The sequence below is a fragment of the Beta vulgaris genome, chromosome 8, assembly GCF_026745355.1.
Source record: "Beta vulgaris subsp. vulgaris cultivar EL10 chromosome 8, EL10.2, whole genome shotgun sequence".
Lineage (NCBI taxonomy): Eukaryota > Viridiplantae > Streptophyta > Magnoliopsida > Caryophyllales > Amaranthaceae > Beta > Beta vulgaris.
Window position 1 is genome coordinate 54,589,281 of NC_079209.1, and position 144,179 is coordinate 54,733,459.

General features: G+C 35.8%; 8 protein-coding genes, 1 long non-coding RNA gene and 1 pseudogene across 17 annotated transcripts; 3 read left to right on the plus strand and 7 right to left on the minus strand.

The window, feature by feature from the left end:
- The first annotated feature begins 34,353 nt into the window (after positions 1-34,353).
- LOC104901924 (arogenate dehydrogenase 2, chloroplastic) lies at positions 34,354-37,807 on the plus strand. Its single transcript, XM_010689549.4, has 2 exons — positions 34,354-35,098; positions 36,684-37,807. The coding sequence occupies exons 1-2, from the start codon at positions 34,664-34,666 to the stop codon at positions 37,443-37,445; spliced, it is 1,197 nt and encodes a 398-aa protein (XP_010687851.1). The 5' UTR covers positions 34,354-34,663; the 3' UTR covers positions 37,446-37,807.
- A 25,136-nt stretch (positions 37,808-62,943) lies between these two features.
- Positions 62,944-64,959, plus strand: LOC104901927 (arogenate dehydrogenase 2, chloroplastic). The gene has a single exon (XM_010689552.4). It carries the CDS (start codon positions 63,159-63,161, stop codon positions 64,317-64,319), a length of 1,161 nt encoding a protein of 386 aa, XP_010687854.1. The 5' UTR covers positions 62,944-63,158; the 3' UTR covers positions 64,320-64,959.
- An 844-nt stretch (positions 64,960-65,803) lies between these two features.
- Positions 65,804-72,414, minus strand: LOC130589754 (jasmonate-induced oxygenase 4-like; annotated as a pseudogene).
- Positions 72,415-74,175: 1,761 nt separating this feature from the next.
- LOC104901925 (jasmonate-induced oxygenase 4) lies at positions 74,176-77,202 on the minus strand. Its single transcript, XM_010689550.4, has 4 exons — positions 76,570-77,202; positions 75,841-76,085; positions 74,939-75,272; positions 74,176-74,740 (listed from the first exon to the last, which is right to left on the minus strand). The coding sequence occupies exons 1-4, from the start codon at positions 76,834-76,836 to the stop codon at positions 74,504-74,506; spliced, it is 1,083 nt and encodes a 360-aa protein (XP_010687852.1). The 5' UTR covers positions 76,837-77,202; the 3' UTR covers positions 74,176-74,503.
- A 10,921-nt stretch (positions 77,203-88,123) lies between these two features.
- LOC104901929 (jasmonate-induced oxygenase 4) lies at positions 88,124-91,640 on the minus strand. Its single transcript, XM_010689556.4, has 4 exons — positions 91,314-91,640; positions 90,432-90,676; positions 89,240-89,573; positions 88,124-88,595 (listed from the first exon to the last, which is right to left on the minus strand). Exons 1-4 carry the CDS (start codon positions 91,575-91,577, stop codon positions 88,356-88,358), a joined length of 1,083 nt encoding a protein of 360 aa, XP_010687858.1. The 5' UTR covers positions 91,578-91,640; the 3' UTR covers positions 88,124-88,355.
- A 13,958-nt stretch (positions 91,641-105,598) lies between these two features.
- LOC104901928 (codeine O-demethylase) lies at positions 105,599-110,992 on the minus strand. Its single transcript, XM_010689554.4, has 4 exons — positions 108,723-110,992; positions 108,155-108,411; positions 106,734-107,058; positions 105,599-106,017 (listed from the first exon to the last, which is right to left on the minus strand). The coding sequence occupies exons 1-4, from the start codon at positions 108,972-108,974 to the stop codon at positions 105,775-105,777; spliced, it is 1,077 nt and encodes a 358-aa protein (XP_010687856.1). The 5' UTR covers positions 108,975-110,992; the 3' UTR covers positions 105,599-105,774.
- A 137-nt stretch (positions 110,993-111,129) lies between these two features.
- LOC130589693 (S-norcoclaurine synthase 1-like) lies at positions 111,130-118,070 on the minus strand. 2 transcript variants are annotated; one of them, XM_057391184.1, is made up of 2 exons: positions 117,679-118,066; positions 111,130-112,116 (listed from the first exon to the last, which is right to left on the minus strand). In XM_057391184.1, exons 1-2 carry the CDS (start codon positions 117,928-117,930, stop codon positions 111,856-111,858), a joined length of 513 nt encoding a protein of 170 aa, XP_057247167.1. In that variant the 5' UTR covers positions 117,931-118,066; the 3' UTR covers positions 111,130-111,855. The 2 variants fall into 2 exon arrangements, 1 of the variants encoding a protein (XP_057247167.1); XR_008967318.1 differs by lacking the exon at positions 111,130-112,116 and adding an exon at positions 116,216-116,372 and having other exon boundaries at positions 117,679-118,070.
- A 2,983-nt stretch (positions 118,071-121,053) lies between these two features.
- On the minus strand, positions 121,054-122,415 carry LOC104901930 (hypothetical protein). Its single transcript, XM_010689557.4, has 2 exons — positions 122,240-122,415; positions 121,054-121,811 (listed from the first exon to the last, which is right to left on the minus strand). Exons 1-2 carry the CDS (start codon positions 122,308-122,310, stop codon positions 121,166-121,168), a joined length of 717 nt encoding a protein of 238 aa, XP_010687859.1. The 5' UTR covers positions 122,311-122,415; the 3' UTR covers positions 121,054-121,165.
- Positions 122,416-123,430: 1,015 nt separating this feature from the next.
- LOC104901932 (uncharacterized) lies at positions 123,431-135,665 on the plus strand. 8 transcript variants are annotated; one of them, XR_008967216.1, is made up of 7 exons: positions 123,439-123,980; positions 125,353-125,517; positions 126,767-126,856; positions 129,399-129,559; positions 134,275-134,348; positions 135,025-135,076; positions 135,358-135,665. It is a non-coding gene; the product is annotated as an uncharacterized LOC104901932 (long non-coding RNA). The 8 variants fall into 8 exon arrangements; XR_007268770.2 differs by adding an exon at positions 133,267-134,158 and having other exon boundaries at positions 123,431-123,980; positions 134,275-135,665; XR_007268772.2 differs by adding an exon at positions 124,864-124,996 and having other exon boundaries at positions 123,436-123,980; positions 134,275-135,665.
- Positions 126,322-129,919, minus strand: LOC104901931 (jasmonate-induced oxygenase 4). The gene is made up of 4 exons (XM_010689559.4): positions 129,416-129,919; positions 128,427-128,674; positions 127,669-127,996; positions 126,322-126,849 (listed from the first exon to the last, which is right to left on the minus strand). The coding sequence occupies exons 1-4, from the start codon at positions 129,650-129,652 to the stop codon at positions 126,607-126,609; spliced, it is 1,056 nt and encodes a 351-aa protein (XP_010687861.1). The 5' UTR covers positions 129,653-129,919; the 3' UTR covers positions 126,322-126,606.
- Positions 135,666-144,179: the final 8,514 nt, after the last annotated feature.

The window sequence follows — 144,179 nt, forward strand, 5'->3', positions numbered from 1 at the left end:
GCAAAGGTCATGGCGGGTCGCCCGTGGACCTTTGATCAACACCTAGTTCTTTTGAATGAAATCGACGGTGACCAACAACCCTCAAATATAACCCTAAAGTTTTGCCCTTTCTGGGTAAGGCTGTATAATCTGCCCTTAGGGAGTCGGTCGGACCGCCACATACGGCAGATTGGTGGCAGTTTGGGGGAGGTACTGGAGGTGGAACATGATGGAGTTCGGTGGGATAAATCTGTGAGAGTCCGTATCTTGCTGGATGTAACCCTTCCTTTACGCAGGGTACAACGTATTTCTTTAAAGAATGGGAACTCGGCACTGGTGGAAATAAAATATGAACGGTTGCCAACGTTTTGCTATGTTTGTGGGACTATCGGCCACATCGAGAGGGATTGCATGATGCTCCAAGATGAGGAGAAGGATATCGAGAAGCAATGGGGGTCGTGGTTGCGAGCTTCGCCGCGGAAGGGGCGTCTGAAAATGGAGGATGAAGCTCAAAATTTCCTTCGTGGTGCAAAGAAACTTGATTTCGAGAGTTTGAGGAGAGGTAGGCAGGAAACTACTCCATCGAGTGGCTTACCGGAAATGGGTGAGAAGAATGGGGCTGAAACTTTGAAGAAGTCAAACCAGTCTTGCATTAATGGGGCTGTTGGGGAGGAGTGCCATGTCACCCAAGAGGAGGCTGCCCCTTTTCGAGACACATCCTATGATTTAGCTCCTAGGGAGGAGGTTTCTTGCATGATTGATGGAGCTGCTGAGTTGGGTAATGTGAATCCCAAAAAGGATGCCACGTCACTTCTTGAGGAATCTGCTTTACCAGGTATCTCAAGTCCCCATATGACAATTGCCCCACCTTTATTTGCTTTTAATGCTACCCCTAAACCAGTTGTCCCAAAAGTGAGGAAGCATAAAGTAAAATCACGTGTAGTTCCTATGGAAATTAATGAAGCTAAGGGGACCATTAATAATGTCGTGAATGATTTTTCTTTGGGGGAAAAAAGAAAGTTACCTGATATGATGCTTGTTAATGACGAAACTAGAGCTGAGTTGCAAAACCCGAAAAAACCAAAATGTGTGTCTACTATTGATCTTGGCAGTGGTCTGGTAACTGCCGAGGCGGAGGTTGGAGGAGACCAACCCCGCCCGGCATTATGAATGTTTTGTGCTGGAACTGTCAGGGTTTGGGCAACCCTTGGACAGTTCGTCAACTGAAGAGATGGTATACTTCTCATGTCCCCGACATTATGTTTTTGTCGGAAACGAAAATTAAAAAAGTTATTGCTGAAAAGTTGAAGGATAGAATTGGCTATACTAATGCCTTTGGTGTTTCGAGTGTGGGTTTATCCGGTGGGCTGTGTTTGATGTGGAACCGGGAGACTATTTCTTTTAATATGATTTCTTTCTCCCAAAATCATATTTGCGGGGATGTTGTGAGTAAAGGTGATTGTCGTTGGAGGTTTATTGGGGTGTATGGTTGGCCGGAGGAATCTAATAAACATAGAACATGGTCACTTCTGCAGGAACTTTGTCATTCTACTTCTCTGCCTACTGTGATTGGGGGAGATTTCAATGAGATTTTACAATATGGCGAAAAGGAAGGTGGTTCGAATAGGGAAAGGCGAGAGATGAGAGGTTTCCGAGATTTTATGGATGCCTGTGGACTTGGAAATTTGCGATTTGTTGGTCAGTGGTACACTTGGGAGAGGGGAAATAGCCCGGAGACGCGTATAAGAGAGCGGTTAGACCGCTTCTTAGTTACTCATTCGTGGAAAATGTTCTTTCCGGAGGCTCATATCGAGCATCTTGTTCGATACCGGTCCGATCATGCGGCCATCATCTTTCGCGACTCTGAGTCGAAGGGTGTTAAGCTGGGGAGAAGGAGGAAAAATTTCAAGTTCGAGACATGTTGGTTACTAGATGAGGGCTGTGAAGGGGTGGTGAAAAGAGCGTGGGAGGAGGCGGAGGGGGAGACAATACAAGTTAAATTGGAACAGGTGGCCAGGGAGTTGGTGACTTGGAGTAAGGGAAGCTGTGGGAACTTGCCTAAACAGATCGAAAAGGTGGAAAAGGCGCTTCATGTGGCGCAAGGCCTTCCTATCTCTGCGGCTTCTAGTGAGGAATGTGCTAGATTGGAAAAACAATTGGATGACCTGCATGTTAAACAAGAAGCCTACTGGTATTTGAGATCTCGAGTTGCTGAAGTAAAGGATGGGGATCGTAACACGAAATATTTTCACCATAAGGCGTCCCAGCGTAAGCAAAGGAATTTTATCAAAGGCCTGTTGAATGAAGAGGGTCAGTGGCAAACTGAAATAAAGGACATTGAAGCAGAGGTGGGGAAGTATTTCCGGAATATTTTCACGTCAAATGAGCCATCTACAGCTAACCTCGATGAAGTTTTGCAGTATATTCGGCCTTCTATAACTCCAGCTTATAATGAAGAGCTTATGCGTCCCTATACAAAGGAGGAAATTTATGCCGCTCTGAATCAAATGCATCCCTGCAAGGCTCCAGGTCCAGATGGTATGCACGCTATTTTTTATCAGAGGTTTTGGCATATTTTTGGAGATGAGGTATTTACTTTTGTGAGTAATATTTTACATTATCAATTTTTCCCTGAAAATGTTAATTGTACTAATATTGCTCTCATCCCAAAAGTAAAATCCCCTACTGTTGTCTCTGAGTTTAGACCGATTAGTCTGTGTAATGTTTTGTATAAGATAGCCTCTAAGGCTTTGGTGATCAGACTAAAAAATATTCTGCCTGCTATTGTAACGGAGAACCAGAGTGCTTTTGTTCCTGATCGCCTGATTACTGACAACTCCCTGATAGCACTAGAATTGTTTCATACTATGAAACAACGTAATAAGAGCAGAACAGGTATTATGGCTATGAAGCTTGACATGAGCAAGGCGTATGATCGAGTTGAATGGGGGTTCCTGAGAAAGCTTCTTCTTACCATGGGTTTCGATGGTAGATGGGTAAATTTGGTGATGAAATGTGTCTCTACAGTATCATACTCCTTCATTATTAATGGGAGGGTATGTGGTTCAGTATCACCTGCTAGGGGTCTGCGGCAGGGAGATCCCCTCTCTCCCTTCCTATTTATTTTAGTAGCTGATGCCTTTTCTCAGATGATACAGCAAAAGGTTGACTCCAGAGCTCTCCATGGTGCTAAAGCAAGCAGAAACGGTCCTGAGGTTTCTCATCTTCTTTTCGCAGATGACAGTTTACTCTTTACTCGTGCTACCCGACAGGAATGCTTGATAATAGTTGATATTCTCAACCAATATGAAAAAGCATCCGGACAGAAAATTAACTATGAAAAGTCGGAAGTATCTTTTAGTAGAGGAGTTAGCAGGGAGCGAAAGGAGGAACTGATTAATCTTCTTCAGATGAAGCAAGTTGACAAACACCATAAGTACCTGGGCATTCCTAATGTCAGTGGTCGATCAAAAAGAATGGTTTTCCGCAATCTGCTGGATAGAGTATGGAAGAAATTGGGGGGATGGAAGGAAAAGTTGTTATCCCGAGCAGGGAAGGAAGTACTGTTAAAAGCGGTGGTTCAGGCGATTCCTACTTATCTCATGGGGGTGTATAAGTTTCCAGTGGCAATTACTCAGGCTATTAGTTCAGCGATGGCTAGATTTTGGTGGGGTGGCAAGGGGGAATCGAGGGGGATGCATTGGCTAAGCTGGGATAAACTTTGCAAACCAAAATGTATGGGAGGTATGGGTTTTAAAGATATAACCGTGTTTAATGATGCTCTTCTTGGTCGACAAGTATGGCGCCTTATCCATTTCCAGGACTCTTTGCTAAGTCGTGTCATGAAAGCGAAATATTATCCTAATTGTGATATGCTCTCAGCAAGATTGGGGTTTTCTACTAGTTTCTCATGGCGCAGTATATGGGGTGCTAAGAGTTTGGTGAAGGAAGGGGTGATGTACAGAGTGGGGCATGGGAAAGATATCGATATCTGGAGTGATCCTTGGATAGGAGATGAGCGGGGACGGTTTATCGAGAGTGAAGTAACGTCCGATTTAAAGTGTGTGGGAGATTTAATTGATCATGATAGGATGGAGTGGAGACATGAGTTGCTAGAGCGACATTTTAGTGAGAGAGATAAGAAATGCATTTTGGCAATCCCCCTAAGTCCCCGCGGTGGCAAAGACGAGTTCATGTGGGCTTACTCAAAAGACGGGAAGTATACTGTGAAAACGGCGTATATGCTGGGTAAGGGTGGTAATCTTGAGGATTTTCACGCGGCTTGGGTTAACATTTGGAAGTTGGACGTGGCCCCAAAAGTTCGCCACTTCCTTTGGCGAGTCTGTACAAATACACTTCCTGTGCGTGCGACGCTGCGACACCGTCATATTACTAATGATGGCCACTGCCCGTGGTGTATTGGGGTTGATGAAACTGCCCACCATGCGCTGTTTGAGTGTCCAAGGATCCGCCAGCTTTGGATTGATAATGGGTGTGGTGACATGGTTAACGGAATTGGAGGCTGGGGTTTCTTCGAAGTCTTTGATCTCTGGAGTGAGTTGGATATGACAATGGTGAGGAAAGGCTGTTACCTAGCGTGGAATCTGTGGTATGAAAGGAATAAGTTCGTCTTTGACGGAGTTGCTACCCCCATAGCCATTGTAGCCCAGCGCGTTCATCGTCAACTGGAGGAATTTGATGCATATTCACGTCGCATCTATGCACGCCCGCGACCGAATGCAGGGGCCAGCTCGAATGTCTGGAGTGCGCCAGCATTGGGCATCGTGAAAATAAATTCGGATGCATCTTTGAGTGAGGAAGGCTGGGTGGGTATGGGAGCTGTTGCCCGCGACAGTACGGGTTCGGTTATTTTTTCAGCGGTGAAGCGAGTAAAGGCTTGGTGGCCCCCGGAGATCGCTGAAGCTAAAGCCATTCTCTTGGCGGTTAGCTGGGCTAGAAGACAAGGTCTTAAGAAGGTGGTTTTTGAATCTGATGCTCAGATCCTTATCTCTCGGCTCTCCAGGGCAGCAGTCTATCTATCTGATTTAGATGCTCTCTTTAGTGACATTCTTTTTCTTGTCAAGGATTTTGAGTTTGCTAGTTTTTCTCATGTTAAAAGGGATGGGAATTATGTTGCCCATCACCTAGCGAAGGTAGTGCCGTTTGGTCATGAGCAATGCTGGGTTAATCATTGTCCTAGTGTTGTTGCTCCTTATGTACTTATGGACAATTTGTCCCTGATATAATGCACTACGCTTTCCCCTTCAAAAAAAAAAGTAGTAGACTAGTAGTTTACACTCCAATCCTCATTGTTTAAGAAAGGAAAATTTTCAAAAAAAAAAAAAACTATTTTTCATAATAAATATTTTTCAAAAAACTTTTTTATAATAAATATTTTTCAAAAAACCACCTTATAATTTATATAACACATTTTTTTTTCAAAATACTACCAATTGACGATTAAATGCGAGTGTAACCACCCGTAACGAATTCATTGCTACTTATTGTCTTGATCTCATGGCCTAAGCACCCTTGACAACCCACATAGTGTGCCAAATTACCCCTCATTTTATTTTCTTCTTAACGAGCATCCGCTCCTGCTAGCTTCTTTATCCTCCATTTTTGTCCTCTTTTTTATTTGTGCCCAACTACCAACAACATCTAGGGAAACTGCTATTTAAGAGTCAGCGTCAATAAAAAAAAGTCAAATGGTAGAATATTGAAAACATTATGTTATACAATATTGTCGGAACACAAGGTGACACTCAAGAAGGGGGAGTTGAATTGAGTGACTAAATTTAATCGAATTTCGCAAAAAACTCGGTTATGACACTGTGCTATTCGCTCGTAAATCTCTGACTTGTATTTTTGCGAAAACTAAAACTTAACACTATATGAAAGCAACTATCAACACAAGAGATAATGTGATTCAATCTCACCTCTGAGATCTACGTCCACACGAACCAAGCTCTTTTATTACTTGAACCTTAAAATATCAAACTCTTGATACAATAAGATTCCCCCCACTACTAACCCTAGTAGTGCTCCCAACACTTAATTCTAAGTGTTGCAACTCTCTATAATTATGAAATTACAGAAAGAAAATAAAGATCCTCATACGTGTGCTTCTTATTTAAGCAATGCAAATTAGAGGACAATTACGCACTTCGAATAGTTAGTTACTCAAACTGACTAGAACAGTGCTATACTCTGTGCCATAGGAAACTATTTTCAGCTTTTGAAATCTCCGATTTTTTTCTTCTCTGAAAACGTGAGTTATGAGATTGAATTACAATCCCTTTTATAGCTTATGGACTGATCGAAAATCCTTCAAAATATGTTTATCTTTTACTCCTTAATTTGAGGGATAAACCTTTTTTTTTTTAGAAAACAAACTTTATCCTTTTCATCTTTATCATTATTTCTAAAAAGATAAATTTTCTTTAAATCAATATTTATCCATAATCTTGATAACCAATTTGATTTCATTTTTATTTCATATTCCTCATTTATTTCGAAATCCTTTTTATCAAAACATTTTATGAAAATCTTATTTTAATAAAACTATTTTATCTCAGTTTATTTTATTAAACCCGTTTTTTTCGAAAACTCTTTAAATCCGGTTTTTATAAATTCTTTTTATAAATTGGTTTTTCCAAAACTTTATCAAAACTATTTTCCTAAATTCTGAATTACAATTTCATTTTAAGTTAGACATATAAAATTAACATGATTATTTATACCCTTAACTCTAAGAAAATAATAATCATCCTAATTTATATTTCTATGCTTGGCACACAATATATCATCTAGTTCTAACATATTACATTTTGCATATAGTAACTAAACTGGGAATACAATCTTGATTCTTCACTTCTTCAAGGTCTTCCTTCATTTTCATTTACTTTGAAGCTTGATAACATTTCTTAACCATCTGTCACACACTTTCATATTATGAAACATAATGTTTATCATCATAGTGTTTATCATCGTCAAAATAATATTGACTTAGAGTCCCAACAAATTCCCCTTTTTGATGATGACAAACAAATAATAGTTCCCCCTCAAAATATGCACCATTAATTACATTAGCGAAAGTAACGTAATATCATTCACATACTTTCACAAGTAATAACATGGTAACCAAGATAATTTCATTCAATAGTCTAAGTATTATACACATCTTCACCCTTTTGACATTATAAAAAAGGAGAACATCAACATGTTTAGCGAGTCAAAATGAGATATTATAGTCAGTAAAATAATGCAAGTAGCTCAAGCAATAAATACTAAGAATGTAATATGATGATAGGTAATGCAAGCTTGAAGATTTGAAATGACAACTGGTTCAACAAGTGCTTAACCCCCCCCCCCCCTTTTTTTTCAGGTTTTCAACTTCCGCAAATAAACATCATAAGACTTTCTTCACTGTGTGTTACTGTGCCACTGAACATCTATTCCCTTTCAAATATAACTAATCTTCGGATATACTGGAATCCAAAATGATGATCTTTAAAACTTTGATAATGTTTTTTTTTTTTTTCATCTATGAATTGAACTCTAAGATAATTAGGCTGCAACCGCATGTACCATCCTAGCTAGAGCGGAGAGCCACACCACTCCACTACTCCAGTCCTACAATAAAACAACACGAAGACTCACTAGGGCCGCCTAAAGAAGGACTCTGATCTGACAGATTATATATTGATTGTTAAAAGCCAATGCTCACAAGTCACAAGATCCTGGGATAGTTTTCTCTAATGACAACCTTTTGTGTTTTGTAAAGTGCTCTACGAAACTAGAGAACAATTTCAAAGCATTGAGGCAATGCATTCCTTAGCCATCTACGAAATTTCCTTTCGAGGTTACTAAAAATTTCGTAACTATAATTTCTTGTCCCTCTTTTGAGAAAGTAATTGTTCCTGAAAATCATAAATTTAAGTTAACCTGTTCTTTTTTCACACACATTTTAATTAAACTTTAACAATATAATTTAAGTAATCAATTTGTATTTGCCATATTTTAAGAAAAAACTATGATTATAATTTATAGTAATATAGTTATGTTAACAATTCAACATACTTGTATATCATGTATATTATAATACTTTTGCTCTGTTCATTTATAATCCATAACTTCTAGATGGAATAACATGCACAAATACAATACACATTTTTTGACCATTTATAAAAGTCATTAATTATACTTTGTTGGTTTAATTTTGTGAAGCTCTAGCTTCCTGATTAACTTTTTTTGTTTGTGTGGTTTAATTTAAAACACTCATTTGAACATATTATCTTTAGTTTAGTATATAATAATAATTAATTATTATATATTAAAAATTCCAAAATTTATATCTTAATAAATCTAATAGTATCTTACATAACGATATTTTCTCATAGGCAAATGAAAAGATATGACAGATTTATGACTTTTATTATACAGCAGAGTGTACCGTGAGCATGTTACACATAAGACTATATTGTTACTCACTGGTTATTCGAAACCTCCAATATGCACGATAGGAACAGCTCCAAATGAGCAAAAAATAACTTTATGATACCATACACATAATACACTGTACAATAAACTTATTTTCGTGAAAAAGGAAGATTAGAGAGAATCTGCGAAAAACGCCTTCCCAAAAGCCAACAAAAAGATTAAAATGATAGCAGAAGTGAATGGTCCAATCATAAAGCTAGTTAAACCTACTTCTTAATAAGGAGTAATAAGTATTGCAAAAGATGGCTAATGGTTAATTTGTAGGGCCATTATTTCAGAAGGGTGAAGAGGAAAATGAAAAGGTATTATATTCATAGTACTATAGTTGTATAAACTTTGGGAGGAAGATTCATGGATGCAATGTTTGTGGGAACTAAAAAAAGGAAACAAAACAATAGTTTACTCATTATTTCGGGCGGCTGGACAAAGTTGGTAGTATAATAGTTCGATTCCCTTATACTCACGTGGAAAATTCAAGAAATCCAACTTTTTTAAAGCCTCAAATAATTATAAATTTATTATTTCTTTGCCGTCCTGTTTTTGTTTTTGTTTTTGTTTTTGTGTTTGTATTTGTTTTTGTTTTTTGTTTATTGGTTTTTTCATAGGTTTGCAAATAGTCAAGTCTTCATAAATAGTTAAAGCCTCGCAGCCCGCAGGCTCTTTGTCAGTTCTCACTAAAATGTTACTACAACTCTACAAGGCAGCCCTGTTCTTAATATATTATGGACCCTAGGCGAGGTATGAGAATCGGGATCCTTAAACCATGGCCGCATCGCGTCTCGCTAAATCATTTAAAAAAAAGGTTTTGTTGAGCATTATGAATGGCGAAATCGTTTATATAATAGCATCAACATAATGTTTTCCATTATTGCATATTTTTCTAATGTAAAAAAAAAAAATCCAACATATCTTTTTGAATTGATAAATTGCCAAACCATTCAATATTTCTTGTGACTAGTAATATTGATCTATAAATATATTAAGTTCATAATTGTAACAAAATAATCCAGTTATATTGTATTTTACATTAAAACGAGATCTTGGTTATATTTAGGATATCAAAAACAAAATTCTTGGTTATATTTAAGATATTAAAAACAAAGTTCTTGGTTATATTTAGGATATCAAAAACAAAGTTCTTAGTTATACTTAAGTAATTTAACTATCAATTGTGTCATCATAGTGTTTCCTTTATGTAAAATAAAAAAAATCCAAAATAAAAAATCCAAATATAAGCTAGTGCTACTGTACTATACTGCTATGTGTGCATCTAAACATACGAGTCACTTAACTTTACTTTATTCTCTTATTTGACTTATGCAAAAAATAAATTACAAAATAGTAAAAAAATACTAAACTATAAGTTATAAATCTAGTTAATTATCATTGCTCTCACCTCAACATTTTTTTTTTTTATCACTACTCCATTTTTAATATTGATATAAAGGATATAAGAGTCAAGAAAACTGAAAATTACCTCAGCAAAACTAGTCAGGCTAAATTGTTAAGAGATTATTTCATTATTAATGAAGATTGTAGAACTGTCCTAACTCGCCATCGTCCAATCGTCGATTCCTGACCACTTCTATCAAACTCTTGGAGAACCATTATGGTAAAAGCGAATTAAATACAAAGAATTTGACTTCTTATACATTGTTGAATTTTATTTCATTGTAGTTGTAGAACTGAAAGTTCTTTGGATTTTTTTTTCCCTCTTGTAAAACAAAGAGTTAAAATACGTAGTATAATACTATTGGTTTATTATTTTACCCCCTTTGACATTGATTTTTTGTTGGAAGAGGAAACTTGTTGGAAGAAGTAATGAAGTTTTGGAAACAAACTGTCATTAATAGGGAAGAATTGGAAACTACATTGCGGAAGAATTGAAGTATATTGACTGTCATCAATCAACATCTTTTCTGAAATTAGTTTTTATTGTTATTTTTTGGGCCCCCTCTTGCGCTGGGCCCTAGGCGGCCACACCTTCAAACTACCCTCATAGCCAGGCCTGCTACAAGGTTATGGGTTCAAATCTTATCACAATGAAATTTGTTTTTAAAATAACTCTTACTATAATGAGAGAATAGATTCTAGAGAGAAAATCTGGTGAGAGAGAGCAAAGGCGATCAAAGAGGAGGGAGTAAAGAAGACTGGTGAGAGAGTGAACACTGAATAGACTCTAGTGAAGAAGAAGAAACCCTCCATCAACCGCCGCCCTATTCCCAAACACCACACTCCGGCAATCAGAACAATCTATGTCAGATTCATAACAAATACTTAAAAACTTTCACCATAATGGTCCTATTATGAACATATACTTTCCCATCCAAACCAGCCCCAACAACCAACACCACCGCTATGCATTCATCAAATTCCTTTCACCTCGTTCCCTCCACCATACCATCAAAATGGAAAATGGGAGGAAAATTGGGAACTTCGAGTTAAGAATTAAGCCTGTAAAATTTGACAAACCAGACACCCCCCCAACCAAACCCACCCAAACATACCTAGACAAACACAAATCGAGCAAAACCCCCACCCATATCAAACAAGAGAGATATCAGGTCTTACAAAGACGTAGCCTCCAACTCCAAAAACCACAAAGACAACCCAAACTCCACCATCTCTACTCCCCAACCAAACACCAACGTTACCACCCTTCTCATTTTCCCTCATCCCATGGCCAATGCCTCGACCGATGTTTTTCTCTCTTCAATCAACTGATCTCCAACCAGATTTCATGTCACAAGACCTATCTAAAGTTCGAATAATGAGCTCAAGAGTTCTTTTTTTTTTTTTGCTAAGTAAGAAGAGATATATTAAACAACCAAAACACCATTACAAACTAGATACCTTTAGCCTAGAGGGGAGAAACCAACTAGGTTGGACCCTCCCCAAAAATACTAGACTAAAGCATACACACCAGACTAAGTAGATACTTGTAAAACTCTATTTCTCATCCAATCTCTAAACTTCCTAGATGTTTTCTGTGGCATAATACTATACACTCTGTCAATTACCATCCTTTGTATTCTATGGACTATGATATTCACAAACAAAACCTTACTATTCCAATAAACCTCATTTCTTGCACCCCAAATGTAGTACACCATGGATGCCCAAGTGGCTGCAATCACTTGCTTTTGGAATTTGCTGAAGTTACATCTTCCCAGCCAGATTATCAGCTCCCTTAGAACAGTCTTCTGAGTTGTAATACCCAGCCAGCATTTAATTGTTTCCAGAATTTTCTCACTGTAACAACATGTGAACAATAGATGATCATGGGATTCCTCTCCAACCCCACATATGAGGCAGTTTGGGTTATCACTCACCCCAATTTTGTACAGGTGTTATGTTATCTGGAGGCTGTTCTTCAATGCAAGCCACATCATGAATCTATGTTTAGAAATAGAGAGTCTATTCCAAACATACTTATCCCACTGCACTCTTGCATAATTTCCCACCAGTAGACATGGCTCACAGAGTAAGCTGGCATCTGAATCAGTGCATCTTCATTCATGACACTCTTTAATTGATTCTTTACTTCACACACTTTCTTCCAGTACCAACTACTCCCCACTGGAGGTTGGTAATCCCACCAATTACTTTCTCTAACATAAATCTCACTTATCCATTTAATCCACAAATTGTCTTTCTTGGAAGAAATGCCCATATATATCTTCCCATAGTTGCAGCATTCCACATGTACAGCCTTTTAATGCCCAATCCACCAGCATATTTAGGGATGCAAACATTAGACCAAGCTACATGACCTGGCTTGCCACTATAATATTTCCCAGTCCAAAAAAAAGCTCTGCAGATGCTCTCTACTTCTCCTAACACTTTCTTTGGGATGATGAACACTTGTGACCAGTATACATGTATACTTAAAAGAACTGAATTCACCAGCACCAACCTCCCCTAGTAGGCTAGATGTCTACTACTCCAGCATTTGACTCTAGCTGTCATTTTCTCCACTAGATTCAAGCACTCATGCACTGAAATTCTCTTATGGCTAATTGGGACTCCCAAGTATTTAAATGGAAGTTTACCCATTTCAAAGCTTGTGACATTCAACATCCTCTGATTATCTTCAGCACTCATACCTGATGTATACATTTATGTCTTGTTCACATTCACCTCCAGCCCTGAGGCCTCTGAAAAATGATGAAATCCTTGTAGCTCAAGAGTTCTAGGTTAAGAAGTAGAACAACACCGTCGGGACCTTTCTTTCGAAATGTTTGAAGATGAGACCCTTGGCATTATTCAGGGTGAGAAAATTCGGAAAATGAAGATTTATCTATTCAAGAAAAGTGTTATTCAAGATCTTCTTCATCATCCTATATTTTAGACCAAATTCTTGCTGTAGGAGTTTTATGACTTAAAATTTATCCTCTTGGTGGTATGATTCATTTAATAAGCTTCGAATCCATTGTAGATAAAGAGGAAATGGTTAAGAGCAAATGGCTATCACATTAAAGTGGTTTATGGAACTCAGAGATGTTCATGACAAAAGTTGTACCATACTGAGAGAACCAACACTATCAATCATTGCAAATTTCAGTCGAAAAAAGATGATGGCGTCAGTGATGGTGATGATGTCATTGAAGATGACGAGGACTTTAATTCTCCAAGTAGCCCCTGTCACCAATGAGGCTATTGAAATTCCCATAATAGCTCATGTACCCTTGGGAATTGCTAAAAGAGTCTCTGGAAGCCCAATAATCAACCCTCTCAATGATCCTCCCAAAAAATTGCAACAATTGCGAAAATATAGAGCATTTAGATTCATATTGCATTATATTCTTAACGATTTTTTCACCAAATACCCCTGACAAAAAAATTTATTCACCAAATACCCCAACTTTTTTTAAAATTCACCAGATACCCCTAAATTTTAAAAATATGCACTAGATACATACCCCCAAAGTTGACGGACGTTAGTCTCCATTAGTGTTTATTTACAAGTTTGCCCTAAGTCAACCTAATTAGCCCTAAGTTAACCTAATTAACCTAAGTCAACCTAATTAATCCTAACTAATCCTAACCTAACTAACCCTAACCCTCTTTCTCCCCTAACCCACCAGCCCCTACCCCCCTAACAACCCCAGCCCACCACCAATCTCGGCACCACCAGCACCACCAGTCCCCTCCCTTTCCGGGCAGCCTCCCTCGCGCCTCCCTTTTTCCCAGTCCCCCGCGCCTCCCCTTCCTGTCCCTCACTCTCACCGGCCCACCAATGGTAGCCACCTCCCCTCGCGCACCTCCTCCATGCGCCTTCTTCTCCTCTTCGCGTCCCTCCACCTCCCTGTCCCTCGTGCACCTCCCAAGAATATGTCTAAAATATTAGGTTTACTTTGTCAATATTGTAACCTGACCAATTGTCTGATTGAATCTTTCTAATAATGAGTCATAAATCGAGAAATAGTACTCCTTAGAGGCTTATCTACAATTAGTAAATTTAAATAAACTATTGATGATATTGCATATGTTGATTTGAGAGCGTTAAGACCCGACGATAGGATTAACTCGTGCTCTAGATGTTTGATTAATTGAATTATTAATGATATTTTGATAGATTTTATATTATAAACATGGTGAACCATTGCACTAACTCTTTTTAGTTTGTTTTTCATACTTTATTATTCTAGAACCTTAATTCATATATTTCTGATCTTGTTTAGTTTCTCCATACCTTAGAAGCTAGATTAACCATCTCTCTATGAATTTGACCTACTTACTCTACTACATTGCTAGAATGTTTTGAATTATAAACTACAACAAACAAAACTGAAATGGCATGAAACAGATCAGAAATGACATGAACAAAAAGGGATCAAATAGAAGTAAGATGACATGGAATAGATCGAAAACATGAACACATATGACAATATAACATCAAAAAACTTAAATGACATGAAATAAATGACATCAGGTCCGTGTTATTATTTGTTTAAACCATGCCATTCGTTCTTGTTGGAGTAGCGTTATTATATGTCATTATATACGTGTAATATCTTGTTACATAATAAATTATAGTGGTGTATTAACATGTTACACAAAAAATGCACTAGGAAAAGTAACTTGTACCAACACAAAGTATCTACCAAAAATCACGACAAGCAAAGATCAATTAGTGATCGAACTCCTCCAAAAATAATCATTGTGTGATTTATGTCTATCGCATTATAGTTATCACATTATTAGTTCAAATTCGCATGTTCGATAATACTTCCTATGTTTCACAATAAGTGAAACACTTTTCTTATTTGACATATTCACAATAAGTGAAATCAAGCTCTATATAGTAAAAAAATTCACTTTTACAAATATGCCACCAAAAAGTAAAAGGGACCATAACCTATTTGTTTCATCACTCTACTGTATTCTGGTCCCAACTTTCTCTCTCTATATTCCTTGATACTTTCTCTATGTTTCACTCATTGTAAAACGGAAGAAGTAGTTTTTTTAGATAATGAGTATAATTTAAACTAAGTCAGAACACCACTTTTTTATATTTATATTTATATTAAATGCAATTAGCATCAAGTGCTTTGGTAATACTTAATTATTTATATTTTTTAAAAGGTTAGAGTACTAGAGTTTCAATAGTGGTTTACAAACGTTGATACTATTATTCTAGGAGTATTAACTTTCCCACAATGTGCAAAACAATTGTTTTCTTATTTTATTCCCTTTCTATTCTAAAAGCTAATTTGGTACACTACTATGACTCATACACAAAGTCATAAACATGAACGGGTTTAAAATTAGAAAAAGTGATTATGATAATCTAACTTTTGGGTCGCTTGCTCAAAATAATCTCACTTTTTAATTATTTTTTTAATAATTCAACCTTTTAAATGGATATGCTCATATTAAACCTTGATATGTTGAAATAAGTAGGTGACCAGTAGAACTGGTTAATTGTACACATGTCTTATTCTTATTCGTTCTGATTTAGTTAATCAATTTTAATTTTAATTAACATAACTAAAACTAATCTAACCACCAACCATTGTCAACAACCCCGCCATACCACTATCTTCATACTAATAGCAGTAGATCGAAACAAGGATCGCAAGAGAGATAACACATATAATTTGAACACAAATCGACCTTAACTTAAGCCAAGCTTTATCTTCATCTATGAGGTTTAGGTACTCGTGTTTCGGCATGAATGCTTGGTGAAGTGTGTCGTTGTTTAAATCCATCAACGAAGCCCTAGAAATTGGGGAAGGAAGTTGATTTGATGGATAGAATTGCAATAACCTTAACAATGGCGGATAGAGAGAGAGAGTGTGTGTGTGTGGGTTGGTTGCTGATTTGAGGTCTTGGTGAGTTTGTTTAAGGAATGAATATGTTTGTAAGGTGGTGGATTAATTGGAAATTTGAAAAGGATGAGTTTTTAACAATGGGAGACGAAGGGGTGCTCACAAGAGGTGGAGAGGGGAGAGCGTGCTCGCAAGAGGCGGAGTAGAACGCTCAGAAAGGGTACGGAGGAGAGGGGTGCTCGCAGGCGGTAAAGTGGAAGTGTTCACAGGGATATGGGATAGGGAGGGGAAGGGGTGCTCGCAGGCGACAAAATGCATGATCGCTTACAGGCGCTGGGGAGGGAGGGGGGGTTGTTCACAGGCGGCAAGGTATGGGTGCTCACAGGGGATGGGTGCTTGAAGGTGGGTGGTGGGGGTGCTTGCAGGTGGGTGGTGGGGGTGCTTGCAGGTGCGTGGTGGGGGGGTTGGTGATTACAAAGAGGTGGTGAGAGGAGGAAGAGAGAGAGGGAGGGAGAGATTAGAGAAAAAAAGAGAAATACGAAAAGAAAGTATATTTAATTTTACGACTTCGACATGCTAATGGTTTTATGGTTCAATATGAGAAAATACAGCTAAAATGTTGGATTATTAAAAAATAATTATAACGTGTGATTATTTTTAGCGAACGATCCAAAGGTTCGATTACTATAATTAAATTTTTAAAATTTAGCATTTGGATGAATTGGATCTCCTTTTTGATCTTCTTATTACTTATTATTTTTTGAATCTTTTTGCATTATTATTATATATTAAGTGTCTTTAGCACGTTTTATATGTCATTTAATATTTACCTGCTATAAGGAGAGAGAATCCACTTCACAAGTCTAAGGACTAAGGAAGTTCCACCTTAAAATCATATGGCGATACGGGAGTAGCCAAAGCGTGGATTATAGGGTGCACAATGCTCATTGTGCACCTAAAAAGAACATACCATTTATATAAAAGAACATGAACTTATTTCAACAACTTTTCTACTTTAAAAAGAACACACGACTTAAAATTAAATAGCATGTAAATTTATATTTATAAAGAACATAAGTTATAAAAGAACATATTGTAAATGTATATCTATGCTTAAGGTAAAAGAACATATACCTTTTAAATTTAAATTTGAAAAAAAAATCTTTAGTTGCAAAATTTAAGGAAACAAATAACAACAATTTTTTTAAAATTATAGACTCTAAATATGATTAAACGATGTAGTTTAGAAGAGGCGGTAGCAGCTATCTATCGGATCTTTTCTAAGAGGTTGGGTAGGTGTCATGAGCAGCTAAGAGGCTCCACCTATTTTGGATCAAATCCCGCAGCACCCGTAATAGCAGCAGTTTGAGTGCACCATGCTCTACAGACACTTGGGTGCATGTACTTATTTGCGGGGAGCATCTCCTGTGTATTATAAAGTGAACTCGTCTCTTTTTATTTATTTATCAATGTGTAACATTTATATGTGTTAAATGCTATACATCATAAATTCAATATATTATTAAACGCATCTAATTATTCAGTTAGATGATACAATTATATTGCTAATTAAAAATTGATCATGTGCTTTTTTTTCCTTAACGAGAACTATTTTAGTTTTTTTACTTAATAGTTGGATAGTCCTCTTTTTTCGCAATTTTTTTTACAGTCATTAGAATATTTAATCATATTGTTGTAGTTAATTTTTATAATAAAATATAGGAAAAAGCTATATGCAGCCCTAACGGCTGTATATAAGAAGCTAAAAATGGAAATAAGTTACATTAATTGATCATTTATTACATCGGTTGATGCAAAATTTTTCCATAAATTCACAACTTATTTTCATTTTAAATAGTTTATTTATGTCTTATATGCAACCCTAAAGGCTGCATATAACATAACTCTAAAATATATATATAGCCCCTTCATTGTTTTTTAGAATTCTTATGGCTACTTAATTAAATACCTATGTTTTGAAAAACGGTTTTTTCACCATATACCCCTGACAAATTTTTTTTTGCACCGTATACCCTTTCAACTTTCCAAATTCATCATATACCCCTCACATTTCGAAAAATACATCAACTTACCCTTTTGACTAACGGTGTTAGACTTCCGTTAGTCATTAACTCCTAATCTCCCTGTTGTATGCGTGGTTATCAAACGAGGCATACAATGTTCATTCACATAAAATCATAGACAAGCCTCGAATTGCAATGGAGTTCAATTCGACACTTGAGCACTTTAACCAATTCAAAGATAAGTCACACCACTTTGAATCAATTAAAGATCCTAAGATCACCACTTAATGTGCTAAATTAAGCTAGCATAGGAAGATTTCAATAGTTTCCAATCCAAGAAACGAAAGAAAACATAAGTATAGGTTCACGGTTTTGTCAGTCATAAAATCTGCTCTTTTCATTCATGTTCTTTGCTTATATAGCAATGTATCAATTACAACTGAAAGTTTTCTTACATTTAATAAAATAGAAAACTAAATAAAGAAAATAAACACACTAACACACGTTTTACTTGGCTAATACAACCACCTAGGAAAACCGGGTTTCCTAGTAACTAACTCCTATATTCATGGCGCCTATCTTCATGATTGTTGCACGTCTTTGGGAGGTAGTTTATAGATGCATCATGGACTTGTTCAAAGCACACGTCCAACCTTCTTATCTCCACGTTCTTCTTAAGTTGAATAGCCACTACTTGCACTCATAGTTTCGGACATAACACACGAAAGAAATCAAACACACTAAGTAAGCTAAGCAAACTGGAAATAAACTAAGTTACATAAGCCTAGTGAAATAACTTAAGTAACTATACTAACAAGGACTCTAGTGATGAATCAATGCTAGTAATAACCGGATGATGAATAGTGATATGAATGAGCTCGCCCACTAAACAAATGAGCTTGGAGTCTTTCTCTATGATAAGTGTAGAAGCCACGCCATCATCCTCCCTTCTTGAAAAGAGTTTGACCTCAAACTTGGAATAGATGCTTCATCTTCATAGAAAGGACTTAGATCACTTACATTAAAGGTTGCGGAGACACCATATTCACCTGGAAGCTCGACCTTGTAGGCATTATTATTGATCTTCTCAAGGACCTTGAATGGACCATCACTTCTAGGACTGATCTTAGAACGTCTCTTGGAAGGAAACGTTCCTTGCGCAAATGAATCCACACAAATCCCCTGGATTGAACTGGACATCTTTCTTCTTCTTATCCATTCTAAGCTTGAGTGTCTCATTGGCTTTAATGATCCTTGCTCGAACCATTTCATGCAACTTCTTAATCTCTTGTGCGCGTTCATGAGCTACTTGGCTGAACTTTTGTGATAGGTATAGGGAAGATCAAGAGGAGTGCAAGGGTTAATGCCATAGACAATTTCAAAAGGCTCATACCCGTGACTTTGTGAGGACCCTATTATAGGCAAATTCAGCATGGGGCAACATATCTTCCCATTGGCGAGGACTCTTGGTGGCTAATGCTCGAAGTAAGGTGCCTAAGGTGCGGTTGGTTACTTCGGTTTGGCCGTCTGTTTGAGGGTGGCTTGAGGTGCTGAATTTGAGCTTAGTTCCCATTTTCTTCCACAATGTTAACCAAAAGTGGCTCAAGAATTTTGTGTCCCTATCACTCACCATACTTCGAGGGATTCCATGGAGGCGCACCACTTCTTTGAAGTACAATAGAGCCGTTTGCACCGATCATGAGTAGTGTGACTAGGTATAAAATGTGCCATCTTAGAAAAACGGTCTACCACTACCATGATGGCATCCTTGTGATGTTGAGTTCTTGGTAGTCCCGTAATGAAGTCGAGGCTTATGTCTTCCCAAGGGGCTTGAGGTGTTGGAGGGGCATATAAAGGCCTTGGGGTAGGAGTGTGCCCTTAGCCTTTGACACACGAGGCATCCTTCACAATATACTCACATCACGCATAGCTTGGGCCAATAAAAATAGTCACTCACCAATGTTGTGGTCTTCTCAATACCAAAATGACCTGCTAACCTCCTCTCATGAAACTCCTTAATGAGTGTCTCACGCACACTATGTCTTGGCACACACAACCGGTTCTTCTTGAAAAGGAACTCATCAAAATATGGTAGTCTCCTTGAGCATGGATTTGACACTTCTCCCATAACTCACCAAAATCAGGATCATCTTTATAGCCTTCCTTCAAAACTTCAAGGCCAATGACACGTCCCTTTAGAGAGCCTAGCAAAGCATACTTCCTTGATAGGGCGTCAGCTCCTTTGTTCATTTTTCCAGATTTATGTTTGATTACAAAGTGGAAAGCTTGCATGGTTTCAACCCACTTGGCGTGCCTTGGCTGGAGCTTTTGTTGACTTTGTAAATACTTGAGAGCTTCATGGTCAGAATGAAGGATAAACTCCTTGGCTATTAGGTAATGGCGCCAATGTTCAAGAGATCTCACAAGGGCATAGAATTCCTTGTCATAGGTAGAGTATTTGCGTTTTGCTTCATTGAGTTTCTCACTAAAATAGGCTATAATGCCTACTCTGGAGGCATCACATTCAATCTCAAAAACTTCTTCAAAGTTAGGAAGGGCTAAGACAGGAGCCGTAGTGAGTCTTCTCTTGACCTCCTCAAAGGCCTTTTGGGCTTGATCATTCCATTGAAATTGTTTTGCTTGGTTAGCTCGGTAAGTGGTGCCATGAGTGAGCTAAAGTCTCGAACAAACCTCCTATAAAAGGAAGCCAAGCCATGGAAGCTTCGTACTTGATAAATGGAACTAGGAACTGCCCAATCTCGTATGGCTTGAACCTTCTTTTCATCTACCTCAATACCTGCATGAGAAACTACAAACCCAAGGAAAGTTACTTGGTTAGAAAAGAATTGGCACTTCTCCAGTTGCCATAAAGTTTCTCTCCCTCCAATACTTCGAAGACTTGTTTTAGATGCTCCACATGCTCCATTTCAGTGTGGCTATAAACCAAGATATCATCAAAGTATACAACTACAAAGCGCCCCAAGAATGGCTTCAATGTTTGTTCATTAGGCGCATGAAAGTGCTAGGGGCATTTGAAGTCCAAATGGCATGACTAGCCATTCATATAAGCCCTCCTTTGTCTTGAAGGCTGTTTTCCATTCATCCCCTTCATGTATACGATTTGATGGTATCCACTCCTTAGGTCTATCTTAGAAAAGATCTTAGCACCATGTAGGTCATCCAATAAATCATTTAACCTAGGTATAGGAAACGATATTTGATTGATCTTGTTGATAGCCCTACTATCCACACACATACGCCACTCTCCATTTTCTTTGGACAAGTAAGTAGGAACAGCACAAGGACTCAAGGATTCTCGAATCATTCCTTTAGACAACAACTCTTCCACTTGTCTCCTAATCTCCTCAGTTTCTTTAGGATTAGTTCTATAGGCTGGTTTGTTAGGAAGACTAGCACCTGGGATGAGGTCAATTTTATGTTGTATGTCACGTTTTGGGGGAAGGCCAGGAGGTATTTGTGAAGGGAAAACGTGAGCATATTGGTCAAGTAGGGAATGAGGAGAGGGTGTTTGGGTTCTTGTGGTGTTGGGTATCATCAAGGCCACTCAATATCAACTCCTTGAAAGATCATATTCTTGATGAGCAGATTTCATCAAGGTAGTAGAGATAGTGTTTTCTTGTGGGAACTTAGGTTTCGGATGATTTAGGAATGAGAGGGGTGAGGGTGATTCGTTTTGTTTTTGTGAAGGAATAGTGTTTTGTAGCCATCATGACTCACTCTTCTATCAAACATCCATGGTCTACCTAGAAGTACATGACAAGCATCCATTGGAATAACTCACACCATAATCCTCCTCATAAGTTCGCCAATGCTAAAGAAAGAAGACACGAAGGTTACATGTAACCTTTCCTTGATTAAGCCATTGAATAATGTAGGGTGAAGGGTGAGGTTTAGTTGTTGTTAGTTTGTTACAAGAGTTTGAGAGGCAACATTTGTGCAACTACCACCATCAAATATCAAAGAACATACCTTCCCTTCAATGGTGCAGCGTGTATGGAATATAGCCTCTCGTTGTAGTTGATCCTCATGGATGGGGAGACTACTAAGGCTTCGCCTAACCACCAAACACTCTCCTTCATCTGGTCCAACAATCCTTCCTACTTCATACTCCTCTCCAGACTCCTCCTCATCTCCTTGTTCTTCATACTCAACCTCCAAAGCTTCATACTCCGCAAGACTCACAACTTCTTGTTGGGACACTCACTGGCTATATGACCCAACCCTTGACATCTATAACATCTCCTTGGTGCCTTGTTTAGGGATAGAGGGGTGTCGGGTTTTGGATTGGTTTTTGGGATAGATGTAGTAGGTGGAATAGGCTTTTGAGTAGTAGTGTTTGGTTTAGTGTAGGGTGTGGGTTAGTAAAAGAGCGCGAGGCTCCATTTACCTTTGCCTTTAGACCTTTGTTGGCGTTCCACCTTGTGAGCCAACAACACTAGTTCTTCTAAGGTAGAATAGGTATGAAGCTCCACAACATTAGCAATTTGAGGCTCCAATCCTCCAAGGAACCGCACCAAAGTTTGTGGCTCATCCTCTGCACATCACACTTCATTAAGTATGATTCAAACTCTCGAGCATAATCTTCCACACTACTACTCCCTTGGTGTAGATGGTGAAACTTGGCAAAGTTTTCTTGAACATAATACGTAGGTAGGAACTTCTGCTTGAGAAGCTTTCTCATCTTCTCCCAAGTCCTCACCTTCTCCTTACCCATCCGTTCTCTCTTAGTACACACACTCGCCCACCAAGTAGAAGCATACTTGCGCAACTTCAAAGCCACCAACTTGACCCTCTTCTCTTCAGGTACTTGCTTATAGTCAAAGACTCGCTCCACTGTTCGTAGCCACTCAATAAAACCATCAGCATCAAGTCTCCCATCATAATCTGGGATATCCACCTTAATATCACTTGAATGGTTTTGATTTTGGTTCCTTCTTGGGAAGGCGCCAGGTTGCTCAAAGTTAAAGGGGTGGGGATCATTCTCGTCTTCTGGATTCTTGATCTCCTCTATTAGCCTCAACCTCAAGGAGAGTTGCCTCACTTGATCTTGTAATAGTGCCATGCGCGCTGTGACTCGCGCTTCTCAGCCTCCACTCTTTGAAGGAACTCACGCCAATTCTCAGGGGCCTCATTGGAAGTAGTCATGGTTAGGGTGGATTGTTAGTGTTTGGGGTGTGTATGGGTAGTATATAGGTCCGGAATTGCTGTAGCTCTGATACCAAGATGTTGTATGCGTGGTTATCAAACGAGGCATAAATGTTCATTCACATAAAATAATAGACAAGCCTCGAATTGCAATGGAGTTCAATTCGACACTTGAGCACTTTAACCAATCCAAAGATAAGTCACACCACTTTGAATCAATTAAAGATCCTAAGATCACCACTTAATGTGCTAAATTAAGCTAGCATAGGAAGATTTCAATAGTTTCCAATCCAAGAAACGAAAGAAAACATAAGTATAGGTTCACGGTTTTTCAGTCATAAAATCTGCCTTCTTTCATTCATGTTCTTTGCTTATATAGCAATGTATCAATTACAACTGAAAGTTTTCTTACATTTAATAAAATAGAAAACTAAATAAAGAAAATAAACACACTAACACACGTTTTACTTGGCTAATACAACCACCTAGGAAAACCGGGTTTCCTAGTAACTAACTCCTATATTCATGGCGCCTATCTTCATGATTGTTGCACGTCTTTGGGAGGTAGTTATGGATGCATGATGGACTTGTTCAAAGCACACGTCCAACCTTCTCTTCTTCACATTCTTCTTAAGTTGAATAGCCACTACTTGCACTCATAATTTCGGACATAAACACACGAAAGAAAACACACATACTAAGCAGCTAAGTAAGCTAAATAAACTGGAAATAAACTAAGTTACATAGGCTTAGTGAAATAACTTAAGTAACTATACTAACAAGGGACTCTTGTGATGAATCAATGCTAGTAATAACCGGATGATGAATAGTGTTATGAATGAGCTCGCCCACTAAACAAATGAGCTTGGAGTCTTTCTCTATGATAAGTGTAGAAGCCACGCCATCACTCCCCTTAAATCCTAATTAACTAACCTAAACCTAACCATGACACTAACACTAACCCTAAACCTAACTAATTAAAAAACCTAACCCTAAAAGCCCACCAACCCAACCCACCCACAACCCAACCCACCCACAACCCACCACCCCCACCCCCACAACTCCAGCCCCCCTCCCCACCACCCCAACCTGTCGCGCCATCCACCAGCCCCACCAGCCGCGTCGCGCCTCCCCTCCCCACCACCCCAACCTGTCGCGCCACCCACCAGCCGCGTCGCGCCTCCCCCTTCCCACCACCCCAACCTGTCGCGCCACCCACCAACCCCACCAGCCACGTCGCGCCTCCCCCTTCCCACCACCCCAACCTGTCGCGCCACCCACCAGCCCCACCAGCCGCGTCGCGCCTCCCCTTTCCCACCACCCCCAACCTGTTGCGCCTCCCACCAAACCCCTAGCCTACCAGCCTCCCCCTTCCCTTCGAATCCCGTAGACCCCATCCCCTTCGAACCCCCTCAGCGCATCACCGGCGAAAACCTATGGCACCTCCTTTCTCAATCGCGCCTCGTCACTCAGTCGCACCTCCTCAGTCGCAAATCTTGACTCAGTCGCGCACCGCTGTGGTGAATCTCGTGTGGCGCCTCCTCAGTCGCGACTGTTGTGCGGGAAAGGGGGAGGGGGATGCGGGTCTACGGGGGAGTCAGGGGAAAGAGGAGTTGCGCGGCGACGGGGAAAGGGGAGGGGGTTGCGCGACGACGGGGGAAGGGGGGATGCGACGACGGGAGAAGGAAGGGGGATGCGGGGAGGGTGGAGGGGAGGTGGGGTTGCAGGGGAGTGGGGAGGGGGTTGCCGGGGAGTAAGGAGGGGGTGGTGGTGAGGGGTGATGTGGCAGTGGGGTAAGGTGAGGGGTGATGTGGCAGTGGGGGGTGATGTGGCAGTGGGGGTAAGGTGAGGGGGTGATGTGGCAGTGGAGGTAAGGTGAGGGGTGATGTGGCAGTGGGGTGATGTGGCAGTGGAGTAAGGGGTGGGGTGATGTGGCAGTAGGGGTTAGGGTTAGGGTTTAATTTAGGTTAGTTAATTAGGATTTAAGGGAGATTAGGGGTTAATGACTAACGGAAGTCTAACACCGTTAGTCAAAAGGGTAAGTTGATGTATTTTTCGAAATGTGAGGGGTATATGATGAATTTGGAAAGTTGAAAGGGTATACGGTGCAAAAAAAAATTTGTCAGGGGTATATGGTGAAAAAACCGTTTGAAAAACTAGTTTGATTTCTAACCTCTATCAGCTACTAATCGCCCGTCAGAAAAAAAAAAAAAGCTACTAATTGACCGCTATATAACAATCACTGTAACTTTTGCACTAGTTAATTTTGCCGAACAAATCTATAAGTACTATATTTTTTAAAATGATTACTTCGAGCAAAAAGAATACAACAAGCGTTGGCGATGAAATCCTAATTGGCTAATGATTTTTTGTCTCGTCCCTCATGAGTATTCATCATCAATGGTCACGATCATAACCTAAACCATTGGTATGACTATCAAGTGTCATTACTCAGTTATGCTTGCACCAACAGGCCGGATTTAGCTAACTTTTGCTATGTTACACCTTTATAGTAATACTGCGAGTTATTGGTCTGCCTTCTTTTCTTTTTATTGCTGTTTTTTCTTTTCTTTTTGTACTTCTTTCGTATGAAACAATGTTCCAAAACCCTAATAAACACAGTAGAATCTCATTTACATGTTTATTGCCGTTTCAACTTTCACATAAAAGTGTTCCCTTCCATGTGTACCACGTACGTAGTAATTTAATTTTCACACAAGTCTTCTATAGGTACTACTATAAAAATGATTGACGAAAGGTTTGATTTCAAAACCATACAACTTACATTAGAAAACAAGTAAATTTTGCATTGAGCCAAACTGCCAAACCACATTTCACAACTCTTATTAATGGAAAGCCTTAACATGTTTTGCTTATCATATAAGGGGAAAGAAGAACTTATGATTGACATTAGTACTCAGTTTCACGTTACCTAAACGAAACCCCTTGCCTTCGTTGAAAAGCAAGGCCATACCACTTCAGTCAAATCCACCATATTATCCAAATTAAATTCTGTGAGAAAGTAAATTTTTTGTCGGTTCTAGAGAATAGAAAATAATTCGCTAAAGTAACCAATCGACCCTATAGACATACGACAGTTTGTGCAAAGTGTCCCCTTAACTACTAAATAAAGAAATTATCCCCAGTAATTTTATAAATTGTGCATTCAACTTTAAATCATTTTCAAACTGGAAAAAAGAGTTGTTGAAAAAATGACATGCCATCAAAAAGAACTAGTAATTAATAGTTTTTTTTATCTCAGTAATTAATATGAGTATATAACGCTACACTCTTCCCTTCTAAATTGTATATGCTTTTTTTCAACGGGAAAATTTGCATTAAATAAATAAAAATAAGTACAACCTAACGCTAATACAACCAAACAGAAATAAAGTATTAAATCGAGCGTTGCTCGCTCTTACATAACAATTGCAATAAAAGAAATAACTTAAACTTGGATAGAACTGTTCGCCTGGAGGCCGTATTGTTAGATAATTGTAGTGAAGTTATGCGGCTGGTGGATGACAAACCCTAGACACTTGATGAAAGGCGTGGGAGGAGTGGACTGATTTCACAATCGGGGCAACAAAGCAACCGCGAGATTAGAAACTCGCAACAGGACCGATCCAAGTGACCAGCTGTCTCGCTCATGGGATTCTTGGATCAGGATTCCTGTAAGAGTCGTCACATTCCCGTGTGACTCAATACCCTCTTGACTGGGTACTTTCGGTTTCTCCTTTAAGGAGAAGCTCCAATGAGTTAATGTGCTATAAACCCAATTGACAAATTGAGGAGTCGTCTTGATCAGATATCGTTTTGTCAAGGCAATGATTGATAAAATTATTACCAAACGAGACTAAAATTTAACCATAGTTAGATATCGAACAAACATCCGATTTTCAAAATCGGAGAAAACAAACCCTAACCATAAAACCTCTTCCCCCCGCAAAACCTAACCAATCACCTAAACCAGACCCAACATCTTGAAAACAAGGACTACCTCCAACAATTAACAAAAGTATCAAGAAGAATCAGTAGACAAATAACAAACTCATACTAACACACACAAGAACTAAAAAACGAAACATGGGACGCGCTTCCAACAAAACACTATGGGAAGCGGGAGAAACAGATAACCACCACATAATGGTAAGGGTAGACTCAGCACTAACCGGGGAGAGGGGAAGGGGAAGCCCACATCTACATGACACTAACCAGGGGAGGGGGAGGCAAGGGGAAGCCCAATCTAAGACTGACGGACCACTAAACAGGGGGAGGGGGTAGGGGAGGCCCAACCTACGACACTAAGGGAAGGGGTAGGGAGGCCCAAAACGCGGCACCAAGGGGGTGGTGTATGGAGGCCCAAAACGCGACACCAAGGGAATGGTGTAGGGAGGCCCAAAAAACACGACACCAGGGGACGGGGTAGGGAGGCCCAAAACATTACACAAAGACGCGACACCAAAGGGAGTGAAAAGGGAGGCCCAAAACACGACACCAAGGGGAGGGGACATGGGGGCCCGAAACGCGACATCACGGGAGGGGGTAGGGAGGCCCAAAACACGCCACAAAGACGCAACACCAGGGAGAGGGGGTGGGGAGGCCTAAAATACGACATCAAGGGGAGGGGATGGGTAGCCCAAACCAAGACAACCACACGATTGCGGAGGGGGGAAACCGACGATCGAAAAAAGAAATTGCGAAGATAGTTGGTTAACACGGCGGCGAAGAAACAGCGAAGAAACTACGGGAAGAAAACGATGGCAGTAGAATGCGTCTAGGAGCGACGGGGAAAAAAAACTGACGTCTAAAGGGAGCTAGGCTTGCCGGCGACAAGGCTGAGATGCCATCCCCTGACGAGCCTAGAGAGGTGGGAGGCTGGGTTTTTTTTTTAGGGTTCCTAAACTGTATAGTTAAAGCTCAAAATATGTATGTTAAGAAGGCAAAATAAAAAATAAAGAAGTTGAATGCTTATTCGTATTGCAGATTTGCCATTCAATGTTTCATAGTCTCTCCAACCTCTATGTCTGACAGGCAAACAACTCCTCCTAAAGCTCTTATGAATCATTCTGGCTCCTCTTTTCTGCTTAATCTTTTACATAAAATTACAGTATATTAGAGGTGGAATTGAATTTATATAGAAGATAAATGATGCAACAATAGCACTACAATATAAGCCCAAAACTATATGCTGCAGTTTAGATTTTACATGAATTATAGTAATGAAGTAGAAACTATACGCTCCGATCAAGTTAGATTTTACATGAATATTAGTGATAGAAGAAAAACCAATATTGGTGCTCCAACCATTACTTTGAACTTTTTGATTGAGTTGTTGCTATAACATCATATTGACCGACGTGACAAGGTCACATGCATGTTTAAATCGTATTCACCCCTCATTGAAGTAGAAACTATATGTTGCAAATTAGGTTTACCATAATAAAGGAGATAATCCTTAGTCCTCCATAGGCCCGACTATTAGGCTGTGCAAATAGCCCAATAGCACAGGGTCCCGAATTTCCCGAAACCCAAAATCTAGAGAATAAAAAAAGCATAATACTTTTTATAGCGGTTGTATAATTCAGTTATGAAGGTTGGCTAAGTTGGTCCGTGATTTGGTTACTCCCAGATTGGAGTTTGAGTATCGCGAGTTCAACTCTTCTCCGCATCATTTCTTACTTCCCTTTCCACTATTTCCCTTACTCCTTTTCTAAATTCTTTGTGATATTTTTTTGGGAAGTGTTATATTTACCTAATAAGAATTGAATAATTTGCAGCCACAAGTTTACTGAACCTACTTCATGACATAAATCTCTTGTTTTATTATAAGTTTTTAGGGTAAGATAGGAAAATTATTAATGTTATCTCTGTAAGTAGAACATTAGTAATAGCCTAATATATGATTTCAAATGAGTTTGAGGTTTTGGTTTTTTAATTTACAAGAACATAAACATATAATCGTATATATTATAAAAGATTTTTTTATCATTCAAGTTGCAAAAAAAGTATATTATGAGCTTAATTTTAATTTAGAATAGAGCCTCCAAAATATTTAAGACGACTCTACTCTCCATATCAAACGCTAACAATAATTTTCTGAAAGTAAAATGTCAAAAGTATAAACAAGCAACATTCCAAGACATCGCCTAATAAGTGGTAGTTTCACGTAAACTCAAGTTAACCATGTTTCAATTTAATAAAACACATGTAATGGATGATATCTGCTACAAAAATGCAACATCATCCTAGCACGCATTTCTATAGAGAGGTTGATCTTTGCTACAATTATATATCACCTAAATAACTTCAATCATCTTGTGTAACTTTCCTTTTAAAATATTATATATTGCATTTTTTTGTGAAACTCTTTTATGTGAATCCTCCACTTTGGAAATGAAATGATCCCGTATTATTATACTCCTTCTGTTTTTTTATCTTCCTCACTTGAAATTTTGACACTATTCATACTTAGAGCGAGAGAATCTTCTCAATTGTTTCCAATTTATAAGAAAAAATATAATCATGTATGTGGGGTCTTGTTTGATACGTCTCAATTAGTAAATTATTAATCTTCAATTGTTATAATTTTTATTGATAATATAATGAAAGATATTCAAGTGCAAAGAGGTGTATTAGGAGACGCGCATAGAAAAGTGAGAACGATAAAAAAAAAACAGAGGGAGTACTCCGTATTCCTTAACAGTTGCATTATTGTATTTAAATTACTTACACTTCAATTTCTAAAGAATTACCAAATTTTGCTCTCAATTCATATGTATTATTTTCATTCTAATCACTAATTAATTGAAAAGAAGAGGTTTAATTCTAGTAAAGATTATTTAAGGTTGATATTGTTACTTGTATAACTAATTCGATCTTCAACTTATTTTTTAAAAGGAAAAATTGTCAAGAATAAGTCGACCTTCAAGTCATCCGCTAAAAACAAGTCAACCTTTTGATTATCCTTGAATAGGTCAACCTTTAATATCGATCTGTTTTTAACAAGTCCTTATCAGTTATATCAACTTATTTAACCGCTTAATATGATATGTGTAACTCTTCAAAGGAACGAGAGAGAAAATAAAAGGAAATTAAAAATTACAAAAAAGAAATAAAAAAGTCAGATTATTTGTAATTTAACTTGATTAAAATTAATAAGTACTAAAGATTGACCTATTCAGAAAATAATCAAGAAATAACTTATTTTTAGTGTATGGGACAAAGGTTAATTATTGACAATTATTCCTTTTTATAATCAACCCTCTTCTTTTGAATTATTAGTATCATTTATATGATAATTCATCTCTCTTACATTGATTATAACATTTTCCTTATCTGAAAACTTCATATTAATTAATTCCAACAATATCGTATTTAGCAATGAGATCTTTCCATCTCTTTACTTGTTACATACACGATACACTATTGGGAAAAATGCTAAATGATCTCAAAGAACTGGTTCGATAGGGTCGTCCTGAATAACGAAATCAGTTGAGTCAGTATCTTTGCGCGCAAAGTAAAGGATCAATTAACTAATCTACTAATCTTGAACCATATCATTTAACTAGATCAGTTAGCTAACCTTAGTAAAAGTTTTAGGGTTCGCCTCTTCTTTCCTCTATGATCATTCATTTCTTCACACGCCTCTTTTTTCCTCTATCCTCTCTCATCCTCTCTAACCTGAGAGCCCTAAACCACTACCATCTCACATCCCTTTCTCCTTAGTCATCTTTTCCTCTCTCACCATTTTTGGCTTTACTTCGAGTCAAAGACACCAACAATCACCATCTTGAACTTTGCTTCCAGTCAATGACACCAATAACCACCACCATCTTCGTTCTCCCAGTCTATCCCACATCGGAAGTTGAGAATAAAGAAACCATCAGAAGTTGAGGTGCCTAAGATCTTGGCTATCCACATCGGAAGTTGAGGAGAATAAGATCTTCTTTACATAGAGGTGGAGACGTCAACCTAGTAGAGGTCTTTTGTGTAGGATTTCGATTCTACACCAAATCAAATCCTTGCGAGCTAGGGCTCAAAAAGAACAATATCTACTAGTGGGCTCCTGCACACCTATGGCCTATGGGTGATACAGATGGTATTAGAGCCAGGGTCCATTCTACGGGCTAGGTCCCAAAGAGGACAATATATACTCGTGGGCTCATGAACACCTATGGGGTTTACAATATACTTAGAGATGATCATGCACCGGGCCGGGCATTGGCCAAAAAAAGTGGCTCATTTCGAACCAAAGTCGCAGGTCAAGCCAAAGCCCCTTATTTCGGGCTTCGGACCGGGTCAAAATAAGGCCTATTTTTCCAAATCCAGGTATCCCGTAGTCCGGATTTTTTGCCCAAAAAATCGGGCCAGGCCGGAAAATGTGCCGAAAACCCATCCAAAATCGGACAGGGCTGATCTTGATCACCTGTGAATATACTTCTATATCTTTCAAATACATAAAAAGAAAAATATATATACGATAAGATTTCACACGATTGCACTATTATTCTTTACGTAAAACTCAACAGAACTTATCGAAACAAGTGATTTTTTATGGGAAGTCAAAATAAAGTATACAAATAGTGCAAAAATCAAACTTTTACTGCTAAATTAAAATATAATGGAGAAGCACTTATCTCTTTTCTCGCTCTCTTCTTCACATAACCTTCTCAAAAGAATACATCATTACATCCCTATATGTTGGGAACAATATGAAACAGAAGACGTATATTGTCCAATCATAATAATCGTATACTAACAACGTTGATATACAATAGTTGTCAATTCCTGTTAATTACTTCAAAAATGTGAGCAACATGTGATAGCCTAGTGGTATTGGCATCACCTCCAATCCTAAAGGTCAAGGAATCGAGTCTCATCCCTTGTGAAAAATCCCCAATTTTTCCCCTTCCTTGCAATAGATTTCATCTTACCGTGAAAATAATAAAAAAAATTACTTCAAAAATGTTTCCATCACAACTTATAAAATTGACCGTATTCGTACCTTTTGTAAATTTCTACATACATTTCTCCGGGGAGTGGGGACTGGGGACAGACTAGTACAGGATAGATCATGGGATTTGGCAGGCCACAAAGCTTTTAGACAGTCACATGTTTCTCGTTTATTTGTCTCAAGTAAATTAGTAAAACAGTGTGTTAGTTTGTAAACTTGTGATGGTAGGAATAGTGATGACGGTTCATGACCGGACTGAGCTGGAAAAAGAACCGGGTATTGACTAAGACCCGATCCTAAATCAAGATTCTCGAGTAATTTTAGTATTCTGTTCATTTTTATAGTTTTAATCTTTTTAACTAGTTATTATGCCCGGGCTATGCTTCGAGTAAGAAAAAGTTTCAATTATTAATATAATACTTTATGATAGTAACACTAAATACAACTTAGCCTAGTGGTTAAGATTTTAGTATATATACTTGAGGTCTTGAGATCAAACATATGCTACGCATTTTCTAAGTTTTTTTATTAACATGAATTACATGAACTAAAACTCTCTAGGGAGAGCGCCACGTAGCATAGTTTCTTGTTTATGCACGTCTTTTAATATATTTGTATAGATGTTCCTAAAAGGTGTCGAATTATTCGAACTTTTGCTTGAACCCTTCATTTATCAATATGGATGAAACATAATTGTATGTATAGAAAGAAGTTTGCTAATATTTGTGTGGTTTCAACCTATTAACTACGATTTCATTAATACAATCAGAAATCATAACTATGCGCCTACACAGATTCTTGGGTATACTAGTTACTTCGCATGTGTGAGAATTTCTTCCACCTTTATATCCTCTATCTTTTCCGTTTAAGTTTCAACCCCTCTATCCCTCTCTTCAATCCTGTCGGATAATTCATCAAAAGTTCGAACCCTAGCAACAATAGATTTTCGTTCAAATAGTTTCGTTAAACCTTTGAACCATAATTTCAAGATTTGTTCTTAAAAACGAACCAAATCATTCTTTAATCTCGTTCTTTCGCTCGATCTCATTTTTCATTCAGATCTGGATTCAATTTTGGACTGGATCTTGCTTTACTTTTGGAACCGGTCATATTCATATGGATTGCTTGTTCGCTCGTATAATTCTTCAATGATTCCAAGTTGGTGCGATTTTTGCTCATAAATTAATATTTTACAGTTCGATTTTTTCAAAATTCCAGGATTACAATGAACTATGCTAGTGAAACCTAGAACTCCAGAATTGCAATAAAAACGAGATTGAACGAAAAACTAGACTGAAGAACGAGTAAACCATCAGGGCGCAACAACCACCATCGACAAGTCTCCCCTCCATTTTCGACACCGCCACGACTCTTCTCCATCTTTTTGGAAACCTAGATTCCCGCTTTTCTCAGATTGAACGAGATTGTTGTGCACTTCGACTTAATCAACTGAAGTTATACATTGAACGAGATTGTTACAGTCGTTGCCGGCGACGAATTAATGAGAGAGAGTGACGAAGAATTTCACAAGTTTTTTTTGATATTCAAACTTTTGGTTTACATTTTCTTTCTCGTCCGGCTTGTCTTATTCTTCTTCTATTTAATGACTACCTTACCTCTAAAATTCACAATGAAATGACATGGAAATAAAAATGAAACAAGTTCGCTAAAAAAGGACTTAAAATGAGTAAAATTGAAACAAAATGAGCAATTATGATCTGGTACTTAAGGAGTTGACAATAATAATAAAATAGAAAAGAAGATACAAGTTTAATTTGCTTGAGCTCGATTTTGAGACAAATTATAAATGAACCAACAAAACTTAAACCAAACAGACAATTATAGTCAACATTTAACAAATCTTGTAGAATTATAGACTAAATTCAAAAAGTACCACGAATCAACGTATTTTATTTCATTTTACATGCTAACCAAATGAATTACTAACAAATATACATAAATAATCGACAAACTAGATCTAAAGTATACAAAAAGAAAAGACTTGAATTGTTTAATGTAAAAAATTGTATAAAAGGAAGTGTATAACAACTTTTTAAAGTGTTTTAGCATATAATAACTTTTTATTTAAAGGCTTTAAGATATATTAATTTTTTTACATAAAATAAATTATCGAGCCTGTTCACGAGCTTTTCAAGCCGAACTTGGCCTTGTTCGACTTGGCTCGTTAAATTTCGAGCTGAATCCTAATCTGAGCGCGAGTTTTGACCAAACCGAGCCCGAACTATTCGTAAACCGGTCGAACTCATTATCACCCCTGGTCCATGCCATACATGTGGCTCTCATCAAGCCAACCACAACACAACCAAAAAAATTAATTACTACATAATTCTCTAATAATTGACAACACATTATGTGAATAAAAAAAATCATACACGTGAATTATATCTATGAGCAAAAACATAAATATAAATAATGAATAGGGCCCACGTAATCACCTATGATATACCCATCTATTTAACTTAACATGTGGAATAAATAAAATAAAATAAAAAGACAAAATAAAATAAAAAGACAAAATAAAAAAGTCTAAGGTGAGGAAGGTGCCCTCCCATTCTCCTCATTTCCCATTCTATAAATTCAATCATTTCCCTCGTTATAACTCGTTGCCAAGATCTAACTCAAAGTAACCACTTTTGGCCACCTACCCCACTCTCTCTTCTCCCAACTCTCCGCTTCTCAACCAATATTTTCCACCAACTCCCGCTACTACAAGTCTACAACTAACAAAACAAACATAAAACATGATTTCACTCTCTTCTTTTCATCCTTCCTCCACCACCGCCACCGCCACCGCCGCCGCCGCCACCACCCACCCACCACAACAATGTCCCGCTTTTTCCTCTCCTCCGTCGCATCTCTCGCTTCCTTTACGCCACCCTCGCCAACACCTTGTAGTTCGGTGCGGTGGAGGTGGTTCGGCCTCCGAATCGGTATTTAACCGTGATAGTGCTGCTACTCGTGTTTCTAATGATCATCTTGACGTTAGTAAAAGAGATGTTAAGCTTAAGATTGCTATTATTGGGTTTGGTAACTTTGGCCAGTTTTTGGCTAAGACAATGGCTAAGCAAGGTCATAGAGTGTTGGCTTACTCACGCTCCGACTACTCTCGCGCTGCTAAGGAGATCGGCGTCGAGTATTTTACTGACGCCGATGACCTCTGCGAGGAGCACCCTGAGGTGAGATTTTACATACTCTACTTTGATCATATTTTCTTCCATTAATATAAATATTTAAATATAATTGTTACTATGTGAACGTTACATTATTATTAGTTTTCATATGCTTTTCTATAAGTTTTTTTTTAATAATTTATAGTTTACTCTATATTGACCAAGGTGAAACTCAAACGAAAATGTCATAGTAATAAATAACAATAGTTATGTATTTATGAGTGTTTTTGACAAGTAAGTTATATGTGTAGTAGTTTTTAATTATGAAGAGCTTAGATCATGGAAAATTACTTTAATATTAAGAATTGTTTGTTTACCCACTTAAAAGTTATAATATGGGTATGGTGGGGTGGCATATTTTGAATTTTTGCTTGTGACTTTCAAAAAGGGAGAATGGTTCAACATCTTGTTGAAAATATCAAATAGCATCGGATGCTTCCTTCCAACAAGAAAAAAAAGCAATGGATGCTTTAATTATTCGTAAAACTTGACTAAGCTCAAAAAATTAATTTTATTACTCCCAAATTTTATAATAGCACTATCTTTTTTTTTTTTGGTGAGAGGACATAGAAAGAAAATCATGCTATTAAAAGAGAAATGCAATTATAATAACGAACTTTCGAAATGCCGAAAATCGAGATTATTAACTTAAGTACATGAGCTTTTAAGTTTTGTTTAGCTAATCTTTAGATTATTGAACTCTAGCAAAAAAAGATGTAGAAAACGTGAAAGAAGTGGAATATATCAATAAATTCATTCAATAAAGGTTTATGCGATAGTCGCAAAATGCCAATAATAATGTGTAGTACGAGTACTCCCTTTTTTTGCAAATTTATTGACCTTATTATTAAGTACACCTACCGAATTTTGGCAAAGAAAAAAAACGAAGAAACTTTGATGCCACTTGACATAAAGTAGCTATCACTATGAGATTAGTGGAAAGTTCAAATTTTTTTTTTTTTTTCCAAAAGTCCATTTTTGATAACTACTGTTCTAATTTTGACTAATGACTTTCTTAGAAAAATTTCATTTGGTAATCCTTCACTTTCAAATTAATGAACTTATATTGATCATACTCATGCATAAATTGAAATTAAGAAAATAAAATGTTTGACTCTTAATTTTACAAAAAAAAAATCAATAAAAACAAAAAAATAACAAAAATTAGTCCTTTCTGAGTATATATAAAGTCGGGATTTAAACACTAATTTTATTTTTTTATTAAACAATTTGAAAAAAGAACTTTTTTATTCACTCACTTACCCACTAAAAAATTAAATTATGTGAGCCACCATAATATTCTCCTTTATTAATAGAAAATATATACAATCTATATTCTTCAGTCTACAAGTGGTAGGAAGCCATCTAAATATGACCATATATGGTACAATAAGACGGCCTTTTGGGATTTTCTCTAATAATGCTACTGAAGTTCTCACGTGTTATATTGCTCAAAATATTATTGTACTACTTCAATGAAATTGGACCACACCACCTAATAATTTTAGACATATTCGCTTGCACTATCTTTAAAATTGTCCTAGTAAATTATTGTGTTTCTAATTTGTGAACGTTATTAATATTTTTTCAGGTTATTCTGTTGTGCACATCCATCCTCTCAACGGAGAAGGTCCTCCGATCACTCCCCCTCCACCGGCTCCGTCGTTCAACCCTCTTTGCGGATGTCCTCTCGGTCAAGGAATTTCCTCGATCGCTCTTCCTTCAACTACTTCCTAAGGACTTTGATATCCTATGCACCCACCCTATGTTTGGCCCAGACTCGGGCAAAGACGGGTGGGGTGGACTACCTTTTGTGTTCGATAAAGTTAGAGTCGGATCAGATCAGAGTCGGACGTCTCGTGCTGAGGCATTCCTAGACGTGTTTAGGAATGCCGGGTGTAGGATGGTGGAAATGAGTTGTGTTGATCATGACAAGCATGCAGCCGGGTCTCAATTTATTACACATATGATGGGACGAGTTTTGGAGAAATTGGCCTTGGAAAATACACCAATTAATACAAAAGGGTACGAAAGTTTGTTAAATTTGGTGGATAATACTGCAAGGGATAGTTTTGAGTTGTTTTACGGGTTGTTTTTGTACAATAAAAATGCAATGGAGCAATTGGATAGAATGGATTGGGCTTTCGAGATGGTAAAAAAGCAACTTTCGGGATATTTGCATGATCTTGTTAGAAAACAATTGATGTTGGAGGGTAATAATGATCAAGCTGAGGTTACTTTTGACAAACCATTGATGCTTCCTTCTCCTACTATTAATCCTCCACAAATAGTTCCCTCTGCTGATATGGCTGAGAAGAAGCATGATTTAGTGGTGGTTAATGGTACTAGATAGTGCATACAAACAATAATAACGACGACAACAATAACAACAACGACAACAACTCAGTGTGTATTAAGCCGTTGGAATTATTTTTTTTATAAAATAGGAGGTTTATAGATTTTTTTTGGGGGGTATGGGGGTTGGGGAGATTGGATTTCCTAAACCAATTGCAGCCTTAGTATCTGCATTTTTGTTCTATGGATATGGTGATGTATTTATGTATAATATATGTTACGGTGAAGCTTTTTCATGAGCTCTTGTGCAACAAAAAATTCATGGCGTTGATAAATAATGTACAAAACTATAAATCATGAAAAATTTGTTGAATCTTTTCATTTATTGATCAATATCTTAAGTACTTTGAACGAGATCAAGATTGATTTTTTACTTCAATTATATCAAGCACTTTAATATGAGTTGTTTTTTTTCCGTTTTTTTTTTAGTAGTGGACTTACTTTTTGAATTTTACTCGTCTCTTTTTTTTAATATCGAATATATGTGTTTGAGGGTTTAAAAATCGAATATTAATGAAGGAAAACTAAAGGAAGCTATACTATATATTTTCTATTTTATAAGTCACTTTCGAAATTTTAGGAAGAGACGTCTTTTTAAAGGGGTTGAAATGAGCAAGACTCAGCTATTGCTTACTTTAGAATATAGGTCTATATAAGGTCGTAAAATATTTGACAGGTGTTTTCAGGTTTCCAAAAAGTCATAATATTTTTTATAATAAATGACCTAGGATGGATGTTTTTTTAAAAAAAAATGTAGACTAATAGTTTCGTCAGGCTGGTCTAGTTTTGATCTAATTTCTTTTGTCAAAGGTGTGAAGAAATTAATGATGGCTTCTATATTTTTCAACATCTATCTCTTGGCGGCTTCACGTACACGTTATGCAAAATTAGAAGGGATATTTTAAATTATTTGCCTACATTTGCAAAAGTCTTTTTTTAACGCAAATTAGATTAGCTTATATTAAAGGCAAAAACTAATTAACAAGTGTTCTTAAAACGTTAGATAAATAACTAAAAATATAAATATTAAATGAATATTTTTTTTTTGTTGAAGAAAGAGGATTACAGACAACCAACCCGACTAACAAAGCAAAATAAAGCAAAAGGAAAACGACGAAACAAAGCGAAACACACACACGCACAAAAGTAAAAACGGAACTGAAACACAAATCAACCCAGCCATCAAGGTCCTCCAACTCGACTCAAAGGAACCATTCGAGGCCACGCTACTCCTCCCAAATCCTCCAATAAAACGGTTCGAAGATCCAAAGGGACCGCCTCTATAATCTTGAACCTTTCCTCTAGCTCCACACCATAGTTTGCTAACCAATCCGCCGCTTTATTGGCCTCACAATAGCAATGTTCGACTTTGACTACCCAGTCTCGAGAATGAATCAAAGCATGACATTTCCTAATCAGATGAATGTAAGGAGAGTTGGTTGGGACATCTCCACCCAACAGGTTGACCACCACCTCCGAGTCAACGGACACTATTACTTGTCTATGACCCCCATTCCACGCTACGCACAGTCCATGCAAAACTCCCAGAAGTTCAGCCTTCGTGCAGGAGCATATACCACAATTCGCTGCAAAAACTTCAAATAACTCACCTCGATGCCCCCGAATTAGACCTCCCGCACCAGCCCTTCCAGGTTTCCTTTTGAGGCTCCATCCGTATTGAGCTTTACCCATCCCAAGGTGGGATATTTCCAACTCACAAGAATTTCAGTGCGACTGTTAGTTCTATGTTGCGGATCCGTCAATTTTCTCAAAAATGCTAACTCCACTTGATGAACTCTCGCCAATATAAATGAATATAAATATTAATGTACACCGATTGACGCAGTGAATTCCTTTCAAGATTTATACTATTTTTGAAAATATATTTAGTGCTTATATAACGTCTCGGAACGTCCATTAACAAAATCCTATATTAAAATAGCCATGAATGGCCACAAGTTTACATTTTCATAAGTTGGTTATCTTTTCTTTTATACATACGTTTTTCTCTCATTTAATTTTCTTTTTTAAATTCAAAGGTAAACAATTTTGAACAAATATTATCACCCACACGGACGAAGACTATGCATGAGAAAAAGGTTATAATTTTATGTAATACTTTCTTCATATTTGAATAAGAGACACTTTACTTTTCAAAAAACTCTGACATAAAAGGTAGAAATGTATCACTTACTTCCTCCGTCCTCTATTAGTTTACCCCTTTCTTTTGCACAGAGTTTTAGGAGAAATAATGTTGTGGGTCATAGAAAGAAAGAGAAACTATTATTTTATATTAAAGTTGAATGTATGTGTGATGAAAAGTTTGTGGTCCTATTCCAAAAACAGCACAACAAAGAAAAAGGTAAACTAATAAGGGACATCCTTAAAAAGAATACGGGTAAACTAATAGAGGACGGAGGAAGTAATATTTTAATATAGAGATTAGTATACTTTGAAAGTATCAAGCCACCTCTATATCTCTATTATATAAGGGAAGGGGGGAGCAATGGTGTCATCTTTTGAAATGTCTATTTTGCCCCCCTTCCTTTTCTAAATTACAAAAGAATAGTCAAAATCAAAATCGACACTCAAAGAAAACTACTGAAAATTAATTTACAACACTCATTCACAAATCACTTAAAAGAATAAACTTTACAAATCACTCATACAATTGAGAAAATCACGTTATAAAAATCACGCAAATCACTCAAATAATCGGAAAACTTTATTAAAACTTAAAATTAACATACAAACTAAAAAACTAATAACCTAGAACATCAATACATACAAAAACATTTACAAAAATTTACTTACAAATCACTATTCTCAAGAACCGTTCACAATTAATGGTGGGTCATGATAAAAATAGAGGTGTATTTGTAGTGAAATCAGAATTTAGAAGTTAGACAAGGAAAAAAATTATTTACTTTTTTATAGTGTTTAGAATTTAGTACTATACTTAATTCAAAAATCAACTAAAAAATATTATAATATTAGAAATCATAAATAAATTCAATAAAATTTCTATTTTGTTCATAGAATTTAGCTTTGAAAAGTAAAAATAAAAAGAGACAAAAATAATGGTGAGAGACGTAAGTGACAAAAGCTAAACCAATCAAAATTTGCAACTAAAAACAATTATACTTCATATGTCTAATGTTCAAATTTTGACTCTTATGCCGAAGAAAATCGAGTTTCTGTTTCGAAAAAAATTTAAGCACGCATCGCGTGCAAAAAATTGTAGTATAATATATAAAAAGATATGTATAATAAAATGATATAGTGTGCTTATTTCCCATTTTGAATGAGAAATTCTTTTAATATAATTAATAATGGAAATGCTTGTAATATACCGGAATTTTACAATATTAAATAGTACAAAGAGTCCCTTTTGAATGAGAAATTCCTTTCAAGATGCTCTTATTTCATTTGTCCCCACTATTTTTCTCACGTCACAGTCTGGACTCTGGACTCTGGACTCTGGTCTCTGGATACATAATATAAATAATTAAATAGCACTAGCAAGAAAGACACGTTCAAATTGAATGTTGAACAAATTTTTAATAATACGCATTATTGGACTACATACATTTCTGATCTGGTCGTATAATCCAGCTAGGTAGTACTGCTCTCGTGTACCAAACACCAACTCCCGTAGACTCATATGCTCAATAGTTTTCATTTTTTTTTTCTTTTTGACAACGAATAAATTTGTATTAATTAGAAAATAGAATTACATTTTAAGGATAATATATCCATTCTAAAAACAAAGAAACTAAACTGAGCATTACGTGCTCTTATATAACAAGTACAATAACGAAAACTTGGATAAATTTGCTCGATTTGAAGGTCTCTGATATTGGATAACTGTATTGCGCTGCTACTGGTGGATGACGATCACCAGAAACCTGATGAAAGGAGTGGGATGAGTGGACCGGCTTCACAAACGGGACAACAAAGAAACAACGAGGTGAGAAACTCGCAACATGACCAAGTCACAGTCCTTTGTGACTTAATACCCTTTGGAATGGGTATTTAATTTCACGCTTCTCCTCAAAAGAGAAGCTCAAATGAGTGGACACACTATAAATTCAATCAATAAATTGGGGAGTCGCCTTCATATATCATTTTGTCAAGGCAATGATTGATAAGATCATTACCAAGCGAGACTACGATCTAACCATTATAAGATCTCGAACAATCATCCGATTTACAAAATCGGAGAAAACAAACCCCGACCATGAAACCTCTTGCCACGCAAATCCGAACCAATCACACAAATCAGACCCAATATTTTGAAAACAAAATACTACCTCCAGCAAGAAATGAAAGTATCAAGCAGAGAGAGAAAACCAACAACAAACCCATACCAACACAACTAAGAACTAAAACAACGCGGAGAAAAAACCAACTAGGCTGACACTCGGCAGCTACAACTAAAATAACGCAAACGCCGGACAGGGAATGGGAAGCCGACACATGCGAACAGGGGACACAGAGGGGGATTTGCCCACAACTAATAATAACGCAAAACTAACTGGGGGAGCCCAATACAACACAACTAACACTAGATGGGGGGGAAGCCCACAACTACAGGAAGACTAAACAGGGGAGGGGGATGGGAAGCCGACAAATACTGCAACTAACACTAAGCAGAGGGAGGGGGTCGGGGAGGAAAAGCCCAAAACGACCACCAACGAACACCAACCAGAGGAGGGGGGAGGGGAGGCCAAACAAAAACCAGTGGGAGAGGATATAGGGCAGAGGAAGCCAAAAGCACAACCGACCCAACAAACAAAAATACAAGGAAGGGACAAAGATGATCCAACATACTCAACAGTGAGGGGGAAATGAAACAGCCGTCAGAAATTAATTAGCTCTTTCGACCGAGAAGAACGAACCCAAAAACCTATGAAAAACGCTAAGAGAAATGAAAAGAACTATTAAAGCAGGATGAATCGTCGGAGAACCTGCCGAAAACCTACGTGATGCCGAAACTCCGGCGAGTTCTTAGGGTTAGCTGTGGAGAGGGTGTGTTTTTAAGAGAGAAGGGAGAGGTTTTCTGTAGAGAGAGAAGTAACTTCGCCACAAATCAAAATGTTCCATTGTATTCCCTTTATACAAATTAAAATTAGCTAATGGTAGAAATAACGATTGTAATATTGCTTCTACTAAAATGAACTCGTGTGGAGTAAGCATGATTTAGGAAAAATATTATAAAAAAATCATAAATTTATGGAATAAAATATCCCGTGTAATTTGCACGAGTCTGATAACAAATTAAAATTTACATTTATGTATATACTTATTTTTTATATCCCTAACTTTTATATCATTTATTTGATAGATTAACGGGTTATATACTTTCACCGTCATTTTAGGGAAAATAACATAAAATCTTAAATTTATAGCTCAATAGGTATAAAATTAAAATCATGGCTAAGTAGGCAACGATCAATGGATGGCCAAATATTATGCATCGGCGGTGCAAGAAGGCAGAATAAGACTGTCATAAGTGGTTGTTGAACCTCGCGTATGGTTGAGTGTTATTGGTGGTGCGAATTTTGATTTTATCAAAGACTCTATGAGGAGCAATAGACAGAGCAAAGACCCATTTAATTTCTATCAACTCTTTTTAAAATTATAGGTGGGTTATGTGATCCACCATGGCATTAACTACATCAGCTATTGAACACACTGGTTATAAGTCAGTTTCGAAATAATCTCTATATATAATTATCAAATTCTAAATCACAAGCTAATATTCACCACCATGATTTTAGGATAAAGTTCCTAAATCTTCAATTTATAAAACAAAAAAAATTCCATACAGTTTGAACGATGTGCGGAAGTTACTGTTATTTCCAGAATCAATGTCAGAGAAAAAATATTTATCCCCAAAATGATGCTTATAACCTCGTTTGACTCCACTAAAATTTCCTATTAGATTTCAGAGACGACATTTTCCTTTAATGTTTTGTTTTGCTATGACTATAACTAAAAGTCAAGGACAATATCTGTCTCATGTAGTACTATAACTCCCAAGACCCGTTTTCAACCATGGGCGATTTTAAGTTGCCGTTTCCAAAGTTGCGAGCATAAATGTCAAGATCCTTCCGTTTGATAAAGAACACGGTTTGCGTACAAGCACAACAAATAGTTTACAAGGAAGTGTTTGCATAAGTATATAAATTGATTTGGGAATTTCATTTGTAACTTTTGTTCTTCACCACTCTTACTTTATGATTTTATGATTTTGTGTAAAACAGTAAGTTAAATCAATATAATTATATGATTTCTTTTAAATATGTAATAAAGTAATAAATGCTCCCATGCATTATGCACATATTCTAAAACTAGTTTAGAAACAAAGAAAGTATGAGAGATGATACGCATACACTCGGTGTATGTGGGCCATACATGCACTGGATGTATGTGTTACTACTAAAATGTATACCTTTTATATGTGTTACTTGTAAAATGTATATAGTTACTAAAAAAATTACAAACTTATAATCATTTGAACCTGTTTTGTTATTCAACGATATTTGAATTTACATAATACATAGATGATTGAAATATTATATTTCGAAGTGAATTTTATTACATGGTAGGGATGAAAATATAACATTATTATTCTAGACAAATTAAATAATTGAAAATGGTAGGAAAATTTCGTAGAAATCAATATTAGAAAGTTGGTGAAGATGAATAAGATAAACCTAATATATGAATAATCTGGAAAAAAAAAAATACATTTCTTTGTTTAGTTTTAAACAAAGGATTCATACAAATCTAAACAAAGAAAATTTCATAAAACATATTTTTTAAACAAAGATAAAGAATAAATCATTAAAAACAAAATTATCTGTCGAAACATTGCTTGTAAGTTTGTAATATTTTTAGTAATAATATATACATTTTAATAGTAACACATACACATGTCACAAGATATAAATTTTAGTAGTAACACACACCTAGTGTATGTGTGACCCACATACATCCAGTATATGTGTAGCCTTTACGAGAAAGTATATAACGATAATGGTTGTCATTACTCATTAAATCAATAGTTATTTGGTGGAAAAAGCATTCAAACCTCATGTGGAGTAAGCATGATTGGAGGCTTAAGCCTTAAGGCCCGTACGTATCTAACAATATCTTGCCTGGTATAGTATCTTATTTTTTAAAAAAAACTCTAATATCTTGCCTGGTATGATATCTTAATAATATTAAATAAATTTAGAAAGAAAAAAGGTGAGAATAACACTGGTCCCTCCACGATACTACAAAAGATGCTAACTTGATAGTTAGTAATTGAGAATTATTAATGAAATTATTAGAAGGCAAAAGAAAAGGATTATGTAGGATCATATAATGTAGTTTTTTATTCTTTAAGCGGGAGATACTGTCGTTTGATATATCATTATCGATGTATTATCATTATGCGACTCGCTCTGTCCCAAGCGCAACACATGAAATGATCAAATAATGGCGTACGACAAAAACCCAAATGCTAGCAGTTTTCACATTTCATGCACTGACCAAGCAATTAGCGCAGGCTCTCAGACTACCAGCTGGTACTATTCGGGTATATTCTCCCCCACCTTCGAGGAAGTTGTGTGTTTGATTCCAGGTAAAAAAGAAAACAGTTGTATCTCTGTGAGGCGGGGTAAGGGGTGTTGGGCTTTATATTATGTCAAATTAATCAAATACATGTTCGTTTAGTTTTTTTTAATTTACTCACTTTAATTCGAGTCAGAGTTAATGAGAAAGTTTAGAAGGTGAGTGTTTATGCCGATTTTGTATTAAGTACGCAAAAGGTACTGAGAGGCCAACAACAAGAGTAATATACTTATAAAAACATAAATAAACAATAGCACTGAAGTAAATTAACAAAGGAAAATAAAGACAAACAGTTGTTGACCCAAATATTATTGGAAAAAATCGCGGGTGATTTTCTTGATCATCAATCTACTAAAGTGCGTGTCCCTCAATACAATCGCAAGAATACAATAAATGTTAATAAGTTGCTAAGGGAGTACGAATGAAGAGAGAGAAATGACTTTCTAAGTACAATGAGTTGATCTCAGCTAGTGAATAATAAAATCTAGGTTACAAATAAAGGTATTTATATTCTACATTAATCCCCCATGTAGCCGTTGGGATACTCTCCAAGAAATAGGCCAGATCAGCCTCTCACACAACCGATTCCTTCTTTGATCTCTCAACCGCAAAATCGTGGGCCCACTTGTCCCGCTGAATGCTTCCACATGATAACTGGTAACACTAATCTGATGATTTGAAAATAGAATGTGCCGCCAATACGAAAATTACCGGGCCCAACCGTGAGAGAAATTGAACAGACACATAGAAACCAAAAAGATCGAAAGAGAAATTTAAATTTGGGTAATTATTATTATTAAAAGTGGACCACATGAATAGAAAAAAGAGGATAAAGTATATGAGACGTTATACCGGAGATAGAAATGTAATAATATGTAAATCAAAAAGAAAATGGAAAAGAAAGTATATATGTAAATAAAAAAGAAACAGAATTAGTATCATATTTTAAGTTCATGTCTTGTTTAGAACCAAAAAAAATGTCTTGTTTAGAACCTACAAGGAAAAATGAGGAAATATATCATCCTTACTACCATGCAAGCATATCTTATTCTCAAATTACATTATTTTTATGATATGGACACTATATATAATACACTGAATCACTTATTATTCATTATTCATTATCCATCTATGGTTCTTTATTAGTTTTATTTGTATGTGAGAGGAATTAAAATTAGACTTCCATAACATCACCCATATACATATATTGTCTTTTACAAAACGAAAGTAGTATTGAAGGATTTAATATGTCATATTATTTATGATAACACGTCAAACATAGAATATAGTTGATTTTAGTCCGAGTTCTTATACTTCTTAATTAAAATCAGTTTTTTCATGGAAGATATAAAATTGATCGATTGATCAATTATTTTATGTAATTTGTAACGTATATAGTCAAGCTCAAGTAACGAATTGCAATAACATCTTAAAACTTATACTCTCAAAACATATTATGATAAATAACAATATAGGATGAAAAATCTAATATAGTGAATTTCCATCAACGTTACAATTTTACTTGGCAAAAGTTTCCACAAGGTTATGATTCTTAAATTTCTTTCATTTAATGACTTGAGAGTTGAGACATTACCTAAACCCAAAATCTAGTAAGTATCTAAAATAGACATATATATTTAGTGATGTATATATACTAAGTAATATTACAAGTAACGTAATATATAATGAGAAATACTTATGTAGCAATTATCTAATAATATAGTATTAAATTAAATGATTATTATATATATCACGATCAAATCACACTAGCTTAACACTACCTTGCCAACACTATTTTTTTTACAAGTAAAGTTATTGGACCTAGTTTAATAAAAAAAAAGTTATTGTGATAGTTTAATATCTAGACTTAAAATCTCGGTAATAAATGAGTGATTCTTCAGTATTAGCAAGTTCACTATATAAGATGACCAATTGTGAGTACCAAACTCAACTTTCATAATGTTTCTTTCATAATACGAACTAATGCTTACTGAAGAAGTAGATAACTCACCAACTATGCTTGTATCCTCTGGTCTAAGTCATCGTGAGTTCGTGACCATTTTCTACATCTTTTCACCTAATTGATGTATTAGTTAGTGGTAATTAAATGATAATCTATTATTATTGTTAATGTTAATATATGTGTGAAAAGCTCATGATGTTGGCCAAGAGACCCATCTAATAGATAGTAAGATGGTAGATTGGTAGCTTATATAATAAAAGTTAGTAGTATATTTTATTATTGCTAAACTTTTAGATAGCTATACAATTACTCCCTAGATTTCACATAAAAATTATCATGACGTGAAAATAGGGAGTTACAATCGTAATGATGATGCGGTTATGTTCGTTGGTGCAAAGTTTTTGGGCCCCATATTTTTATTGTTCAAGTTGAAGCTTGGGTTCTTAGAAAAAGTGCTAAAGGAGCTATTTCCCTTGACATCTCACATATTATCATTGAAGAAGATAATCTTGTGGTCATAAATTCTATGAAGAACTCCTGGCGTATTTCTTGGGAGATCTCTAACATTGTGAATGATGTAGGTGTGGATTCTCGTCGGTTTGAGGAGTATCAGTTTCGTCATTGCTTTGGGAAGCAAATAAGGCTGCTGATTTTATGGCCAAGAAGGCGCATCGCTACCCTGCGTTATTATACTGGTTTCCTCTTACTATATGAATTTTTCCCTTATCATCCGAAAAGATGTTTTAGGCTGGCCCCGGACTAGAGGGTCAGCCTACGTTTGGTTTCCTTGTAAAAAAAAAACAAGCGTAATGATGCGCATGTATAAAAAAAAAGTATGCACAAAGTGCATATTTGCACTAGTTAAGTAAAAAAGTATTAATTCAATGTTTCGATGGTGGAAAACAGGAACACTAGAAAACTCTAATAGAAGTATTAAATAGGTATTGAATTATTGATATTCTAAATAGTTAAATACTACTCCTTCCGTCAAAATATAGTTTTCATTTCCATTTTTTCACGATAATTTATGCAAGTAGAATCCAAGAGGGACAGTAAAGATTTTTTGTTTATTTAAATAAATGTTGTATGCGAAAAGATGATTTCAAGAGAGAGAATGGAGAATAATTGGTGAAAGAGCATTAATTGTGGGATTCTTCTTTTCTAGAAAAATAATGGAAAAATGTGGAACTAAATATGAAAATGGGAACTATATTTTGGGACAACCAAAATGGAAATGGGAACTATATTTTGGGACGGAAGAAGTACCTAATATGGCAAGTCATCGTCACTCATCATCAGGCTGATGATCAAGTTAACTTATACGTAATGAGTTGAGCGGACAAAAGTTGTCACAATATGACAGGTCCGCACAAATCAAATATGGAAATGGGAACTATATTTTGAGACACCCAAAATGAAAATGGGAACTATATTTTGGGACGGAGGAAGTACCTAATATGGCAAGTCATCGTCACTCATCATCAAGCTGATGATCCAGTTAACTTATAAGTAATGAGTTGAGCGGGCAAAAGTTGACACAATATGACAGGTCGTCCGCACGATACAAACCGGATATGAAAAAAATAGATGTGAGTGTTGGAAATATCCAACCCGATTGTTTAGTTAAACGAGTCAACAAGATACGACACATCTTACTAAATGGTTTGGATTAGTGTTGAGGTTTCTAACAAAAAGGTGACATGCTTGAACCCATTTAACACAATTACAACACAAATATAGGATATTAACATAGAAAATTGGTTTAAGATTACCAAAAACTAGCTGAACACGACAACACAATACGATGCGGACATGAAAGTGGGTTAAACGTTGAGAGATCTCAACACGTGTAATTAATTAAACAAAACACGACAAGATACACTTATTAAATAGATTGAGTTATTGTCAAGAATATTCTCAACTCGTTTGTATATGAAATGCATAAGCAAACTACACGAATACTATATATTGTCAGCTCCAATAATGAGTTAAAACTCTGATTTGTTAGACAATCAATTTGAAGTGCTGCATACAAATACAAGTACGTGATACAGAAGAGTTGTTGATTGCTCAAATTGATATTGCGAAGAAGTAATTGTACGTAATTCATATTACGATTCATCTCATAGTTCATTAGTTTGCTTATACATCTTCGCACCTACCATGCAGACTTTGTCTTAAATCACATTTGGTAGGCCCCAAGGATTTGCTGATATGAGACAACTTAGATTCAAATCAAATCAATTGATTAATATTGCAAGAAAGTTTTACTTTGATGAAAAACGTATGGACAAGATGGCTTGACGATGCGGGATAAACAAAATATTTCTTACCAAGAAGAAAAGAGAAATAACTGAGAAAAGGTTACTGAAATTAGGTTCTTTTTATTTTATTTAACTCCTACATATATATGTAGAAACTAGAATGTTAGTAGAATTTGCGTTTTGAAATTGACCACTACTTGTTATCATACCTATGTTGATTACAAGATTCACGTACAAGTGTTCTTGCGGTTAGGTATATGTATAGTATGTGCTAACAAATCAAGCAAATAAAGTGTAATATACAAAATAATTAAGAAAACAAAGCAATAAATAAAGAACATAAGAATATTTAATCTGGAAATCCTTGAATAGAGAGGAAACCATTAACACTATGCTAATACTTTGAATATGAGATGATGATACAAGGAGAATTCTTTAATCTCTCTAGACTCTCTAGATTAAAGAATAATTCTCACTCATCATATAATGAATAAACAGCCTCAAACATATACTAGGTTGAAACGAAAAACCTAATGCAATAGGAAACCGAATCCGAGTAGGAAAAACAAGTAAAATCTTCTCGTAGCCAAAGAAGACCACGGCCAGGGCGTGGTATTCCTCAAACACCACACCTGGGCCGTGGCTTTCATGCTTTAGAACACCTAAAACATGACTTAGGCAATCAACACCATGGGCAAGCCATAGTGTTCATCCAACACTACGGACAAGCCGTGGTCTTCTACTGTTCATGCTTTGATCAATTGTTGTGCTTTCCCATATGCTCTAGCTTGGCGCGATGTTGTAGCTCAAACACAACACATACACATGGCACAACGAATCAACAATATCTCTTTCCTTCACCTACTCGCGTTATGATTTATCTTCAACACACCTTACACTTGCTAGTAGTCTTAGCAATAAATGTGTCATGCTTAAGAGTTAAGAACGAGTGAACATTATTTGCAATAAATATGGATAAACTTTCTTAGACGTTATAATGACTTATCTTGTAGGGTAAGTTAATTTATAGATAGCATGAATATAAAGTTAAGTCAGTCTAGAAAATTCATATAGCTTTCACTTGAAAGGAATTTGTATCATAAAGGAAAAGTTACCACAGTAAATATTTAAATTTTTTTTAGAAACAACATTGTTTATTTTTGTGACGAATTAAGATCTTGAAAAGAAATTATTTGCAGAAAACGATCTTACAACACTTTTATGCAACCATGTACTATTATTACAACTAGAAACAACCTTTCATATGACAATATGGCTTATGATACTCATGTTATTACAACTAGAACAAAAATTGTTGTATTATTGGCCACCTCTCCAGTGCAACTACCATAAGTTTACCTTAATTGAATTTTTTTTGGGTATGTTATAAGAAGTAAGGTTACCTTTCTCTCAAGGGACCGTGACCCAACAAATCAAGAAGAACAAAATGATCAAAGGTAGGATCGGTTCTAGCGACGTCGTCAACCATGACAGCAGAAATAGAGTGACCTTTTGTAGAGGGATAAACTGATGCATTGTTGGCCTCTCGGAAAATGTGATTTATGGAGCAAATAGTCAACTGATTCAGTATCAATCGGATGTTCAGATGTCGTTGATGAAAGTGTGTATAGTCCACGGACATAAATAAAGATTGGAGAATACAAATCACCACCTGATTGTCTCCTTCAACATAAATGTTCTTAACGTACATTGAGAGTTTGCGACAAACTGAGACCATTATGCAAGCCCCAGGCTTCAGCAACAAGAGTTGCTAACACATGTCCAGCAAAGTTACGGATGACCCAATGGACATATCCATCAAAATTGAGTTTACAACATCCTTGTGGTGGAGAATGCCATAACTGAACAAAAAATCGGCATGGAGACCTACAAGGAGCAATCCATTTCTGTTGCAGATGTCATACTCTATAGTATATACGATCTATGTTCATAGTGCTATTTTCAATAAATAATATAACTATGTTGCTTCCAGATGCTCCAAAGGCTATAACTAACCAAGTTAATAGACTTGGGATGGTGACGAAAAGATTCAAGACATTATTGCTCAATATCAGCAGGAATATTAGGCCAAAGTTTTTGCCTTGTATGATTGGAGGTCCAATAGTGTCGAATAATAAGGCAAGAAAAGAATAGATGGTTTAAGGTTTTAGTGCATGTATGACACATATGACATTGAGAATTGTTAGTTATTTGTTGCTTTGCTTAAGTTTGACATTAAAAGGAGACCATCAAATCTGTATTTTAGGGGAAATATCAAGCTTCAAAATCTAACGGAAAAGCCGAGGGGTGTGTGATTTTGAATGAAACCTATGGGTAAGCCAAGTTGCTGAATTGACTAAAAAATTCACCTGAGCTAATAAGACTCCAACAAGGTGAATCATGAATATCATGGGTGAGAATTGGCATACCTAAAATATTTTGAAAAATATGGGGCATACATTAAATGTTGCAATACTGAAATATTTCATTATTGAGAAGGTAGAGTAACACTACTAACAGTTAAATTAAGGTTTTCAATATTTGTAATATCCATATTAAGAGTTTCCATGAGGTTCTATTCTGAACACCATTTATCAATGCAAAAAACGGACATTTAACTGTTGATTTTTAGGAAGGAAATGATGGGTCTATGATATCAAAATCCTAATATTATCTTCAATAGCTGATGTCATTATCAATATAAAATACTTCCTCCATTTTCTTTTACTTGCAACATTTTTAAATTTCTACTATTTAATTTATGTGCTTACTTTGACCGCAAATTGTGATAATATATAGTACAAATTTAGCATGTGAGATGTTGTTGGATTCATCTCAGCATATGTTTACAAGATCAGATTTCAAATTTTTATAATATTCACAAATAGATTATTAGACATATCAATGATCAAAGTTGTATATTGGCAAAGGTAAAAGTCAAAATATTATTGCAAGTAAAAAACGAAGAAAATATAATCTTAGCTTACAATATATATATATATATATATATATATATATATATGATTATGTGAAAACACTCCTTATGCTGAAAGCTGAAAACTGCAACATAAAATGAGCAAAAAACATAAATTGAGCAAAAAAAATTTTAAATGACTAAATGTTTCTTAAAATGAGCGAAAACATAAAATGAGCAAAAACATATAAAATGAAGAAAAGTTTGTAAAATGAGCAAAAACTTCGTATAACGATCGAAAGTTTGCTAGAATAAGAAAAAAAATTTAAAATGAGCAAAAAAACATAAAATGAGCAAAAATCTGCAAAATGAACAAAGAGGTCGATTTTCAGCTTATAGTTAGTTTTCAGTGGATCTTAATATAATCTTAGCTTATATATATATATATATATATATATATATTATAATATATATATTATAATAATATATATATATATATATATATATATATATTATATATATATTATTATATATATAACACCACTTGAGACTTGTTGTTAAACTCTCGATCCGGATCTTATGATCCTACGATTCTACAATATATCCGGAATGACCTCACCAATTCCGATCTACTTATGATCTTAATTTTATAGGATCTTTCGATCTTACCCAACCACAAAAAAATCACATGGTAGGATCTTAATACGATTCTGCGATCCGTTCCTATCGTAAAAAATTAAAATCATAAAGTAATTTCGCATATTATATTTCTAGATTTTGGTTGCATGTTACTTCAATATTATAGTATTCAAGAATTATCACCATTTGTTAATGCAATAAGTCATTATTAATTTGTATAAATTTTTAACATGAGTTTCTCACCATATTCTAGCATAATTATCTCTATTTTACAGAATTGTAAGGTTTATGATCCTACGATGCGGTCCCACCGATTGAATCCTATCAACTCCTATGATCCATAGTAGGATTCCGATCCTGATAACATTGTAGACACATAAATTTGTATCCCCATTTTTATACCCTGATGACTAATACCTCTATCGAATTGGTCCAAATCGAAGAAAGAATGAAAAATGAGCCTAAAATAATATATTTCAAGCCCAACCGAGCTAACCCATTCTCTAAGCCCACTTTTAAAAATGTTTTTAAATAACAACTTCGAAAACCTTTTAAAAATCATTTTATGAAAACCCATTTTCTAAAACATGTTTGATGAGGAACTAAACGTAAGTGGATCGCAATCCAGTGTTCCTAATTCTTTATAGTATTAGGACACTTCTCGACTATGTCTAGTATGGCCAAACCATGATGCGAGATAGTACTCTTCTCAGTATTTCTCAACCTCTCAGATGACAACTAATAACCAAGATGGACCTACATATCCTGCTCAGTACATAAGTATAAATTATGTACCCTTCTCAGTACATAGTGATTGTTCATTACTAGGAGATCATGTCACCTCACTAGTCATCATCTTCAAACAAATAAAATAATAAATAATATATTTTGATCGTCGTATGCAGAATGTCATTCAAGGTCTTACATCAAAGCTGCAAGAATCTAAGGTCTTAACCCATCAATTCCAAACTACAAAAATTTTAGGGACTCAACCCATCAATTTCATCGTAAAATAATCACACCATGCAATTATACTACTCAAGTCATAATATACTCATAGAGATATAACCGCAACATTAATTCACCAAACTTGGTAACAACTCAATAACTCATTTGTGAAACTATATCATCACATAATTATTAACAAATATAAACTTACAACCATAATAGCAAGGACAAGAGTCATGTCGCAAAACCTCACAAGATAACATATATGCACACCTTCAAAAACAAAAGCCCAACAAATCATGATACATGCAACCACAAACTAATCCAAAGGAAAATAGTTCATGAAACTATCACTAGGGAAAAAAAAAGGGAAGAGCTGCACTGGAAGGGTTGCGCTTTTTTCATTACGCAGCCCTTCGATAAAGTAGGGCTGCATTTTAATAGAAAAGTGCAGCCCTTCACATAGAAGGGCTGCGCTTTTCTATTGGGCCTTAAATAAAGCCCGCTAAACTCCCTCCAATTCTATTATACGCTGTTGAAAGTTGAAACCCCCTCTCTTTCCTCCCATTTCATCTCCTCACAAAAAAACCCCGTCCCTCATACGCCGTTGAAAGTGCTTCTCTCCTTCTCATCTTCACGCCTCCTCTTCTCTCATCTCCTCCTCTAACCATTTTCTTCTTGTGCTTCAGAGTACTTCCACAACTTCACTTCTCGCTCCTCTCATTCTTTCTTTCTCTCTCCTCCATTCAACCCTCTTTCTCCCAGGTATACTAAACTCTAACATTTTAGCTTCTGCATTTTCAGTTCATCTCAATTCCTGATTTTTGCTTTTTTTTTAAATTTTTGTTAGGGTTTTAAGATCGAGTAATAAATCTTCCGAGAAATTTCGTTCGAACGTTAAAACGTTACATTTTGATGGATCTGGGACTAATCGAAGAAATGATCGCTATAACATTTGGTCCAATAGGTAAAGACGATTTTGTAAATTGTTCAAGAACCCTAAGAACGTCGAAGATATGGATTTTCTCGCCTTTTTCCACACCTTCATGGCCCATCCTCCTACAATTTTTGTTCGTAATGTTCAGTTTTGTTCAGATTCGAAAGGAAATCTTCCGGATCTTGGAAACCCTAAGTGTATGTTCATCGGCGCTTGAAGTATAGGTCGGATTTTCCTCGCCCGTCTTTGTTGTTGGTCGAACTCCGCTTAAGCAACACAGCAACAACAACCACGACAGCAACAACTTCAAATCTATAATTTTAGGTTTTTTTTCATTTTCGTTTATTTTTTTCATTTTTTGTTCATTTTCAGATTAGTTTATTTTTTTAGGGTTATTTTTTAAATTTTCGTTAATGTTCAGATTAGTCCATTTTCAAATCTATAATTTTAGGGTTATTTTTTTCATTTTTTGTTCATTTTTGTTAACTTCTATTTTTGTTTTCGTTCCTTTTTTTCTAGTTCCGTTCTTTTTTTTTCATTTCAACACTAAGATTTCTGGAATTATTTAATTTCAATTGTATATTACATTATTTTGGTTGTATGATATTCATCAGAATCAATAAAAATCTAAATTTTAATTTCAATTCTGGAATTGCCTTTACACGCCTGTTGTTGCTGTTGCTTTATGAAACTATATGATTTCAATTTTTTTATTTTTTTTGTCTAAAAGGGTTGCGCTTTTTACCTAAAAACGCAACCCTTCTCTTTTAGAAGGGCTGCATTTTTAGGTAAAAAGCGCAACCCTTCACTTGTAGAAGGGCTGCATTTTTAGGTAAAAAGCGCAGCCCTTCGTTGTGAAGGGCTGCGATTGAAAAGCGCATCCCTACTTAAAAAGTGAAAGGTTGCTATTGAAAGGGCTGCTGTCAAAAAAGCGCAGCCCTAAGGACTTTTTTTAGCGCAATCCTTCCTTATTTTTCCACTAGTGTATCTTATAACTTAACTAGAATTATAACTACAGCTCATAAGACACCTGATACAACTCATACCACAAATTTGTACAACACAAAGTGAAGGAAAGCAAGTAGTATTAGCAGCCCAAAGCCAATAAAAAAAACACACACATGAATTACATAACTGATAACTCACAACAAGTATTAACTAATAAAATCAATCAAACTATTAACAAATAAAAAATGGAAAATTTGCACAAAACTACCTTAAGTTTTCACTTATTTAGAAACTCCCACCTTTATGTTTTTTTTCTTAACTTTCCACCTAAACTTTACAAAACCTTTATAAACTCCCACCACTTAACAGATTTTGCCAAACTCCGTTAGTGGTGGGACTAGGGATGACAACGGGTCGGATCTGGACCGGGTCCAGGTGGATCCGGATCCAGGTCCGTTTTCAGACCCTGGATCCAGATCCGACCCGGATCCATCGGGTCTGAGAAAGTTGGACCCGGATCCAGGTCCGCCGGATCCGGGTCCAAAACGGGTCCGACTCATTTCATGCAATTTCACCTACTTTGTGATATTAAAATGATCTCCAAAGCGATTAAAATGATTTCCGAAGCGTTGAAACGCTAATTGTTCACATCTCCAACGGATGGAAGATCAATTTCATTACAACTAGGAGATAGAAAAACCAATAAAACTATAATAAATTTTACACAAATGTCTTCCGAATAACAATTCGAATAATAATAAATAAAAAAAACAAAGTAACAACAACATTTCATCGTCAAATATTCATCTAGAAAACCTAAACATATCATACCGGCCAAATCAAAACCCTAGAAAATCATCAATATCAAATAAGATAACAAGAAAAAAGATAATGAGAAAAAAATCAAATTTCGAAAATTAAACAGAGAAATAGAAAGAGACAGATCTGAGAGAGGAACCGGTGGAGAAACGTGGGCCGGGAATGGTGAGAACCGCGCGTAGGAATGTCGAGAAACGGTGGAAAACGTGCACAAGAATGCCGGAATTGGTGGAGAAACGTGCGCCACACTAGTAGAATAAATGCTACTTGCTGCGGTTAAAAAGTGCCCTATTGCTGCGGTTTTGGGAGCGCAACAATTAAGAGGGCAGCAATAGGTATTAACTATATTGGGAGCGCCACATTCTCTTATATAAGAAGGGGGAAGTGAGTTGTTTGGAAGGAAAAACAAAAGAAATAACTTATGTGGATCCCACCACTAACGGAGTTTGGCAAAATCCGGTAAGTGGTGGGAGTTTATAAAGGTTTTGTAAAGTTTAGGTGGAAATTTAGGGGAAAAAAACATAAAGATTATGGGAGTTTCTAAATAAGTGAAAACTTAAGGTGATTTTGTAATGTGACTAAAGCCATTAGCAGGTACCAACACATAAAATAATGTAGCTTCACCAAACTAAACAAAAGAATGGAACTAAGCCATTAAGAAACCCACGAGCATGCATCTGTAGAAAGCAACAACCAAGAACCAAAAGAAATAAAACTAGCTAAAGCTACATAATGAAACCAGGCCACGAGAGAGAAACAAGATGCGATACGCAGCAATATAATCATCATCTTCATGCACTATAACAAAGAACAAATTACAAATGCCAAAGAAAACAGAAGATATTATAGGCTTATAGCAACAGAACAACAACAGCAGCCCAAGAGTCGTAACAAAACAAAGGCATAACCGATTAACCACTTCCAAATTTCATCCACATACAATATTCATGGACACAAACATACGACATGAAGTTATTACCACCCAATGGCCAATGTCCTAACATAGTACTAATCCAAGCTCAATTATTAACACTAACATAATTCCTATGCAAATTCTAGCGTTCTAGGAAAACCGTTAGTTATCTCGGCAACTGGAGAAGTGCAGACGGCGGTCTAGCTTTGTCCTTGTCGCGCGATGTCGTCCTCTGAAACGTCTCCTCCTAGCAAGCGAACAATGATCTTTTAAGCGCAAAGAAAGGTGGGATAATAGTGGAGTTTTTGTGTGATAAAATGTAAGAAAAATGGTGGCGGATTGAGTATAACAATAGTGGCTCTCTTCAACTCTCACGACGCACTTAATATGGCCGAGAGTTTTGAGGGGAATGGTGACATATTTACTGGCTCAGTAATGGGTTAACATATTTTAGGTGCTAAAATGATTAATAGTATTTGACGAGTACTTAAAATAAAATTTTAGGTAGTTAAAATGACTTAAATGATAAGTTAAAAAATTAACCTTTTCAAAATCATAGCTTGCAAAAAGATTTGAACATGTGACTTCTTGCTATTATACATGACACAATTATCATCTCAACCAACTTTTAATCATGCTTAAAGAGTCGACATATACCTTTTAAATGTTGAGTATGCGTTAATATATTTTAGTGCGAATGGAAAAAAAATGCATATCAAATTCGAAAACACAATACGAACCTGGGGCAACCCTCGGGCCCAAATACTAGTTTTAAAACTTAAATGTCGATTATCATTCGGTAATCTCTATTATATAAATCAAACTCTTTTACTTTATTAATAATTAACCATTTAACATAATATACAAATTCTTCCACTTTATTTGAGCACAAGCTTTCTTGTGCTCTATATTTACTTCTCTCACGGCTCGTTTGGTAGTTGGTTATAAATGATGGTAATGACAATGAATTTGTATGTAAATTTGTGAAGAAAAGCATTGCTCATTCCCATGGTAATGTTAATCTATCCTAAATTGTCTATTTTTCTTCTTGAATTTTCATTCCCATCCACTACCACCTTGTTTGATAGTAATGAGTGGTAATGAAAATTAGAGGTGAGATTGCTTTCTCATGGAGAAAAACACATAAACTTGGGGGTTGAAATTTCCTTCCTATGGAGATTTTAAGGTTGCTTCCCTTGTAACCTACACTCAAAATTCATTTTCATTACCACAATTCATTAACGACTATCAAACGGGCCGTCAATATTATATTTGAATAATGATGAACAAATAACTAAAAAACCAACGAAATATTGATTTAAGAAAATCGTATTTAAAAATTTAAAATAATTATAAATGTGGGTTCGAATCAGAATTTTTTGACATTGGTAGAATAACTAATTGAAAAAAAAAAAAATTTATATGACACGTACGTGCAAAAATGATAGTATTAATCATCCTAACTCCACACCACAACATTCATCATCATCAAATCACCTCTCATTTTTTCACGTCATGCTACTCCATGATACTAATAACCCTTGGCCTCATATTTTCCTAATACCAAACGCCTACAACCTGCTATCAGATAACATGTACAACTTGTTAGGTGGGTGTGTTTCTACATCAAATCTGCTAGGTAGATTATTTCATTCACCAAATCACCATGTAATTGTAGGCATGTTTCTACGTCAAATCTCTACTGCCTAATATTAATTATGTGATACTAATGTAAAAACAATCAAATGACCTAAATAATTGTTTCTACTCCAAACTCAATTTCTACATTGGATACATATAGTTGGTTCATGAATGGTACTATTTGTTAATGAAAGAAGCTCCCGACACATATGAGATTAAATTACTTGTAGGTGCATGAAGGATTAATGAACATAAAACCTAATGGGTTATCATATGACTGATAATTAATTCTTATACTTCATCCGTCCTTTAATAGTTTACTCTCTTGCTTTTTCACAGTCTTCAAAATGTTTTTATAATTATTAATATTTTTAATTGTGCATCGATAAAATTTATAAAAATTTGATGAAGTAAATTTATATTATGAAACTTATCTAAAGAAATCTCACATAATATGTTTAGTACTCCCTCTGTTTTTTTTTATCTTTCTCACTTAGAATCTTGACACTATTCATGCATAGAGAGAATCTTCTCAAATGTTCTCAATTTATAAGAAAAAACATAGTCATGTGGGGTCTTGTTTGATTCGTCTCAATTAGTACTTTATTAAAATTCAATCGTTATAATTTTTACTAATATATAATGAAAGATATTTAAGTTTTAAAACGTGCATTGGCAAACGTGCAAAGTCAAAGTAGGAATGATAAAAAAAAACAGAGGGAGTACTTCATATCTATACTAATATATTAATAGGCGTTCCTAAGTAAGGAACTACGTCACGTGGTGCTATCCCTTATAGTGTTTATTTTATGTCAACACGCATACAATTAAAAAAAATAAAACTTGCATATTATAAAATTTGATTACATGACCTCAAGCTTATAAACTAAAAACCTGAACCACCAAACCAAATAGTGTTTGGTGTTACATATATAAAGTAAAATAATGTTAATAAATGAATATTATAGTTACCTGAAGAATAGCACGAGTCTAAAAACTAGTTAGTATTTAAATATTATCAAAGTTATAATAAGCTTTGTCTTCAGGAAAACTAAGGGGATAAACTTATTAAAAACATATGAAGTATATCTTCTATGCGGTGAAGACTATACTCTCTAACGAAAATTGAATGCACAAGCCCATTTGGAATAATTGGACACGGCGATCTATATTGAGTTGAAGACAAATTACCCCCATATTGAAAAGAGACGAAGAGAAGACTGAAAAGAGAGGAGTTTAAGCCCATTAAAAGGTTCGATATTCAGTCTTCAGTGTCATCCACAGTCCACACAATGGTAAAATCGAGTTTTTTTTATTAAACTTTAAAGCTTTTTCATATGTACAAAACTCATGGTTTGACTCAAATTAACTATGATATGCACTATACCTATCAGGCTATCAATTGCCATTAATTTGTAATCGATATCTAATATAATTATTTGACGATTAAGGTTGATCTAGTGGTTGTAACTATGTGATAGGGGTTTGATTCTTATCCCTTAAAAAAAGATCTCCGGTTTTCTCCTTCTTGCAAGGGAATTTTCATTACCTTCAAAAAATTATCTAGTATAATTATTTACTAGTTAGTGGGATCGGGTGAGCAAAAGTCCATCTTAAAAATTGTGTATCATTGATCCTAAAATCAAGTCATTGTTTATAAATCGAATCACTAAAACCTCATGTCCTGTAGTCCCTGTATCTTGTAATTGTTACCTTATTAGATGTTTATACATATATTTGAGTAAATATAGTACTATAAAAGAGAATTGATTTCGTAAAATATCAAACAAACATGAAGAGAGAGAGTGAAGCAGAGGAATATTTAGTGGAGGACCCCACATCACTTGCATTAAGTATGTTGAGTGAGGCAAAATTTTCATTTAAGATAAGATAATAAGTAAGTTGTCCAGATTAGTCGGGCTCGGCCCGAACTTTTCCTAGGCTTGGGCATTTTTTTGGTTAGGTTTCGAGCCCGGTCCTACCCGATTTTCTTGGATTTGGGACGGGCTTTAGACAAGCCAAAATTGACTTTGTAGTATAAATTTCTGCCCGACATGATTTTGGCTCTAAAAGCACGCTATATTTGACCCGAAATAACGAAAACTTGACTCCATTATTAGTCATTAAGGGTATTTCATGCATTTTATTGAAATAGTAAGTGTACGTGGTGCATTTCTCAAACTATAGGGATAACATATGAATTCTAAAATTCCACAAGGATACTGTTACTGAAAAATACTTGGAGTTACTTTTTTTTAGAAACTATAGGTTACTTTTACTAAAACACCATTTTCAATTCAACCTTATTTTCTCTCTCCTCTCTTCAATGGAGGTCTCTCTCATCAATAATTGCGGATCCTGTCTCTCTCACCTCCTCACAACCCCGACTCTCTTCATATCTTCTTCATCATCTTTCCCGTCGACACCATTGCATATCCTCTCGTCACATTTCACTCTTCTTCTCGAACCACCACGTGTCGTACTCTCCTCAAACGACGTCGTCTCCCTCGCCGACGATCTCTCCATCTAACGGCTATGGCGATGACATATTCTTCAAGGACGCTTGTGTATGCTTATTTAACACGCATCTCCGTTTGTTTGTTAGTGACGCGTACATCCGTACGATTTTGTTTTCGTGTATCATGTGTTACGACAAACAGACTATACACCAACACGGTTTGAGCCCGAGACAACACGAGGCCACTCAAGCCTGACCCGCCCCTTGTCCGCTACGTGGGCCTGCCACGGTCAAGAATTTTTTTACAGGTCCATCCCGGCACGATTCCGCTTATCTAACACGTGGGCTGAATTCCACTTTTTTTTTTTTTTTGTCTAAAATTGCCAAAAAAAAAAAAAAAACATAGAATACGGGCAAGCCCGTAGGCTTGGATCGTAAACAAAATCTAAAAAATTCAAGCCAAGCCCTGCGCGACGTGGCCCGTTGATGCCCAAAGCTCACGGGCTTGGCCCGTGAACAAGTCCGACCCATACCCATATCTACAGTACGTAATCTCTATTATATAAGCCAAAGGATGAGGTGTGGTGTCCTCTTTTGAAGTGACTAAAATACCCTTAATGATCTAATTAATGAAATGAAAAAAATTACAAAAGCAAATCATTTAAAAATTCTCATTCCAACTTGCCATTTAAAACAACTTTAAAATGGTATATGCATCAAATACGAGTTCACTCATGGTACACCCAGGGGTATTTTTGTAATAAATTAAAACTCCAGGTGCTCATTTGACACCAGATTTGCTCATATGGGTATTTTGCTCATTTACTCATTTGCTCATTTCGCTCATTTTGTAATAAAAGTGTTTGCTCATTTTCTTAAATGAGTAGAAATGTTTGCTCATTTTGTTCATTTTGCTCATTTGCTCATTCGTTCATTCGCTCATTTTGCTCATTTGGAAAAAATAGTCTTGGGTGTACCATGAGCATGGTACACCCAGGTGTACTATAAATATTCTCATCAAATACTTCAATCAAAAATTAAATGGACAAAATATTTATACCTTATAAAAAAAATGGCATACATAACGTGCACATGAAAAGTCTGAACATTCACTACCTTTGATATTCTTTAATTCAGTTAAACCAACTCATTATTTTTGTTCTTTCTGTTCAATATTCATTCACAAAAAATTAATGTTAACAATCACTCACAACCTTTTTATTTTTTTACATTAGCGAATTAATATATCTAAATTCATCTAACGGTTAAATTTTTCAAATTTAAGTTTAATCATATATAAAATACGAATGGAGTATCTAATAGAATAACAAATTTTGAAATTAACGCACGCATCGCGTGCATATGAAGGCTAGTACGTCTATACACCATGTACACATGGTTGATGGTTGCATGACTTGCATCCCACATTCCCACTTATTTCATCATGTAAACATCATAACAGATCATTTTTTTTCCCTGGTTGAAATCATACTTTATTCCATTATTGTAAACTTTTATTTTTAGAAGAAAAAATATAATGTTTGATTTTCATTTTACTATTATTCACACCCACCAGAATCAGATTCCCCTCCCAAAAAAATCCCCAAAAATTCCCTCGAATTCTCCGACAACCACCTCCAAATGCTTTCTCTCTCCTCCACAACCACCGCAAAACCCTCGCCGTCGCCATCTCCGGCGAATTTTCCGGCAAAACTTTCTTCTCTCTCCACCATCACCACCACTATCTCCTTCTCTCCTCGCCGGAGATATTTTCATGGCGTCAAAACCCTAACAATTCGCAGCATCGACGCTGCACAATTCTTCGATTACGAATCAAAACTCGCCGCCATTAACACAACCTCTTCATCTACATCTTCATCTTATTCGAAACTCAAAATCGCAATCGTAGGTTTCGGAAATTACGGACAATTTCTCGCGAAAACCCTAGTTTCTCAAGGTCATACTGTTCTCGCTTATTCTCGCTCTGATTACTCTAAAATCGCTGCGAATCTCGGCGTTTCTTACTTTTCTGATCCTGATGATCTTTGCGAAGAACATCCTGAGGTAATTATGTTGTGTACTTCGATTTTATCAACTGAAGTTATGTTGAATTCGTTACCATTGCAGCGACTTAAACGATCGACGCTTTTTGTTGATGTTTTATCGGTGAAAGAATTTCCGCGTAATTTGTTTCTTCAAACTTTACCGTCTGATTTTGATATATTATGTACTCATCCTATGTTTGGGCCTGAATCTGGGAAAAATGGTTGGGGAAGTTTGCCTTTTGTTTATGATAAGGTTAGGATTGGGAAAGATGAGGGTAGAATTAAGAGATGTGAGAGTTTTTTGGATGTTTTTAGGAGAGAAGGTTGTAGGGTTGAGGAAATGACTTGTGCTGAGCATGATAAGTTTGCAGCAGGGTCTCAGTTTATTACACATTTCTTAGGGAGGGTTTTGGAGAAGCTTGATTTGGAGGATACGCCGATTAATACGAAAGGGTATGAGAGTTTGTTGAATTTGGTGGATAATACGTCGAAGGATAGTTTCGAGTTGTTTTATGGGTTGTTTTTGTATAATCAGAATGCTATGGAGCAGTTAGAGAGGTTAGATTGGGCATTTGAGTTGGTTAAGAAGCAATTGTTTGGACACTTGCATGGGTTGCTAAGGAAACAGTTGTTTGGGTTTTCTGAGATAGATGAACGTATTGGGAAGGCGAAGGAGATCAAATTTCTCTCTGATGCTGCAGAACAGAATGGCTCTGCCTTGTCTGCTAGGGAGAATGCAAATTCGGAGACAAATTGAGTATTGTAGTTGGGTTCGTTGATTTAGTTTTACAGTTATTGGACATGAAATTTGTAGCTGTTTATTTGTTAAGAGAATGCCCTCTAAGGATTTGGAAGTTGGTTTAAATTTGGATCGATTATGAAGCAATGGTTGGGAACTTGTGTTGTGTCTTTGTAGAGTGGTTAAGGGAGGGTAGAGTCCGTGTATTGCTCGTGCAGAAGCATTCAATTTGGTTAATAACTCCTGTTCTAGCGAGGCTTCTCAGTTATGCAAGAATAACAGTTTCGAAATGGGGGCGCATCTAGCATGTTAAATGTAAAGATATTTGATGGCAGGTGCATTAGCAAACGAGCTGAAGTGATCGAATGTTCCAAGCATGGCTGTGGATTTCCTGTAAAATTCTTCTCCTTTTCTCAATTTTGAATTTCAGTATACATTTATCTCTGTTTTTAGAATAAGTTGCTACTCTTTTTTTTTTGCTGAGTAAGAATTTGTTGTACAATACAAGAGACTTTCTGCTGTATGTAGCATTATGAAATATGAATAACACAAGTTTATCTTTTGTTCAACATACAAAAATCTTGTGCCAAATTGATCCCTTCTCTCTGTTTCTTTGAGAAGAGGTATGATGTTATATATGATCTATGCTGAAGTATAATAGCCATTTAGTTCATATTGATGATTTCTGCACTTACTACATGCTTGAATATATATCATAAACGAGACTTTTTTGCTTAAGTAAATTATGTCATATATGTCTTTATCCCTCAGTCATCAGATGGGTAGATGAAAGATATTGTCTTCAATATTTCTGGGGTCAGAACAGCTATGAATTTTATGTGCATCGCTTGGTGCCTGGTTACGGTAATTCTTGTGCTGTAGCGTGTTTGAGGTTGATTTGATAATTGATATTGGTTGAATTCATGAGTTTGAATGCGGGCTCTATCCTTACACTGTTCTTTGTGGATGGTAATGCTAGTAAATGTTTTTGAACCAAAAGGTTGTAGAATAAACTTTTGCATGATATCATATACAGCAAAGATGCTTGATGAGAGTGCCCAAATGTATGTATATATGAGAGCAAAACTTGTACTTGATATTGGACTTCCAACCAGTGTTACCTAATTCGCCTTTTGAATTCGCCAATTCGCCCAAAATGAGCCAAAAATGAACCAAAACCAACCATAATTTGCTTCTCTCAATTCGCGATTCGTGGGGGAATTAGGGTATTAGGTAACGCTGCTTCCAACACCCTATAAAGGCTGCTTAAGAGTACAACAGTCTAATATGAATCTCGCTAATCTCGCTAAAGCAAAGATTTAGAGGTTTAGATGTATAGTCTTTACCTCTTAATCGGTCACGACGAATTGCAACTTAGAGTATTACTACTACACGTCTACATTGGTTTAAAGTTTCATTTCAATGATAGCTCTTTCTCCTCTTGGATAGTATTGGAAATATACACTACGATAACCACGTGGGTTCGAAGTATTCCGAACAAATGTAAGATATATAAAATTAAATTTTTTTTATGGATTAGTTAATACTTGAATGTAAATTCCGAACAAAAGTAATATATTGAGTCACAGTGAGACATTAGTTTGGCATCTAAAAACAACTAAGAAAATCAAATTTGATGTAAATAATCCCATTTTATTTTTATATTTTGGGATGGTTCTCATAACGATATAAACTCTTATCTTTCTTACCACCACAACGTTAATAATATATTATGGGTATATTTTGTATATAAGAAATTGAACTGTTCATATTATTTCGATAAGATAATACTTGAACTTGGGTGTTTCGAAAATAATCAATAATCAATATTATTAAAAAAATGGGTAAAAGTTTAGGTTATTTGGGTAAATTTTCCAAAAAAGATAATGAACAAAATGTTGTCTTGCAACTAAAAGAAAGCTAAAACAACTATTAAAGTAGGGTTTTATTTGAATTAAAAAGGAGAAAGAATGTACAGTTGTATAGAAAGAAAACAAAATTAATAGATGGAAAGCAAACCATTTGTTAAGATTAAAAAAAAAAAACAAAGAAAGAAAGAAGGGAAAAGGAAAAAACAAAATTAATAGATGGAAAGCAAACCATTTGTTAAGATTAAAAAAAAAAAGAAAGAAAGAAGGGAAAAGGAGACTCAAAATGTAACAAAAAAAAAAGTAATAACAGCTCCTTGGCGGGATCGAACCCGCGTATCACTGCACAAGAGCTGGAGAAGCGTGCCTCAACTTGCCGCTGAGCCAAACATCAAAACAATGGTAAAACACGATGCAGCGTGTTTATATTTAGTTTCTCGTTTTCTATTTTCATTCAATTTCTCCTTATTTTTTCTCCCGATTTTTGTGGGTTCAGTTGAACCCACTGAACCCACGCTGGATCCGCCCCTGGATAATCCTTGATCTTCTTGTATAATTGTGGCTTTTCCTTGTCAATTAGCTCACTCAATGGTCCGATTTCTCTGTCAAAATGTGGAGAGCATTGCACAGCCACTGATGTCCTTTCTTTTTCTTTATCTATCACCACTTTGTGCACTACACTCTTCAATATTCCGTTACTCAATCTGCATGCGCGCAACTAGAATTCTTAAGTTCTTGAGGCTTATATTGTTGCTCTAAACTTGCAGGTTCTTTTACGTCTTCGAACTAAAAGAACATAGAGTAGCAGTCTGCTATGAATTAACATAGCTTAGACACCAATAAATGCATAAATTGAGGAAGAAGATGAAGATTTGATTGATAAACTGAAAATTACAGAAATAAAGGATAGATTGCCAAGTATTCGAGTGACTTGACACACTCCCAAATGAACTCTTAAAAGCTCCCTAATATTCTCAATAATTTTCAACATCCTTCCTTCTCTCTAATTAACCCTATATATAGAGTAATTTCCTTAGCATAACTACCTAGCTTCTTCCCTAAGCTACTCATTAAGATAATACCTAAATTACCCTTACCCTAAAATATCAGTTCATAGCATTACCGGCCCCCCAAACTTCCACCTTGTCCTCAAGGTGGAAAGTAATCATAATTGTCTGCGTCACCAGCATGAAGTAAAAAGATAGTCAATTCTTGGTGTGTGAAGCAGTCAACAATGAGGCGTGTCCCACCACCTTTGAAGTAGAGTAGGTGTAGCTCCTCCGGTTCCTTGTTGTGAAGAAAGGGTGTGGGAGTTGATGGTGGCGTTTTGTTGGTAGGAAAAGAGGATGGAAGTTTCAGTTGAGAAGAATGTTGGGTTTGTAAGATTAAAAACTGGTGGTAGGAGGTATGTGGAGTGTTGAACATGTGGGTTCTGAAAATTGGGTTGGGTTGATTAGGTAGGTGTAGAGGAAAAGTGGGTTTAGAAATTTGGGCCTCCAAAATGGGCTCCATCTCATTAATAAGAGAGAATTCAGTCCGTGAAATAATAGTAGCTGCCAGCATGTGATGTCTTGCTACCTGGCAGTGCCTTTTTTTTGGTAATTACAGCATTGCCCTTAGTAATTGCATTAGCTACACTTGGCTTCCTCCTCAAGCTGATCAATGACTCACCAAATCTTCTCCCATAAGCTTCTTTTTGAATCTCCATTTCTGGAACCTTCTGAAATATTTCTTGGAGCCGCCGGTGCACAGCACCACCCACCATGACGCCACTGCTCGGGCCAGACCTGGATGCGCTTGAATCAGAATGACCCGTAATAAACTCCTCCTTTTCGCCGGATGAAACACCAGAATGACCACCTGTAACTTTGCCGGCGAAGCCTGGACCTCCACCAGAACCACTACTCCCAGCACCTCCTCTCTCAAAAATCCCGCCATTGTGGTTGTTGCTAGAGACGTTGTTTCGACGTTCTTCGACGGCCGTACCGGTGTAATCAGCCACATCACCACCCTCTGGTTCGCCCTTCACAAATGGTTCTCGTTCCCAGTTCAAGCCTCCGCAAGTGGTGGTTCCATCACCAAACTTACGATTTCCAACCAAAATACCTGGACCACCTCCAGATCCACTTTCTGCCGCACCACCACGCTTGAAGTTCCCTCCATGTGGTTCACCTGCAACCTTATCAAAACCACCACCGCACCTGCCACCGGGGAAGCAGCTTGGTGCCGTTCCATTTTTGCATCCCCTGAACCCTCTTTCATCTTCTGTTCCTCCCTTCTGTTTTGATTCAGGTGAGATCGCCATGAACATGGTGTGACGGTCCACGTTGGAGGTTGCCTGAATCTCTTTTGTTCCTTCCACCACCTTCTCTTGCCCTACCAGATTTTCTTGCTTGTTTTTTTGGCACCACCAATTTTCCATTGTCCTTGGTACAACAACCCGTGACATTACTCATTCCACCATGACTGTAACTCATGGAGATATTTTGGTGCTTCACCATACCATCCCAACCCCTCTGAGTTGTCATCGATGAAGGATTGAAGCTCCGCGACAAGTGCTTCTCCATTTCCTGCCACCCATTGAACGACCATCGCCGGTGTTCCCATTCGAACCACCGCTGCGCGTCGCCTTCAAGTGCCATTACGGCCGCCTGAAACTTTGTTTCTTCATTTAATTGGAAATATTGGAAGGAGTCCTCCAATATTAGAATCCACTCCTCATAATTTCTTCCATCAAATGACGGAAGTTGAAGCTCTCGCCGGATTCTTTGTTCTTCTTCGAGATCTGAGATTCCTCCATTTCCTTTTTGTGTGATGTAGGCAAACTCTTCATAGATCCACCTTTGCATTAGTTGCCCAACATTTCTGCCTGCAACGTCCATGGTAGATTTCTCTCTTTTTTTTTTAATATTAGAATCTGAAAATCAGCAATCAGTCTCCCAAAATCGTTTGCTCTGATACCATTTGCTATGAATCAACATAGCTTAGATACCAATAAATGCATAAATTGAGGAAGAAGATGAAGATTTGATTGATAAACTGAAAATTACAGAAATTAAAGATAGATTGCCAAGTATTCGAGTGACTTGACACACTCCCAAATGAACTCTTAAAAGCTCCCTAATATTCTCAATAATTTTCAACATCCTTCCTTCTCTCTAATTAACCCTATATATAGAGTAATTTCCTTAGCATAACTACCTAGCTTCTTCCCTAAGCTACTCATTAAGATAATACCTAAATTACCCTTACCCTAAAATATCAGTTCATAGCACAGTCTAGCAGAGAATCTATAGAAAGATCATGCTATTATTTTTAGTACTAACAACTTGTTTGGGTGGAGGGATTTGATAGGAAAAGAAAGGAATTGGAAGCAGTCTAGCAGAGAATTTATAGAAAGATCATGCTATTATTTTTACTACTAACAACTTGTTTGGGTGGAGGGATTTGATAGGAAAAGAAAGGAAATATTTTGGTTTTCAATGTTTGGTTAAAAAAAAAAAAAAAACCAGTTTAAGTGATAGGAAAAGGAATGAAAGTCTCTTCACAAAATTTTCATTTTCCTATCCTCTTAAAATTGGAGGAATTTGGGAGAAAAGAGAAAACTTAAACCAAATCATGGAAAATTAAGGGCTCGTTATGTATCACGGTCGCTTTCAGTTTTTTGTATTTAAATGTATATATGTCCTATAATGTACAAAAAGTTAGTCAAATTTATAAAAAAACACCAGTCTTTTGAAGATTAACAACTAAAAAGTGAAAATTATTTTTTATGATTTTTTGTTTTCAGTTTTTAATTTTTATAAGAACTGAAAACAAAAAACAATAACAAACAGGTCCTAAGGTTTTCTCTTCCGTTCCTTTTAATATTAAAACGAATCAAACAGGCTGTAAAAGAAAATCATTATGCTGAAGAAGCACGAAGTCCAACAAGAAGAACATGCAAGTATAGATCAAAAGATTAGGGAATTTCGATACATAAAACATGGAGGTGCAGATTGTCTAGCTAAGGAAGCAAGAAGTTTAGATGGATGCATGAGTGTAACTAGGAGTTTCCCTTTACTTCCTATATTTGTATGAATGTGTATATCTCATATTGTAATAACGTTATGAGTGATTCTATATAAGTATTTCACCAAAAAAAAAGAAGAATGGAGGTGCAATAAAAGAGCACGAATCTAAATTGCGAAGAAATTACCTCTAACTGGTTACCAATATTGATGAATAGGGCATCAGAAACAATGGGAACTTTAAACCACTGATTATCTTTTAAAACTTGAAGACCTTCAACTTTTTTGTCTTGCAGAAGAATGGTAATTGTTGTAGAGTCAGAATGTGGCTTAAGACCTAAAACATGATATGGAGATGAACACGGAGGATAATAGTTGAATCTTGTAAACATATTTATGCCTTCCTTTCCTCCACATTCTTCTAAGAAAATGTTTTCATCTAAGTTGAGTGATCTTGCAATAGCTTTCAGAATCATTTTTAGTACTCCCCTTACTTTCATGGTGTACTCCTCCAATGTTTCTCTACAAAAATGCTCAAATCTATCAGTTCCATCATTGTTTATCTTAATTTGTTAACATATAACGACTTTGATTATTAGTATCTTTGTTTACTTATTAGTAAAAACTAATACGATAAAGCAAATTCAATAGCATCTTACACAATAACGTCAAAAGTGGTGTATCTGAATAGTTGCAAAAATAGAAGTGGAACAACTGTTATAAAACAAAGGTAGCATAGTTTCGAGGAGTATCATATAGTTCATTTTGTATGCATCGAACTATCACCTGAAGTTTGGCACATAATCGGGCCAAAGTTTGAAATTCTGCTGTTCAAGAGGATGAACTTTAAGCTGCAGTCTATCATTCCAGTTATAACTTTGATTTTCAGAAACTGTATCACCTCCATACCCTTCAAAGCAATCTAATGTTATGCAGTGCTTCTGCTTCACTTCTAGAGGCAGATCAAAGAATTCCTTCCCAACTTCGCGAATTTGGTTAAGTAACAAGCTCGATAATCCATGATTTATAAGCTAAAAAAACATCAACCAAATCACAAAATAAACTCAACTTCAAAGCTATCAACTGATTTTGACTTATTTGAACTTGATTATTGAAACATATTTTTGTAAACTATGAAGCTGCTTATGAAACTTAGCTAGACTTACTTTCTCAAATAAGTTGGACATAACATGTTATAATGAAAGGAACAAAAGGGTAAAAAAAACAATAAACAAAAAACACACAGATTGTATGTGGTTGAATAGCAATGTGTTATCAACATCTGCCAGGTAGATGACACGATTTGATTTTTACATGGTGCATTAACAATGGCTTGAGTTACTAGAAGCGCCGGGTTCTAGGTATCCCAGCTACCTTAATTTTTATGATTTTAGTAAAACAAGACGTAACCCAAAAAATGTAGATCATCATGGTGTCTAAAATCTGGAGTGATGACAAAGACAAACCTGAAAACAACCCCAAGAACTAAGAGTTGTTTGAAGTTTACACAGCTCTTTTTGAAGTTGGTGTGATGATGCTGATGAGAGAAGGCTAAGATCAATAATTGGACTGTCCATATATGTAATATCAGAATGATCAGCTGATGATTTTTCTGAATGTTGGTAAATGTATCTTTCTGGGACTTTTTTTTTTTCCAGTTTTGAGTAGTTCTTGAACTGACTCTGATGGTAATTCCAGCTTCATAGCTAGAGGAACAAAGGATACAGCCATCTTACTTGGTGATCCTAAAAAGAAGATGGTGTCGAAGCGGAGGAGATTAAGGGCAAAATGGATCTGATGATGTTTTCACTTAAATGATTAAGGTGAAAGGATAATTGAAGAAAGTTGCAATCTTTCTTCACTGAGCTCTCACTCACAAACACAATAAAAATGTGGTCTTAGAAAGAATGTTTTCTTTCTATATTTCCAATGGCTGTTACCTTAATCTTTACTATCTCTCCTTGGGATCCTTACCTAAAAGCTGCTACTTATATAGGAGTACATCAGTATTAACACGAGGAAAATACTAAAAACATGTGCAACCTAGTTGACTGTACAAAGGACAGTTTACAACTAAGAAAGAAAGAAAAAAATACACTATGCACAGTCACAATGTTGATATTCTGGGACAAATTTTGTTAGTATATGCAAGTTGAAGATTAAATTTGACATAGGCTGTAGAAACGAATCCTTCTGCAAAACAATGTCACATAATGACAGTCCATCTTCAAATTTTTTTGTTTTGTCATGAAAACAGGAGTTTCTGCAATGTAGGTGCTGGCTGCTTTGCTGTCACAATACAAGGTAATAGGCTTAGGAATAGTGAGTTCAAGTTCACTAGCTGTGTACGACATGCTTCTATACTCTGATACTGCAGAAGACTTAGAAACAGTCTTCTGCTTCTTGGTTTTCTAGGAAATTAAGGAATCCAAAGAAAGCATAATACCGTGTTAGATATCTGCAATTGTTTGGGCACTTGCATGGGTTGCTAAGGAAACAGTTGTTTGGGTTTTCTGAGATAGATGAATGTATTGGGAAGGCGAAGGAGATGAAATTTCTCTCAAATGCTGCAGAATAAAATGGCTCTTCCTGTACTCCTAGGGAGAATGCAAATTCAGAGACAAATTGAGTATTGTAGTTGGGTTCTTTGATTTCTTTTTGCAGTTATTGATATGATATATGTAGCTATCAATTTGTTAGGAGGCTTTTATTTAAGGATTTGGAAGTTTGTTTGAAATCGGTTTGATTATGAAAAATTTGTTGGCAACTTGTGCCATGTAAAGTGGCTAAGGGATGGTCGAGTGTATTGCTCGCGCAACTTCAAGTTGGTTAATCACTTTTGCTCTAGCGAGGCTTCTCAGTTATGCAAGAAGAATGGTTCCTAAATGGGGTTGCATCTAGCATGTTCAATGCAAAGAAATTTGATGGCAGGTGCCTTAGCAAGCAGGGTGAAGTGATCTAATGGTCCAAGCATGGCTGTGGATTTCCTGTAAAAATTGACCTTTTTTCAATTTTTCATTTTGAAACATTTACCTCTGTTTTCAGCATAAGTTGTCTGTTTCTTTTTCTTTAAATAAAAATGAGCAACAATTTGTTGTAGAATGCAAGAGCATAATTCCTGCTATGTATGTACTATGTAGTAGCATTATGAAACATGAATACACAAGTTTATCTTTTGTTCAACTTACAGATATCTTGCGCCAAATTGAGCCCTTCTTTCTGTTTCTTTAAGAAGAGGTGTAGTGTTATGTATGATCTATGCTGAAGTATATTAGCCATTGCTAGTTGACATAGATGATTTCTGCACTTGTCAGTTATCACATGCTTGAATATTGACTTTAGTGCTTAAGTAAATCATCTTGCTCATGTCTATTACTCAATCCTCGGATGGGGAAAAGAGTGATATTATCTTCAATATTTGTGGGGGTCACAGCAGCTCTAAATTTTATGTGCACCTCTTGATGCATAGTTAAGGCAATTCTTGTGCTGTAGTGTGTTTGAGGAAGATTTGATAATGTTTGAGTTCATTTTTGTTGCTGGAATCTGCTTCAGTATGTGTGATTGTCAAATATTTTTGCTGTGGTGTGATCAATCAGTTATCCAGATAAACTGAGGTCACCTATTCTTGGTAGAAGACTAGACTCTGCTGTTTTAACAATACTAATAGCGGACTGCTTTCTTAGGCGGTAATAGATGGTGATAATGATAATGAAATTACGGGTAAATTTGTAAAAAGACTTGAAAAATAAACCCACAATGTCCATGGTCATGCTTATCCATCTATGAAGAAAAACACATGTTTGGAAATGAAGATCCATTATCATGATTCATAAACAGTAGCAAAAATCTAACTTTTATGATGTTTCATATAAACTCATTACTGTTACTGCCATTTACTATAGCTATCAAACAGGCTGTACTAATTTTAGTAGTTTTCTTCCTTTACTTTATTGTTTGTGGATGGTAAAAGCCAGTAAATGCTTTTCAACCAAAAGATTGTAGAATGAACTTTTTCATAAGTTGATATCACATAAAGCAAAGACACTTGGTGAGACTACCCATATGTACAACAGCCTAACTCGGATCTCACTAAACCAAGATTAAGGAGGTTTAGTTGTACAGTCTTTATCCCTTAGGGTGTCTTCTCCACCTAAACTTAACTAAGTTGAATTTACCAGACCTGATCAACCCTTATATCAACTAATTAGACCTGATCAAACCTGAAATTTTTTTTTAAAGTGAAGAGAACACATCGTAAATAGGTTATATCTCAATGACATACATCGCAATTTGTAACTTGGAGTATTACTACTATATATACGGTTTAAAGTTTCACTTTCGTGATAGCCCTTTCTCCTCTTGGATAGTATTGGAAATATACACTAAGATAATCCTTGATCTTCTTGTACATTTGTGGCCTTTCATTGTCAATTAGCTCACTCAATGGTCCGATTTCTTTGTCAAAATGTGGAGAACATTGCATAGCCACTGATGTCCTTTCTTTCTCCTTATCTATCACCACTTTGTGCACTACACTCCTCAATATGCCGTTACTCATTATCTGCATGAGCACAACTAGAATTCATAAGTTCTTGAGGCTTCAAATTTTTCATTTCACTTGCTAGTTCTTTTACATGTTCAAATTCAAAGAACATAGATATATCATATAACATAGTTCTTTTACATGGAGGTGCAATGAAGAGAACATACAACTCAGAGCATGATGTGTGTATTAGGATCTAAATTGCGACGAATTTACCTCTAATTGGTCACCAATATTGATGAATAGGGAATCAGAAACAATGGGAACTTTAAACCACTGGTCATCTTTTAAAACTTGAAGACCTTCAACTTGTTTGTCTTGCAGAAGAATGGTAATTGCTGTACCATCAGAATGTGGTTTAAGACCTAAAACATGACCTCGAGATGAACACGGAGGATAATAGTTGAATCTTGTAAACATATTTATGCCTTCCTTTCCCCCACATTCTTTTAAGAAAATGTCTTCATCTAAGTTGAGTGATCTTGCAATAGCTTGCAGGATCATTTCTAGTACTCGCCTTACTTTCATGGTGTACTCTTCCAATGTTTCTCTACAAAATGCTCAAATCTATCAGTTCCGTCATTGTTTATTTATTAACATATAACAACTTTGGCCATTAGTATCTTTAGTTACTTATTAATAAAAATTAATACGATAAAACAAATTCAATAGCATCTTACACACTAACGTCAAAAATGGTGTATCTGAATAGTTGCAAAAATAAAAGTGGAACAACTGTTATAAAACAAAGGTGGCATAGTGTTGAGGAGTATCATATATTTCCTGCGTTTCTAAATAAGTGCAACACTTCTTGTTTTCACGTTTGTCAATGCATTATTTTAACCATTAATATTTTCAATTATCAATAAGTAAAAATTATAAAAAGCTGATATTAAAAAAATTCACATTGAGACGGATCTAACAAGATCACACGTTACTATGTTTTTCTAAAATGTAAATCACCAAAGCTAATTAAAGTTTAAACTGTGAATAGTAAACACTATGCAAATGTTGCACTTATTTAGAGAAGGAGGAAATATATATATACTTTATCGATGAATGAGATTAACACACATGATTAACCAATTTTGTCATAAATGTATGCATTGAATTATCACCTGAAATTTGGCAAATATTCAGGCCAAAGCTTGAAATTTCGCCGTTCAAGAGGATGAACTCTGAGATGCAGTCTATCATTCCAGTTATAACTTTGATTTTCAGAAACTGTATCACCTCCATACCCTTCAAACCAATCTAATGTTCTGCAGTGCTTCTGCTTCACTTCTAGAGGCAGATCAAAAAACTCCCTCCCAACTTCACGAATTTGATTAAGTAACGAGCTCGATAATCCATGATTTATAAGCTAAAAGAAGATCAACCAAAACACAAAATAAGCTTTACTTCATAGTGTTCTATTTAAGTGATTTCGCCTTATCTGAACTTAATCATGGAAACTTAATTTTTGTAACTTTATGAAGCCGGTTATGGAACTTATTTGGACTTACGTTCTCAAATAATTTGGACATTACATATTTTTTTGTAAGGGGATATAACATGTTATAATGGAAGTAAGTAAGGAATAAAAATCAACAAACAAAGAGCAGATAGATTTTACGTGGTTCACTAGCAATGTGTTATCAACATCCAGCAGGGGATGAAACGATCTTAAGAAGTTCACATAACAGATTTTACATGGTGCACTAACAATGGCTTAAGTTATTAAAAGCGCCGGTTCAAGGGATCCCAACTACCTTAATTCTATGATCTTGAAATAAATCAAGAAGAAACCCAGAGAATATAGATGATCATGGTGTCTAAACTCTGAAAGAGTGATGCCAAAAACAAACCTGAAAACAACCCCAAGAACTAATTGCTGTTTGAAGTTTTCGGAGCTCGTTTTGTAGTTGGTGTGATGATGAAGCTGATGAAAGAAGGCTAAGATCAATAATAGGACTGTCCATATATTTAATATCAGAATGATCAGCTGATGATTTTTCTTCTGAAAGTTGGTAAATATATCTTTCTGGGACTTGTTTTTCTGCAGTTTTGAGTAGTTCTTGAACTGATTTTGATGGTAATTCCAGCTTCATAAGAGGAACAGAGGATGCAGCCATCTTACTTGGAGATCCTAAAAGAAGATTGTGTGCAAAGTGGTGGAGATAAGGGTGAATTGAGATATGTTGATGCTTAAAGTATTGCTTTCACTCAAATGATTTAATTAGGTGAAAGGCCAACAATCATTCAGATGTTAATCCTCTCCCCCTCGCTCTGATTTTACGTGTGATACTCCTTCCGTGCCAGAATAGTTTTCTCAAATGATGTTTCAGAGCACATCTTTGACCACGATACACATTGAACAAGATTATGTATCATAAGAGCTAAAGTACTATGAAACAAAGGGAGTATTTGATGAGATAATTCTTCTTTGTAGGATAGTAACTAGTAAGGTAATTTTAGTAAGGAGATATGCATATTAAACTAAATCTATTTCACCAACAATAAAAGTATTTATCTAAATCTACCCACCAGAAAAAATTTGTTAAAAAGAAAAACAGAAATGGATAGTATTTTAGTGGATGTCACTATGTCTCTCACACACACACCACTTACTAGCTTACATATCAATTCTATATCGTTATTTTTGGGCATTTACATGAATCCGTAGTGGATGTTCGGATTTTAAGTCAGGTCGGATTCAGATTTTCGGAGTCGGATGTCGGAGTCGGTCTTGGATTAAAAATCCGACTTCTTGTAAGGCCGGAGTCGGATTATTCATAATCCGGTCCATGTCCGACCCGTTGTCATTCCTAGGTCCAGGTTTGGTGGGTGGTGGGCTGGGGATGGGGAGAAATATCATACCCCTCATGGATGATAGGGCTGGAATCGATGCACTCGCCCCCCTACCCACCTATATATATATATATATATATATATATATATATATACACGAATAAAATCTTGTGAAAATACTCATTAACATGAAAACTGAAAATAGAAGATTTGGACCATCAAATAATATTACTAAGATGATCTAAGGGCTGGAATTTTTTGTCCCTCCCCTCATAAAATCCAAAATAAGTCCCCCTCCCCCTTCTCTCGATCCTCTTCACCCCAGAAAAAAAAAAACCCCAAATTCTTTCTCCTCTCACCATTTGATTTCTAGGAATTAACTTAAGCAAATTCATGGTGGGTGTGCATAATTTAAAGGCAAAATCTGCCATTTCAGATGAATTCATGTATTCTAATGCTTGAATTCGAACCATAGAGCGAGAACTTTTGGGTGAAATTCATGGATAAACTTGTTGGTTGAACAAACCAATGGTAAAAACAAAGAACACTGCTATAGCAACAACGAGCTCCCATCTCGTCAATGGAAACCTTTCTTCTAATCGAGGTTTCTTACTCGACGGAGAATCCTCGAGTTTCGCGTTCTCTTCATCTTTGAACCTAGCTCGCTTCATCTCTTCCACCTCCAATCAGAATCCTCGGAAACCATTGTTTTGTTCTTCAATTAAGTCCAAATTACCTTCATTCCTGAATCGAATTGCAGAAAATCGATATTGCAATTGAAATCTAAGATTTAATTGAATGCACTAATTGAACCAATCGTATATAAAGCACCAATCCCTAATTTTTGGGGCATAAATCGAACACATTATTATATGATGCCTTGATTCGATGAACTCGATTTCTCTTTGTATCGATGGATTTTTAGTGTCCAGATTTCTAATTATGAGAGTTGAGAAAGAAAGAGAAGGTTGAAGAAGATGAAAGTTGAAGAAGATGAAAGTTGAAGAAGAAGGTTGGGGAAAATATCAAGACTTAGAAGTTACTGTAATACTATTAGTTAAAAGTTACCCTTAGTTAAAGTTACCCTTATAATACTCAAAGTTATCCTTATAATACTCAAAGTTACCCTAGAAAGATGAAAATTAATTATGACATAATAAAATTATCCTAAACGTACTAAAAGTTACCCTTATAATATATAAAGTTGCCCTTGAAATATATAAAGTTATCCTTAATTTAATTAAGTTACCCTAAAACAGACAAAAGTTACCCCTTAAGTATATAAAGTTACCCTAAAAGTGGTAAAAGTTACCCTTGTTTTTAGTTTTCAGACTAAGAGCTGTTTTCAGTGGATCCTACCCCCCCCCCTCTCTCTCTCTCTCTCTCTCTCTCTCTATCTCTCTGTGTGTGTGTATATATATATATATAATCGAGTTCATATGAGAATGTATACTTACATGAGAAATGAGAATGAATTTGACACGCTATAACTCTTATGAATAAGTGATGTAACTTTAATGAAAAAGTGATGTAACTCCAAAAAAAGAATATTAGAGAAAAAAAAAATCCAAATTTTTTTTTTTGGGCTCAAAATTTTAGGGGGGTACAACTCTAATGAACAAGTGTTGTAACTCTAATTCAATCGTGTGGTTGAAATTCATTCTCATTTCTCATGTGATCTTGCCCCTACATATACATATATATATATATATATATATATATATATATAGAGGCAAGATCACATGAGAATGCTCCTTACATGAGAAATGAGAATGAATCTCAACCACACGATTGGTTTAGAGTTACAACACTTATTCATTAGAGTTATATCCCTTTAAAAATTTTGAATTCAAAAAAAAATTTGTTTTTTTTTTCCAAATATTTTGTTTTTGGAGTTACATCACTTTTTCATTAGAGTTACATCACTCATTCATAAGAGTTATAGCGTGTAAACTTCATTCTCATTTCTCATATAAGTATGCATTCTCATATGAACTCACTTATATATATATATATTTATATATAATATATATATAATATATTATATATATATATATTATATATATATATATATAGGGGTAGGATCCGCTGAAAACAGCTTTTAGTCTGAAAACTGAAAATAGGGTAACTTTTAACCCATTTAGGGTAACTTTTAACCCCTTTAGGGTAACTTTTAATACTTTTAGGGTAACTTTTGTCAATTTTGGGGTAACTTTATTATATTAAAGGTAATTCTATATATTTCAAGGATAACTTTATTTATTATAAGAGTAACTATTACCACTTTTAGGGTAACTTTTACCATTTTTAGGATAACTTTTAGCAATTTTAAGGTAATTTTATATATATTTCAAGGATAACTTTTAGCACTTTTAGAGTAACTTTATATGCTATAAGAGTAACTTCTTCCACATCTAAGGTAACTATAGATATTTCAAGGGTTAATTTTGATGAAAAAACACTGACACTCGAATACTTGATCTTGACAAATAACAAGCAACATCTCCGATGAACTCCTCCCCAGTACTCTCATGGTCGTCGACGAACAAATACCTGACGATCAACGACTTTCCGGCGAATTAACTGGCGATCATGAACTCGCGCGAGGTAAACGCCCGAAAATTGCTCCTGATCGACTCACTGAGTTGCCCGATTTAGCACTCGCTCACATTCTCTCTCACCTCTACGTCGAAGAAGCAGCGAAAACCATCGTTTTGTCCAAACGATTCAACTCAGTCTGGAACTCGGTCTCCACACTCATCTTCTCCGATGAAAACTACCACAAATATGGCAACTCCTTCATCAAATTTGTCGACTCTGCGTTAGGGTTTCACAATGGCAAAAAATCGAGAAATTCTCCATCAAATTTAGGTATGATGCAAATTAGACGAATTTCGTTGATGAATGGATTAAATTCGTTGTTCAAAAGCAGGTCAAATCTTTGTGTTTGGATTTTACTCAGAAATTTAGTAGTAATTATCATCAGATTGCAGGTGTTGAGTATAATTTGCCTGAATTTTTGTACGATGATGCGAATTTGGTGGAATTGGTTACTTGTTTATGTAGATTTTCCCCTGAAGGATTATATAATTGGAATAGTTTGAAGTTACTGAGTATAACGAAAATTAAATTGGATGAGGAGATGATTTCTAGGGTTTTGTGTGGGTGTTAGTGTTGGAGACGTTAGCTTGAATTGGAGACCGAAAATGGCGTTTCAAGAGATTAGGAGAGAGAATCTGTTTGAGAATGAGGAGTAAGAGAAGAAAATCAGGTGGCACGCGTATGGTTAAATCATGGCCGTTCAAAATATCATTTTATAAATCCAATGGCTCAGATTAACTGTTTTCAGTTTTCAGCTTAATTGTTGTTTTCACAAGATCCCATTCCTCTGTATATATATATATATATATATATATATATATATATATATATATATATATATATATATATATATATATATATATCAATAAATTAATTTAGCTTTTTCAGTGAAGACAATTTTTTTATCTTTAAATTTTTTATATACATTCTACTTTTATTATTGGAGTTTCATTTTTAAGCTTAGATAATTGTAAGTCTTTTTTCTTTATCATAAATTATTATAGTAGTACTGTCATTTTTATTAGGTCCCTTTATAAATATTTTTTAAGCGGTGGGTTTAAGGTGGGATTAGGCGGGATAAGATGGATGTGGATACCTAGCCCAAGGAAGGACATCTTTGAGTTGGTCTTGAAAATCTATTTGTCCGGTTACCCTTACTCATGTGTTTTTTTTGACACAAAACGAGGAATATATATTACTTAATATAGCACATTACAATAACCTTCCTTAGTACAGACTGCAAAATAAGCAAAATAAAGAAACTACAGCTTGTCATCCAAAACACCATCAGTATCTTCATACATATCAACCCTAAGAAGCTGAATAAATCTACGCCATTGGATTCACTAGTTCCTGCATGTACTCCTTCATTACACATGGTGGTGGGGCTGTGTGCGTAGTTTTATCAACCTCCATGGCCATTCCGAATCTAGCTAATTTATGAAACCATGTTATCTCTTTTTGCATGGAGGAAGATCGCTACCCAGTTGGTTTTGATAAGCTTAACGATATCGCAAATTATTGCACTTAGCTGATGATGAGGATGATGTTCCGCCCTGTCCAGCATGATCTTTAGTGCTTGAGCATCCGTCTCGATCTCCAGCCGTGAAATATTATGATCCTTTGCCATAGAAAGCCCCTCCCTGATGGTAATGAGCTCCGCTGCTGCCGGATTGACCGCCCGAAACTTAATGGAGAAGCCCATAAACCAAGAACCATCTGTTCGCCTAATCACCCCTCCACCACTAGCCTTATCATTTGCTTTCCAGGATCCATCAGTGTTGAGTTTAAGATATCCATGAACCGGTGGTTTCCATATTGTGATTCGCTGCGCATTCGGGGCTACTCTGTCTTGATTCTGAAAAGCATTTTTGTTGTGCAGATAATCAAGGAAGAAATGATTAAATTGAGATGAGGATCTTGCCATTGCTCTTTCAAATACCACCTTGTTTCGGTTTTTCCAAATGTGCCATAGTGCTATTACAAACATTTGTAACCATTCCAAGGATTGGTCAAGATTGAAATTTATCCAATCTTCCCAATCATTGTTGAAAAAACAATGTACATCTATAGCCCTAGCTAAATGGCAGTTTTGAAAAATTCTTTTCCAAAGTATATTTGCATGAAAACAGTTCCTGAATAAATGGTGGTGTGTTTCGGTAGCAAGAAGACAGCATTGACAAGTTGTATCAAAAGCGTGGATTCTTTTCTGAAGATTAAAAGCAGTTGGTAAAATTTCATGCACTACATTCCAAAATAGCATTCTATATTTAAAAGGAATTTCAATCCTCCAAAGTTTAGACCATTTTTTGAGAGAATGAATTCTTCGAGAGTTTGAGGGATTAAGATTTCTATAAGCAGTTTTAATCGAAAACTCCCCATCAGTGGTGAAGAGCCACCTTAATCCATCCTTAACCTCATCAAATTTAGTTAATGGAATTGCACAGATTTCATCCACAATCTCCTGAGGGAGCAAGTTAGCTATATGAGTAATATTCCATTCCTTATTATGAATAATGTGAGCTACTCGCCAATGCGCTATGGCTTCAGGAATCACTAGGTCCTTGAGTTTATATAGAGGTTCTTTACCCACCCAATGATGGAACCAAAGAGAAATGTCCTCCCCATTACCGACATTTAAAATTAAACCCTGCCTAAGCAGATCCCTCTCTTTAAGAATGTCTCGCCAGATAGTGGCGATGATGAATCGAACATTAGATGACATCCATAAGTTAGACCTTTACAATATTTACTTTTTAGAATTCGAACCCAAAGCTTCGAAGGTTGCGTCAAAAAGGTCCAACCTAACTTAGCCATAAAACAAAGATTCCAATGTCTAAGATCCCTAATACCAAGTCCTCCTTCTATCATTGGTTTACACACTTGGTCCCAAGAAGTTCGAGAGATGTAGTGACGTTGGCCTACTTTATTCCAAAGGAATCGTTTAACATTTTTCTGAATATCATTTAGAACCCCTATTGGCAATATATTAGTCTGCATAACGTGCAATGGATAGGAGTTCAAAACTGATTTAATAAGCGTACATCTACCAGCCATGTTTAATAATTTTGCTTGCCAGCCTCTAATCCTATCTGTGGTCTTATCTAGCAAATCCAAATAATCTGACCTTCTAAGCTTATTTGGTGAAATGTGAACTCCTAAGTATTTCCCAAAATCCGAAGAGATAGCCAAACCACTAAAAGAAGATAGAGATTGACGAACATTATGATCAAGTTTTTTCGGAACAATAATAGTAGATTTGAGCCTGTTAAGAAACAAACCTGATTGCATACCAAAATCATTAAGAACCTCCATCATTAAATCTAGGTTAGCACAGGAAGCTTGCCCAAATAAGAAGACATCATCAGCATAGAATAGGTGAGATAAGCCAATATCTTTGGTTATCATTAGGGGCTTCCACAACCTTAAATCAAGTTTCTGCTGAATAAGTAAGGAGAGTCGTTCCATACATAAAACAAAAATATATGGAGACAACGGATCACCTTGCCTTATTCCTCTTGAAGGTTTAAATTCCTGAGTTATCTCACCATTCCAAAGGACAGAAATGGAAGGAGTGGTGATAACACTCATGATGGTCGCAACCAATTTTTTTGGGAATTTAAACCCAATGAGCGTTTCCCTAACAAAAGACCATTCTAAACAATCAAACGCTTTAGTAAGGTCAATTTTCAGGGCCATAATACTTTTTTTCCGTTTAATTCGTTTAAACAAGTGAGCAACCTCTTTTAAAATGATGATATTTTCGTCTATGGTTCGACCTTTAACAAAACTGGTTTGAAGGGGACTAGTCAGGTTTACCATAAATGGTCTTAGGCGCATCGCAATGGTTTTAGTTAAAATTTTCAGGATGGTGTTACATAAACCAATAGGCCTAAAATCATTGATGATAATTGGAGCAGTTTTTTTCGGGATCAAACAAATGAAAGATTTGTTTATATTCTCAGGAATGAAACCATCAGTGAGACATTTATTAACAAAATCAGTAATGGAGTGATGAAGATCAGCCCAACATTGTTGATAAAAAACCGGTTGAATACCATCAGGACCAGGGCTCTTGATGGGAGACATGGATTTAACGACAATGTTTAATTCCTCTATCGAAACAGGAGAGGCTAAAGATAAAGCTTCCTCAGTTGATAAGGTCATTAAAGGATTAAAGGAACAATTCAACAAAGAAAGGGAATGATTAGTAGATAGAATATTCCTAAAAGTTAAACGAGCTAAATCTTTTAAAACCCGATCATCAAACTCCCAATCTCCATTTAAATTTTGTAGTGCATGGATTTTACCTCTTGATTTTTTTATTTTAGCAATGACATGGAAGTAGCGAGTGTTAAGGTCACCACTTCGTCTCCAGTCAAATCCAGCTTTTTGAGCCCAAATTCTTTTTTCAACAAGATGAATGTGGTTAAGATCATTTAAAAGTTGTTTTTCAAGATTTAAAAGGAAAGAAGAATTACGAAAAGCTAAAACCTTTTGAATGCCATTTAACCTAGCATAGATTCGTTTTTTCTGCATAGACAGATTGCCAAAAACATGAAGATCCCAATATTTAATATTTGCGAGAAATTTATCACGACCTTCTAGAAAGTCTACAACAGGGTTAGTCCAATTATTAACGAAAAACTTTTTAAAATCAGAATGAGCCAACCAAACTTCTTTGCAGCGAAAAGGAAAAACTTTTTGATGAGATGAAGGAGAAAGGTTAAGATTAACACAAAGAGGACAGTGATCTGAATGAGTCCGAGGAAGATGACTGACCTGGGTTCCCGGAAATTCCGAGATCCATGAGTGGTTTGCTAAAGCTCGATCTAATCTCTCACGAATAAGAGCAGCCCCTTCTCTTGCATTAGTCCATGTAAATGGGTTTCCATCAAATCCAAGATCCACAAGACAAGCAGCGTCCATGAAAGAGTTCAAAGCATTACATTGAGAGCTACGAAAAGCCCTACCCCCCGATTTTTCAGCTTGACTCCTAATCTCATTAAGATCACCAACAACCATCCAAGGAGTTTGATCAGGGGGAAGATTTTGTTCCATGTTTTTCCATAACTCATGTCGTTCTCTCGCCGTACATGGGGCATGGATTCCAGTGAGAAGAACTTCAGGATGTTTAGGGCTGAATTTAAAAAGTGAATGAAAGTAGTAGGGGGAAACCTCACTCCAGCTCACTAATTCAATGGATTTTTTCCACATAAGCCAAATACCACCTTTCAAACCATGCGGAGGAATAGCTTTAAAATCATCAAACCCTAGCAATCTTGTGACTTGTCGCGCACGACATTCCTCCGCCTTAGTCTCGAAGATGATAAAAATAGAAGGTTTGTTAAGCCTAACAACATCCCATGCATGTGGTACAAATGTATTATTCGAGGCTCCTCGAACGTTCCAAATAATAATCTTCATCTTTAGATTCGGAAGAATTTTCGGTTTTCCAGGAGCACTATTCAGCACTTCCTTCCCTTTCCGTGATGGTTGAGGGAGAAACTCTTCCCAATCCTTCCATATTTGTGACATGCCCAGGCTCCAGGTATCCATCAGACTGATCGGACTTATCATGGCATTTATCTCTAATTTCTCCTTCACAAACAGCGAGTGACGAGATTCTAGTTGAATTCCGACCACCTCCCTTTGGATGTAAAACATTACAATATTGAATTTGGTCGACTCTAGATCGAGTCTGTGGCTTTTTAATAGCAAGGGAAAGGTCGGAATGTTTGAGGGAGGGGGTTGCATGTTTCTTGTCATTATCTCTGGAGGTCCTTGTGAACCGGCTAGAGAAAGAAAGGATGGATTTTGTGGGCAAATGGTTTTTAGGGAGTTCATCATTAATTCCATCTTGGCTGGAGTTATTGGGGATTCCATAGATGTCCATAGAAGAGGTTGAGGTTGGGATGGAAATAGATTCAGCAATTTCGGAGTTATTGGACGAGTTGGATTTAGGAATTTTGGATATGGGGGTAGAGGTGTTAAGGATGGAGGACGAAGGGTCATTGGACGAGTTGAGGTTACTGGTGGAATCGGTGATGATGAGGGAGGAGGAAGAAGAAGAGGGATGGGGGGGTGTTTGTGGAGTTGTTGATACAGAGGGAGGCGACTGATGATCTTCCATGGGAGGTTTCATTTTCAAGGGAAGCAGAAGACAAAAGATTGTTTTTTTCAGAGATAAAAGATGTTTTTTGCATGTTAGTATCTTGCATTGAGGGATTTATTTTAAACACTGAAGAAGTTAAATCCTTGTCCGCCATGTGTTGCAAGGTAGTTGGCGGTAAGTAAGAGGAAGTGGAAGTAGAGGGAGGAGAAGGAATACAAACAGACTCAGGAGCAGAGTAAACCACCTCGATATTCGCACAATCAACGTCGATTCTATCAATATCCTTATGCTGCCCATTATTTTTTCCTTCTAAAACTCTCCAAAAATTATTTGTGACAACCCCTTTGGAAGAAGAAGAGTTATTAAATTTTTTTCGGGTTTCGGGAGATACGGAAGAAATAACAGTGGTAGGGAGCTTGTCTTTTGGGTTATTTCGTTGTTTTTGGGCTTGGGAAAAATTAGGTGGCAGTTTTTTCCTGTGTGAAACCATAGTCCATGGCCCATATTCATCGCCTAACCTATCTTGAACTGAATTATACTGTGGGCTAGGAAGAGTTTTAGTTCCAGTTTGCAACGACAGATTGTTAGCGCCATGTGTCCTTTCATGCAAATTTTCATTTGAGACACTTGGATTATTTTCTTGTGAAGACTGATCCTGCCTGACAGCTGTTTCATTCCTTTGTTTTTTCTCATGCTGATCAGAATGTCCCTGAGGAGCTTTCCCTTTCAGTTCAATGCATTGAGGTTTCTGATGACCTATGCAACCACAATGAAAACATAAGGAATGAAGATTTTCATAGAGGATTACCTGCCATTGATTGCCTATCCAGACTTTCGATAAGATAGGTCGTGTTAGATTGATTTCAACACAAACTCTAGCGTATCTTGCTCTCGTGATGTGATTTGTGGCATAATCTACACGAATCGGTTTCCCAAGCTTACTTGCTATAGTAAATAGTGCTTCTTTGTCATAGTATTCGACTGGTAATTCTGGAAGGTGAATCCAAACTGCCAGTTTGTTAAATGGGTTATATGTAGGTCTGAAGTTCGGTTGCCATTGGGTTAACATAAGATAGTGATCAAGAATATACCATGGACCTCCAAATAAGGCTTTCTCATAATCATCTTGAAGTCCAAATCTAAACAAGTAAGTTTCATTGCCTAGATCTATCACCTCCAATGAACCCCTAGGTTTCCAGATAGACCTTACTTTTTGAGTCATAGAAGAAGGCCTAACTGTAATACCTAAACATTTTCCCATAAGTGCGAGACCCCAAGGCTTACGTAACTGGGTTAACTTCTCTTTAGAGAATAAAACAACATTCTCCCCAGCAGGGGATTCGATTTCAGGTTCATCCCATTCCATGGAGTTGAGATAAATTGCTTTGGCTTCAGAGAACCATTTAGAGGAATTATTGACAATTTCTTTAAAAGATATCTTATTTGGGCTAATAATAGGAGCTATAGCTTGAGCTGTGGCATCTTCCATACCCTGATCATTGCAATTGATATGTTTATCATCTAACGTATTCGGATCTTGGAAACTGATGGAATTCATGGACTAATACAAAAGGATCAACTCTAAAATCTGATTCCCAGAGTCCCCAGGTCAAAGACCTAAGGATTCTCTCTAGTGATCAAATTTTAGAGAGAGACGCTCTAAATCTAGAGAGAGAAACTTTAGATCAAAACCAACTAACTACACCCTTACTCATGTGTTCATACAAGTAATTTATGAAATTTTCGACACAAAATCTGAAAATTTCATTTCACCAAGTTGATACAGTATGTGCTTCCTTAGTGGAGAGTTAGGTGCTAGCTGCAAGAAACCCTCTTATTACTCATGTGTTCATACAAGTAAAGTGAGTAAATTAAAAAGAAATGAAGGGAGTAGATAAATCAAGCAAAATTATTTAACGTTTAAATTACATTAAATTATTCATCTGTTTGATTTGTTTATCATCTAATAAACTGCATGCCGAAAAACTTGGAACCAAGAATTACCAATCTTTGTTTATACATACCAAACAAAGTTATTACCATTACCAAATCTCATATCCATTTCTTCATTATCATTACCATTATCTTATTTGATTATTATTCCTTTACTAGCTACCAAACGGGCCGTTAGAACTTCAAAGTAGTGATAGATCTTTCTCCTCTTGGATAGTATTGAAAGAATAAATCACCAAAATAATTCTTGACCTTGTTGAATTGTAGGGGTCTTTCTTTGTCAACAAGCTCAGTAAATGGCTCTATTTCTTTGTGTGGGGGTGGAGCACATAGCATAGCCACTGATATCCTTTCCCTCTCCTTATCAATCACCACCTTGTGTATCACGCTCTTTAATATACCATTACTCATTATCTGCATACATCCAAAATTTTCTTCATTATATTATAATATGCAGGTGAGGACCAGTTATACATGTCAACAAGATGTATATAACAAACAAAAAAGATGAAAGGTACTCCATACTAACTCCTATATTTGCCTTTTGTGATATAAAAAAAAAAAATAAAAAAACCACTACACATTTCTGTATTAATGGCTAAATTAGCAAACTTTGTTTTTCATCTCTTAAAATTTAATGAAATCATACATATATTAGTAATATTTAACTAGTTATTAGGTCCGGGTTATGTCCCGGGTAAGAAAATTTGTTTTTTTAATTAATATTACTTAAAATGATAAGACTAAATGTCACTTTGGTCTAGTGGTTAAGATTTTAGTATATAAACTTGAAATCACGGTATCAAAACCTATACTAAGCAATTTCTAATTTTTGTTATTGTACGTCAATTACAACATCCTGAGAGCGCCACGTGCCCACTTGACACCGTTCCTTATTTAGGGCACTTTATTGATTTCTTTTTAATGGTTACACTTGCACTTTCTCGGCCGGTGATATATATAAGAGGTGACAATTATGAAATTCCTTATAACTTGGCCCTTTGCAGAACACACAAATCAAACCTGTTATAAGATTACAAGACTAGTTATGAAATTACCTCCAACTGGTCACCAATATTGATGAAAAGGGCATCAGGAACAATGGGAACTTTGAACCATTGCTTATCTTTCTCAACTTGAAGGCCTTCAACTTCATTGTCTTGCAGAAGAATGGTAATTGCTGAACCATCAGAATGTGGTTTAATACCTAAAACCTGACTTGGGGATGAACAAGGAGGATAATGGTTGAATCTTGTGAATATGTGTACACCCTCATTTCCTCCACATTCATTAAAGAAGCTGTTTTCTTCTAAATTTATTGATTTTGCAATGGCTTTCAGGATAATTTCTAGTACTCTTTTTACCTCCATGGTGTACTCTTGCAATGTTTCCCTACATTATTTGCCCAAAAAAGAAACATCTTTAGTTGCCAAATCCTATGATCCATTCAAATTAGAAAGGTAAATCCTAGAGCTGATCATTTTGGCCCGGTCCAATTTTTGTGCGGGTTTTGGACAGATTTTTTTGGCCCGCGGTTAGGCCAGACCCGATTTTTTTGTTTTGGGCAATCCAAAAATGACCTTTTTTTATCCGTCCCGATTTTGACCCGAAATAACGAGCTTTGGGCACAAAATTTCGGCTCGACCCGACCCATGGTCAAATTCTTTTAGGCGCGACCCGACCCGACCATGATCTATAGAAGATATACGTATATCTTATAGTGTATCTTCTATATGATCACCTCTAGTAAATCCTCATACTTTTACCATTACATTCCCGTGGTCCATAATAAATCATGTTGTATGCAATTGTTATGTACGCACGACCCTAAATTATACTTACTTGGAGTGATTAATCAATGTTGTATGCTATGTACATCTAATATACACAAGAGTCAAGACTAATTAGAATGTAAAATAATGTATATCTAATGTACAAAAAGTATCTTATATAGTATTCTTCCGCTTAGAAATAGTTGTATCATTTCATGTTTTCAAATTTGCCGATGCATGTTTTCAAACATTAATATCTTTAATTATCAATAAGTAAAAATTATAAAAAAATGATATTAAAAAAATATTATTCATTGAGACGCATCTAACAAAATCGATCTCATGTGACTATATTTTTTTTATTAAATATAAATCACGAAAGACGGTCAAAGTATAAGATGTGAATATTAAGTACTAAGCAAACGGTGTAACTATTTCTAAACAGAGGAATTTCTAATTGTATGCATTGAATTATCACCTGAAATTTGGTACAAAATCAGGCCAAATATTGTAATTTCTTTGATCAGGAGGTTGAGTTTTGAGACGCAATCTATCATTCCAGTTATAACTTTGATCCTCAGAAACAGTATCACCTCCATAACCTTCATACCAATCATTTGATTTGCATTGCTTTTGCTTCACTTCTAAAGGAAGAGCAAAGAATTCCTTCCAAACTTCACGAATTTGGCTAAGTAATGAGCTTGACAAACCGTGATTTATTAGCTGGAAAAAAATTAACAATCACGAGATAAACACAACTAATCAATTTCCAAATTATGACCTTAAACACTACTCACATCAAGTTGTATCCTTCCCCCTTTTAAAAAAATTTGTATCCCTCACTCTCATGTAACCGAAAAAAAGTATTACAGAAACACAAATTCTTATATCAGACAGTATGTAAGATCACTATCGGTTAAAAAAAAAACATTAATAGTTATTATAAAAGTACCTACATGACAAATTAAGCAAAATATATTAAAAGTTAGTGCCAAAGGACCAACTCAGCCAAAAGTTTAAGTTGATGGTTTAAGTTGATGGTTAAGGTCCGGGAATAGATCTATACTCTATCACGCCTCCTCACATAGGAGGCACTTATACCTGGCGTTGAATATATTCCACTGAGAAATAAAGGAAGGGTGGATCAAATTCGAACCTCTAACTTTTTGTTACGCTGGCTCTAATACCATGTCAAAGGACCAACTCAACCGGTCAAAAGCTTAAGCTGATAGTTGAAACTCTAGAAATAGATCTATACTCTATCAGTTAGTGATACTCTAATAGGAGACCAACAATACTCCTAGAAAATATATGAGCATGGATTCTAAACTCTAAACTCTTTAGAGTGTCAAAAACAAACCTGAAAACCACCCCATGAACTAAGAATGAATCGAAGTTTTCGAAGTTCTTCTTCATGAAGGTTTGATGATGATGACGAAAGGAGGCTAAGATCAATGATGTTACTATCCATGTATTTAATCTCAGAATGATCATGATTAGTTGCTTTGTTTGGAAGCTGGTATATGAAATTTTCTGGGATTTGTTTTCCAGTAGTTTTGATTATCTCTTGAACTGGTTTTGATGGTTTTTTTAGGTTCATAGGAGAAGTAGTTGATACAGACATATTTGGTAATTACTCCTAGCACACAAAAATTAGGGATAAAATTAGTAGCAAGGTTCTTCACTTATAGTTCTAACTTCTAGTGAAAATGCTAACTACCATAGTACCAATCATCAGTTAATTTTTTTTTATTATTAGGAAATTAAGTCAAGCCAAGGACTAACCTCTACAAGACTACGAGTCTGTAGGAAATACCAACACATTAGCTGGTAAGGTAAGACATGCATAACATGCTAAGGAAAAATACCCCCAACATAATGCTGGGGGTAAGGATCGAACCCCTGACCTCAGGGGTTAAGGGGGAGCGCTCTATTTTTCTTGGATTGCATCTCTTTTTTTTGGTTGACACTATTAATCAATCAACTTTGTTAAGTATCTCGTATCATTATATAAATAAAAAAAAAGTCAAGTGGAATTTTGTTGGACATACTTCCTCTATTTTGGAAGTATATAGCATATTTTATTTTTTGTCCAAATAAGATGATATTCTATATTACTTTTTAGTAATTATCTTTAACTTTTTGTTGTTGTCTTTAATTAGGAAGAACATTCTAAACCACATTAATAGAGAAATAGGAAGAACTTAAAAAAACGGAGGAATCAATAAATAAACATGTGGATCAGTAACCAAACAAATGAAAAAGCATCATTTCTTTTTTTTTATACAATTAGTACCTACTACCTTGTACCCATTGACCTAGTCTTACATTTGCGTTGATATTTATTTCAAAGTGATTCCAATGCGTGGTATAATTTTCTAAGCAATTTTGTTTTTCACGAAAAAGAGCAAAACTAAACGTGAAAAAACAACAAACAAAAGACACCCACTAAAGACTAGGAGAAAATCAGCAGGATTTCAATATCTATATAATATTATAAAGCAATAAGGTATTGTTTAGGTGTCACAAGCAAGTTGATTCGCTGACGTGGTATGCATTTATTAAATTATCTATAAGCTTCTATCTACGTGTATGAACAATGCTACATCTACCCGGTGGGTAGTTAACCCACTAGAAATAGAGCATTAAAAAACTATTAAAACTGATGAGTTGGATTTCACTATTTATTTATTTCTATAGTAGTGTCTTGTTGATCCACTTCGTAGATAAAAATGCAAACTATGAAATAATTTCCAATATTTAACTTGGTGAACTTTCAAAAGGTTTAGCTTTATGCTGCAATATGTAACTTCATATTTTTCTCTACCTCAACAGTTTTGGAGACATAAATATATAGATATAATTTATATGGATAATATCGAACATAAACTGACCTAAATATGTAGAAGTAAGACGAAGTATTGTAGTTTTGTACTTACAAGTTATAATTAAGGACAATCAAACTAACAGCACAAGAGTTCCACTATTATATTTATATTCATATAAGGGTGAACGTTGTGTGAGCATACTATAAAATAATGTAGGCAAAGCATTCAATATTATAGCCACAAGCACAATTTCACAAATTAAAGCGCGCAAACAAAAAACAATACCATAAAGAGAACACCGCTATCTCAACTTATAGGCTATTACAATTATTATCACCCTCATTCTAGGTATTTTGATAAAGTTTTAGAGCATCTATGCAATTAATGTACCAAATATCAATTGGTAATTTTGTAAGAAAATTGTCACTAATATATAATTGTAGAAGTGTTACAAATGTAATGAAAATAATGTATGGGTAGTGCAATAAATTAAAGTGATTTTAATCCATGTATGAAATATATCATAGAAACTTATAAAGAAAGACACAAATTGACTGTGCTACATGAAATAAAGTTTGGAAATTTTATCTATTCCAACTTTTGACGGATCTACTTTAATATTGTCAATGTTAGAGTTTTTAGATTAGTGCTTATAGTAGCATAAAAATATTATATGAAAACATTACATTACAACGAGTTGTAAGTTTAATATTTTTTTTTTTGAAAAATACAACAATACGTTAGGATTCCCTAAAAAAATTGACAATATTAGGCTAAATGATTTAAATTTAGTCAATTAGTGAAAGTGGAAGGGGTAGGTAATTTGGCAATTTGTTATTGCACGACAAATTTTTTACTTTGAAAATAATTAACAATAACAATGTTTGGCTTTCCTAAAGATATACTCCCTCCGTTTCCTAAAGATCTTCTCACTTACTGTTCCTACAGATACCAAGGAAAATCAAGTTGTGTGGGGCATGGTGTGAGTAAAGTAGGAGAGAGAAAGGGTTAAGATAAATAAACAAATAAAAAGGGGTTAAAGTAGGAGAGAGAAAGGGAGTAAAATTGAATTAATAATGTAATGATGGACCATATGATAGTGACATGAGAGGGTAAATAGGGAAATATGTTTTGCCAAATAAGGAATAAAACAAAACAGGGAAGATCTTTTAGAAACACCCTTAAACGGAAAGAGGGAAGATCTTTAGGTTACGGAGGGAGTACTTGATAATATTAGGTGAAAGGGTCTAAATTTTTTTTTTTTTTTTTTTTTTGGCAATTCAAAGTTGTTATTGACTACCAAAAAAATATGGTAAAGATACAACCAATCACAATGAACTAAATCTCAGCAGAACAGGTTCTACCTGAGATAACAGCCCAAGCACATCAAGAACAAAACAAAGCAACAGAGGGGTTAATAGACTAACAACTGCCTATCTTCCTCTTTACATAAGCAAGCTACCCTGAAAATAATATCTTTAACCACTTGATTACAATCCAAGCATTTGCCATTGAATATTTTGTTGTTTCTTTGACCCCACACAGCATAAATGGATTCACTGAAGCACATTGTGTAAATCTTTGCCTGCCTAGTGCTTCCTCTAGCTTTAGCAATAGCTATAGCACATTCTTGATCAAATGTACTGCCTGAGCTTGTAGCACAGATGATCTGACACACCTTCCTCCAAATACTTGCAGAGTATTCACACACAAAGAATAAGTGCTGGATACTTTCCTCTTCTCTATCACATAAGCTGCAAATCACTCTGCAAGGCACATTCCACTTGATAAGTCTGTCAGTGGTGGCCAATCTATTTTGGATAGCAAGCCAAACAATAAACTTGCTCTTTGGTGAGGCATGATTGTTGCAGATAAGTCTTTTCCAGGGAACATGCTGCTGATTACCTTGAAGGAGCTTATAAGCTTGCTTAATACTGAATTTGCCAGCTTTACAAAAACCTCATTCCATCCTCCTAACATTTGCAAAGTCTCTCTTGTGTCTATGATTTTTCGAAGCAGCCAGGAAGTATTAGCAGTAATACTTACTGTATTGTATGTAAGCCTCTTAATATAATACTCATGCACCCATTTCACCCACAATCTATCAGACTTATAAGCAATAGCCCACAAAAGCTTAAGCATTGCAGCCTTGTTCCAAAGAGACATGTTGACCAAATTCCATCCTCCACAGGTTTTAGGATCATAAAATTTGCTCCAGGCTATTGGAGCTTTCTTAGAATCCATAGTATTGCCAGTCCATAAAAATCTTCTGCAAATTCCTTCCACTTCCTTAATTACTTTCTTTGGTAAAGGAAATATATGCCCCCAGTAGTTTTGCATACTACTAAGGATACTCCTTACCAATTGAAGGCGCCCAGCATAGGAAAGAAGTTTAGCAATCCACCCTTGAGCTCTATTAGTGATTCTCTCAACAAGTGGTTTGCATTGAGAATAGGTGAGCTTTTTTGTACTTAAAGTGATCCCCAGGTACTTGAAAGGTAAAGTACCTAATTGCATATTGCTCACTTCTATTAAACCAGCAGCTTCTTCATTATTTACCCCAGCTAAGTAGATGTTACTTTTTTCAGGACTGATGTGCAGGCCAGAAGCAGTACAAAACTTTGCAAGAGCACTACAAATCTTAGACACTGAGCTGTGATCTGCTCTACAAAAGAGTAGAAGATCATCAGCAAACATCAAGTGTGTCAGGTGAACTCTTTCACACTTTGGATGAAAATTAAAATCAGGGTTATGCCTAAGCTCTCCCAAACACCTACTCAAGTATTCCATGCTAAGAGCAAACAAATAGGGGATAAGGGATCCCCTTGCCTCAGTCCCTTCTTAGCACTGAATGGTGGGGAAGGCTTACCATTAATCAAAAGTGAATAACTCACTGTGTTCACACATGGCATGATCCAATTAACAAAAGTAGTAGGAAACCCCAATTCAGTTAACATGCTATATAAAAAGGTCCATTCCACTGAATCATAGGCCTTTTTAATATCCACTTTCAAACAGCACCTAGGAGAAACACTTCTTCTATTGTAACCTCTTATAAGTTCAGTGGCTAACAATATGTTTTCAGATATGTGCCTATCAGGCATGAAACCTGATTGAGATGTGTTAATAACTTCACCAATGACTTCTTGCAATCTCTTTGTAATAATCTTAGAGATTATTTTGTACATTACAGTACAACAAGCTATAGGCCTAAAGTCCTTAGCTTTTGTAGCATTTTCTGTTTTTGGGATCAGAGTGATGATTGTGGCATTGATAGGCTTATGCATCCTTTCCTTCTCAAAAAATTCAGCTACTGCTCTATACATATCCTCTTTAATGATATTCCAACTTTTCTTAAAGAAGAAAGAGTTGAATCCATCAATTCCAGGGGCGTTAGAGTCATTGATGTTTTTCAAGGCAGCATCAATCTCTTGTGTAGTAATAGGCACCAGTAGCCTTCTCCTTGCATCTAAGCTTAAGCTTGCGCCAGCTCTCACAGTTTGCAGATCAACAGCTTGAATTATAGGAGCAGCAGTTCCAAGGAGGCTTCTATAAAAGTCAACTATCTCTTCTTGAATTTCCTCAGGCTTTGTTAACAAAACACCCTGCTCATTATAAAGTATACTAATATTGTTTCTTGCTTTCCTCACTTTTGCAGCAGTAAAGAAGAGCTTTGAGTTATTATCACCATGACTTATCCAGTCAATTCTTGATTTTTGCTTCATTATACTATCGTCAACCTTACTCCAGTGCCTATATTGATTGTACAGCTCTCTTTCTTCCAGTTGGAGCTGAACATTTTGCTGAAGATCACTGTGAGCTTGAATGCAATTAAGCCTTTGCCTATAATCTTCCACTTTTTGTCTAGCATTTGAATAAGCTCGTTTATGAATCCCCTTCATAGCCTCCTTAACTGCTTTCAATCTCTTCCAAATTGTCTGAAGATAGTAACTTCCAGAGATAGAATGCCAAGCTTCACTGACAATATCTAAGAACATCTCATGCTCTGCTAGTATGTTATGAAATTTAAAGGGTCTTCCCCCTTCACTTCCACTGTTCCCAAAGTCCAGCATCAAAGGTGAGTGATCAGATATCCCACTGGGGAGATATTGCACTTGAATATCAGGATACTTACACATCCACTCCTCATTCACAAAGGCCTTATCTATTCTACTTGACATTCTATCATCCCCAATACTATTGTTTGTCCAAGAGTAGAATAAACCATTGTTTGGGGCTTCCATTACTTGCCCTCTCATTATGAAATCATTAAAATCATGTGTCTCATGATTTGTAATTTGAGCTCCATTTACTCTATCCCTGGCATGAGTTACTACATTATAATCTCCTATAAGAATAAGAGGGTCATTATATTCAACAGTATGACTTAACAACTCTCTCCAAAGTGCTTTTCTATCCTGGACAGTATGTAAACCATAAACAGCTGCAATATGAAATTTCACACTTCCAATCAAATTTTCAACTGTCATTACAATAACCTGTTCAGACTTAGACAGGGCCTGAACTTTGACTTCACCTGGTCTCCATCCAAACCATATTCTACCCCTAGGAGAATAATCATTATTATCTTCCCACTGCCAATCAATCCCAAACCTTTTCCTAATTTTAGCCACATTGTTTCTCCTCACTCTTGTCTCAAACATAGCAATACAGCTAATATGAGCCTTATTTAAGAAGTTTTTAACTTCTTTTTGTTTGAGAGGGTCATTGAGCCCTCTCACATTCCATGTTGTGAGTATCATCAAGACAGATAAGGGCTAGGTCCCTTAGCACCCCTTGGAACTCCTGAGTTATGACCTCCATGAGAGAAATATACAGCCTTGCTGGATTGAAAAGCTACTTGCTTCCCCTTATCTTTGGTTTTCCTTGTTACAACCTTCCAAGCTCCTTCTTCTTCCTGTGATTCATCCATAACTTGATGTATAGGAGTAGCTACAGGTGTTATCTCACTACTTAGATCTACTACAATACTAGGATCACCAGCATTCTTTTGGGGAACACTAGGATCTACTAGCATTGTAGGATCACCCATAGGAGCTGGCTGTTCTGTAGCTATCTCTTTCTCAACCACAGCTTGATTCTTCGGCACCCACTTCTGCACCGGCTTAGGGTTAGTTTTAGGCTTGCTTCCTCCAGCTTCACAATTATGTCCAACCTTTAGACATTTCTTACAGTAAGGTGGTAGCCAATCATAGCTGACTTTCTGAGTGAAAGTAGCTCCATTTGGCTCTTCTATTTGTATCTCAGATGGAAGCTTTTTAGTGACATCCATTTCAATGAGTATCCTAGCAAAGGATACTCTTAGGGCTTTAGATGTACATTCATCAGCATACACAGGTTTCCCAAGCAAACTTCCTATCCTACTGAGAGAGTCCCCACTCCAGTAATGAAGAGGCAGATTAGGAAGTTTAACCCATAAGGAAATAATTCTCAACACTTCATTGAAAGTTAAAACTAGGATCCCACTGTTTTACTATGATTGGCTTACCATAGAACAGATGTGGTCCAGCACACAAAATTGCATCTCTATCAACCCTAGAATCAAGTTTCACCACAAAACATCCCTCCTCATGTTTGAATATTTTGGGATCACTATTCACATTCCAATGAGATCAAATATACGCCGTCATAACAGTAATAGTAGGTGATTGACCAATAATATACACAATTATTGAGTTAATCCATATTTCACTCAGCTTAGACACCTCTGTCTTATCCAGCTTTGCAACTGGAACTCCATTCATGACCATTGGTGCAATAAATTTAAGACCCATACCTTTATCAGAGATTCGATTCTGAGCCGTAATATTTTCCATTTAATCATAGCTTCATTCTCTACAGCTTCGTTTTCTGCCACTGGTGAGTTTTCCTTCAATGGTGATTTTCCAGGGTTTTCAAGAGTTAATGTTCCATCAATTTCTGTCACCTCCAGTGCTTGGTTAACCACTTTTGATGTACTAGGTTGTTGCTTAAGAGATTCCGGTTCCGGCGTACTCGGACTCGGCGTCGCCGCCTTCTTCTTTCTCCCCATAGCTTCAGGTAGGTGCACGTTAGCATTTCACCTAAATGCGCGCCTATAGAGGTTTTTTATTTTTTAGGAATTAGCTATACTGAAAGGGTCTAAATTATATAATTGGTAAAGCAAAGAAGGCTAGGTTTTGGACCCGGGATATTTTTGTTATAAATTTAAGATTTTACGATTGACATTTTTCCAAAATTGTTGTGTTAATATTCATAAGTTATTAATGAAATATTATGGACATCAAAGGAATCACATAATAACAATTTAGCCTATGTACTAAATGTATATTAAAAAAAATTAAAGAGGAAACGCATATAAATTTTAGAATGGAAAAATTAGACTATTATTTATTTATAAAGAACACATATACACATACAACTTTCTTAAAGCGCTATATTGGAATAATTAGTTGAGTCATATTGTTTTCTGGACTAAAGTGGATAAAGTATTTCCTCTTTGCATTTATTAATTTATATTTAGTACATAATCGAAATGATTAGAGATGTCATTACTTTTATGTTTATATATAATATTTTATTAATTATTTATAAAATTTGATACCATGATTTTAGGTCAGTTAGCCATATTAAGAGTATCGGTAAAAGTGGATTGAAATTTTTGATATGTGTGATAAAGATCGCGGGATCTCGAGTGTAAGTATGTAGTCACTAATGTATTATACACTAAGTATTTAAAAATGTGTAATCAATAATCATGAGTCATGATATTAATCTACTTAAGTATTAATTTATTTACTTACTTGTATTATTTATTTAATCTGATTGGATCCATTTTTATTGTTTGTGAATTGATCTTTTGTTTACATAAATTACACCATTTCAGATTCCGTACTATGTGATTGATGAAAAAATGTAAGAAAATATATCTACATAAAACTTCCCGTACATTTTTGCATGGATATAAAATCTAGTTATAAAATATAACAATACTAGAAAAATGAAACTGAAACCTACTAGTAGAAACTTTATACTTCTAGCATAAACAACAATAACATTAATGAACAAAATATATAACCTCATATAAGTACTCTTAATCTCTTATATTTTCTCAATCTGAAACAAGTGGAACATCTTTTAAAAAAACTCTCGATCATACAAAAAAAAAAAAGTGTTTCACATATTTATGAAAGAAGTATATTAATTATTAAATACCCCTCAAAAAAAGTACTCCTACTAATTTATTTATTACTGCTGATTAATATCATATTTTCTCCTCTTTCTTCATACTCCCAGGACTCAGGAGTACTAAACAGGTACTAATTGTACTTCAGGTTGTGATGGTACCGGTAATCTGGGCCGTCGATTGCAAAGTTTATTACATACGCAAGCTGCTACGACAACCAATACTACTAATATTCCCAGTGTTATCAAACCAGAAGCTGCGCTGGGTCTAATTTTTGGAAAAGGATTAGACATAATATTGATTCTCTCAAATTACTAGTACAAGAAATTATATTTCAGTAGCGATTAAAAAAAAACGGAGGGAGTAGCAAGTAACTAGAGAGGTTCTCGTTTCGTTTGTAAATTGAAGTCCCTATCTAGGGTCAAATTTATAGATGTCTTGTTGTATAATGCATGTAAAATTTTCCTTATTTGCTCAACGTGTATTATATTTTACTGTAATTGGTTTCGTTGAGATCTTAATTATTATAGCTCGTGATTTAGATTGAGATATTCTATTTTATGAAAGATTATGAATTTAAGTTGCCTTGAGTTATTAACTCTGATTATATGTACCTAGTTAATGATTATCTTGCCTAATTATATTGCTAACAGATGCTGATCATGAGCTCTTAGATTAGTATTTGGAAATGACATCGTCCATGCAACGATATTGAGATTTAAATTAAAATTAAATTTCCTGTTATTTGGTAATAAGTGTAGGTATAACTCTCTAGAATATAGTTTTTAATTTGGAAATCTTTATTTAGAGAAAAAAAAAATTAAAGATTAAGTTTAATCTGTACCTACTATAGATGTGAAAGATACAAGAATAATAGTGACACAAATATATATAGTTTCCTAAACCTAAAATAATATTGTCATAAACATATATTAGGAACGTAATAATATCTTTCTAGTATCTTCAATATCCCTTCCTGTCAAAAAAAAAATATATATCCCTAATAGTGCACTTCAATTCATATTGGGATTTGGGGCAATTAATCACTTGTGACAACTTGCAATATACATGACATAAATTTTAACATACATCCAAAATTATGGTACATCAAAAATTATTTTATTACTTATTTAGCCTTAAATTAAGGTGCAAAAAGTATACCTAAATGTACATGTATTACATATAGGGCGTCAAGAACTAATGAACAAGACTTAGACTATTATTTTAAGTTCAGTTAAACCGATTTGAATTGAGCTGAAACTATGAGAGAAAAGTAATTGAACTGAATATTCCAGAAGAACAAGAATTTATTAACGCATCTTACCCCGTTTGATATGAAAGGAAGTAAAGTTTATGACTATGTTTGGAAGAATGATAATTTGTCTAATAATTGTTGATCCCATTTTACCTCGGTTTGTTCATAACCTTGATATGGAAAATAAATATCTTTGGCTGAAAAAAATGTTCCAAAGTTTTAAAGATCAGCATTAATCTTTCAAATAGAAATTTAAGCTCAACTTTGGGGATATTGTTCGTTTCTTTAAAGAAAAATACTTTCGTTTACATTCATAATTTTGTTGTTTATTTATTGACTAGCCTTTGGGATGTACCACACTATCAATTGATCAATTGATGATATGACGTATAGAATGGATAAGGTTTAAAAATTTAAAAACTCCCTTTTAGTGAATATATAGAGAGGGGGGAAGAATCTAGGGATGATAATGAGCCTGATAAACTCGCGAGTAGTTCGGGATCGGCTCAGTTAAAACTCGGCTCGATAAGCACCCCTAGTAGGATCCACTGAAAATTAACTATAAGGGTCTGTTCTCCCCATCTTATTTTCAGTTCAGTTCAGTTCAGTTCAATTCAATTCAGTTCAGTTCAGTTCAGTTCGGTTCAGATCAGTTCAGTTCGGTTCAGTTCGGTTCAGATCAGTTCAGTTCAGCTCTTGACAATACTTTTACTCTCACATATCACAATTCATTTCAGTTCAGTTCAATTCAGATCAGTTCAGTTCAATTCAGATCAGTTCAGTTCAATTCAGTTCAGTTCAGTTCAATTCAGTTCAGTTCAGTTCAGTTCAGTTCAGCTGTTTTATGCCGAAGAGAACAGGCCCTAAGTTGAAAATTGAAAATCAACTTTCTTGCTCATTTTATGTTTTTGCGCATTTTAAGAAACTTTTGCTCATTTTAGTAAACTTTCGCTCATTTTACGAAATTTTTGCTCATTTTACAAACTTTTGTTCATTTTAAGAAACTTTTGCTCATTTTACAAATTATAATTCATTTTATGTTTTTTTGCTCATTTTAAAAACTTTTTGCTCATTTTATCATTTTGCTCATTTTTAGAAACTTTTTGCTCATTTTATAGTTTTCGGCATAAGGAGGGGTTTTCACGTGATCCTATTTTGAGATTATTGATCCATGAATGAGATTATTCAAATAAATTATATATTGGGCTTATCATTGATACATGAATGAGATTATTTTGAGGGAGAGGTGGTAGCTTACTAGAGTAACACCCCTAGTTCCAAGGCATTTCCCAAGGTTGAAATCCTCATCCAACAATATGTTGGGCATTTAATTCTGGATTGTTTAGCCTTGTACCCAGCCTCTGAACTGTTATGCCCTATAGCCTATAGGCTAGTAGCCTAGCAGGGATTATCTTCGGACCAATTATCTTTTTTAATAAAAAAAATGAGATTATTTTGTTACTTTTTTTATGTCATATTATGCGGTACACAGACTATAGTGTAAACACCGATGAAAGAGTGGGAGTTAGTGGACCATCTAACTAATCTCAGTTTACCCTTATTTTGCCAATAAGATGATTATGCGCTTATGGTTTCCAAGGCCATTAAGGGCCTGTTCTCTTCGGCATAAAACAGCTGAACTGAACTGAACTGAATTGAACTAAACTGAATTGATCTGAACTGAACTGATTTGAACTGAACTGAACTGAATTAAACTGAACTGAATTGAACAGAACTGAATTGAATAGTGATATGTGAGAGTGAAAGTATTGTCAAGAGCTGAACTGAACTGAACTGGTCTGAACTGAACTGATCTGAACTGAACTGGTCTGAACTGAACTGAACTGAATTGAACTGAACTGAACTGAAAATAAGCTGGGGAGAACAGGCCCTAAAGAGTTCTCTTAAAGCTGGACCCAAAACACCGCAAATTAGAACCTACACCAAGGTGTAGGATAAGCATCCTACATCTTACTCATGTGGCTGGCTTTTGGCAGTATTTTTGAAAGTGGGTCAGCTCTTTCTCTCTCATCACTCACTCATTCACTCTTTTTCTCTCTCATTTATTTGCTGAAACATTTTTTTTAATGTACAAATGCATATGGTTTGGTGTACAATAATATACGAGTGTACATTTGGGGATTTCAATGATCAAAGTAATGACCATCAGTGTACATTGTGATTTATTGAATTTCGGTATGAGATTGTAATTGTACATATTGAATTTCATTAGTGAACAAACATCAATACACCAATGTACAAAGATTGGAAATTACTTACTTGCAGCAGCTTCAGGAATTGGGTTACTTTTAGCTGGGGGGCTGTCATTGTACATTTTGATTTTGTTTATGAACAACCACGAGGCCATGAATGTACAACGAGGTTGAGTGTGGAAAAGAGAGGAGTGGTGAACAGTATAAGGGGGGAAATAATGGTGGTTGACATCAAATCATTTACTTTTTGAATTCTCGACATGTATACTGGATGTAATGGAAATGTACATTGGATGTCAAATCAATTACCTTTTGCATGTTGAATGGTGCGTTTCACTCTTCTTGCCTTACATTTTGGAGCTGATGTAGGATGCTCATCGTACACCTCATACCACCATCTACTAATTGCCAAAACACATGCTCCAAGCCGGTTCGCTTTTTTTTTTGGTGAACAATAGAAATGCATTACCTAAATAGGTTCAAATACAAAGTTACAACAATCCGCTACAAAGTTACCTATACAATAATTTGGAGGAGAAGAGAAAGTGTGAATTACAAGTACTTCATGCATATTTTTACGAGCTTCCTTGGCTAAAGAGTCCGCCACCGCATTGTCCTTTCGGGATACGTACACAAGGTTGAGGTTGTTCAACTTCTTATATATTTCCCCTGTCCCAAAATATAGTTTCCATTTATCTTTTTTCACGGTAATTTATTCAAGTAGAATCTAAGAGAGATAGTAAAGATTTTTTGTTTATTTAAATAAATGTTGTATGGGAAAAAATGATTTTAGAAGAGAGAATGGAGAATAATTGGTGAAAGAACATTAATTGTAATATTTTGGTTGAATAAACAAAGGAAAAAACAAAATTCAAGAAGAAAATAAATGATGGGACACGGTTTTTCTAGACAAATTACGTAAAAATGTGGAACTAAACATAGAAATGGGAACTATATTTTGGGACACCCAAAATGAAAATGAACTATATTTTGGGACGGAGGGAGTAATATTCTGCAATCGTAGGTTATGGTAGGCTCGGTCCGCCACTCATAAGCTCGGGCCCGGCCCGCCATCTCCCCAAGCCCACGGGCTGAGGCCGTGAACAAGCCCGGCCCGACCCATGTCCAGGTCTAACCATGAGTGCAGATTGTGCATATCTCTTTATATTTTCTATGGTACCTCCTCGTTAAGTCAATGTAATAATTATTTTTTGGGTTTTTCTATGATCTACCCGTGTATTTTTCAAAATTTTATGATGTACTGCTTATGTTTTTTTGCTCAACATAGTACCCTTTAACTCTTTATAATTTCTCTATGGTACCTCTCCTCTAAGGTCAATGTTAATTTTATCGTTAGTTTCTTTATTTCCCAACATTTGTAGGGAAAAATTTGATGAAAATTCGATCTATAGGTTCGTTGTTGCTTTTTAAATCTGAAATATTCAGAATTTCATGAGAAGATGAAAAGGATCTGGAACTATAAGTTTGGAGTTACATGACATAAGTTCTTAAGGTTTGGAATAATGACGGAGTTGGCGGGCCATTACATATTCACATAAATATATCGTGATAAATAAAAAATAACTGAGTAACATACAAAATACTTTAAAAGTTGAAAGATACTATGTAGAACAAAAAAACATAAGGGGTATAACGTATAATTATAAAAATCATAGTAGTATCCCATAGAAAAACCCTTAGTGTTTTTATTTTCCAACATTTGAAGGGAAAACTAGTATTTAGGCCCGGGCGATGCCCCGGATTTTCTCTTTGCTACAATTTATTAGTAGTTAAATAAGTATTCTCATACCCATTTAAAAAAGTCATCTTATTCATTATATGTATTTCAAACATTTTCCATTCATATGTCATCATTAATTTTGATTACAAAATCAATAATGGTATGGTGGAGTAATGGTTGGATTTCTTACTTTCATACTTGAAGTTATGGGTTTGAATCTTTACGTAAACCATTCTTTTTTTTTTGTTATTGGATGAGGGAGGGTGACACATGTCACATATACGTTCTTAGGAAAACCTTTTAATATATTAGTATAGATTTCCCATCAAAATAAGACCTACATGTTCACTGCTCAATCTTTAAATCTGAAATTTTCAGAATTTTGTTAGAAGATGAAATGATTTGGAAATAGAAGTTTGGCGTAAGAGCAAAGAAGTTCATGGGGTTTTTAATAATGACGGATTTGGTAGACCATTACATCTTCATATAAATAACCGAAGTAATTAAGAAATAATAGGAGTACTACGATAGAGAAAACTTAAAAAGTTGAAGAATAGTCATCAAAGTTAATTTAATCCCCACATGAAATTGGCCATATTTAAATTCTAACAGCATCAATTGATCTTTTCCCTGATTGATAGTAATGGAAATAATTACTGGTATAATCCAAGAGAGAAATTCGTTGGTAAAGTTGAGGATGATCAGCAGTAACAAGTTCTTCAAAGGGTCCAATTTCATTATTTCTATCGCTATCCCAAAATGCAGCTATTGAAACCCTCTCTTTTTCTGTATTTGTCACCACTCTATGCACTGCACTCTTGAAAATACCATTGCTCATTATCTGTTTGTTTGCCCGAGAAGAAAAAAACCATAAGCAATGTTACTGTCAGGTAATAAAATAAAAACTCGTGAGCATTTGAGAATGGCTGATTTAGTTTATAATGGATCGTTTTCAAAGAGGCAATCTCATCGGAGCCATCTAATAAGGTGCTCAATGTGTCCCACAACACAGACATAGTTGGTGGCGAAAAGGGTGTTAAGTTACTCAATGAGGTCAATCTTAAGTCTCGTATTGTTGGCTCCTACTCAGATCTATGTCGGTCTTATTTCCAAGCCAACTTAATCTAACACAGCACAACATGGCCGAAACTGACACGGCATGCATGTGTAACTTGTAAGTAGTTACTAAGAGAAACATGAAACAAACACGACACAAAGACTCAAAGATGGATACAATATCAGCATGTACTCGATTCGCTTGACCAATTGGTCATCTTCATTTCGTGAATTGACAATTCCAACGTTTAGCGGGCATTTAATATCTTCATGGGTTTTAGGTTGGAAGTTTTTTCTCCAAGACTCTAATCCTTAGAGGATATCATGTTGTTTTTATTTTAAATTTTTAAAACTTTTTTTGGAGTGTATGTTAGGTTAGTTAGGGTTCATCAATTATAGGTCCAATATAAACAAAGGCTTTAAAAAAAGTGTCAAAGTGACAAATTGCTCCTACTTTAGGGAATTATGGGGCATAATTCCTTAACTAGAATTAGTAATTACCTCAATTGGATCACCAAGATTAAGAAATATAGCATGAGGAATGACAGGAACCATGAACCATTGATTATCTTTGAGGACTTGAAGTCCTTCCTCATCTTGCAACACTAGTGTCATTGCTGAAAAATCTGCATGTGGCTTCAACCCAAGAACTTTTTTATTAAGGCCAGGGCATTTTGGATAGAAATTAAATCTTGCATTAATTTCTTTGTTTTTTCCATATTGATTTGCACATCTTTCTTCATCCACGTTCAACGACTGAATCACCAACTTGAAGAGAACATCAAATATGTCTGTTAACTTCGTTGTGTATTCACACATCACCTTCCTAGTGCAAGAAATTACATGTGACAACTGATCATTAAAGACTTCAAATTTTCGAAAGTAGTCAAAACAAAAAGGAGATGTTTAATGCAACGTAGAATAATTATGGGAAATAATATATACAACTCCTCTGAGGATACAGAAGCTAAAAAGTGCTTCTAGGAGGTACAAAGTTAGATAAGATAACTAAAAATGAAAATATTAAATAATTCTAAACATTAATAATATTATTTCAGGAAATATACATAGTGCTTATCCAACGTTCTGAGGCGTTTTAGCAAGATAATAACTAATGCTTATTTGTAATGTAGAATAATAATAATAATTAGTGGAAAATCATATATATAAAACCTATAGCATGAATGATATACTTCCTCCATTCTCATTTAGTTTGCAACAAAGGAATTTTTTATGTCTCACAAATAGTACTTCTTTGTTGCAACTAAGGCTATATTTGGTATGGGTAAAATATTTTAGTGTAAAATAATTTTCATGGAAAACAATTTACAATGAAAAACATAATTCCATATTAGTTTTCCATTGTTTGGTTCCATGTAAGAAAAATGATGAAATGAAAGGGAAAGTAAGGAGGTAGTAAGAGGAGTGTGCAAGAGAGATAAGAAAACTACACTTAATTGAATCAACTCGGTTGAACTGAGAAAGATAACTTTGTCGTTTGCAAATCCCGTTTTTCCCTTCATTTTAAAAGGAATATGATTTTCCATTATTAGGAGAGTAATTTTACTCCAAGGGAAAATGATTTTACACTCTTTTAACCAAACAATGTAAAACTGAAAATAGAAGATAGTTTTCCAAGATAACAGTTTTCCAGGATAACGTTTTACGCCATACCAAACGAAACCTAAATGAAGATGAAGGAATATGTAGCTTTGCAAGATACTTACTTCCTATATTCCCTTTTGGCTTTTGTTTAATATGTTCCATGTATGTTTACTTCCTATATTCCCTTTTGTTGTTTAATATGTTTCATGTATGTATGCTTTTTATTTGTTTCATTGCATTGGTAGCAATATGAATTTCAAAAATCGTAAAATGCCAAATGCAACAATCTTTTAGGAACAAGAAAAGGAGTACATTACTTGAAATGAAGAGGGTTCTCAGGCCAAAATTTGAGCTGACGACGATCTTCAGGAAAAAGTGTGAGATTTAGCCCTTCATTCCAATCAAGAACTTGGTTGGTAGGAGTTGGATTAGTAACTGCTCCACGTTGATAGCCATTTGTATCTTTTGGTAACATTGCATATTTTTGCTTCTCTTCCATAGGAAGTGCAAAAAATTGCCTTGATATCTTCTTTATCTCATCAAGTAGTGAGATTTGTATACCATGGTTTATCAGCTGATATGTGTAGGCATGCCACCATAAAAGAGTATCAAAATCAATTGCTAACGGATCGAGCTATGAATGATTATTAACTCAAAAACCATTTAAGACCAACCCAAACATTGTACATGCTCTAAAGGTGTAACATAGCAAAAGTGAGCTAAATGCCTAAATCCAAGGGTCAATTGCCCCAATAACAAAACTAAGTAAAACTAGCATTACTTTTTGTTAGACCGACCTAAAGCCAACTCATTGTACATGCTCTTAGTAACAGATGCCCAATTAGAATAAGTTACAGATAATATTTTTTTAAAAAAAATACTAACCTGGAAGCAACCATATGAAGAAAGAGCTGACTTGAATTTTTCAAGTTCATCTGTTGCTTTTTGGGATGAAGATGAGGAGATAAGGAGAGAATAATCAACGAGTAGAGGTTCCATATATGGAACAGAGTTATCAACTCGTTGATAATAACAACCATCTTTGCAAATGTATTTTTCTCTCACTATATCTTCATTTTCTGCAAAATTTACAGAAAATTCTTCCTTTTCCATTGAAGAGAATGGAGGTTCAACCATGCATGTAGCTCAACACAAAATTTAAAGAATGGAGGTACAAGGTAATGTGTGGACGCAATATGATGTAAGTTGTAACTATCGGTCTTGTTGGCTGTTTCTCTCCCACAAACTTTTTAAACAATTTGAAGTACTAATATTTATTTTTTGAAAGGGTTATACTACAATATTATATACAGCTTGTTTGGTAGAAAGAATTTGGAAGGAAAAGAAAAGAAATGGAAGGAAATTTGTAGAGGTGATCATAGGCCGGGCAAGGGCAAAAAAAATTGTCCATCGACCGGGCCGGGCCTAAATTCGTGCCGAATTTTTGCGCCCAAAGCCCGTTATTTCGGGCCTAAATTAGTGGGCTTTTGCGGGCCAAAACGGGCCGGGCAAAAAATAGACTAAAAGTCGTTTTTGGCTTGCCCAAAGCCCGCCCAATATGCCAAAAAAATCGGGTCGGGCCCGACAACGGACCGAAAAAATCTACCCAAAACCCGGCCCAAAACGGGTCGGGCCGGGCCAAAATGATCACCTCTAAATTTTTTTTACTTTTCAATGTTTGGTTCATTAAAAGAAAAAAATTAGGTGAAAGAAAATGGTAGGAATGGGAAGGAAGGACTCTTTAATAAAATTTCACTTTCCTTTCCTCCAAAAGTGAGGGAATTTGGGAGGAAAGAGAAAATTTATACCACACATGGGAAGTTAAGGTTTTTTTTTCTTTCTCTTCCATTCTTTTCTTTTCTCTTCCCTTCCTTTCTTTTCTCTTCTTTTCCTTTACTAAAAATGAACCAAACACATTGGTAATTTCTATATTTTTTTTTATCTTTCTTACTTAAAATCTTGACACTAATACTTACGTGCAAAAGGAGACGTGCACATGAAAGTGAAAAGGATAAAAAAGAAATAGAGGGAGTACTATTTCGAAGAACTATTAGTTTCCTGCTCATATAGGAGAGTTTCACTAATACTTAGTTCTTCTGTTTCTTTTTAATTGTTACATTGGCTGGGTTTATCCATCTTCCACAAAGGTCGTAGTTCCAATGTAGTTGCAGACATTTTGGCAAAGCAAGGTTTGGTTAGAAATGCAGAGTTTTTGGCCTGGATCTAGGCCATGCTGTATGATTGAGGCTTAGTTTGTATCTCATAATGTCTTATCTCACTCTGTAAGAATTATTCTGGTTTGGACGCCCATCAATTCCCTGTACTCGACTATTTGGATTTGCAGCCTTCTATTGAATAAAACGAGACCTAAACTATATATAAAAAAAAACATTGTGTTATGCACAACTAGGGATGGCAGTGGGTCATGGACCTTGTCCGAATCCGTGGATCCAGATCCATTTTTGACAGGTTAGGATCCCACAAATTTTGGACCATATATATGGATCCGAGTATGATCTGGATCCTCTTTGGAAGAAAAAGATCTGTATCGGGTCCTAAATATTACCCGAATACAGATCTGTTTATTCGTTTTAATAATAATACCCCCTCCGTTTCATTTTAATTGTACACTTGCACTTTTCACGCATGTCAATGCTCAACTTTGACGATATATATCTCTAGTTTTGTATTTGTAAATATTATAAAAAGTACATATTAATAAAATATGTACTAAGACGAGTCTAACAAGATCCCACATGACTATGTTTTTATTCACTATAAATCGCAAACGAGGGTCAAAGTGCAATTTGTGAATAGTGTAAAATGTCAAAGTGTAACAATTAAAATGAAACAGAGGAAGTATTATTATTTAATATTTTATTTCACAATATTATATTATTAGTTATTACATGAAAAAACGATTTTTTGCTTGAATTTTTTATTAAGGTGCAATTTTTGTGCGAAATTACTGGATAATTGAGTTCGAAATTTGGGTTGGTAATTATTAATTTTTCAGGACATAGTTGACTAATCTACAAAGAGAGAAAGACATGTAGGAGTCCGTGCCGAGGAAAAATATTGCAATTATTTAGTTACAAAGGAAGCAACATTTGATAAATACACTACAACTTATTACCTTAAAATATATGTTACAACAAGTGTTCAGATCTTTCTATGAGAGAGGAAGTAGTATCAAATGACAGTAAAATTGGGAAAATTTGGTACCAAGTTAGGATTTTGGCAGCAAAAAGAGCAAAAAGAGTCAAATTGATATTGATATCGAAATGAAATATAGTACTAACTTAAGTATGATTTGATACTGATTTACCTTATGTAAAAAGAGAATAAACTGATTTACCTTTACTTTGATACCTCTAGAGTTAAACGTGAGGCCAGTGCTCCTAGGTTGGGCTAGCGACTCATGACGAGCGGTCACAGTCATGCGTGACTCTATTTATATAAGAATGGACAGGCCCTGAAGCGAAGGACGGGAACGAGCGGAATCAATGTGTTCCAATTTCTGGCCTTGCACCGACCATCCAATGGACCATGGACTAAACGGCCACTTGCCAAGGAAGGGGAGCAACGAAGAGAAGACATTTTCTTTAGGATGGATGGAAGCGACCTTCGCTTATGGGTCATTACATTACAACCTATCAAATTATGAGAACGTTCAAATGAGGTCTTATTTTTTTGGACTTATTTTAGAGGTGATCATTTTGGCCCGGCCCGTTTTTGGGCCGGGTTTTGGGCAGAATTTTTCGGCCCGCGGGCCGGGCCGGGCCCGGTCATTTTTTTTTGTTTTTGGGCGGGCTTTGGGCAAGCTAAAAACGACTTTTTAGTCTATTTTTTGGCCCGGCCCGTTTTGGCCCGCAAAAGCCCGGCCCGAAATAGCGGGCTTTGTACACAAAAATTCGGCCCGAATTTAGGCCCGGCCCGGCCAATGGGCAAATTTTTTTGGCCGCGGCCCGAAACCGGCCCGGCCCATGATCACCTCTAACTTATTTTCTTTAGTACATTACTTGAAATGAAGAGAGTTCTCAGGCCAAAATTTGAGCTGACGACGATCTTCAGGAAAAAGTGTGAGATTTATCCCTTCATTCCAATCAAGAACTTGGTTGGTAGGAGTTGAATTAGTAACTACTCCACGTTGATAGCCATTTGTATCTTTTGGTAACATTGCATATTTTTGCTTCTCTTCCTTAGGAAGTGCAAAAAATTGCCTTGATATCTTCTTTATCTCATCAAGTAGTGAGATTTGTATACCATGGTTTATCAGCTGATATGTGTAGGCATGCCACCATAAAAGAGTATCAAAATCAATTGCTAACGCATCGAGCTAGCTAGATCGATGAATGATTATGTTAAATTAGAGAGAGAAGGGAGAGAATAATATGATGTTATTATTGCTTGTTTTGTATCATAAAGATTACAACCCTTTATATAGAGAAACATAACATAAATTTAACCTAACACAACATAACCTAATGGGCTATGGCCCAATAGCCCTAACACCCTCCCGCAATCGTAACGGCAGTAACACGAACGTTACGATTGGACAATCACAATTATTAGGGGAAAAAAACTCAAATGCTACAAAGGGTTAAATTTATGTTATGTTTCTCTATATAAAGGGTTGTAATCTTTATGATACAAAACAAGCAATAATAACATAAATTTAACCTAACACAACATAACCTAATGGGCTATGGCCCAATAGCCCTAACAGATTATTATTAAAACCTAAATGTTGATCATTATTCGGTAATTTCTATTATATAAATCAAACTCTTTCGCTTTATTAAAATTCAATGATTGAACCTGGTAGATAAATTCTTCTACTTTATTTGAGCAGAAACTTGATTCTATTTTATATTTCCTTCTCTCAATACTATATTTCAATAATAATGAACAAATGACTAAAAAACTAATGAAACATTGATTTAAGAAAAACATAATTATAAATGTTTGTTTTGAATCAAAATTTTTGTAACAGTGATGAATAACAAATTAAGAGAATAAATGTTTATATGACATGTACGCATAACGTGCAAAAATGTTAATTGGTACATAATAAAAATACAAGGCCGACCCAACTAAGTAAATGACTCGTGACATGTTAGTCTAAGTATGAATAGTATTAGTGGTGTCAAAACAGGTTAGTAAACAGGTTCTGGGTATACCCACGGCGAACCAGGTCAGACCCGGACAGGTCAGGATTCTGATTGTCAGTGCCCGGGTCATGACTGGTCAGGTTTTGTTCAACTGGGTCGAACACATTTGAATCATTGGATTTCCGGGTGCCGGACAGGTCTGAACGTTTCGTTTACAAGTCGATCTATTCCCGGGTATAATCGCCCTTTGACATTCTTTTTGCCGGGTTTGCGAATGTCGTATTTAGGTTCCATGTGCGGTTGAGTTAAGTGAAATGTACTCGGGTTGAATTAGTAATTAACTTAGTTCGATCATTGTGAAACATCGGGTCCATTCGCTATTGGATGCCAATTCAACTTCGGGTAACTCCTGGTCGGGTCATCTTGTTGTTATGTATTTTGTAAACGAATCATATTAATAAAAGTATTAAGATCGATATATAATATATATATTATATATATATATATATATATATATATATATTAATATATATTATATATATATATATATATATGTGTGTGTGTGTGCGCGCGCGAGAGAGAGAGAGAGATAAATATAAGGATGACAACGAAAAATCAATAAAAACACTATATCATTACCGTGATGTTTAATGTATTCTTTTAGTCAACTCTTATTTCTAATAATCAACTGCGTAAAACGACTCTAATGAGTAAAGGAGTAGAACGACTCTCCATATGTTTTAATATTATAACCAACGACAATAATAACGAGTATACGATTAGTTCCAAACTTTATATAAATGATTTATTATTATAAGCATTATGATTTATATATAAGTTTGTAAATAGCTATAATGGTAATGAGAACAATACTACAAATAAACATCAAATGAAAATGATAATAGTTAATCATAGAACATGTAACAAGTAACAACCATAAGTTAAGTAAAATAGTTAATCATAACTTATTAAAATAAGTTAACTGTTAACAATAACAACCATAAGTTAAGTAAAATAGTGTGTGTGCGATTAATATGTGGTAATAACGAGAAAACCAATAAAAACACTATATTGATTATCGTGATGTTAGTGTATTCTCTTAGTCAATTCTTATTTCGACTAATCAACTGCGTAAAACCACCCTAATGAGTAAAGGAGTAGAGCGACTCTTCATATGTTTTAATATTATATATCATAATTCATAACCAACGACAATAATAACGAGTAGAAGATCAATTCCAAACTTCATATAAAGGATTTATTATTATATATAGTAATACAAATACGAAGAGGAATAATAACAATAACAATAACAATAACAATAAATAGTATAACAAATGATAATCATACATTCATAGATTTACAACGACGGTTCATATGACTATATGAGGCCTACGTGATTATAATGCGGGTTCATATGTTGCACAATATTAATAATAGTAAATTATATCCCTAAATCATTACCCCATATAAAAGCTAACTATAACTTATTAAAAGTAACATCAATAAGTTAGTTGCTAACAAGTACGTACTAGTTACTAAATATAGTATTTGTGGTATTCCTTAACTTTGTATATATATGTGACTATAAAGAAACTATTTTATCAATAGGCTTAAATGTATTAAGACGATTATAATATTGGAACCATTATAGGAATACGTGATTGATTATTAACAAGTATGAGGAGTACCGACTCTTAATATGCTTTAATAGTACAACTACCGATAATATAATGAGAATTATATATTAACTACGAAAATACGATCAATTACTAGATTATTAACAAGTAAGTTATTAAACCAAGACAATAATTAGTAAGATTATAACTTATAAGAATAGAAGATTATCAATCATGTGTGTTAGGTCATCAATCCATGTGTTAGAGCATTCTCTTTTCCTATTGGTCAAGAAATAATATAATGGATCATGAATTAAAAGCCTTTGATTTAAGAAAGATCAAAATCTAACCATCAATCTCTAAAACCCATTTTCATTTCTCTAGTCTTTCTTCCATCTATCCTCTCTAATAAAACCCTAATCCCCAACCCTCTCAATCTTTCATCTGCCCACCGGCCTCCATCTCATTCTCTAATTCTCTAAAACTCTTAATCCTTCAACTCCATTGCTTCAGATCTTTTTTTTTTTTTTTTTTAAATCCATCACTTTACGATGATCACTATCTATGAGTCTCTCTCATCAATTTTTGATTCTCATCATTGCCGGAATGTTTGTTTAGGTGCCGGCGACTCAGTATTCGATTCCCAGAAGCATCTAAATTTTTTATCTTTGCTAAACAACATAAATGAGGCAAGTCAAGACGACAAACCTGATTAATGTTATGGTCAGATGAAGAGCATTCACCCTTCCCCTATGTGCAAGTAGTTGAATTAGTTTTTTGTGTTGAATTAGTTTTTGGTGAGATCTAGGATAGGATTGTGTTGAATTATTGGGTTTAAGATTGATTTATATGTTTCTTATCGCAGTTATTTGTCGATATAAATTATGGCTCCAGTACCAATTCTGAGTCAATCAACCCAAAAGGTATAGTTAATTTTGTAGTTATGTTTATATAAAGGAATTAATTTTGTTGATCAACTTGTAGTTTTGGTTATTATATAATGATTTCTACCAGTTTTTTGCATATATTGTTGGCATAACAACATGGGGAGCCTGTAAGTTGTTGGACGCTTATGATCTCGATTTGGTTTTAATAAAGTAGCTTACCTAGTCGTTCTTGGTTTTTACTATCTCCCTTTTCGATGTTGATTTTTCTTCCCTTCTTGCTTCATTGTTGTTGGATGGTAAGTTACTCTTTAGCTCTCGTTAATTATGGAGTATCAACTTTGGTTTTGAGTATTTTGTCTTTCTTTATTTTTTTTCTAATTTTCAGATCTAAAGACCAGGTTATGTAGAAGATTTGAGCTAGAAGTTGAAGAAACATCTTTCTTGCAAATTTTTAAGTGAAGAATGAAGATGCAATTTCAAGCACTGAATTGTTTTTTTTTTGCCCAAATTTCTGTAAATTACTGAATTGTAGATTCATTTCTTTAATTTTCTAGATGTAAAGTTAAACAATCAATTCAATTCAAATTTGCTGTAACTTTTACTTTTTTTTTTTTTGAAAGAGAAATTTCATTAATTGAAAGCCAAACGGCATCTACAATAGATATTAAAGAAAAACAAGATACAATTAAACAAGGTTAAATCAAATTCGTCTTCGAAGAAACTATAATGAACCAGATCGAGCAATCAGCGCAGCCCCTTGTATTTGCTGAATCAAACAGCTATTGATGAGGAAGTCTATCATTCTGACATAGTTTGGGAAGAGCCTTCTTGATCGAGCCATGTTAACCGCATCCGAGATTCCAATACCTTCATGTTGAGTTTTGAACTTCAACCAACAAGAACAATTTCTCATACCTAAAAACAAAACAACCACACTCACAATCCCATAGAGGAGAAGGAGATCTCCACAACAAAGACTAAAAACCCCATAACAGGGTTTGAAGAAATCTCATAAAGAGATACTGATTTATTCAAAAACAAGAAAATAAACTAAAAACTGAAAATAAAAGGAAAAAGGGGGCTTACCATGGATGAAATCATCCATGGCAGCCCCTAACTGATGAAGAAGAAGTAGGGGAGGCTAGGGTTTTAGAGAGAAAAAAGAAAGAGGGAGGCTAGGGTTTTAGAGAGAAAAAAGAATTAAGGCACATTTTTTTATTGCTGTAACTTTTACTTCATTGTATATGCTTTAACTTTTACTTCAATAAGAATGAATTTCATATTCATATGTTGTTCTTTAGTATAGGGTTATGAGAGTTTGAAATATTATTTGGTAGCAAATTTGGTAGAATGTTAAATAGGATAATTTGGTAGAAAAAATGGAGAAATTTTAGTAGAATACTAAAATGGATTATAATTTTGGAGTATAACCAGATATTTTTTAATATTATTTGAAAATGAGGACATTGGGTAATTAAATGAAAATATAAACAAGTACATGATATTCAAAATTCTTAAATTAAATTAAATGTAATTTAATTATTTATTTTATTTAAATATGAAATATAATAAGTTTTATAAATTAACATATTTAAATGATTTTGTAGATATAAAAAATTGAATTTTAATAATATCTTGCTCATTACGGTCGGGTTCGGGTTTGAAAGCAGGTCTGTCTGAACAGGTCAGGATATAATCTTGCCGGGTGCCGGTCAGGTCTGGGTAATCCCAGGTCAGGTTTCGGTCAGGTTTGGAGACTGACCCTCACAGGTCGAACCAGGTTCAAGTCAGGTCAGAATCAGGTTGACCCAGCGGTCAGATCTGTTTCTGACACCACTAAATAGTATCAAAGGAGGATGAATAGTAACCAAAGTCAATGTGTTACACCTAAAAAAAACGAAATAAAAGAGTATAAAATTAAGATATTATGAATCTACACATTGGGTCGGATCTTACAATACTACACGTTATATTTTTCCTTATAAAAAAATCAAAATAATCGATCAAAATTAATATTTTAACTTTCTAACAAGTTAAAAAAAAAGCATGAGGAGTATCATCAGATCCATATAAGATTGATATACCACCAAATTATGAGTTACTTGGAAAAATATTAATCAAAGAATACAATTTGATATCAATATCAAAGTTCTATGCTCCTAGTAAAAGATGCCCAATTAGAAAAGTTTGTTACAAATAATTCCTTAAAAAAAACACTAACCTGGAAGCAACCATATGAACAAAGAGCTGACTTGAATTTTTCAAGTTCATCTCTTTCTTTTTGGGATGAAGATGAAGAGATAAGGAGAGAATAATCAATGAGTAGAGGTTCCATATATGTAACAGAGTTATCAACTCGTTGATAATAACAACCATCTTTGTAAATGTATTTTTCGCTCACTATATCTTCATTTTCTGCAAATTTTACAGAAAATTCTTCCTTTTCCATTGAAGAGAATGGAGGTTCAACCATGTAGCTCAACAAAAAAATTTAAAGTAATTGTTTTAGGTGGTAAGTGATTTAATTATACACTGTACATTGTACAAGGTAATGTGTGGACGCAAAGTACGCAACATGTATGATGCAACATGTAAGTTGTGACTATTGGTCTTGACTCTTGTTGGCTGTTTCTCTCCCACAAACTCTTTAAACGATTTGAAGTACTAATATTTATTTTTTGAAAGGGTTATACACTTATATTACATTACTACGTATTTTCTATATTTTTTTATCTTTCTTACTTAAAATCTTGACATTATTTATATTTAGAGAAATTTTTTTCAATTTTTCAATTTATAAGAGTTAATATAATCATATGATATCTTATTTGATTCGTCTCAATCAAGACTTTATTAATATTTAATTGTTATAATTTTTACTCATATATACTCCCTCCGTTTCCTAAAGATCTTCTCACTTTCCGTTTAAGGGTGTTTCCAAAAGATCTTTCCTCTTTTGCTTTATTCCTTATTTGGCAAAACAAATTTCCCTATTTACCCTCTCATGTCACTATCATATGGTCCACTATTACATTATTAATTCAATTTACTCCCTTTCTCTCTCCTACTTTAACCCCTTTTTATTTGTTTATTTATCTTAACCCCTTTCTCTTTCCTACTTTACTCACACCATGCCCCACACAACTTGATTTTCCTTGGTATCTGTAGGAACAGTAAGTGAGAAGATCTTTAGGAAACGGAGAGATTAATAAAAGATATTTAAGTTCATATACATGCATAATGGATATGTGTTCAATGTAAGGTGTGTTGATCAATGGAAGCTTGTTGATTAAATGTACATCATTAGTATGTGATTTCAATCTCAGTAAATGTCATGATTTAATGTACATTGTAATATGAGTGTCGAGAAATGTATGTTCAATATGTACTTTTTATAATTTTTACAAATACAAAAGTACAAAACTAATGATATGTGTCCTCAAAGTTTTGCATTGGCAATTGGCATGCGTGAAAAGTGTAAGTGTATAGACTAAAATGAAACGGGGGGAGTATAATGTTTGCACCAGGTTAGCAATGAAACAACTCTGCATAATATGAACCAAAAGGAAAAAGTATATTTCATAGACACAAAAATCTTATAATTATGAGTTAGGTTACCAGTAGCTCATTTGACATTGTCAAACCACTTATAAATTATAACGCTTGTTTCTGATCTTGTAAATACTTTTATATAGCTATTATAACTTTTTATAGACCAACTTTCTATCATTTTTTTGCAAATAGTGGATTAGTTACGTTAAATCGAATCATATAAAAATTTGCATGTACTAAACACTTAGAAAAGAACTTAACTTAGATGTGGTTTAAACCAAATTGGCTTTTAATTATCGTAAAGAAGAAAAAAATAAGTGAAGAGCAAGGCACCTTATTAAGGATTCATAATTAAACGAACGTATGAAGACCCGTCCCATTTATTTATCAAACGATCTTAGCCATCACCCCATTTATTTATCGGACTACCTAACCCATTAAAATTGGGGCGGGTAAAGCCTTTTATTCATTGGGCTCTAACCCATGGAATTGTTTGTCAATAAAAAAAATTATTAAATGGATGAACATAGCCTTGCCTTCTCCTCCTACTTTTGCTCCATTGAAGCGCATTTCTGAGTCGCCTTCTAATACTTATATCCCCATTGAAGCAGATCTGAGGAATGTTATTGTTTCTTTCTATAATCATCATATCAATTTCACAATTTCGTGTTTAATTTAATTGTCAGTGAAGTAAGTTTAGGATTCGAAAATCTAAACTATTGACTCTAAATTATAAGATTGTGAAAAGAAAATTATGAGCCTAATTTGATAATCGAATCAAATATCTCTTAAGTTATGTGATTTTTCGAGCTTTATTTGATAGGAGTAACTTAAGCAAATTTGGTTGCTAATTTATTATTGCACAACACTTTAATGTCAAATGTTTAATTACTTATAAATGTAAGTAATTAATTGATAGGCTTTGTTCAATTGTTGTTGGATTACTTGGATGATTGGATTGAAGTGAGTAATTAGATTAAGGTGCTATAGATAATTAAATTAAAATTGCAAGTTTATTATTGGATACTAGGATAATTGATTAATTTGTTGTTGTTTACTTGTTTTGATGGATTATATAGTGAAAGTATATAACTTTGTTAGTTCACATTATAACACTAAATGTTACTTACACCACTAACTTGCCAAACACTACTATTTTTCTTAATTAGTGTTTTGACTAGGTCAAAACACTAAAAGCTACATAGAAAGCTTGTGCCTAACACGCCTTTAGTGTTTTATTTGACTTAGTCAAAACACTAAAAGCTAGTTAAAAAAGTTGTTGCAGAACAATCCCTTATTGAGTTGCTACAACAACAATTCGTAAACGCGTAATGATTCTGCCGCTAAGTTTGAGGAACTAACTCATGTTTTTTTCTTTTTCTTCTTTAATTTATTTAAGGGATAGAAACTTCTTGCATAAATACAAGGAAACGGCGTCGTTATTGATGAGATGCACACAGAGCATCATGTTCTCGGGTGCACCTACAAAATTGCGAGACTAAAAGGGAAATCTAGAGTGCAAGTCTATATGAATTAATTAGAAGAGTTTGAGTTTTGGTCTCCGAAAAGAAAAAAACTTTTAAGCATAAGGAGATGTATTGGAAGTTATTATTTGGGAAGGTTTACAATGAAAGAAATTATTATTAGTAAAAACAACAGGAGCCTCGGGAGTGTGTCAAAGATAAAACGCGACTTCAGTTGTTTTCTTTTATACAATATCATTAATAAGGCTACAAAGGAAAACAGTATGTGAATCGTTTTGCGGTTTGCATATGAGGTAATAGAAGAAAGTTGAAATTTTAGAAGGTAGCATGAAATTATATAGGACTAAAGTCGTCTAAGTTCAATTCGAGGCTCCTGTTGTTTTTGACCCAAAATTGAAAATATAATTTCAAATCTTTTACCATGAGAAGGATGAGCCGAACAAACCCTTAGACATTTTTTTTTATGAACATAAAGTCAATCTGAATCGACACTTCAAATCTGACTTAAACATCCAAATTGACATCTCTACTTGATATAAGTAAATGTGTTTCACCTCTACTTGACAGAATAGTTCAAGATTATCGAAAGTAAAATAGAGATTAGTCAGACCACTACAAACATTGCCAAGAACTTGAAAAAGCAAACAAGAACGAAAGTTAGCAATAAATTCTCTAATAATCTTTAGATTTACATTCAAATTCGCATTTGCAAGGGAGTGGACTGACAATCAAACTCCCGGTGGTCGAATTCTTTTCAGGCGAAAACCCAACTATGATATCATCACACACGAACTTGATATCGCACTTGTTGAAATGAATATCATTCAAAAGCAAAAGTACGTAGTGACCCTGAGCTTTTAAACCAAACCGTACAACATTATCTCGATAGATCGAATCCACCGTTCGAAGGTAGTGTGCATTATCCTCTTTGATCTGCATTCCAAATTGAAGCTGGCGTTGTTTCTCATACAGCAGAAAAGCATCAAGTGATGTCGACGAAATAATCTCATCATCTTGGTGATACTCTAATGACACTTGCATTTGGTCAAGATACAATAAACGTTCATCCTTGTTCTTGAAGGTGACAGTAAAGTCCAAATCAACTGTTACACTTTTCTCAGTGCTATTATATACTTTCATGGAAAGAGAATCAACCTCAAACTCTGGAACAGAATTATCATTGTATGTAAAGAAGATGACAAGCATTAAAGCACTAGGGATTAAGATTAGGATTAAAAGAAGGAAGTAAAGAATTTTTTTTTTGTTGTTGCTGCTGTTGTTGTCGAGTTGCATTTTTCGTGGTATATCTTCTTGCGTACTGGACAAAACATAGATAAGAAAAATGTTTATATTATAAACTTTACAAGTTTGCAACAATCTAATCCAATTAACACAAGCAAACATGTTGGGTTAGAGCTTATCCATTCTAAAATTTTTAATATACGCCCCAGTGCACTGTGTAATGAAAAACAATCATCAAATTGAGAACAAAATACTCTTGGGTGCACCATAAACCCACGTGTAGTGCATTACAATTACATTAAAGCTATTAATTGAAAACTAACAATTGCCTAAATCATGAGTTCATGACCAATTCCAAACAAAACAACAAATCAATCAACAACCATAAATCCACAATCACAAATTCATATTTCACAAGAATCACAATTCACAACCAAACAATGTAAATATTACCTTGAAAAAAAACTAAAACTAAAACTAAAACTTAAGGTTTAGAAAACTTACTGACTGACTGACTGACTGGGGTCGGCGATGGAGACTGGCGGTGGGTGGTGGGCGTCGCGGCGTGGCTTCATGGCGGCTCGGCGTCTCCTCACTCCTTCGTCGCTGCGTGGCTTGTCTTCGTCTCCTGAATCCTTCGTTTGAAGTTCTCACTTTTCACGCGTGTGTTTGTTAGTGTTTTTTTTGGGCTGTGCTATATATAGCAAAGAAAAAGACTAAATATAGCAAAAACATTTGAAAAGACTAAACTACCCTTATTAAAATTTAACCCCATCCTCACCACACAGTTTCAAGTAGGGGTGTTCATGGATGGTTAACCGTCCCGAAACAATATTTCGGTTCAGTAACCGGAAGTTTCGGTACCCTCTTTTTGCGAACCGTAACCGTTCAAACCGGTTACTGTTTGTTCGGTACGGTTTTTCGGTTAACCATTAACCGTTGTTTAAGTTATACTATTATGTTTTACTTAATGTACATATATATTTTCAATTTTTTTTGCATATATTTTAGGAAAAATTGACAATAGAGGTCTGACCTTTGGGTGATAATTTTTAAAAGGTCTGAACTATTGATTAACCTGTGTAGGTCCCAACTTTAGGGGGTCTTAACTTTTACGGGCATCGACGACTTAAAACTGAAGATTTTTTTTAAAATATCCCTAGTTCCTACATCCCTCCCTCAATTAACCCTTCTGATGTGACCCAAGTTTTACAAGTGATGACCTATTAAGCCAGTTTTAAGTCACTAAGGCCCGCTAAAAGTTAAGACCCCCTAAAGTTGGGACCTACACAGGTTAATCAATAATTCAGACCTTTTAAAAATTATCACCCAAAGTTCAGACCTCTATTGTCAATTTTTCCTATATTTTAATATTATATATGCTCTAATATAAAATGTATTATAAAGTGGATAATAAATCAATTGGAAAACATAACTAACACTAAGAATTCACTTCATTTCCTAATTACAGTGTTTATACTAGTACTAGAGTTTCTAAATATTTACATACTTCCTCTAATTGTTGTAACTTAGCAACAAATATTAGAATTAATGTAATTGTTTGAAAATGTTTCACAACAATTAAATAGAGAAAAAAAGATTTCGGTATTTCAGTTAACCGTTTTCTCAAAAATCATAACCGTAACCGTACCGTTTAATCGCTAATTTTTTCGGTTCGGTAACCGTACCATTCAAACTTTTTTTTGTCGGTACGGTAACCACCCATTTAGACCGGTTTTTCGATATTTCGGTACGGTATTTCGGTTTTGGTTTTTAATGAACACCCCTATTCTCAAGTGTTTTTGTTGTGTTTTTTTTTTTTTGTTTGTTTGTTTTAAAGTGAACTAACAAAGTTATATACTTTCACATACTCATCAACTATTCAACTAAGTGAACACACACTCTCTATTATCTCTCCTAAACTTTAAACCCTTTTCTTGATTGCAATTTCAGCCCTCAATTTTATTCTTCCTTTGAAATTACTTGTACACTTTCTGTCTTTTTTTGGGTTTCCAATGTAAATTCCCTCGCAATAGAACTATCTGTGTGATCATTCCTGCATTTCAATTGCTTAATCATTAAGCTCAATTCTTTTTCCCAGATAAACAAGATTCCCCAGAATTTGGAACTTTCCCAGTTGGATTTTACCGGAAAACGAGAAGAAAATGAAATTCAAATGTGCAATGGTTTGTTCTTCGAATTCGAAGAGAAGCATGAAAGCTCGTTTCTTGTTGAAGAAACAACGGTATGATATTCTTCAATTTTTTTTTTATTCATATGAGCCACCACAAAGACAGTATAAAATAAAATAAAAAATTCAAACTTATAACTTATCAATTCACAGCACCTCAATCTAACCACTGGGCGAGAACATCCTTGGTTGATATCCTTCACTTGATCAGAAAGTTCAATTTTTACATTATTTTAGTGGGTTCTAAATTTTGTTGTATGTTGTATGTTGCATTGCATCCGTTTTTAGTATTTGCAATATTTCCTATATATTTTCAAGTACCTTATTATTTGGCAATATATTCTCTTTAATTTGCTAAGCACATGGTTTTTCTCTTTTATAATTCTCTCTAACTCTCTTCTCTACTTGATCCTTGTGTACATCTTAACGTTACGAGTATAAAAAAAGGAACCGAGTATTATATTGTTCTATTTGGTAGTTTTTGATGTTAAATATGTAGTAGTTTTAATGTATTTCGGTACTTCTCTTTATTAAAGATTAGTTATGTGCTTAATTTTATAGTTGATACTTGGTTTAAATTCACGGGTACAACTGGGTCGGCCCAACTCAGGTTGGGTTACTAATTCCACGGGTTAAACTGGGCACGGGTGAACACTGGGTCGGAATGGGTCGGCTTTCCAACTGACTACTGTCGGCTCGGAACAGGTTGGGTCTGGGTCGCATGCGGGTTCACCCGTGGGTCGGCCCAGTTTTTGACACCTCTAGTTGTAGTCTTTAGAGTTTTGTGGTGCATCACTTTTCTAACATTTTGAACCTTTTATTTTCGGGAAACTAGGCCCTTACCTCCCTTTAACTATTGCTCATGTAAAACTCCTTCAATGTCACTAGCAATTTATAAGGCAAGTCATTGTATGATTGATATTTGTTTTTGCTCTAGAGCATTTGTTTCCTTGATAGGAATCAGAATATGTCGAGTTGTCGATCGCTATACTTCCTTCGTGAAAGCATATAAGTTGGAGATTTGCAGTGAAATGTAGCTTAAAATTTGGAGTGAGGAGTTATGGTGAAAGGTAGTATCTTGACTGACTCAAACAGGGCAGAGATATCATGTTTAAGCATATTCTATAAAACTCAATGACTCTTTAGTAATCTTTGAACTCTTAGCTAGTGAGAAATATCTGCTTCAGAATGTTGCTGCATGAAATTTTGCTCAAAACTATTAAATGTTGTATATCTAACAACAAATGTTGTATTTTAAATCATAGATGTTGTATATAGAATCATAAAAGTTGTACATGAAAATCAGGTATCATATCATCTATCTTAGTTACAAAAAGGTGGTGAATTTTCATATACAATATTAGCTTGTTCTTTGAGATAGTTGTGTGAGATTGAGACTGAACTCATGTTCTATTTTTTTGTTCAGCTGATTTATATTACATTACCCTATGTACAACCGTAATGGTATATTGGAAATGCTGAAGCAGAATGCATCTCTGAAGCTTGCTCGTCAACGCTGGCAAGAGAGTGCACCTGATGGTGAATCTGATGTTCAGATAAGAAGAAAAGGTCTTAGATATGGTTATTGAAGGTAAGTTTATTTGGACACTCTGAAAATGTTGACAAAGTTCTTGTGGTTCCTGTTTATTGTATTCAGATACTGGAATTGGTGAAATGACTTAGAAGTTAGAAGCAAGCATAATGATCTCAATCTTCTGTGAACTTGATAGTTGCTATTTTTTTTTTTTGTTACTTGTCAAGATGTTTCCATCTGAATTTTTGGTTTGGGATATTGCTTCAAGAAGAAGGAATGATGTATTCTTTAATATCAGCTGTAAGATTGATTAGTAATCTCCTTTAATGATTTCCACAAGAATTTTTGAGTTATGAGAGGTTTAGCATGAAAATTTTGACATACCATATCACTTGTCTAGGACAATTAACGTAGTTTATTCTAAGCTCTTCTTAATCTAGAATTATTGCCTCCCTTCAGTGTATTTAAGATCATATAGGGTTGATAGCGGGAAAAAAAAATCTTGGGAAGAACCAACTTTTGGATATTCGAACTACCACAACCATCAAACCACGTAAATTTGTGATACCATCACAATACTTTGGAACACTACCATAAAACATAAGCCACCACACCATCCAAAATATAACCACAAAAATGCACCACCATAACCATACAGTTAGGCATTATAATTTGATTCGGTAGGTAGTAGCAGCTGCTAATATTCTGCAGACGTTGTTAATGTTTTGAGTTTTGACGAAGACTTGACTGACGATAGCAGTGATTCTTTATTCATTTTGACGAAGAATTTATATTACTAACTACTTAAACTTGGTTATTGGTGTTGGTAACAATATGTTAACATGTATCAAACTAGGCGACTTCATGAAAATTTGAACGCATTTATAAATCAAACTGTCTAGTGTCCATATCCAATTTGATATGAAATATCAAGTATCCATAATCTCCATATTGAAATGTGGACCTCGACAAAAGACACATACATACAAAATGTGATGACCTGAATTTAGATCTTTGAATTTCTTTAACTTCATTGATGATATGAGATGTCTAATTCAATTTGAAGTTTTGTAATGATTGCTCCCCTCTCTAGATACACTCATGAAATTTGATTGAACAGGTTTCACTCTAAGAACATAGGACATGCTAAAGCTTTAGTGCATCAATTGTCCTACGCCCTTGTGCATAACTCTCAAAGAACATCCGCCTAAAGTCATGGATGTTGAACCTCTTGTACATTTGGGGCTGATGAATGCCTACTAATTCACTGACTGCTCCAATTTCCTTTTCGTCTGCTGGTGTGCAGAACGCGGCCACTGATATCCTGTCCTTCGCAGCATTTGTTACTACCCTATGCATCACGCTCTTGAACTCCCCGTTAGTCATCACCTGCAAGGTAAATCAGTTATCGGCTTTGGATAGAAAATTCAGATATATTTCATCCTTTTGTCTCATGTAGAGGTCACGGTTTGGTGGGCTGAGCCGGGCTAAGAGACGAGTTGGGTTGGGAAGGTAGAATTAATTTTATTTAAAACTTGACCCATCCTGATTCTTGACCTAGCTCTATTAACCCGGGCTGGTGGGGCCTATCTGAGATAACGTGATATTTTAATGGACCAAGCACACTCTAGCCAACCTGACCCAGTTGGCTATCTCTAGTCTCATGATGCTATAAACTTTTGAGTTGCGAAAAACAATTTTCGCTTGCTCTTATATATATGAGATTATTGTCAAATATGGAAAGAATGTAACTACCTCTCCTAAATTCTAAGTCCTATGTCATTCAAGTTGACAAACAAGGCATAAGTATTATGTATTTGCATGATGTATGACAAGTTTATTGATGGGGTTGGCTGGGCTGAGGTTAGACACAAGACCGACCCACTAAGCTATATAGGTGGGCTGGATCAAGAGTTGGGCCAAATGGGTATAATTTTTTTGTAATTTTTGATTGGCTTAAAAGTAACCGGGTTAATAGAGCTAGGTCAGGATGGGTCAGGTTGAACAGAGATGGTGAGTTAGAAGCTCGGCCCACGTCTCACCGAATAGATGCTCTGGAGTCTAGACTAGGCTGGGTGTGCTGGAGTTGACCAATGCGAGTGGCCACATCTAACTCTCATGTATGCTAGAACTCTAATGTTAATTGGCGAAAAAAGTTTAATTGGTTTTATTTTTAAGATTAATCTCAAAAGTGAAAAATATAATTACCTCTCCTAAGTCGCCGAAGTTGACAAACAAGGCACCTGGGATATCTGGGACCTTGTACCAGCAGTCATCTTTCAGAACTTGTAAACCATCGACCTCTTTCTCCGGCAAAAGAAACGTCATTGTTGTGCCATCGGAATGTGGCTTAACCCCAAGAACACTTTCAGGGCATGGGCAGCGAGGATACAGGCTAAACCTCCCAGTTATTGGTCCTCTTTTCCCCTGATGTTTTAAGAAGCAGTCTTCGTCTAAGTTTAATGATCTTGCCATTGCCTTATATATAGCTTCTACAATGGTTGCTAACTTCTTCGAGTACTCGTCTATCATGCCCCTGCCAATTTCATAATCACATTCAGAGTCTTTTTAGAGTTTGACTTTTTACTACTGCATATTATGTTCATTTTTGTTCTGTTCATGTACCGTTTATAGTACTTTACTTTCTCCAGCTCTTTAAAAACTGCAAAATTTTAACTTCTGTAATATTTAAATACCTCAAAACTATATTTTCATACTTTTATCTTTAACCCTTGTATTACACAGGTTTTAAAGGTAATTTTTCAGTAAGATATAAAAAGTATCATGCATGTAAGGTCTTTCTTTACTATGTATATTTCCAAAATATTTTCATGATTTTGCTATCATGTAAGTTAAAATCTTAATGATAGAAGCTGTATAGTGAAGACAAACTTTAATAATCATAACAGTTGGAAGTTTGGAACAAATAGTAATAGTGAGAGTTAAAAGAAATTTTGTGGATTTACCTGAATTTGTCAGGCTTTGTTGGCCAAAACTGGAGCTGACGTTTATCATCTGGGTAAAGTGTAAGAAAGAGCCTATCATTCCAATTGACAGTTTGATCCCCTGCATAAACCATATCATTTCCATACCCTTGGAAGATGTCATCTGCTGCAGAGCATTTTAGCTTCTCCTCTAATGGAAGCGCGAAGAATTGTTTAGAAACTTCAATCAATTCTTCAAGGAATGAGCTCTCTATCCCATGATTTATTACCTAATCAACACAATTTGCTAATCTGCATCATTAACTCTTGTGTTTTGTACATTGTTTGCCGTATGATTCATATCATCATTTGTTTACTAAACTATATGATTAACTATTATATGTGTGCTAATTTTCGTGTTTTACGTTCTGACTAATATGAACTTTTGAAGTGTTAATATGGTTTCCTCGGACTCTTTAATTACCTTATGCATCATGTATCTGATCATCACTCATCTGGTATGGATGTGGACACTTCAACACAAAATTTTAGGCCAAAATCATGAACTATTCTTTCTTTAGAAAATAGCCCATTTGGTCACTTAGACATGTACTCGTGCCTGACATGAGTACTCGAGTCCAAGCAACATAAATTTAGAGTGGTAAAAGAGGAGTGCAAGTAGCATAAATCATGAACAGCAACAACAAACATATGTTACACAAATTTTGCTACTCATATCAGACACGAGTATATATTACTGACACTGATTAAAACTTCTCATCTTTTTCACATTATGTCACAAAATGCATGTTTTGGTGAATCAACAGTTATGTCAAGTTGTCGAGGATCCAATACGGATATCTAATGTAAATGAATCATCGGGGTAACATAACCCACAAAGAGTCATGCAAGTGATATACAGATTATATATGATCATACCAAAAGAAAATGAATGATTGCAAAGATTGTTAAAACTTCAAATTTTTTCTTACATGAATTTGGATCTTTTTCTAGTTACAGTAGAAGTGTACCTGAAAACAACCCCATTCAGAAAGTGCTGATCGGAGTTTCTCTAGTTCCGACGCCGAAGATGAAAGGAGAGAAAAATCAATAAGCAAGTTGTTCCTCCACAAGTCAGGAGCTTCAATAGCTTCAGGAAATCCATTTTTATGGAGGTATTTCTCTGGTATTTCATCACCTTTTTTAGCTATTTCTTGAACTAACTTTGATGCTAATTCTTGTTTTGGTATTGGAACTGGTTCTGCCATTGTAGGAATAGTATTACCAGCTTAAAAGTTTATGGTTGAGGAGCTTTTTTCTGTGTTTTGGAGAAAATGGTGATGCAATAGAAATTATTTTAGTTGGGTAGTCTATTTAAAACTTAATTAATAGCAGCAGGTAAGGCAATGACAAAGATGGGCTGTTTTTATCTAAATTTTTAAGTGACCTTTGTTATATCCTAAGCTATAAGATGGAGCTAGTTTGCCCTTTTTTAAAGGTATATATTAGCCTTTTGACTTTGGTTTTTTTGACACTACCTTCACAGCTTGCAAGAAATAGTTAAAATATTAAGAAATTTGGATAACTTTGTTAGTATATGAGTGAAATGTGTTAATGCAACATATTTTTCATCCTTTTTCTTTTATGGACAGTTGGAGAACACATAAAATAGGCAGAAATCCATTACTCTCTTCTTGCTTTGGTAGCAAGAACATGAGCTTGTTGGACTTCTTCCCTTGAAACTTTATTACAGCAAAAGAACTCTAGATTGTTGCTAGGAATCTAATTTCTTCAACATATTTTTCATCCTTAGAAATATCTTAATCTTTAAGTAGTGTATATAAGTTTGTTTTTTCTATTTTTATTAAGGTAAGTGAAAACCCTTGCGAGGCGGGAAAAAAAAAATTGGGGATCCCTTCTTGCAAAGGGTGAGAATCGATCACAGGATTTCTGGAATTGGAGGTGATGCCAACACCACTAGACTATTACCGTTGGCATCACCTGTTGCTCTTGTTTTTTCTATGGGTTGTTGAAGAGCGACTGTATAAATGAACTCTACTAGACTCTGATTAATTCGGATTGCATTTTAACTTCTGATAGTCAACTAAACTACTGCTTATAAATTATGATTTTGAAATTTGGTTTAATAAAAGCTTGACAAGTAGGTCTGTGGACCTCTCCTTTCTTAACCAAATCTGTAGTTACATACAATTTTCTCAATCAAATTAGAGTTCCATTTTGGGTATACAGTTATGGAGAAGCCAAGTCTAAGTAGTTCATTTCATGCCTAAATTGTCTAGTTACTTGATGCACATTTTAATTTGTCTTTCCTCTTAAGCAAAAAGGTTGAACCTACCCTAGTGAAATGATCCTACTGTTAGTTTTCTATCTTACTCTACTGAGAAAAGCAATAATAACAAGTATGAATATCTTTTTGTCTGATTCTCCTTTTAATTTTATTATTTCTAAAATAGTCAACGGAAACATGTGGAATATCTTGTAAATTGTGGCATAGTTTAGCTTTTATATTTTGATCAATTCTTCCCTAAGTTGTTGATAAATCAAAATTTATAAAGAAAAAAGTCCAGTGTATTAACCCAAACCTTCTTATTGAATTAGATTGGAAAAAGTTTTAAGTGGATTTGGACAATCTTTATGGAGTAGTTCAAATTTTATGATATAGAACTTGGATTCAATCCCTTATAACATGAGAACAATTTGTAATTTTTTTGTGATTAGGAAATTAAGTCAGCCCAAAAGCTAACCCCTACAAGGCTACTAGCATGTAGGAAACACCAACACATTGGCTGGTAAGACATGCATAGCATGCTAAGAAAATACCCCATCATAAGGGTAAGGATCGAACCCCTAACCTCAGGGGCCAAGGGTTGAGCTATTATTGATTTTTTTCCCTTGTGGGGCCAATCTTTCTAGAAAATTACATTTGTAAGAAAAAGGATTACTATGTAATATCTGAAAAACGATTAGCATTTACTGGTGATACTTATAATTTATGTTGTAATATCGACAATATGTATATATCGTAGGAGACAAAAACGACATTTATTTGAATTTTTCGGACTACTTTTGAAAATTTGTTAAAAAAATTGTTTGGACTGGTTAAATTGAAACGATAAAAAGTTTGGATCGGATACGGACTCAAATTTTTGCATTCAAATGAGGACAATATCTGATTTAATCCAATTTACATTGTTATATGTTTTATCTAGTTGAGAAAAGATATATGATCACTGTTCACAGCTCACAATTGAGTGACACTGATGAGATTTTGAGTAATTATAGTTTGCTCAAAATGAGGAACTGGGCTGTAGCCAACGAAGCAAGCATCTTGGTCTGCAAAATTGCCACTATGTATGATAATATTACATGTGCATTTAATATAGTTGCACAAGCTAACACATGCATTTCGTTGCTTCTATCCTCTGTCAATGTTTACTGCTGCTTCCTCTTCCTTAACTCACTGCATTCAATTTTTTGCAGATTAACAAGTTTAAGTATATATACAATTACATACACTCATATTATATTACTTAGTTTGCACGTTATTCATTAGCGAGTAAATACAAATCCAAAATGTTTAAAGTTATACTAGGCTTAGGAATAACTTATACAACACTTTTTGTCTTTAACATTTTGTTTTTAGCATCTGAATTTTTTTTGAATTTCACATAATACCTATCCATTAGGAACGTTTTTAATATTGTATAATCTCAATTTTCAAAGATTGACTTATTTAAAACAATTTTTCCAAGTATAATATTACCTCCCACCAGTCTAACCGTACGCCAACAATCCTCTCATAGAACCTACCACCACTTCATGGTACACCAAAGGCTATTTTTTTGCTCATTGTTCATTTGAAATCTTCAAATGAGCATAATTACATAATAGGTAGAACTTCAAATGAGCAAATAATCAAAAATAGTTTTAGATATATCATGCTTCTGTACATTCGGATGGATGATGAAAACACTCTTGTTTCAAGGGGTACCAAATAGAATTGTCTATTAAGAGATATCATGTGAAGTATAAAATTTTGGGCTAAACAAGTGTAGGGAGAATTTTTTTTTTCTTAAGGTGGATTAGTTAATTAATCATTGTTCGGTCTTTGTAGGATTTAGGAGCATGATGTGAGGATAGGCAACAAGGTCCTAGATTCACGGCCCAATTTTAGCTGTCCTGTAGTTCCAGAAGTTATTCAGGCCCTACTAAGACGGGCAGAGCTTTGGGAGAATAGCCCAAATGCATATGTTGGATTCACTGTTCTCCAGTCAATAATGAAGTCACCCTGGATATGGACTTGATCTTTTAGGACAATGACATTAAGGCCTTATTCTTTTGGATTGAGCCGAACTTAATTTGTTTGAACGGAACTAAAATTGTGAGAGGAAACTAGCTTAATTAAACTAAAACAAAATTGTTTGAACTGAATTTCAATTAATTTAGTTTAAAAGAATGAATGGAGCAGAGCGCGAGTTTGGAGTTTGCTTGATCACCTCCTTATACTTCCATTCGAGTTAGTCGAGTTTTTAGCTGTTTTGAGTTCAATCTTTCAAGTTGAAATCATATAAAAACACAATCTGAACTTGGAAACTATAACCAATTAAATAGTCTTTCAATGTTAAAACATACTACCTCTGTTTTTTAATAGTTCTACCATATTTCACTTTAACGTGTTTTGAATTAATTGTACCATGTCCTCCTTTGGAGAGGCTTTCTCTTTACATGCGTTTTCATATTTTAACTATAGCAAAATCAGTCAACTATTATGCAACAACAAGATGTTATTTGTAACAAGTAGTTATGTAATTGGTTTACTTTAGTCACTAGCTGTGTCCTCGACATCCTCCTTGCGGTTAAGGTAACAACTTCAAGCATGACTTGCTCCCATCATGTGACGAGCAGTGTGTACAAGGCGCAAGAACGAATTCCTCACTATATGGCTGGAGGTGATAACTAGGCGATTCTAGCTTCATGTAGACGAGTTGCAACCACCAATCTAAACCATCCGAATTGAGTACCGATTTTTGGGGTTAGCTCACCCTAGCGGGACCACGACCCTTTGTTGCCGAGCCTATATACAACTAATCTTAATTCACGTGTCATTTTCTTGGGTGCAACTATTTAAAAATAGAGGAAATATATCGTAATGAAGTTTTTTAGAACTTAAAGGCTCTCAAAGCTCTAGTCATATGTGTTGTGCATATTTTTAGTATTATTTACAAAACAAAATTTAAATATAAGTAAAATAATAATATAATGTAGTTGAATATTTTAGGGTTATCCCAAGTGTGACACGATGTAAAGATTTGTGTGCTCTTATATCACCTAAAGTTGATGAGTGTATCATCCTATCATAGTATCATGTATTCAACTCCTTGTTTCAACCTTTTATTATAAAATTTTCATCTTAAGCTCACTTAAATACCCTTTACAATCATAAGAAATATCCCCTAAATATTCCCTTCTCAATAAATCAAATATTTTAAAAAATAGAGAAGGATCCATACGTAATGATTAGCTAGATAAAAAGAAATAAACCCTTTAATCATAACTATATGTTGCATTTATTATAATAATAATAATTTTGTAATATAATTATGATATCAAATTACAATCAACTCAATGTAATAATATAGATTATATCAAATAAATTGAGGTTGAGATAGTGGAGTAGTGATATCTCTTTTCACCTCATATCCCTCATCAAACTTCATGAGACTCATTCGAGAAATTTCCGTTATCTCCCTCAAGTGAGTCCTCTTCAAAAATTTTAGAAGTGAAAATTCAATATCAAACTATCTAGGACATGGCTTCGGGCAACAACTATTTTATGATGATAACTAACTTCTTCTGGTTGTGCTTTCAGGTGGAAAAGCAGTGCGAGAAGGGAATGCGCGTATGAAGTGTGTTGACTTTCCCGCTTTTGGGGTATAGAATTTGGTATAGAACTTTATCTTTTTATGGCTTTCAAGTCTATTGTTGCTTGAATAATCTCTCAGCAAGACAAGGAGAGTATCGAGATAATATAGGTAAAACTGAATTATCATGGCTGTGGAATTCAAGAAAACTATGAATCTTTTAGGCCCTGTTTGGTACTAGCGTTTGAGGTAGCGGTTAGCGGTTGGACAAGATTGAAACGCTACTTAAACTAATTCAATCGCTAATCGCTGACAGCTACTAGTAGACAGCTAGCAGCTACCCCCAACAGCTACCGCTACTAGAACCGCTAACAGCTACTAGAACCGCTAGTTTTGCCAAACATGCTCTTAGTCGTATTTCCATTAACGGTTGGGTTGTCTTCTTTTTCTTTGAAGCTCGCTGGGTTGGTTTGTCATATAAGTAGTTTGTGCTTTAGTGTGTAAGCCTTAAATGTTCGTTGGTTATTCGGTTGTTCCTTGTTTTATGGCCATGGATCGAGGATGTATTTTAGTGGACATATTTTCTTCTACTTCTATATATTTCTGGTCTTCTTTCTGGTTTACTGCAGTTTTTATTATCGAGTCATATGCCATCTTTGCCTCAATATGCTCACTTGATACAACATATGAGAATGACCAGAATATATCTAATATGTGCAACATGACATGCTATCTTTCATAAAACCCAAACAAAATAGGGGGAGAAAAGTTCGGTTTTGAAGGGGTGGCTCAAGAGTTGGTCTTTCATTGGTAAGTATGCTTGCTTTACAAAAATTCTTATTCTAAATAATAGTTTCTCTATCTTCAATAAATCTTCTATTTTGGGTTATAACAAAATAATGTTCATCTCTCTTTACTTTTTTGTCACTCTACTTGCTTTCTCATACCTTTTTTTTATTTACCCACTTAACTATTTATGATCTCTTTACCAACCCAAGATATGAAGATTATTGAGGGACAGAGTATGTTAGTGCACTCCTATTTCTCATTTTACAAGGACATTGTTTTTTTTTGCACACAACGATGCTAAGGGAGTTTATTTGGATAACCCATGAGCATGGTTTTGCCTGGTGCTGTTGGATTCAAGATGACTGGAAAATTGGTGGGATGGTGTCGCATCTACTTAGTCGGTGTTGACGTTCAAAATTTGAAGTATGCATATATTAGATTTTTTTACAATTTTGGTTTTCTTAGTTATCATTAGATTATAGAAACTTTATTTCAGGATATACTGGAAGAAATTGATGCATTGAGAGAAATTGTTTTGGATATAAATTAAATGTAGCAAATAATTTTTTTGACATGATGAATAGTGCAAGTAAGAAATTTTGTTTAATAATATTTTTCTCACTATTTATATATTGTTTCATGTAAAAAAAAGTGTATATACAAGTTGTCGCAAATACATAAGTAGTTACAGGATAACGTACGTATATCGTCATTTATTATAATTTAAAAAAATGTATAATAAATCTAAGAAACCGGTTATGATTAATAATTGGTTTCAGAGAATAACTTAAGGAGACTGGTTTTAAATGAAATTTGGTCTCCTAACCTCTTTATACATTATATGTAAGCTTACTTAAGAGACTGGTTTTATCTATCAACTGGTCTCTCAAATAAATAAAAGAAACCGGGCATCATGATCGGTCTCCTAACCTAGGACACCTGTGAGATGGAGATGTGTTATAGTCCGGCTTCCTAGGCCATTTTCTCCCGGTCTCCAAGGCTTATTTTTTGTAGTAGTGAAGTATGAGAAAGTTTGTGAACATTGCAAAGGCATTATGATATTTCCCTAATATCTTGTAAGCTGAGATTTCTGTTTTCTCTCTCTATGATGAATGAGAATTCTCTCTAAAGTTTTCATTGTACATTTCTTTATCAATTCACAATAAAGTCTACCGCATTAACGTCAACATAGCGCCAATTGTAAACTCTCTCACGAAGGAAAAAAAAAAGTAAAAAATGCACTTAATGCTATTAAAATAAACGTCCAGACAAAAAATACTTCTTCTTTCTTGTGTGAAAAACAGGATAGGATTATTGCGGCAATTGTAAAAGTTAACATAGCGCCATTAAGTGCATAGAGGTGGAGGTGGTGATGGAGGTGGAGATGGTGGTAGTGATGGAGGTGGTGGTGGTGATGGAGATGAAGGTGAGGTGGTGGTGGTGGTGAGGTGGTGGTAGTGGTTGACGGTGGAGGTGAGGTGGTGGTGGTTGACGGTGGTGGTGGAGGTGGTGATGGTGGTAGTACTGGTGGTGGTGATGGAGGTGATGGAGGTGGTGGAGGTGGTGGTGGTAGTGCTGCTAATGGTGGTGGTAGTGCTGGTGGAGGTGATGGAGGTGGTGGAGGTGGTGGTGGTAGTGTTGTTGGTGGTGGTGGTAGTGCTGGTGGTGGTGGTGGAGGTGGTGGAGGTGGTGGAGGTTGTGGTGCTGTGTTAGGAATTATCTTTATATGTTTAATTAAATAGACTTGAGGGATAACATGTTATACCTAATAGGACTCTAGATGCAGGATGTATATATATATTTGATTGATGAATGAGATGGACACACATAACATTAACCTAAATTTAACATGGTATCAAGAGGCAGAGGTTGAGAAAAACACTCTTAGGAGGCGTTTGGTATGATTAATGGAAACGAAATGGAAAGGATTTGGATAAGGAGGGGAAATGAAAATAATAACTCTAACTTTTAATAGTTGTTTGGTATCCTAATGGAACGGAAACAATTGAGAGATTTATGATTGATGAAGGAAACATGATTTGTTTCCACTAGTTTGATAAGGGTAACAAATGGGGAGATTGTGAATCCCTCCGGAAACGGTATTTGTTACTAAATACTCCTACCAAACAATTAGAAATAGAAACGCTTGTTTGAATCTGTTAGTTTCCTACATTAATTTTTTCTATACCAAACACCCTCATGTGTATGCGTATTCTGCATGCAAAAATAGACATTTATTAATGTTGTTACAAGGAAATTTATAAAGATTTAGTAGATAAATTGACTCTAACTTGCAAGAATCAAACATCAAAACTCAAGTATAGGATATTAATTTCGGAAATTTAGAAAAACATAAATCATGATCGATTCAAATTTTTTTATACATAGACTTTACAAAACTAAACTTCACCAATTTACCCAATCTAATCTTGTGAACATTGCAAAGGCATTATGATATTTCCCTAATATCTTGTAAGCTGAGATTTCTGTTTTCTCTCTGTGATGAATGAGAATTCTCTCTAAAGTTTTCATTCTACATTTCTTTACTAATTCACAATAAAGTCCACCGCATTAAACTCCACCGCATTAACGTCAACATAGCGCCAATTGTAAACTCTCTCACGAAGGAAAAAAAAAGTAAAAAAATGCACTTAACGCTATTAAAATAAACGCCCAGACAAAAAATACTTCTTCATTCTTGTGTGAAAAGAGGATGCGATTGCTCCAATTAATGTGAAAGCTAACATAGCGCCATTAAGTACAGTATTTAACTTCTCAATGTAAGAAGGTTGTAGATGTGGTGATGGAGGTGGAGATGGTGGTGGTGATGGAGGTGGTGGTGGTGATGGAGGTGGAGGTGAGGTGGTGGTAGTGGTGGTAGTAGTGGTAGTAGTGGTGGTAGTGGTTGATGGTGGAGGTGAGGTGGTGGTAGTGATGGTAGTGGTGGTGGTAGTGGTTGACGGTGGTGGTTGATGGTGGTGGTGGAGGTGGTGGTAGTGCTGGTGGTGGTGATGGAGGTGGTGGAGGTGGTGGTAGTGTTGCTGGTGGTGGTGATGGAGGTGGTGGAGGTGATAGAGGTGGTGGAGGTGGTGGTGGTAGTGCTATGTTAGGAATTATCTTTATATATTTAAGATAGACTTGAGGGATAGCATGTTATCCCTAATATGACTCTAGATGCAGGATGTATATATATACTTGATTGATGAATGAGATGGACACACATAACAGTATCAAGAGCCAGATGTTGAGAAAAACACTCTTAGGAGGCGTTTGGTATGATTAATGGAAACGAAATGGAAAGGATTTGGATAAGGAGGGGAAATGAAAATAATAACTCTAACTTTTAATAGTTGTTTGGTATCCTAATGGAACGGAAACAATTGAGAGATTTATGATTGATGAAGGAAACATGATTTGTTTCCACTAGTTTGATAAGGGTAACAAATGGGGAGATTGTGAATCACTCCGAAAACGGTATTTGTTACTAAATACTCCTATCAAACAATTAGAAATGAAAACGCTTGTTTGAATCCGTTTCCTACATTAATTTTTTCTATACCAAATGCGTATGCTGCATGCAAAAAAAAGACATTTATTAATGTTGTTACAAGGAAATTTATAAAGATTTAGGAGGATAAATTGACTCTAACTCACAAGAATCAAACATCAAAACTCAAAACTCAAGTATAGGATATTAATTTCGGAAATTTAGAAAAACATAAATCATGATCGATTCAAATTTTTTTATACGTAGACTTTATAAAACTAAACTTCACCGATTTACCCAATCTAATTAATAATAGAAATGTCCCTAAATCAACCCAAACCCAAACATAGAACGTATATTAATTACACACCATAAAAAAAATAGATCAAAATAAACTCGAATTAAACTCCACTAGAACGAAACTCAATTACTTCACTTTTCTACTTGACGATGAACCAAGCAAACTCAAACCAAATAATTTATCTATCAAATCTTTCTAAATACTAAGTATATGCCAAGGATTTAAAAAGAAAAGAAATGTTCATAATAATTTCTAATATAGGTTCACTTATATATATATAGAGTGACTAACCGCCTACAATTTCCATAATTTTTTATCACTCAACCGCCAACTTAAACTAACATTCATATGTAGATGTAATTACGACAAATACCAATTATATCTTTTAGCATGAACTGTAATATCCTAAAAACTTAAACGTGTTTAAGTAAATAATAATTTTAATGAGTAGCTAAATTATATATTTTTTTTTATCGTTTCACTAATTAAGCAAAGTATAATAGAACGATTATAGAATTTAAACACAAAATTTACCAACTTAAAAATGTTATAACTAAGTGACAATAATTTATATTTTTTTTTTCGATTTCATGAATTAATCAAAATTGTTAGTTTTGTTGTCAATTCACTAAAGCACAAAATATCCAAATTTTACTAAGGTTTACAAAGCCACGTGAAGTGGATGAATAGTAAAGCAAATTTTCTGATTTTGGTTACAAAATAAAAAGGAAAAAGAGAAAAGCTTCTATTCAACACTCCATTAATTTTGCATTCTTTTTCACTCATCCATGGCACTTGGCAAGCATGCCAAGACCCTCCATCCTTTTTCCTCTGCCAAAAATAAGATTATTTACTTTAATTTTTCAATCTCTCAACCAATGATTTAGTGTTCTTAATCTCCCTATAAATGGCCATGAAATCCATCACCAAGAACACAACGATTCAACCATTTTCATCCTGTTTCTGCTAAGAAATTGAGGGTGATCATAAGTGTTGATGTGTGCTGAGAAACTTGATATGGCCCCAAGAAGGTACGTCTGAGCTCCGTTATCCGTACATCGGAATCCTGCAAAAGGTAAGGTTAGCCTACCCCGGGGTGGTCCCGGGATCGCCCCTCCGACGCTCAAGTCAGTAAATGATTGAGGTAGAGAGAGAAAGGGATCAATGTAGAGAGAGATGCTCTGGGTTTGGCAACTTAGAGTTGCTTACCTTTGTCTGGTGAGACAACCCCTATTTATTGAGGAGAGGAGCCCCAATAAATGAGGGTATTTTGGTCACCTCCAGCTGGTGGAGGGATGGCTTCCCTAGATATAGGGGCATTTTAGTAACTTTGCCATAGGTGGGCTGGTCCAAGAAATGGGCCCAAACAATTAGCCCCACGCCAAGTAATCGAAGTAGAAATCGCCATTTTAGCTCGGTTGATTGGCGGAATAAGGTGATTGCCTTTTTGCCGATGTTGAACGGGACCCAAGCTGGCGCTAGGATTAACCAATCACGGGGTCCAGGGGTGAAACGCCCTGGTGGGGGTTAGGGGGCAACGCCCTCGAAACTTTCTCGAAGCCTAAGCTGGCTGAGTGGCCGAGCAACCCCCTCGGGCTTCGCTGGCCGAAACTGATGGTAGGCCGAGCCGAGCGGAGTTACTCTTATGGCCGACCAGGTGCCTTGGTGAAGGGCCGACCTGGGTACTTTGGCATGGCCGAGCAGGTGCTATTGAGGCGAGCCGAGCAAGTGCTATTGAGGCAAGCCGAGCAGGTGGCCTTGTTGCTGGCCGAGCAGGGGTATGCGCTGAGTGGCGGAGCAGCTCTCTCGATCTTTGCTGGTCGAGTCCGAGCGGGTGCTGGCCGAGGGTGGCCGAGCGGATGCTGGACGAGGATGGCCGAGGGTGGCCGAGCGGGTGCTGGCCGAGGGTGGCCGAGCGGGTGCTGGCCGAGGCTGGCCAAGCGGATGCTGGCCGAGGCTGGCCGACCCGATGCTGGCCGAGGATGGCCGAGGCTGGCCGAGCGGGTGCTGGCCGAGGATGGCCGAGGCTGGCCGAGGATGGCCGAGGCTGGCCGAGCGGGTGCTGGCCGAGCAGGTGCTGGCCGAGCGGATGCTGGACGAGCAAGTGCTGGCCGACCAGGTGCTGGCCGAGCAAGTGCTGGCCGAGCAGGTTTCTCGTGTCGAGTTGGTCCCTTGGCCGAGCTTCCTTGGCCGAGCTCCCTTATCCGAGCTCCCTTATCCGAGCTCCCTTGGCCGAGCTCTCTTCGGGTGCCTTGATGCTATCCAACCAACTTCATAGTCCGAGCGAGTGCCATGACCGAGCGAGTGCCATGACCGAGTGGCCGAGCAACTCTCGAGTTTTGCTGGCCGAGGAGGTGCTCAGGTTGAGTAGGTCTTCATGCGGATCGGAGGCCACTCGGACGAGGAGCTAATAATGCGCCTCATGCTATCCGAGTGGGGGAACATGAAGTACTTTAGCTTGATTTTAGCTAAGTATAAGAGCGATTCGCCAAAGGAGAGGGGGCCTCCTAGTGGCCGAGCAGGTCTCCAATAGGCCGAGCGGGTCGGACGCCACTCGGATGAGGAACTAATGAGCCCCATGCTGTCCGAGTGGGTGCCATGAGGTACTCAGCTTTAATTTGGCTAAGTATGAGAGCGATTCGCCAAAGGAGAGGGATTCGCCAAAGGAGAGGGGGCTCCTAGTGGCTGAGCAGGTCTCCAATAGGCCGAGCGGGTCGGACGCCACTCGGATGAGGAGCTAATGAGCCCCATGCTGTCCGAGTGGGTGCCATGAGGTACTTAGCTTTAATTTGGCTGAGTATGAGAACGACTCATCAAAGGAGAGAGGGTCTCCTAGTGGCCGAGCGACTCGATTTGTTTGCACTTAATTATTTTCGCTAAGTGATAGGGTACTCCTGGCCTAGCCGAGGAGGTACCGGGAGATACACGCTCGACTCGGGAGGCTAATGAGCCCCATGTTTGGCCGAGGAGGTGAATTTGTTTGCACGATCGACTCGGGAGGCTAATGAGCCCCATGTTTGGCCGAGGAGGTGAATTTGTTTGCACGATCGACTCGGGAGGCTAATGAGCCTCATGTTTGTCCGAGGAGGTGAATTTGTTTGCACGCTCGACTCGGGAGGCTAATGAGCCCCATGTTTGCCGAGGAGGTGAATTTGTTTGCACGATCGACTCGGGAGGCTAATGAGCCTCATGTTTGGCCGAGGAGGTGACTTTGTTTGCACGCTCGACTCGGGAGGCTAATGAGCCCCATGTTTGCCGAGGAGGTGAATTTGTTTGTACTTAGCTATTTTCGCTAAGTGGTAGGGTACTCCTGGTCTAGCCGAGGAGGTACCGCGAGATATGCTCGACTCGGGAGGCTAATGAGCCCCATGTTTGGCCGAGGAGGTCTTGCGACGCTACTCGACTCTCGAGTAGGTCTAGTCGTTGACACTTAGCCGTTTTTCGACTAAGTTAGTTAGGACGCTCCTCTTATGACTGAGGAGGTGCCAGTGATGGAGCTTCTCGACTCGGGGAAGCTAGGGAGATCCATGCTTCCCGAGGAGGTCTTCGCGACGCTACTCAGATCTCGAGTACGTCCAATTATTGATACTTAGCCGTTTTTCGACTAAGTGGGACGCTCCTTTTCTAACTGAGGAGGTACCCATGATAGAGATTCTCGACTCGGGAAAGCTAGGGAGATTTATGCTTCCCGAGGAGGTCTTCTGACGCTACACCGATCCCGAGTAGGTCCAATTGCTAATACTTAGCCGTTTTATTGGCTAAATTAGTCGGGGGAGGTTTCCCCGTATTTGAGTACCGTTGGAGAAGTTTTTATTCAGGAGATGACGAACATCATCGCACCTCCATCAATTGTATTCATTTGACCAGCTGAGGCGTTCAAGCAATTAGCCCCACGCTGGATGATCGGATAGGGTAGCATCATTCTTTCCCAAGGCGATCGTCCAGCGGAAACCGAGGAAGATCTATGTTCCTGGGGTACCCTGCTAGGCCTGAGAGGGGGCGGTGAGAAGCCCTAGTTAGAGTTAGGAAGCAACGCCCTCGAACTTTTGCGAAGTATAAGCTGCCCGAGCAGCTCCCTTGGCCGAGATTGTGCCTCGCTTCAAGTTATGCTCAATACAGGATGGCCGACCGGGTCCCTGTCTGAGCAGGTATCAGTGAATTACTTAGCCTAAATTTGGCTTAAGTATAAGGGCGGCTCGACGAAGGAGAGAGGGTCTCCTATCAGCTGAGCGGGTCGGATGCCACTCGGATAAGGGACTAATGAGCCACATGTCGTCCGAGTGGGCTCCAATTTAAGTACTTAGCTTGAATGAGTACGCCGCTAAGTATGAGTGACTCAGCAAAGGAGAAGGGGTCTCCTAGTGACCGAGCGGGTCCAGATATGGAGGATATGGGTCTATTTGAGCTTCGCCCTTTTGACGTCATGAATACTCCGGTATGTTGTACTTAGCCATTTTTGGCTATGTTAGTGAGATTTCCCCCTCCTGACTGAGGAGGTGTCATGGCGAAATTCTAGCCTTTTGAGCCTCCTTTTGCTCGCCTCTATTGGCTTGATAGTCTTAGTTTTGCTGGACTGATCTGGGTGATGCAAGGCTTTTGATAGTGTGCCTTTGAAGCTGAGATAAATTTCTCATAAGTTGAGTAGGCATCTGAGGCCGAGTAGATGTCTCGACTGAGCAAGCACCCAAGGATGAGCAAGTACCCAAGGATGAGTGGGTACCTTAAATGAGTAGACATCGTCGATGAGTCGATGTTTTTGATGAATAGGCCCCTCTGGCTGAATTACATCATAACCTCAGGGTGCCACTTCTTTTCTGGAGAGGTTTTACGGTTCTGAGTCAACACCCCTTGCTCAGTCAGTCTTCATGGGTTTGTTCTTTCATACAACTTGTTCTGAGTGATAACGGTTTTTCCTTTGAGGGTTGACGCGCCTTCCCTCTATTTAGGCCCTAGCCGGTTAGGCTGACCATCTCAGGAAGGACGAAGATCTCCTCACGACGAGTGGAGACCATACCCTCCGACTTTCTGAGAGTTTGTTGAAGATGAGATGCAATCAAGGTGACGTTGTTCAGTTATGGGCATTGGGTCAGCTACTCATATCTGACCGATGCTGCGGGATGACCGACTCCGAGTGGATTCCCATTGGGTGGAATCCTCATCATTCGGAATAAGGGATAGCACCATAGGTGCATATGGGATGCTTGAGCTCTCCAGGAAGGTTGGCTTGGGAGCATGTCTTCATGGTTGGGGCCATTGCTGAGCAGAAAGAGGTGAGTTTTGCTGAGTAGCAACAAGGTGAATCTTGCTGAGTGGTGGCGAAGTAACTTCTTGTACTT

Excerpts from the sequence above, each read along its gene's own strand:
- LOC104901924 (XM_010689549.4), top strand. The coding sequence starts at position 34,664 with ATGATTTCACTCTCTTCTTTTCATCCTTCCTCCACCACCGCCACCGCC. Across the intron at positions 35,099-36,683 it reads TCTGCGAGGAGCACCCTGAG|GTTATTCTGTTGTGCACATC; the intron begins GTGAGATTTTAC and ends ATATTTTTTCAG.
- LOC104901927 (XM_010689552.4), top strand. The coding sequence starts at position 63,159 with ATGCTTTCTCTCTCCTCCACAACCACCGCAAAACCCTCGCCGTCGCCA.
- LOC104901925 (XM_010689550.4), bottom strand. The coding sequence starts at position 76,836 with ATGGCTGCATCCTCTGTTCCTCTTATGAAGCTGGAATTACCATCAAAA. Across the intron at positions 75,273-75,840 it reads GAATATTTGCCAAATTTCAG|AGAAACATTGGAAGAGTACA; the intron begins GTGATAATTCAA and ends AGCATTTTGTAG. Across the intron at positions 74,741-74,938 it reads ATATTGGTGACCAATTAGAG|ATAATGAGTAACGGCATATT; the intron begins GTAAATTCGTCG and ends GTGCTCATGCAG.
- LOC104901929 (XM_010689556.4), bottom strand. The coding sequence starts at position 91,577 with ATGTCTGTATCAACTACTTCTCCTATGAACCTAAAAAAACCATCAAAA. Across the intron at positions 90,677-91,313 it reads GTTCATGGGGTGGTTTTCAG|CTAATAAATCACGGTTTGTC; the intron begins GTTTGTTTTTGA and ends ATTTTTTTCCAG. Across the intron at positions 89,574-90,431 it reads GATTTTGTACCAAATTTCAG|GGAAACATTGCAAGAGTACA; the intron begins GTGATAATTCAA and ends CAAATAATGTAG.
- LOC104901928 (XM_010689554.4), bottom strand. The coding sequence starts at position 108,974 with ATGGTTGAACCTCCATTCTCTTCAATGGAAAAGGAAGAATTTTCTGTA. Across the intron at positions 108,412-108,722 it reads CTTCATATGGTTGCTTCCAG|CTGATAAACCATGGTATACA; the intron begins GTTAGTATTTTT and ends TACACATATCAG. Across the intron at positions 106,018-106,733 it reads ATCTTGGTGATCCAATTGAG|ATAATGAGCAATGGTATTTT; the intron begins GTAATTACTAAT and ends GCAAACAAACAG.
- LOC130589693 (XM_057391184.1), bottom strand. The coding sequence starts at position 117,930 with ATGGTTGAACCTCCATTCTCTTCAATGGAAAAGGAAGAATTTTCTGTA. Across the intron at positions 112,117-117,678 it reads GTTCATATGGTTGCTTCCAG|CTGATAAACCATGGTATACA; the intron begins GTTAGTGTTTTT and ends TACACATATCAG.
- LOC104901930 (XM_010689557.4), bottom strand. The coding sequence starts at position 122,310 with ATGAAGCCACGCCGCGACGCCCACCACCCACCGCCAGTCTCCATCGCC. Across the intron at positions 121,812-122,239 it reads CCCAGTCAGTCAGTCAGTCA|TACGCAAGAAGATATACCAC; the intron begins GTAAGTTTTCTA and ends TGTTTTGTCCAG.
- LOC104901931 (XM_010689559.4), bottom strand. The coding sequence starts at position 129,652 with ATGGCAGAACCAGTTCCAATACCAAAACAAGAATTAGCATCAAAGTTA. Across the intron at positions 128,675-129,415 it reads CTGAATGGGGTTGTTTTCAG|GTAATAAATCATGGGATAGA; the intron begins GTACACTTCTAC and ends TGTGTTGATTAG. Across the intron at positions 127,997-128,426 it reads ACAAAGCCTGACAAATTCAG|GGGCATGATAGACGAGTACT; the intron begins GTAAATCCACAA and ends TGAAATTGGCAG.